The sequence below is a fragment of the Lissotriton helveticus genome, chromosome 3_1 (genome assembly GCF_964261635.1).
Source record: "Lissotriton helveticus chromosome 3_1, aLisHel1.1, whole genome shotgun sequence".
NCBI lineage: Eukaryota > Metazoa > Chordata > Amphibia > Caudata > Salamandridae > Lissotriton > Lissotriton helveticus.
In genome coordinates, this window is record NC_136061.1 from 937,737,953 (window position 1) to 937,882,131 (window position 144,179).

Consider the following 144,179-nt stretch of genomic DNA (forward strand, 5'->3'; position numbering starts at 1 on the left):
CTACTTTGTAATAAAGGAATAGTTTGGCTGGGCATTCCTTAATTGGTGTTGCTGAATGCATGTTGAGTTGTAAGCCTCTGTCCCCCTACACCTACCTCATTCCCGAGAAGCCTTGGACAGCTTAGCTAGCACTACCACTGCCACTGAGAGTCAAGTGTGAAAGGGGTACTTGACCCAGTTATTCGGAGTCCATAGAAGGCCAGGCCATGGGGCATCAGGAATAAAAGGCTTCAACCACCATGTTTGGGCCCAGTAGTTCCTGCTTGCTCCACGGCCCTCTGAAAGGGGTTCTGACAATTGGCAGAAAGTAGTGTAACACCTAACAATTAGTAGTCTAAGTTTTAGGTGTGGCATTGGTCTTTCCAGTTTAGACCAATGAGACCAGTTTTACACACAAAGTCTGTTCACATAAATAATGGAGAACACAGGGTTGGAAATAGACCTCAGTGCCTTATCTATAAATCAGATAAAGGACCTAGGTAAGGACAGAAGGTGGAGGGTTCCCAGGTGTAGGGACATAGAAGTACTTGCTGATTTCCTTAGTGACCAGTTTCAGACATTGGGTGAACAGGAAGAGGCAGTGGTAGACTCAGGGGTGGGAACCATGTTAGAAACCCAGGAGAAGAGCGCTGTGGAGTCAGGGTCTCGGGTCCCCTTTGCACAGATCTAACCTAGACACACACAGAGTGTGTCTCTTCATGCACTTTACAGACACACTCCCCTACTTTAGTGTCTAGAATGCCCCAGGTGTGTGCGCCCACCTTGGTTTTCTAGGGTACCACTGTCTCCAATTCCAGGAGGAAATCCCTTGGGTAGGTAGAGTTTAGCAGAGACCCTGAACTTGCAGTTGGCTCTCCAGAAAGCTAAAGCTGAGCAAGAGGAGAAGTACAGAGAGTTTGAGAGGGAGAAAATGAGACTTGATCACCAGAGGGCAAGAGGAAAGGAGTTGGGAAAGACAGGCGGAACAGGCCAGGAAAGAGAAACTGAAAGAAAGGGAGGAGCAGGAAAAGAAAAGGGTAAGAGAGCTGGAGAAGGAAAAGATAGCCCTTGAGAGAGAGGGAAGTTTAGGATGAAAGCTATGACAACTCCATCGGGGATAAGTGAATCTACCATCAGTTTAGGCCAGATTATGGGCAAGGTCCCAAGAGTTCTTGTGCATGTGTATGCGGCAGGTCGGGACATCTTTTAATGATCTGTGAGCTTTGAGATCCCTTGTAAGGTGCAGGCCTTGAATGAGGTGTCTAAATCAGCTGCTTTAATGGGTTGCTTTCCATTGGCAGATACAGCTGTCATTGGAAAGATGCTTGTGGCAGACCAGATGGTCTATGAGCGAATGAAGTAAGCTTTGATTTGAGCTAAAGCCAGATCAGTACATTCAAAGGTTCAGAGAATGCAAGAGAGCAGGTGGTGTTACGTTTGAGATATGGATTTATGGTGAACTCTAGTATTGGAATGAGTGGGTGAGAGTGATAAAGGCCAAGAATTTTCAGTCCCTTAACCAGTTGATGGTGACAGAACGACTCAAGGTGGGTTATGCTAATCTACTTAAGCAAAACCTGCCAAATCCGACTGATAAAGATTCAGGAAAGCTTGCAGTATTTGCTGGCAAGTGGTTATCTAACAAGGTGAACAAGGCGTTGGACCGGCACGGTTCTAACCCAAAGGGGGAAAACAGCACTCCCCAGTCTGGTGCCAAATAAGAGGGTAAGGAACAGGGTTATTCCCAAAGGATCCGAGGAAGGTCCAGGAAAATGGTAATGGTAATAGTGTGTCCGATAAGGAGCATCATATCATGAAAAGGAAGGACAGGGAAGTTCTTCAAAGTCCGAGGTGATAACCTATTACAAGTGCCACCAAGTGGACACATCATGAGAGATCGTCAGGTGGAAGACCCTGTACCTGCAGCGCCCGTAATTGCAAGTCCGCTTTACATGGTGCGCGGGCCCGGCAGGGTCTAGTTACACTCAACCTGTTTGCTATGAACATTTGGGGGAGGAACCTGGATCCTCATCCTACCATGATTGGGTTTGTGGAGAATGTTAATATCAATGGGAGGAAAGTTCCTGCCCTGGGGGATGCTGGACCCTTCCACACAATGGTTGAGAGGAGGTACCTTAAGCCTGAGGAGATTCCTGTAACTGAAATTGTATTTGTATAGCGCTTACTACCCTTAATGAGGAACTGATGTGCTTTTCGATGAGTACTATGCTACTCTGGAATCAAAGGTGGACTTGTGATGGGTTAGTACAGGGAAATATAAGTTATTAAATGGAGCGGTGGACAAGTGAGTCTGTTAGTTGGATTGAATAGGATAAAGTAGGGAAAGAGGAGAGAAGAATCTAGAAAGGGTTATTTGGGAGATCATAGTAGTAAAATGAGGTTTAAAATGAGTCAAAGGAGGGATAGAAAAGGGGAGAGTCCAGAAATGGTTATTTGGGAGATCATTGTAGTAAAATGAGGTTTGGGATGAGTCAGAGAGCAGAGGTAGAGGATATATTGAAAAGAGGTATACGTTGAGACATAGAGTAGGGAATTGGAAAGTTTATCTTTTTTTTAATTACAGTGAGAGTAAAGTAATAGTAGTATTAAAGTAATAAATATGTAGATACATAACTACATAAAAAATATACATGTACATTGTAAGACCTGACATTTCTTGGCATGATTACCCCTGACTTTTTGCCTCTACCTCCTCTATTTTTGGTGCTCTGATAGATTTTGTTTTGCCAACTTAGAGGCTTAGGACACTTTGCCACTGCTAATCAGTGTCAAAGTGCAAGTGCTCCCTGTGTAAAGTGTAATAGTAATTGGTTGTCCATGATTGCTATGTTGGCCTTACTAGTAAAGTCCCAAGTAACGTGGGGGCAATTGTTGTCAGAGGCTACCTGCGAGTAAGCACAAGTGGCAGAGAGACGGCAGGAGGCCCTGTGATCGGTGGCGGAGTGTAGTTGGGATTGCTCCGTTTCTGCATAACGGAGTACCTGATTATTGTATTACACATTGCATCATTTCTGCATAACGAAGTACCTGATTAGTGTATTACGCATTGCATCTCTTCTGCATAACGAACTACCTGATTAGTGTATGACGCATGACACTGTTTCTGCATAACGAACTACCTGATTGTTGTATGACGCATTGCATTGTTTCTGCATAATGAACTACCTGATTAGCGTATTATGCAGTGCATTATTCTTCCATACCGAACTACCTGATTAGTGTATTACGCATTGTCTTACATCTGTATAATGGCGTACCTGGTGGTGGTATTACGCATTGCATTATTTTTACATTGCAAAGTACCTGATTGTCGTGCTACACATTGCATTCTTTTTTACATCGCAAAGTGCCTGATTGTTGCGTACGCATTGCATTATTTTCACGTTGCAAAACTGCCGTATTCTAGCATTACAATCTGCATAACATGGTGTTAGGATTACAGTAGAATGTTTTGAAGTGCTCGTTAATATCACCAGAACTTACGAGGGCTGGCTGGCCTAACAACCGGCCAGGAGAAATATTACAAATACGCATATGTTGGATTTATATTGTGTGGTCTTATCGTATATCTTTTTATATAAAGTTTATACTCGTTTTTATAAAACTCGAGTGGAGTCTATTTGTGGTGTCATTATTGGGTTGCTGTGAGCGTGGTTGCAAATACTTTCCACATTTGTCTTGAAGATAAGCCAGGCTGCTCGTGCCAAGCTACCGAGGGGAAGAGCGGGGCTATCTCAGAAAGTGACCTTCCTTTCCCTCACGTTGAAACATGGGTCCTTATTTGGCCTAAGGTACCTACCTCAGCCAACCAGGGATCCCGAGTCTAACATACATGGAAAATAATGAAGAGATATTAAATAGTATTATATAAAGTTCAATATGTACATGGAAAGAGGGATAGATATTTAGAAACTCATGCTTTCAAGTGTTGCTGTACATCAAGCTCATTTATTTTTATATTTGTTAGTAATTTTTTTTCTTTTAATTTGATTATTTATTAATTTGTGCCCGGCCTAAATCTTACTATAACTCGTGCACCTGCTTACAGAGTGTTGTCCACTCGCTAGCCAGACTAAATTAATTATTACTCCGCCCTCTACCATGCACAATATTCTCATAAATTATGGTATTTGAGATGGCATGAGTGTTGTTGTTATGAATGCTATGATTTAACAAGCTATACGTGATGTAATATGAAAGGGTATAAGAAGTGCATGGGAAGGCGAGAGTTATAGTTAATTTAGTCTGGCTAGTTAGCTGACAATATACCTGTACGGAGGTGTGCGAGATATAATAAGATTTGGGTGGAGCACAAATTATAACTTTGATTTATAGCTATAACTTTTGAATTTCTAAGGTGTGTGATATATATGAGTGTAGGTCACATATACTAATGTAACTAGTGGATACTGGTTAACTGTTTTGATTTCTCCTAGTGGGAGTCCTGTTCTCTGTCATTTGCGCGTAGTGTTGCCAAATATATGTCCTTTTTTAACAGGCATGACCAGTATTTTTTAATGCCCAAACGCTACAAAAATTTGTGAAAATCACTTTTATCCCTTTATCATTAGGTACTTGTAGCAGCAAATAAAAGATCGCACTTTAACACGTGCTTCCGAGGTTCATTCATCCCTGACTGATAGAGTAGGCAAATATAAAAGCCATCATGCTAAAGCGAATAAGGATTAACTTATATAAAGTTTTATTCAAGTATCATGTCCAGGCCTTTGAAGAATCTTAACACATGAGCAAATGGCCGATAATCTCTTTTAGGTTTCGCCTGGCGTCCGCTGCGCAGCAGCGTTCGCGCAGGCGAAATCTGTTGATCTACAGTATGTGGCAATGTCCCGCCTTAGTCTACCATTGGCTAGCTCCATAAATGGAGGCTAGCCATTGGCAGACATTGTTGTCCGTCACTCTTTGCCCGTCCGGACGCGAATCGGGGGCGTTCCCGTGCCTTTTTTAAGCCCCGCCCCCTTCTTTCGTCACCCGCCCCTTTTTTTCGTCACGGCTTTCGTCATCCGCCCTCCGCCCCTTTTTTCGTCACGCATTTTGTTTTTGTTGTGTTCATTACGAGTATGAGAGGTAAGACTTTTTTTATTATTTATTTTTAGTAACTGCTAATGCTAATGTGTGTTTAATGCTGACTCTTTACTAATGTGTTTATTTTGCTAATCGTATGTTTATTTCTGTGTTTTTCAGGTCCAATATGGCCCGCGTCTCCGTGCAGGTGTGTGCACTGCTGTGCACGAACTGGTCCCGATATGCTGCTGTTTTGCTGTTAGAGGTAAGGCATTTTGTTTATTGTGCTAATCTTATGTTTATTTCTTTCTTTTTCAGGTCCAATATGGCCCGTGGCGTCTCCGTGCAGCTGTGTGCACTGCTGTGCACGAAGTTGTTCTGACTGGTATGTATGCTGCTGTTTTGCTGGTGCAGGTAAGGCATTTTGTTTATTTTGCTAATCTTATGTTTATTTCTTTGTTTTTCAGGTCCAATATGGCCCGTGGCGTCTCCGTGCAGGTGTGTGCACTGCTGTGCACGAACTGGTCCCGATATGCTGCTGTTTTGCTGTTAGAGGTAAGGCATTTTGTTTATTGTGCTAATCTTATGTTTATTTCTTTCTTTTTCAGGTCCAATATGGCCCGTGGCGTCTCCGTACAGCTGTGTGCACTGCTGTGCACGAAGTTGTTCCGACTGGTATGTATGCTGCTGTTTTGCTGGTGCAGGTAAGGCATTTTGTTTATTTTGCTAATCTTATGTTTATTTCTTTGTTTTTCAGGTCCAATATGGCCCGTGGCGTCTCCGTGCAGGTGTGTGCACTGCTGTGCACGAACTGGTCCCGATATGCTGCTGTTTTGCTGTTAGGGGTAAGGCATTTTGTTTATTGTGCTAATCTTATGTTTATTTCTTTCTTTTTCAGGTCCAATATGGCCCGTGGCGTCTCCATGCAGCTGTGTGCACTGCTGTGCACGAAGTTGTTCCGACTGGTATGTATGCTGCTGTTTTGCTGGTGCAGGTAAGGCATTTTGTTTATTTTGCTAATCTTATGTTTATTTTTTTGTTTTTCAGGTCCAATATGGCCCGTGGTGTCTCCGTGCAGCTGTGTGCACTGCTGTGCACGAACTGGTCCCGATATGCTGCTGTTTTGCTGTTAGAGGTAAGGCATTTTGTTTATTGTGCTAATCTTATGTTTATTTCTTTCTTTTTCAGGTCCAATATGGCCCGTGGCGTCTCCGTGCAGCTGTGTGCACTGCTGTGCACGAAGTTGTTCCGACTGGTATGTATGCTGCTGTTTTGCTGGTGCAGGTAAGGCATTTTGTTTATTTTGCTAATCTTATGTTTATTTCTTTGTTTTTCAGGTCCAATATGGCCCGTGGCGTCTCCGTGCAGGTGTGTGCACTGCTGTGCACGAACTGGTCCCGATATGCTGCTGTTTTGCTGTTAGAGGTAAGGCATTTTGTTTATTGTGCTAATCTAATGTTTATTTCTTTCTTTTTCAGGTCCAATATGGCCCGTGGCGTCTCCGTGCAGCTGTGTGCACTGCTGTGCACGAAGTTGTTCCGACTGGTATGTATGCTGCTGTTTTGCTGGTGCAGGTAAGGCATTTTGTTTATTTTGCTAATCTTATGTTTATTTCTTTGTTTTTCAGGTCCAATATGGCCCGTGGCGTCACCGTGCAGGTGTGTGCACTGCTGTGCACGAACTGGTCCCGATATGCTGCTGTTTTGCTGTTAGAGGTAAGGCATTTTGTTTATTGTGCTAATCTTATGTTTATTTCTTTCTTTTTCAGGTCCAATATGGCCCGTGGCGTCTCCGTGCAGCTGTGTGCACTGCTGTGCACGAAGTTGTTCCGACTGGTATGTATGCTGCTGTTTTGCTGGTGCAGGTAAGGCATTTTGTTTATTTTGCTAATCTTATGTTTATTTCTTTGTTTTTCAGGTCCAATATGGCCCGTGGCGTCTCCGTGCAGGTGTATGCACTGCTGTGCACGAACTGGTCCCGATATGCTGCTGTTTTGCTGTTAGAGGTAAGGCATTTTGTTTATTGTGCTAATCTTATGTTTATTTCTTTCTTTTTCAGGTCCAATATGGCCCGTGGCGTCTCCGTGCAGCTGTGTGCACTGCTGTGCACGAAGTTGTTCCGACTGGTATGTATGCTGCTGTTTTGCTGGTGCAGGTAAGGCATTTTGTTTATTTTGCTAATCTTATGTTTATTTCTTTGTTTTTCAGGTCCAATATGGCCCGTGGCGTCTCCGTGCAGGTGTGTGCACTGCTGTGCACGAACTGGTCCCGATATGCTGCTGTTTTGCTGTTAGAGGTAAGGCATTTTGTTTATTGTGCTAATCTTATGTTTATTTCTTTCTTTTTCAGGTCCAATATGGCCTGTGGCGTCTCCGTGCAGCTGTGTGCACTGCTGTGCACGAAGTTGTTCCGACTGGTATGTATGCTGCTGTTTTGCTGGTGCAGGTAAGGCATTTTGTTTATTTTGCTAATCTTATGTTTATTTCTTTGTTTTTCAGGTCCAATATGGCCCGTGGCGTCTCCGTGCAGGTGTGTGCACTGCTGTGCACGAACTGGTCCCGATATGCTGCTGTTTTGCTGTTAGAGGTAAGGCATTTTGTTTATTGTGCTAATCTTATGTTTATTTCTTTCTTTTTCAGGTCCAATATGGCCCGTGGCGTCTCCGTGCAGCTGTGTGCACTGCTGTGCACGAAGTTGTTCCGACTGGTATGTATGCTGCTGTTTTGCTGGTGCAGGTAAGGCATTTTGTTTATTTTGCTAATCTTATGTTTATTTCTTTGTTTTTCAGGTCCAATATGGCCCGTGGCGTCTCCGTGCAGGTGTGTGCACTGCTGTGCACGAACTGGTCCCGATATGCTGCTGTTTTGCTGTTAGAGGTAAGGCATTTTGTTTATTGTGCTAATCTTATGTTTATTTCTTTCTTTTTCTGGTCCAATATGGCCCGTGGCGTCTCCGTGCAGCTGTGTGCACTGCTGTGCACGAAGTTGTTCCGACTGGTATGTATGCTGCTGTTTTGCTGGTGCAGGTAAGGCATTTTGTTTATTTTGCTAATCTTATGTTTATTTCTTTGTTTTTCAGGTCAAATATGGCCCGTGGCGTCTCCGTGCAGGTGTGTGCACTGCTGTGCACGAACTGGTCCCGATATGCTGCTGTTTTGCTGTTAGAGGTAAGGCATTTTGTTTATTGTGCTAATCTTATGTTTATTTCTTTCTTTTTCAGGTCCAATATGGCCCGTGGCGTCTCCGTGCAGCTGTGTGCACTGCTGTGCACGAAGTTGTTCCGACTGGTATGTATGCTGCTGTTTTGCTGGTGCAGGTAAGGCATTTTGTTTATTTTGCTAATCTTATGTTTATTTCTTTGTTTTTCAGGTCCAATATGGCCCGTGGCGTCTCCGTGCAGGTGTGTGCACTGCTGTGCACGAACTGGTCCCGATATGCTGCTGTTTTGCTGTTAGAGGTAAGGCATTTTGTTTATTGTGCTAATCTTATGTTTATTTCTTTCTTTTTCAGGTCCAATATGGCCCGTGGCGTCTCCGTGCAGCTGTGTGCACTGCTGTGCACGAAGTTGTTCCGACTGGTATGTATGCTGCTGTTTTGCTGGTGCAGGTAAGGCATTTTGTTTATTTTGCTAATCTTATGTTTATTTCTTTGTTTTTCAGGTCCAATATGGCCTGTGGCGTCTCCGTGCAGGTGTGTGCACTGCTGTGCACGAACTGGTCCCGATATGCTGCTGTTTTGCTGTTAGAGGTAAGGCATTTTGTTTATTGTGCTAATCTTATGTTTATTTCTTTCTTTTTCAGGTCCAATATGGCCCGTGGCGTCTCCGTGCAGCTGTGTGCACTGCTGTGCACGAAGTTGTTCCGACTGGTATGTATGCTGCTGTTTTGCTGGTGCAGGTAAGGCATTTTGTTTATTTTGCTAATCTTATGTTTATTTCTTTGTTTTTCAGGTCCAATATGGCCCGTGGCGTCTCCGTGCAGGTGTGTACACTGCTGTGCACAAACTGGTCCCGATATGCTGCTGTTTTGCTGTTAGAGGTAAGGCATTTTGTTTATTGTGCTAATCTTATGTTTATTTCTTTCTTTTTCAGGTCCAATATGGCCCGTGGCGTCTCCGTGCAGCTGTGTGCACTGCTGTGCACGAAGTTGTTCCGACTGGTATGTATGCTGCTGTTTTGCTGGTGCAGGTAAGGCATTTTGTTTATTTTGCTAATCTTATGTTTATTTCTTTGTTTTTCAGGTCCAATATGGCCCGTGGCGTCTCCGTGCAGGTGTGTGCACTGCTGTGCACGAACTGGTCCGGATATGCTGCTGTTTTGCTGTTAGAGGTAAGGCATTTTGTTTATTGTGCTAATCTTATGTTTATTTCTTTCTTTTTCAGGTCCAATATGGCCCTTGGCGTCTCCGTGCAGCTGTGTGCACTGCTGTGCACGAAGTTGTTCCGACTGGTATGTATGCTGCTGTTTTGCTGGTGCAGGTAAGGCATTTTGTTTATTTTGCTAATCTTATGTTTATTTCTTTGTTTTTCAGGTCCAATATGGCCCGTGGCGTCTCCGTGCAGGTGTGTGCACTGCTGTGCACGAACTGGTCCCGATATGCTGCTGTTTTGCTGTTAGACGTAAGGCATTTTGTTTATTGTGCTAATCTTATGTTTATTTCTTTCTTTTTCAGGTCCAATATGGCCCGTGGCGTCTCCGTGCAGCTGTGTGCACTGCTGTGCACGAAGTTGTTCCGACTGGTATGTATGCTGCTGTTTTGCTGGTGCAGGTAAGGCATTTTGTTTATTTTGCTAATCTTATGTTTTTCTTTGTTTTTCAGGTCCAATATGGCCCGTGGCGTCTCCGTGCAGGTGTGTGCACTGCTGTGCACGAACTGGTCCCGATATGCTGCTGTTTTGCTGTTAGAGGTAAGGCATTTTGTTTATTGTGCTAATCTTATGTTTATTTCTTTCTTTTTCAGGTCCAATATGGCCCGTGGCGTCTCCGTGCAGCTGTGTGCACTGCTGTGCACGAAGTTGTTCCGACTGGTATGTATGCTGCTGTTTTGCTGGTGCAGGTAAGGCATTTTGTTTATTTTGCTAATCTTATGTTTATTTCTTTGTTTTTCAGGTCCAATATGGCCCGTGTCTTCTCCGTGCAGCTGTGTGCACTGCTGTGCACGAACTGGTCCCGATATGCTGCTGTTTTGCTGTTAGAGGTAAGGCATTTTGTTTATTTTGCTAATCTTATGTTTATTTCTTTGTTTTTCAGGTCCAATATGGCCCGTGGCGTCTCCGTGCAGCTGTGTGCACTGCTGTGCACGAAGTCGTTCCGACTGGTATGTATGCTGCTGTTTTGCTGGTGCAGGTAAGGCATTTTGTTTATTTTGCTAATCTTATGTTTATTTCTTTGTTTTTCAGGTCCAATATGGCCCGTGGTGTCTCCGTGCAGCTGTGTGCACTGCTGTGCACGAACTGGTCCCGATATGCTGCTGTTTTGCTGTTAGAGGTAAGGCATTTTGTTTATTGTGCTAATCTTATGTTTATTTCTTTCTTTTTCAGGTCCAATATGGCCCGTGGCGTCTCCGTGCAGCTGTGTGCACTGCTGTGCACGAAGTTGTTCCGACTGGTATGTATGCTGCTGTTTTGCTGGTGCAGGTAAGGCATTTTGTTTATTTTGCTAATCTTATGTTTATTTCTTTGTTTTTCAGGTCCAATATAGCCCGTGTCGTCTCCGTGCAGCTGTGTGCACTGCTGTGCACGAACTGGTCCCGATATGCTGCTGTTTTGCTGTTAGAGGTAAGGCATTTTCTTTATTGTGCTAATCTTATGTTTATTTCTTTCTTTTTCAGGTCCAATATGGCCCGTGGCGTCTCCGTGCAGCTGTGTGCACTGCTGTGCACGAAGTTGTTCCGACTGGTATGTATGCTGCTGTTTTGCTGGTGCAGGTAAGGCAGTTTGTTTATTTTGCTAATCTTATGTTTATTTCTTTGTTTTTCAGGTCCATATTTGCAGATGCCTTAAAAGTTCTCTGAAAAAATAAACCTAACTCTCCCAGGAGGGGGTTAATTCACAGCGCTGAAATACTTCAGCTGCAGTGTGAGGCAAGGGGTCTCCTCTACTAAAATTGAAAGCGTGTCTAACTTTTTGTAAGGCGGAACCGTTGCATTGTAAATGCTTGTCTAGGAAAGGTGGCAACCCAACCCTACTTTTTCAATTCACATCCTCGAAGCGCATTCCATGTTTCCTCCAGTTGCAGTCGCTTGGCAGCAGATAGTCATGTCTCTGACTCTATTCATCCTTTATGTCGATGTCCGTTCTCTTCCCGGTGAAGCAAGAGCGTGAGTTCCAAGCCTCGATGTGATCATTTTAACTGCGTATGTAAGAAACTGAACTCTGATTGGACGAGAGCAAGGAGGGGCTGGGCTTAGGTATCAGCCGGTTCGGTTCCACGTACCCGGGATCCGGAGAAGAGCAGGATGGCAGAGTGGGGTAGAGGTAAGGAAAAGAGTTAGCGAAATCGGGGGAAAACCTTTAGTACAAAGAAAGGAGAGGGAATATCTGTGGGAGAGTGTGGTATTCGAGGCATGATAGGAATGGAGGAGGATGAAATCATTATAGGGCAGAGGTTTGTTTGCTGAAGTGCCGGGTCAGTTTCATCGCCTAATAGACAATATAAGAACACCCCAAATCCCAGTCACTGAAAGTTGATACGAGTCGGACTAGGAAACCTTCACGCATTATATAGGTTGGCGATTAAAGAACCTTCCTTTATTAATTCAGTGTGTGATGATAAATTAAATTATTGGTGTCTGTTTGGGTCGGCAGGGGGGCAGATGCAGGTGGTGGGCACCCTGTGGGGCTGCCACCGTATAAAGTGGGCCGCATTGTCTGTGTCTGAGAGAGTGACATCCAGTGGCCACGATATAGTGCAGTTGCCTTGGAAGGGTACTCTCTTGGTCTGCCACCCCTGTTGTGGTTTAGTTGGAAATTGTAACTTGGTGACAAGTTTTTTTTAACCCCCAGCGTTCTCATTTGGTCAAATTGTGTGCATTGTGGATTATTGTGTGGTTAAAAAAACGGATTTGGTGTTATGTGGCGAGGAAGGGCAGTGCCCATCCTCATAGTCTAGTCACTAAAATGTAACATGATAGTAAAGGGGTCGCCTTTGGAGCGAGCAGTACTGTGGCTCTTATTTTAAACTGTTCATTCTAGTCAAACTCTCTTTTTACCTCTGTTCACTAATCATATGTGAAGTGTACACCGATGTGACAGTGAAGAGATGCTAAGACCGTGGATAGATGGGACCGTGATTAGATGCTGGGCTATGAGGAAATAGGAGAGTGAACAAATGCATGTTTTTTTCATGAGATGTGACCGTGATAATTTGCAAGGGAGCGGAGAAATTATGAGGAGTCTGAGCAATGCTAGGTCAGTGGAGAAAATGAGCAGTTAAGGGATGCAGGGGCTGGGTAGTGGTGGGATAGTGAATAGTTGCAGAGGATGTAGCAAGATGTAACTTAAGGGTGTTTTGGAGAGGAAGTAAATAAGAGATTCTGGATTTTTACAGTGATGGTGAAGTGAAGGGAGACTCTACAGTACTTCATAATTGCTGTGGCGTTTTGTGTAATAAGGGTTTGACACTTGGTGATGTTTTCATGTTTGACTTCAAGCATTCATATTCTACTCACAATAGCACTACCCGCTAACGCCCCCCCCCCCAAACAAAAACATTTTCCTTACATTACATTACCAAAGGACCCCAAGTCACAAAAGATACAATTGTCTATTCGGGAGCTTTCCTTTTATAAATATTTGTAATACGGTAGTATTGTCCAGTTGTGGGCATTCATGGGAATCAAAACCAAAAGTATCACAATGCATTATGTTGTAAAATAAAAACCCAGGACTGGAGCATTGTGCCCTTGGTTCAAGGAGTCATCTGGTCACTTCTACATGTGCCAGCATGTAAACTGCTGTGTGTACATACATATATATATTTTTGTGTTAAGAAATATGTGTTTGGTGTATAAACTCACAAAATTCATGATTCAGATTAAATTTGTTGGTTGCCCTACCAAATGTATCTGTGGCCCTTTGTGTGCCATCTAAAAATCAGGACTAAAGGTGCCACTGGTGATGCATTCATGTTGTATATAAGTTGTCTGATTAAAAAGGAAATGCTGTAACTAACCAAGCTTTGGTAACATTGTTAATAAGTATATGATTAGGCTTGCTAATGTGGCGTATATTTGTTAAATGTTGGCAGTAGAATTATATCTATTCTATTTGATGATCTGCATTTGTTTTTAGGCCACTTGCACTTTCTCTTCGAGACATGGTGTATTCCGGTATGGACTATAAGCGCCGCCCATTTTCCGCACATCTTTTCAATTGGCTAAGTTATTGTCCTTTGCAAATGGTGGCTTTTGATTCGTCAATAGGCTTAGTAGTACTTTCTTAGTACCTCCTTTTCGCCTGTTGTAACCTCCCATGAGGTCAGCCCCGTTGCATGTGTTGTTACTCTGGATGTTTTAATTACAGTCTATGAGCACTATTTTCTTATAACTTTATCCTGCCTGCTGTTGCAGGCAGGACACGCCCTCCCACAACTGCTTTATTTAACCAGCATGGCAGGCCTGTGAAATTTGTGCAGAACTGACAAAACAATTCAGTTATTTCAGTAATTACTCCAATGCACCACTTAGACTGAAGATTCAATAAATTAAAATAATGGAGTTGGACTCTACCTCGATGAAATTTCAACTACAAGCAAACCTTGGACCTGCTTCTTCTACTATGTTCTTTGGACATGCTGTGCTTTAATTAATTCTGATATGATTTTCCTAAGGATGGGTGCTAATTCCATTTTTTTGTCTTTTATTTTATTTACCTACCATTAATTTCCATTACTCGAAGTCTAGTCTTCCTCTTTACTATCATAACTTGTTTGAAATAAGTCCGATTCACTAGCAGGCACCCCAGTGCCACCTTTTACTTAAGCTAAACATGGCTTCCCTCTTTACTCTGGAGCTTCTCATAAGTTATGCTATTGTGGCACCAAGCCTGATCTTTCAGGCCTACACACAAGTATCTTGAGAGAGAGAGATGTATTGACTTTAAAACAAGGAGATTGTGGTCTGAGCAATGTAAGTTACTAATAAGTAGCTGAAAGATTCCCTACACTTACTCATTCCAGTCAGTGATTGATAGAGATTTACCCAATTAAGCTGCTTACTAGATCAAAAAAACAACTCTAAAACAGTACCAATGCTCAGTCATACCACCACTACACGTACACACCACCAGCATATATTTCATTATGTACCAGAACTAACAGCAAACCATTACCACACATGTTCCATTACAGTGGGAATTTTAGCACCAATAGTTCAAGTGCTAGCCGTTCACACTGCAACTGGCAATGTAGATTTTCCTAATAGTTTGACGGAAAGTCTTAATATTATTAAAGACACGGAGGCGAGTATTATGCTTTCTTATCTTGCTTTAATCCCATTAGCAGCCAAAATAAGTTGGAAACTACAGTTCCCAGAGGGCCAAGCTGAACAACTGGCCAATGGGAACACAATAAAAACGAAACCTTCTATCCAATCAGATAATAACGTGAAGGTCACTTCTGACTGCGAAGCTTCCTCTTTTTGCTGGCGAGCAGATCAGATAAAGTCACTAAACAGTGTAACAATCTCTAAAACAATAGAAAAAGCTAGAGTCCAAGAACAAAACTCTTGACTCAAATCCAACCAGGATAGCCGAACTGCAGGAAACGCCGAAGAAGACTCCGACCAGGAAGGAGAGGTGTCCAGACGAGGTGGAAGACGTTCTTGTCGGCTGTTAGTGTCATCACAAAGATGCCGGCGGCAACGCTGGAGTCGCTGAAGGGAGGGAGAACACAGATTAGCAGTGTAGAGGTGGGATAATATACGCCTCCGTGTCTTTAATAAAAGTAAGACTTTCTGTCATAAACTATTGGGAAAGTCTACATTTTATGGCAAGACCGGAGGCTCCTATTATGCTTGTTTAAAACATATGAACCACCACAGAAGCAACAGTATTGATAGGTTTGCAATAAAACCTACGAAAAACATTATCATTAGACCAATCTGCTGATCTCAGAATTTCCTCCAAACGGGAACCAGCCCAGAAGGCTTTGGAAGCCATGGCTCCCCTGGTGGAGTGTGCTCCAAAAACGAAGACATCAATACCCGCAAGAGACATAACCCAACAAACCCAACGGGCTAAGGTAGCAGAAGAAACAGGAAGGTGGGGTTTACGAAAATAAATGAGCAGTTTTGGGAGTGAGAGGACGCTTGAGATAAGAAGTTTTTTGTTCATACACCTTGAGACATTGACCTACACATAATTTAGGGTGGGAAGGGAAATAAGGGTAAAAAACAGAATTCAAATTTGTCTTTGTCCTTCTATTAACTTGAAACAAAACACCTGTAGGAGAAAACTGGCGGGAAGAAATATCCAAAGCCTTAACATCTGAGACACGTTTGATAGAAACCAGACACAGTAACATGGTAAGTTTAGCAGATAACATTTTCAATGAAAGAGCAGAATTATCTGCCCAATCGGAGAACAGCTTGAGCACCACATTAACATCCCATAAACTTGAATACTTAGCCAACGGAGGTATGGAAAATCAAACTCCTCTCAGAAGGCGGCAGATTAAAGGGTGAACACCCACTTGGAGGTCCCAGGGGCACAGGCTTTGCTGATAAAGAGATAAGCTTATTTTGAAATGAGAATGTATGGAGGGACAGGCTGGAAACTTTCCAAGCCGACAGAGCCAACGAGTTGTCCAGGATGAGACTATACAGGAAACCTAGGAGACTCCGAAGCAGGTCTTTGCGAACGGGAAGGAGGACCGGAAAGTCCATTGCCATCTGCAGAAGGGAAGGAAACCAAATCTGGGACTGCCAGAAAGGAACTACAATGACCAAGGTTGTTGATTGGACGTGGAGGTGGTGGACGTGGTGGACGTGGAGGTGGTGGTGGTGGTAGAGGTGGTGGTGGTGGTGGTAGATGTGGTGGTGGTGGTGGACGTGGTGCTGGTGTAAATGGTGGTGGTGGACCTGATGGTGGACCTGGTAGTGGTTGACATGGTGGTGGTAGACATGGTGGTGGACATGGTGGTGGTGGATGTGATGGGGGACGACTGTTTGGTAGGAGGCTGCTGGCAGTATGCGGAAGGAGAGGAGGATCTTGAAGGGGGCACATGGGAAAGCAGAAAGAGGCAGAATATTAGAAACAAACCAGGGCATCGCTCTGGTTGATGTTTAGGAGGTGGGAGGGGTGTTCTGTGCAGAAAGGCATTACGGCGCTCTAGTAAATAAATAACAAGCGCGGTACGCGAATGTGAAATCGTCCGCATTTGGAGCTGAAAGTGCATGCTGAGCTTAATGAGCCATGACGAGGGAGGAAAGCCACGCTCGCTCCCGCGGACCCTAGGCCAGGGCAGAGAGAAGGCGGGACATGCACCCGCCTTTGGCCAACCGCTTGCTGTCTTTCTTAGAAAGACGCATGCAAAGGCCAATAGCGGGTGAAGAAAACAAAAGCACAAGCGTGTGTTCCAAAGTTTAAAGCCCTTACTAAATGTCTCGCAGAGCAGCTCATGCGTGCTGGCTCAGGTGAGAACTAAAAAGGGCATGCCTTTTAATGGTTTACCTGTCCTGACAGTAAAAATTCCACGTTGTCGTTATTAATGTAGGAAAGCTAGTAGTCCCATTGGCTACTATGTAACTACACGATGACATGTCAGCAGTGCCAACTTCCAAATGGAACTTCCAAAACTGATACTTCAAGGTACCACAACAATAGTCCCATTAAACCCACCATATTGCCAAAGTCAGAAATAATGTAACTATTTTGCAGAAGGCAACTTTAGAAAGTTGTCACTTTGTTGCCCGGGTTTTCTTGTAGGCCTATCTGACGTAAACGTCTGCTGTCCCCGAGACAGCCCGTTGCCCTCCTGCAGAGAAGTGTGAAGGACTTTTAGGAAGGAGAATAAAGAACCTGCAAAAGAAGGAGGTGTGACCAGCTCCTGGCAGTATGGCCAGAGGGGGTGAGAGCCAAGCCGGAGAGTTACAAAGTGGAAGCCGCTTTGAATAGCACATGCAAGTTGCACTAGTCAGGGGCATCCCTTTTGTTCAGGCACACATGCTGGCATCTTGATCGGGTAGGGAAAACCTGTTGCCAAACTGGTTTTCAATGGGGAGTGTAGCCCCCAGGTAGCCAAACCTATTGGTTGGGCTGCTGAGCTCCACACACGGAGAGAAGGGTCTGGCCTTGTTGATAGTGGACTGAATAGTGCTCTCTGGGATACCTGGATAACACATTTCCCAGGAAGTGGTCACCAGGTGGGAGGGACAGCTCATGAGAACTGATAGCCAGTTGGCTAGTTCATCACCCTCATCCCCAAGCTCGTAATTGTCAGAAAAGTGGCACGCAGATCTCAGATTACTACTAGACTGGGAAGAAGGACTGACCCCTCGACCCGGCAACGAGAGGCCGTACCAAGGACTGGACTGCACCTGCTCAACTTAAGGGACATGTAAAGAGATGACTGTGTCTGCTGTGCCCACTTGGGCCAGGACGGAAGAAGTGACTCCAAGATTCAGTTGGCTGACTCCCTGTTACAGTCAAAGAGCAAAAAAAAAGATGAAGGTGCCTGCATCGTCCAGAACCACCTGTTCACTGCTGGATGACGAAATGCATGCTGGCCGATCGAGTCCCGCACCTCACAAGATGCCTTCTAAGTCATTGAACCCTTTTAAGGACGCCTGAGTGCACTCTGTTCCCACCTACAAGATGAATTTGGCTAACTGGGATCATCTTTGTAAAACCGCTGCTTTTATTGTGGGATCATGTAACCAGTGCTGACTGGACCTGCACTGGATTCTCCTGGTGCATCTAGAGGGATCTAGTCCTGAGACCAGAGCCGACACTGAAATTAACGGACCGGGCGGGTGGGCTTGAGAGGACACACTCTGCATTAGAGCATCCTACACAGCCTCAGCATACTTAGCTTCTACAACATCCCTGCATGCCTTGCATCAGGACCATCTCCTTGCAGGAACCCAGTGAAGGAAAAAAGACAAGGATTCTGATTACAATGGTTAATTGCCATTTCCGGACTTAAATGAAATTCTTAGAAAAATCATCTCTGATTCTCCTCATCAGATTTTAGTCCTTTTGGTGTCTATTTAATGATAACTATGCAACTTATTTTCATTAATTGTTGTCCGATTTTTATTGTGATGTGTTCTCTACTTATTAACTGTTTTGATACTTCTGAAGGCTTTACACTGGTCTTTTGTTTAAGCCTGACTGCCCTGTGCTACAGCTGCCCCGGACTGAGCCAACGTTTTCTTAAACAAACCTAACTGGACCTGATTTAAAAAAAAAAAAATATATATATATATATATATATATATATATATATATATATATATATATATATATATATATATATATATATTTTTTTATTGATTTTTCCAACAGTCGAAACCGGTTTACAGCTATTCATCAACAACTGGATGATCAACATTATAAAATGTCAACTGCCGCTTCCCTGTGCACCCCCACCTATTTCCCCCCCCCCCCCCCCCCCCGATTGGTGTGCCTAGTTAGCATGGTCTAACAACAATTAAAATACATCAGAATTCAATGCAATAGTGAACATGATCAACAGTGATACAGCACAGGTCATATCACATATACTCACTGAATCTTGCACATCCTCCTAGTCTGAACCCTCCCCTGACTCTGGGGTCTCCAATATCGCAACCAAGGCTTCCCATGCACTCGCCGCCTCTAACGCCTTTTCATTATTCGTTCGCAGAGCGTGCTGTAGCCAATGTGTGCCTTCACTCTGCACCCATTTGTGCAATTCCGCCCACCATCTTCCCACACCTGGCCCCCTCGCTGATTTCCAATGCATTGTGATTTCCCTCTTGGCTAATACAAGGCCCAGGTCTATAAATGTACTTGTCACTTTTGTTTTGGTTGTATGCGGGAACCAATGCAATAAACGGTTCTAATGTCCGGTCAGTTATATGACACAGTAGTTCGAGCACCTCCGTCCAGTACGTCCCTAACCTCGTACACCCCCACATCATTTGCTGAAAGTCAGCTCCCTCTAAGCTGCATCTCGGGCACTGAGGAGCCGCCGCAGTGAAGTATTGATTAAGCTTGGCTGGCGTCAAGTATGCCTTGTGCAGGGTATAGAACTGTACTAATTGGAATCCAGCATTCCTCGTACACTTTCAGGATCTCCTAATCAGTTGGACCCACGTGTTTTCCGGGATTTCCTTGCCGAGGTCCCGTTCCCACTTCCCTTGCAACATGTGCAGCGGCTTCTGAGCCTCAGATACCATGCGCCTGTAAAGGCACGTAATGGCCTTAACAGTTCCCGCCGCTATCACTACATATTGGCACACCATAGAGGTACGTGGTTCCGCCAGACCCATCCCCCAATAACGCTGCATAGCTGAAATAAGTGCTGAATGCAGCAAGTAATCCCCCTGTGGAAGATCGTATCTCTGTTGAAGGGCCTGAAACTGTAACAGAGTTTCATTTTCGTAGAGGTCTCCCAGCAGTTGTACTCCCAGACCCTCCCAGGTAGCCAACGGCGCCCAATCCCCACCATGCGGCAAGGCCGTGCACATACCCAGCGGTATCTCCGGAGCATATGGGCGACTGAATCTGGCCCGACGCTGGCTCCGATTCCAGCACAACCGCAGCATCCTCTCCTCAGCAGTGAGCAGTGCAAAACGCATCTTCTGCCGGAGCATTATAAAGGATAAAACATATCGTGGGATCCATCGCCCTTCAGGGCCATCTGGGCCACGGAACTCCCGAGCCACAGCCTGAGTGAGCCACTGCAATTGCGCCGCTAGATAGTACCATTCAAAATCTGGCACGGCCAAACCTCCGTCAGCTCTCGGACGTATCATTGTGGCCATAGCAACTCGCCGTCTGCCCGATCCCCAGATAAATCCCAGCGCCATAGAGCAGAGCTGTCGAAAGAGGGAGCCCGGCACCCAGATCGGCAATGTCTGAAAATAATACAATAAACGCGGGAGCGCCACCCGACCCGCTAATGATAGTGCCAACGAACTCCAAAACCACCCCTAAGTCCGCGTATGGCCTGACCCAAATTACCCTCCAACAAATCCTCTGGAGTGTGATAGACGTTGGTGCCTAAATAAGGTAAACACTGGGGTTCCCAACGGATGTCCGCCACAAGCGAAGGATTCAGCACAGTCTGTGCCACCGGAAACAAGCAGGTCTTCTCCCAGTTTACCTTCAGCCCTGAGTACTGCCCAAACACCCGAAGCAACTTTCTCGCACCCTCCAAAGCGGTATCCGAGTTGGCGAGATAGATCAACAGATCATCCGCATATAGGGAAATATACTGCATGTCCCCTCGAAGATATAAGTCCGGATAATACCTCCCCGACCGGGCATGAGCGGCCAGTGGCTCAATGGCCAATGCAAACCACAACGGAGAGTGGGCACCCCTGTCGTGTGCCCCGCCCCACCCGGCAGGCCTAGGAGATCGTCACACCCATCCGCACACGAGCTTTTGCTGATCTATAAAGGAGTTCCGTCCATCCTACAGAGGCATCCCCAAGCCAAAAATCGCGGATGATCCGGTATAAATATGGCCACTCAAGACTATCAAATGCCTTCTCAATATCCACTGAGAGCACAGCCGCGGGCTCACTGTGTTCTTCACCCAATATCCGCAACAGCCGTCGCACATTAGTCGAGGTATTACGCTTTGGGATGTAAGCCTGATCTGAGTGGACCAGTTGCGTCATATAAGGAAGAAGCCGGGTTGCCAGAATCCCACTCAATATTTTATAGTCAATCGTCAACATAGATAATGGACGATAGGCCGACCTAGACAACGGGTCTTTACTCGGTTTCAGTAACGGGATAATGATAGCCTCGCGAGTGGAAACCGGTAACCTCCCGACCTCCCGGGCTTCTCGATAAACCGCCAGCAATTTGGGGGCCAGGAGATCGACCTAAGTAGAGTAAAACTCAAATGGTAGGCAGTATGCCCCTGGGGTCTTCCTACGTGCAATATGCTTTATTGCCCTACGTATTTCCCCCACTGTAATCTCTTGCCCCAACTCGTCTCGCTGGTCATTCTCAAGGCGCGGGAGCTGTATCTCAGCTAAGAACTAACCAACCCCTCACCTTTCCCCCACAGTTATCTCTCATAGAGGTCCGTGTAGAAAGCCAAGAACATCTAATTAATCCCTTGTTGGGTATATTCCGGTACACCCGCCGGAGTGGTCCGTACCAGAACCGGCGTCCCCCTTGGGGCCGGGTTGGTCAACAACGCCAACAGGTAGCCTACCTTATTTCTCTCCGCATGTGCCTGCACCAGATATTCTTTGTGGTCGAAGCAGCGCTGTCTCTCTACCAGCGCCGCCACCCTCTCTCTCGCAGCCAAAACTTCGGCCTGCGCTCCCGGGTCTCTGGATGAGCTCTCTCAGCACGACGCAATTGCAGTACCCCCCGCTCTATGTTAAAAGCGTCTTCCGCACTCCTACTGTCTTAGCAATCCACAGGCCCCGCACCACCATCTTGAAGGCGTCCCACTCTAGGGCCGAGGCCGTCCCTTCATTCTCAAGGAAATAATGCTCTAGCCCTCCTGCACCTCTGTGCAGAATACCTGGTCTTCCAAAGCCTCTGGGCATAATCGCCAAGTAGGGATTAGGGGTCGTCCCCATGACCATCGTGACACCAACAGCAGCGGGTTATGGTCCGATATTGTTTTCGCCAGGTACTCGCTATGGCGGACCAGCGCATGGACATCCGGAGAACACAACACCGCATCCAGCTGGACGTGCAAGTCATGTAAGGTGGAATAATAAGAATAGTCCCGCTCGCCCATATGCTGCGCTCGCCACGTATCAATCAGCCCCCACTCAGCCTGCCAGTCATTCTGGAGCTTCGAAAGCTTATGTATAGGTGCCCGGGGTAGTGGTGGATGAGACCTATCCATCTCAGTATCCGTGACTGAGTTGAAATCACCCCCCAACAGCACCGAACCAGTCAGAATTGGCGCCAGTTTCCCTGACAACCGAGCGAAATAAGCCTTCTGGTCAACATTAGGGGCATACACACTACACAGCATCACGTCCCTCCCATCTAACCTCCCCATAACAGCCACAAACCACCCTTCAGGGTCCACTATCTGCCGAGTCGGCTGGAAGGGAACTCCCGCCCTCACCCAGATCAGCACACCCCTGACAAAAGCAGAATATGTTGTATAAAAAAGCATGGACCCTGTGGCGTCTCAACATTGTATGCATCCCCGTACATTCCTCGTGATACATTTTAACTCAGGTGATGTCCCCATAACGCTGGCTATGTTTGTTCCACAATTGCAATCCCTGCATTGGCACACCGGCGGCTCTAACTACCTAAAAAAACAACAACCCCAAAAATAACCCCCCCCCCTGCCCAGAAGAAGCTCTAAACAGCTAGCACCCATCCTAACCGCCCACTTACAGTCTCCCTGGTAGCTTACAGGGGTTCACTCTAAGAGTGAAACTAGGGGGGGAGCTCTAGCGCCTAGGAGACCTGGACCGCCTCCTCACCGCATCCACCCATCAAATCCCACCATCAACCGCCCAGTGCGAACAATTCCCCACCCAAGTCTGCCAAATCAGTAAGCCTCTCCTAAGCAACCCCATCCCAAGACCACAATACCGGGAGCCCCCGACCCCACTCATTAGTTATGGAAACCATTGCATAAGGTCAGGCATCCACAATCTTGTCCACCGACCCTGGCGTGACATGCGGCATGGTAACACTCCCAGCATCAGTTCCATCGGAGTCTGTCTCTGCAGTCCCCTTTTCTGAGTCCGTCGCTCCTTGAGGCGCTCTGCCGTTCGCCTGCGAGATCTCCGTCACGGCCTGCAGGGCTGCTGACCGCTCTCTCTCCGTCTGTGACGTGGAAGGTCCCAGGACTTCATCCTCTGTTGAGCGTCGCAATCTCTTCGCCTCAGCCATCTGCCCCTCAGCACCTCCCTGCCCTGTAGCTCTCCAACCAGCTCCATGTTTCATCAGGGTTATTATGGAAGAATGTTTTGCCATCCAACGTCACTCTAAAGCGCGCTGGGAACATCAGTGAGTACTGTATACCTTCGTCTCGGGGGGCCTTCTTAACCGGCAGAAACGAGGCTCAATGGCGTTGTACATCAAAAGTATAGTCTGGGAACAGTGATACCTTATTATTGTCCACTCTGTATGGACCCGCAGTGTGTGCTTTCTGGAGCAGCAGGTCTCGGTCTTTATAATAGAGCAGGCGAGCCACCACAGGCCTGGGTGGTCTCCCAGGCGCCAACAGTCGAGTAGGTACCCTAAGCGCTCTCTCCAGGGTATAGAATGGTGTCAGGCCCTCCGGGGCAACCTCCGTATGCAGCCACTGCTGCAGGTAATCAATCATGCTGTCTTCTTCAACTCCTTCTGAAAGGCCAACCACCCGTACATTGTTCCTTCTATTACGCCCTTCGACATCTTCCGCCCTTCTTTCCAGTACTTGGAGCCTGCGAGTGACCTCCCCCATCTGGACATCAATTGCCTTCTGCGCTGGTTCCAAGACCTCCAAAGCAGCCTCAGTTTGCTTCACCCTGTTGGTCAGTTTCCCATGATCTGCCCGCAGACCCAGTCCCAACGAAACTTGAGCAATGTCTTGTTGTAACGCCTCCTTCGTGTCCGTGATAGCGCGGAGGATCTGGTCCACCTGCCGCTATCTTCCTTCTGCTGTTCCACCGCTCCATCCCCGGACTCCGGGGGAACACCTCCCCCTCCCCCCTCCCGGCAACCTCGCGGTTTTCCCATGGCGACCAGCCTATGTGGCCCTCACTCTCGGGCTCTCCACCCAGCACTTCTTCTAGTCCGGCGACGCAGGTCTCTACGTCCATTGGGGGGCACGGATCTTCCGGATTCACTAGTCCTGGCCGTCCACAACACCTCGGAGGGCACTCGTCCGTCACTGCCGCCCATAGGCAATCCAACTGCACAGACCACTCTCAGGCGAGACCCCCAGCCACCGGGCGAGAGAGCGTCAGTCCCAGCAGGGTCCCAACAACTTTGGTATTACTCCCCCGCTCCTGAGCCAGACCAGCAGGGTTCTCCTCTTCAACCAACTAATCCCCACAGGAGGAGGGTCCAACAGGCCAGTACACGGTAATTGACTCGATGCAGGCAAGTCTGTCTCCTCACAACAAGTATTCCTCCAGGCGCCCTGCCAAGAGCCCTTGATCAATGCCTGCAAACGAGCCAGTAGGTTCCGCTGGGGCTCACTCCTCAGCCCAGGAATCTCCCATTATCATCATGCGTCGCAGCTCCCCGCAAGGCGTCCCCACTGCAGGTGTTCCCCGGGAAGAGAGGTGCCCCCGCTCCGTCTAGTCGCTCTCTCCACTGCACCGCTGCAGCCCCCTCAGCTGTCCTGCGCCCCCAGAGTGCGGGGGGGAAACAAATCAAAGCTGCCTCCCCCAGTGATCCGCTCGGTTTTCCCTCTGGGTAAGAACCAGCGCCAGCTGTATGGAAGTGCAGTAGAAACCCTCAGTTCCCTGAACAATTCGGCGGCAGCCCCAGCCCGCTGTTATTAGCAGCAAGTCTTTGGCGCCACGCCGCTATTTAGTATGGCCTACGGTTGCCCCAAGGAGGTTCGGACCCTCCCTCCGGGCATCACACTGCTCCGCTTTCTGGTTGGGCAAATAGTGGTCCCCACAGGCAGCCCTTGTGCATCGCAGTCCTCGTTAGTAGGCTCCCATAGCCCCGGCCCCCATTCCGTCCCCCCCTGGGGTCATGTCGTAGGGAAGCGCTATCAGACAGGGCGCCCAGCACTAGGCGGGCCGGTACCCCTCACCTCCAGGATAGTTCGCAGAGAGTTTTTGCCCAGCTGGGATGATTCCACCGGGTGCTGGCGCCTGCAATCTCCAAAGGGCAGGGGCCACAGCAGCACTCAGGGCGCGGCCGCCATCTTGAGCGCGGCTATCTGGTGTCAGGAAATGCCGCGTAGCTCCCTGCACAGCAATTTCAACCCCCCCAGGGCTGCCACAACAACAGTAGCCCGGTTCCAGGGTCCTGGGCTTAATTATTAGTTCCCGCCATGTGCACCTCTGGGATAGAGCGCAGAAGGCCCAGGGTCAGTGTAGGTGATTCCGCTGGAGGCAGGTGTCCACAATCGCCGAGGGACAGGGGCAACCACAGCATTCGCCGCGCGGCCGCCATCTTGCGCGCGGGTGCCAGGGGACAGGAATCACCAAGTTTAACTTCAGTCTTGGGGGCACAGCCCTCCGAGGCCTCGGCAGACGCAGCAGCCCCGTTTCGGAGTCCTGGGGCGTCACTTTCGACACCCACGGTTGCGGCAGAGTATCAGGATTAGCATTTGCGGGGAGACGGCGGCTGGCGCTCCTTAGCTCACGTCCTCCATTGGCTGCAGGCCACGCCCCCCTAACTGGACCTGATAGACATTGTGATGACATTAATTGGTGAGGGCTCGCGTTCACAACACGTAATCACTTTCCTACAGGAATAAATTGCAAAAATCATTTTGTGAGTTGGATAGTCTTTTCCGACTCATAAAATTGGTTTGGTACATAAAGTCCTTTGCTTTGGCAAACTGGGACTTTGCAAATGACAGGTTCTGAAACAAAAAAAAGGGGTTTTGTATATCTTACCGTTAGTGCCCACAGCCTCCTTAATCCTTTCATTATCATCACAGGGAAAAAACATTGAGTCAACAAAAATCAGGAGCTCAAATGGAGCACCCAGCGAGATATATAAACCAGCTTTGGGTGCCGGCTATGAACCAAACCCTGTGTGGTGGTTCAGACATTGTAAATTCATTCAACAATCTGACGGCATAAACTTCTAACGTTCTTATTCTTTCTAACCTACTCTGTTTCGGTATGCTTTAAATTAGGACCTTAAAGTTGCAATGTTGTCTCTTCCAGTCTCCTTGCAGAATCTGGAATCTAGTTGCTGTGCCTCAAGTGATCCCCTAAAAAGAAGCCTAAGGACATTCATAATAATGTATGTTAGGCTCTCTTCCGGAAGTCTGTCCTGCAATGGAAGTTCCTAGGGCAAACATGGTCTCCAATCCTAGTTTTGCAACACCAGGCCATCAAGTGGATGTGAAGGAGAGTTGGAAGAGCCTGATTCTGGATTCTAAGTGCAGATGTACCCAAGGTGAAGTTTGGCCAAGTCAGAGCAGCTTGAACAGTGAGCTACCATAACCCTCTGAGCCTGGAGCCACATCCTCACCATGAGGCATTTTGATGCAGGAGGCTGGACATAGATTTGAACAATGGTGCCTTGATGATCTAAGAATAGCACACTGCCTTGATCTATGCAAAATGTGTCCTTTATGAGTTTCAAGTCATACATGATGATTACATTGTAGATTGTGATCAGAATATAGTACTATATAATCAGGAAGTATGTCTTTGCAAGTTATCCAACTGTTCAGACTTGGATGGACCAAGATACCACTATCAAGCAGTATCTCTACCAAGGTGCCAGGAATGTATGTCCGGCCAGGTTAGAAGAGGCAAACTGGGGGTGTGGCCAAAGTAGCCAGCATGGCGGACGCAGCCTAGACGAGCTCCGTCCCGCCGGCCGAATATCCGCTGAAATATCCTTTCCTTCCCCACCCTGAGGCACCCTAGTGAGGTATTCCTGTGGCGGAAGGTGATGACAGGCCCTATGTAAAATTTTGGCAGACGGTGTGCTCTGGGGGCCGGAGGTCGAAACCCGACGCAGTGAGGCCTGGGCCGTGACGGGACGCCGGGGACCTCGAGTTTCGCGGGCCCAGCGGCGGAGGAGCGGATGGTGAGAGGCGACCACTGCCGGCCCTGAATCGGCGCTAGCGGTGCCTTGGTGACACGGATCAGCCCCACTGACAATGGGCAGCGGAGAGTAGCTCACAGCGGTGGCTGGGGGTCCGGTCCTGGAGCCGGCGATGCGGTGAGGCCTGGACGACCATCTGGAGCCGGGGATTCGATTTTGGTGACCTGGAAGCCGGGATTTGTGGCGGCCTTCCCTTGCGGCGTCCGGCCAGACGGCAATGAGGCGTGATATCCTGGAGTGTGAGCTGGGCCCCGAGTGGCCATAGGTGAGGAGGAGTGGGCGGCAGCCCCCCCCCCCCGTTAGCCAGATCGGCCCGTGGCGTCATTGAGGGGTGCACCAAGACCGAGCCCCAGCAGAAGGGGGGGTGGCTGGCGTGGACTGGCCCGGTCACCTCTGGCCTTTCTTCCCCGGCCCTTTGGGGCTGCGGAGACTGCCCGCGCTGAACTGTGAGCCACCTACTGGAGAGTCTCCCCGATAATGGGTGGAGGCACTTGGGACACGGCCCGGCCCCGGAGGGCCCGCCTTGCGCCATCGCGGTGGTCTGCGACAGGGAGGCCAGCAACACCCCCAATCGGTGGCCAGATCGGGCCACGGCACGGGCCTGGGGGTGAGTAGAGTGCAGGTAGCTGGAGGCGTAGCTCCCCCCTATCAGTTGGATTGGCAAAGATATCCGGGGGTGCCCTCATAGACACAGGGCCGGTCCACGTGGGGCCCAGTACAGGTAGTCGAGGCGGACCCGGCGGTGGAGCGCTCGGCCCGGGCGAAGCCGCGGCAGGGTGCACTGGGCTGGCCCTGAGGGAGAGTCATACTTTCCGTAACGATCCGGGGAGTGAGCCGAGTAGAGTAGTCGGCGGTTGCGGCCGGGGCCTGGAGCTGAGAGGCCTAAGCAGTCTATTGAAACGGCAGCTGGCTGTTGCCTGGGCGGCCCCGCGTGTGGCATTTTGACAAGACCGATCTGGCTCATACTCTGGACCAATAGTGCGACCTCGGGAGTGACCCCCCTCTCGGAGGTGCCGGATTGGGCATCACGCGCCGCAAGTATTAGATATCCCAGACACAACTCGCGATGACCAGAGGTGGAGCTGGAGGGGGGGCCTCGAAGCAGGGACCCATAGAGTGGGGGTGCTGGAGCTTCAGGGGGCCAACAGGGGGACCTCCTACGCCGACGACACCCAATTGGTATTGGCCATCAAAGGGGATGGGGAAGAAGTGGCCAAGTTATTCACCAGGGGAATGGTGGCCATAGGCGACTGGATGGCCACAAATTGTCTCAAACTTAATTCAGATAAAACTGAAGTGGTCATTTTCTGTCACCTTTCTCCGGGCTGGTCCCCAGTATGGTGGCCAACATCGTTTGGAATTCCTCCCAGCCCAGCTCTTAAAGTTAGAAATCTCGGCATCACTTTTGATGCAGGTCTAAATTTTATGGCACATGCCAACAAGACTGCTGCTACTGCACACATGAAACTTTGAATGATCAGGAAAATATTACCCTACCTACCGGACACTGCGGGGAGAACTCTGGTCAGCTCACTAGTCCTGTCCGCATTAGACTATTGTAATGCTCTATTCCTAAATGTACAATCCCGGGTCACTAACAAGATGCAGTCAATTCAAAATGCTGCCGCCCGGATGCTGGCGGGACTTCCCAAGTTTGCATCGGTATCAAACACCATCAGGGAACTTCACTGGCTTCCGATACGCAGTCGTATCAAATTTAAATCATTGTGCATTCTTTACAAGGCACTCAATAACCAAGGCCCCCATTTCCTTAAACATAATCTTCATCACTATATCCCTACCCGTTCCCTTCGCTCCTCTCATCACAATCACCTAGTAGTGCCTCGTACAAGAACAGTCACTTGGGGTGACAGGCGCTTTTTGGTTGCCGCCCCCAAACTCTGGAACACCCTTCCTCCACACATTAGGACTAGCCCTTCCCTGTTCATATTTCGCTAACAACTTAAGACTTGGTTATTTGACCAATAGTTCTTTTTTGTTAGGTCTTCTTAAATACTGATCCACCCCTTAAGCCAGCGCCGAGACGCCCACAAGTATTCGCCGCGCTCAATAAATGTCAATAAAAAAAATAAAAAATAAAACAGGCACCGGGACCAGACAATGCGGCACTTATGGCGGTGATCACCCAATCCAGGGACATGTTGGATGCAAAGATAGGGGCGGTGGGGGTGGATGTCACGCTACTGCGCCAAGACCTGCGACATGCCGTGGCCCGTATTACGGAGGCGGAGATCAGAATTTCGGGAGTGGAGGACGATGTGGCGATCCTGAAGCGGAAGGTGGCCAGTATGGAAGGAATCCAGAAGGGTCTAGCGCTCTGGGCAGAAGATGCGGAAGGACGGGCTCGGCGGAATAACCTGCATGGCACCTACAGCAGGCCGACTATCAGAGGCATATGGGAGAGGCCATAGCCCATTACTGGGAGGATGATGTTGGCTCGGTGACGGACGTCGTGACACTCTGGGAGGCTCTGAAGCCCACGCTTCGGGGGGTGGACATCGCCTGGTGTGCGGAGGCCCGTAAGAAGCACAGGGAGGACCTGGGGGCAGCCGCAGAGCAAGTACGGGAGCTAGAGGAGCGATGCAGTGCGGCTCGGGAGGATAGAGAAGTGGGACAGCTATTACTGGCACAACAGTCTTGCGCGTCCTTATTACTTGAGGAGGCTCGGCAGGTGTGGTTAGCGACGCAGAGCAGAATATGTGGGGCGATAAGTCAAGTGCACTGTTGTATAGGCTCTGTCAGGGCGCGTTCCAGGCGCAGGCCTTGCCGGGACTTAGGGATGAGGCTGGAGATTCAATCTCGGCCCCAGAGAAGCTAGCAGACAGTTTCACGCAATACTATGCGGCTCAGTATGCCCCACGGGAGTCTCTCCATGCTGCAGCGATTGATAAATTTATTGCGGACCTCCCACCACGGGCACTATCGGAGGAGGTGCAGGAGCGTCTTGAACTTCCCCTGTCGGCTGAGGAGCTGGGCACAGCTCTCGGGGAGCTTAACGCCGGAAAGGCCCCCGGGCCTAATGGGATCCTGAGCGAATTCTCCAGGAAATACCACCTTCAATTAGGTACGCATTATAAAAGGGCATTAGAAGCTGCCAGGGAATGCGGCCGCCTACCGGCGGATTGGAGACACGCCGAAATAGTGGTGTTTTGCAAGCCTGTGAGGCCCCCGGATAGACAGGAGTCTTATCGACCCATATCTCTCCTGAATGTTGAAGCAAAGATATTGGCCAAGGCGCTCGCCAATCGACTTCTCCCTTGTATAGCGGAGCTGACTCACCCAGATCAGGCAGGGTTTATGCCCCGAAGAGCAACGAGACATAATATCAGGCACGCACATGTTGCGGTGGAGGCGATTCGGGGCACTGGGACTTAGGCGGCGCTCCTGCTGGCCGATATAGACCCAGCTTAAAGAGTCGAAAGCTCTGTCTATCTACTTGCACTCCTTCTTCACTTAAATTTTGGGCCCCACTTTCTATCGTATCTGAAGCTGCTGTACACGGACTTGACGGCCTCGGTGAGAGTGGCTGGAACTACATCCACTGCCTTTCCCATTGGTCGGGGCACTCGACAGGGGTGCCCCCTCTCGCCGTACTTGTTTGCCCTTGCTATGGAGCCATTGGCGGCGTGGATACGCATAGACGCACAGATGCGAGGATTTGAGTGGGGGGCAGGACCGTCTGATAGAATCGCGCTCTACGCGGATGGCGTCCTTACAGATCTGAATAGGTCGGGACCAAGGGTTTTGAAGATTATGCGAATATTTGGGGAAGTGTCGGGGCTCCACTTGAATCTACGTAAATCCACACTGTGGGTGCTGGGAGACCGCACAGGTCTAGGATCCTGGACGTTCGCGTTGCAGGTGGCAGCGGGGGGTCTTAAGTATTTGGGAGTGTTCTTGACGGACCTACCTGCGGTCTCCTGGGAGCGCAATATAGTGCCAGTCTCGGACCGGGTCCGGTCTGAGATGAAAACGTGGTCCCGTATGCCCCTTAATATCTCCGGCCGATCTGCCATTTTCAAGATGGTTGCCCTCCCACGCCTGCTGTATCAATTGCAGAACCACCCTTACCCTATTTCACCACAGTGGTTTCGGCAGGTTATCTCGGCGCTGGGGCAATTTCTTTGGGTGGGGGGTGCTGTGAGAGTGGCGCTGCGCACCTGTTCCTATCGACATATTGCGGAGGATTGGCGGCGTCCGATGTCCTACTATTAGGCATCTCATCTTTTGATATTGAACGAATGGTGGTATGGGGACAGGGGGGACCCAGCGTACGCCCTTGAGAGGTATTTAATGGAGCCTGACACCCTACACACACGATCCTTTACTCGGCTAGGTTGAGGAAGAGGTTGCCCGTGGCCACCCAGGTGGTCTTCCGGATTTGGCGGCAGGCGCTACGCCGTATGGGATGGTGGAACAAGTTAACCGAAGAAACCCCACTCTGGCAGAATGGTCGGCTACCGGCTCTGGCGTCCTTGCAGGGATTTCGTGGGTGGGATTCGATAGGAATCTCGGCGTTGGGTCATGTTATGAAAGGCACGTCCCTTAAATCGTTTCAAGAGCTTAGTGAAGAATATGGCATGCCTCGAACCCAGTTTTTTAAATACTTGCAATTCCGTCACGCCATTACACCCAGTTTGGAAGGCCTGGACTCCTTGCCCGAATTTAGCCCATTAGAAGCTAAGGTATTTATGGGGGATTTGGAAGAAAAGAAAATATCCCGCATCTACCAGACACTGGTTACACATTGCTCCCACGCTCTTGACAAGCTGCGGGATTCTTGGGAAGGAGATGTGGGTGCACTAGAGGAGGAAGATTGGAGGGAAGCTCTGGAAGCCCCAAGAGGCGCGGCAATTGCCATACGCCTACGATTCATCCAATTCCAATACCTGCATAGAGCCTATTACACTAGGGAGAGCCTGTGGCGGGCTGGTCTGATTGAGTCTCTCGAATGCTTGAGGTGTGGTCGGGAGATGGGCACCTTTATACACACGGTGTGGTCTTGTGGAGCTCTGGCGGCGTTCTGGACAGGGGTGTGGGATTGCTTATCTGAAGTGTTGGGATGGGATCTTCCTCGTACCCCACAATTGGGCCTCCTGCATGTCCTGGACCAAGTGGCCGGCAATATCTATAAAAGACACCTGTCGCTTCTAGGCCTTACTGTAGCTAAGAGGGACGTGGCTCGGGCCTGGAAGGACCCCAGGGCCCCCCCAGTGGGGGTGTCAAAGAAGGGCATTGACTTCTGTATGGGGCTAGAGCGTCCGGTTTTTGAGGCCAGGGGCTGCCCTAGGAAACACTATAAAATATGGAAGCGATGGGCAGATTATAGAGGGCTGTGGTTGGAGCCACCAGTGCAACATGAAGATGTTGCGGGACTGATGCAATGGGACCCTGGGTGAGGGAGTGTGTACGTTGAGCGCTTTTTATGAACCTTTTCTTTTTCAGGAACAAGATGACATTGTGCAGGGGGTTAGGGTGGGATCCGGGTGGGGGAGTTGGTGGTGGGGGGGTGGGATGTGTGGGGGGTGGGGTGAATGTTCTGCTTAAAATACTGTATAGATTGCTTCCCACTAGATGATGCTTACCTGCTTGCAGTTGCTCCGGAGGACGGAGGACTGCACCTTGTGTGCAATCTGTCAATAAAAATGGTTATTAAAAAAAAAAAGAAGAGGCAAACTGGAATTAATACATCGTCAAAGCAAACCACAGAAATCATTTGTGTGACCTCTGAATCGATTTGGCAGGCTATTTGCTTGCTGATCCAAATATGGTAGAATTTATGTCTCATTGGTATTTGTAGAATACACAATTATGTTAATATACTGCTTGCACCTCTTACAAACTCTGCTAACATATGGACAGGGCAAAAAGGTGATTACAGTGCCCTACAACTCTCTCAGGCCCTACTCAACAGACCTGTTGGCAGCATTGCATGAGCATTGGAAACCGGAGTTAGGGATCAACATCACTGATAAACAATGGACACAATGCATAAGCTACCCTAAGATAATATCCACAAACGCCAGGTTGAAATACACGCAGTTCAATTATCTCCACCATACAAACTTAACACTGCAGAGATTGGCATGCATGTACCATAACTCGGCTGACATCTGCCCTAGATGCCTTGACTTGGACGCAACATTCTTTCACATGGTCTGGGTGTGCCCTTGACTCAGGACTTTCTGCAATGAGGTAGCGGGGTCATTGACAGACTTCGCACACACTCCTATAGTTGCCCAGGCATCGCACTTCTTGCTGGGTATAACAAAGCGCAATTTCCAATGCAAGAAGCTAAACAAACTCTTGGACCTGGCGCTGGGAATGGCAAAATGCGAAATAGCCATGACCGGGAAGTCACCGATGGACCCAAATACGCAAACATGGCTCCTGGACCTACGTAAGTCACTTGTAGCTGAATACGAGACCCATCAAACCAATGCACTGCAGTTACCCCAGCCGTTTAATCCTGTACAATGGCGAGAGTATTTAGCTACGGTTGACTCAAAATTGACTGCAATTCACTCCCCTGTGACATAGAACACGTCACTACCCTTCGCACTCAGTATAACATGTCACAACAGCGTTGAATACATCGTGTACCTCAATTGCATGCGCACACAAACTCTGGGTCACAGGCATAAACACTACAAATACAACTGCATGTATAACGGATCTCCCCCACCAACTCCCGTCAATATATATGTACACGCATAAACATATTTAAACACACACGGTTGGACACAAGAGTTTTGGACATATCTCAGATAAATTCAGAAAACTCCGAACAGGCATCTGCATTGTGGATGTTGTTAGTTTATTTTGGAATTATGGTATAATACGTTAACATTGTCATAAGGCAATAATTGCTGAAATGGTTTTGGCATCCCACCAAAGGTGCTTCTGTATTCCATTACATGATAATGCGATTGTTATTATTGACAAAGACTGTATAATCTGTTTGAAAACTAATAAACAGTTTGGCTGCATTACAAATAGTGTGGTTCTATTGAACAGCTTGTTCAGTTTGTGCCCTTGTCATACTCCCAACAGTCAGCTGCAGGCTACACATGATAGCTTCACTGGAAAGCCCTATCAGTCTAGGGTAGCACGTGCAACAGTGACCTAAGCAAACCTTTTTTTCCCCCCACATCCTATGTCAAAAACGTACAGGTTTCATGCTTGCACTCAATTATTTGCAATTTTATGTTATGTTGGGTATTGATATAGAGCCTTGGGTTGCATCAAAGCACAAAAGGAAGGGTGCGAGAATATTTTAAAGAAGAACAAAGAGAGAAAAAAAAAGGGGCCAAGATGAAGTGAATGAGGCAGGAGCACAGCGGTTGACGTGGTCTCCCCCAAAAGTTTACTAGAAAGGTTAGAGTTTCATTGGTCTTGTTTCAAGCAGCTTCATCTACAGATTAAAGTAACACACTTCCCAGCACATTTGGGCATTGCCTTTATCGAAGGTGTGTTATTGTTTTATTAATGATGGAGATTGACTGTATGCTGCTTACAAACAAGCCACGAGAAGCATATTCACCCTCACTTTTTTTCCCGTCCATACTCCATTTTCTAGTGCCATTTTATATTTTTTTTATCTTTTACTTTGCATGTTTGACTTTGAATGCATTTCATCTTATCAGGTGCGAGCCCCGGCTCAGTGGAGCAGATGCTGGATGAGGAGAACAGGCGCATGGCAGACGGTTTAGCTTCCAAGGTCACCAGACTCAAATCGGTATGTTGCTTGTAGTGCCTGACTAGTTTGGCTTCAGCTTTGAACTGACCGTTGTGTACTGGGAATTGCAGAAAATGGAGATGTAAATAACTCCGAGGGATGGTACTGACTTTTTTTTACCACTTTTGAACTCCCTGGTAGGGGAGAATTTGGAATGCTTGAAATGAGAAGTTGAGACATTTCCCATTTCGTTACCGTGTTCATGTCTTGTCCTCATATCTGTTGACATGAATATCACAGAAGCAAAAGTGCAGAGAAACGTTTCACTTCTTTAATGTTTCAGCCTATCCCTTTTAATTCCTGCTATTGGATAGTCTAGATGAAGGTATTTGAATAGGCTAATCAAAGCTATTTCGCCTCTTCCATTGAAAAAGGTTTGCCCATGAAAAGACGTTCACAATGCATGCATGTGTTCATAATTTTAAGATGCCATTAATTATTTAGCAAGTGGAAATGTTTACGAAGAGTAAAACCTGAGTATTGACTTGCCTAAATCTTGGTGAAAGTGTAAACATTTCCCAGCACCAGCAGATCTTTGGTAGCCATGGAGCATCACAACAATATTAGTAGCGCATGTTTTTTGAACTGCCAGTAACAGATTGTGACAGTGCTGCTTAATGTTTCTCCTTTTTGTGTGAAATATAAGTTGATCATGCCTCTAGATGATTGATTCAGCCTTTCCAAAGGACTTATGAACACTGGGTTTTTTTTTGCCCTCGGAAAGATGCTGCATCATTTTGCACTCGTCATGCCACGAAAACAATAATTGTAAAACCTATGTGAACGAATTCCCAGGCAGAAATGTGTTTTAGACTGATTGGGTAGGCGTATCCGATTCCCCTAAGATGTCTCTACCTGGGGCTGGGTCATTACATGAACTTGAGTTAAGAAAGACCAATTAAGAAGCCACATTAGTAGCTCCAGTGTCCAGCTTCTAAAGCTAAAAGCTTTTACATGAAGAGCAGTACATTTGAAGTAGTCGCCTAACTAGAATCCCAGCTCACAGAAGGAACAATGGAAGTGTGTTCAACCATATAATTATTATGTGTGCCTATGTTTACATTCTAACAATAAGGTTTGTGGAAGGATCCCCTGGTGATTTACACAGGGAGGGGAGTAGGTAATACCCTGCTCCAACGTGCCCGTGAAGACACGGGCACGTTGGAGCAGGGAGGCCGAACCAGCAAACAGAGGTCTCTGAAAGAAATAAGGAGCTCAAACATCTGCCATCCAAAAGTAGTATACGAATTGAAAACTACTACTCAAGCATAGACGGGGACAAGGATTCTAGATTGAAGATAGAATCAGCAACCGTCATAAGAAAGCACCTGATTATTAACTACGGTGGCTCCATCGTGCCTATTATTAATACCCGCAACTGAGAATAAGACAGAAGGAACGTCACACCATAAGACGAAAGTGTGGGACTTCTCTAAGAGAAAATCCTCTGTTCAAGATTGCAAGTTGTATAAATGTCAAATGTCCTGATGAAGGTGACAACATTGTAACAACACCGAAACGCCGCGTCAACTGTTTTTTTGACTGTTTTTTAACATTGCATTATGAGCATTATAGTATGATGTTTTTTATTAATTTTAGAATATAACCCCTAAAGGGAGGTATTGAATAAATTGCGCAAAAATTGTTACATACAATTTTTCTTGTTTCATATGTTTTATTGCTTATTGTTTAATATACAGTGACAAAACTCCACAACACCACAGTTACAATAGAGACCACTAGACCTAGGGGACCCCTTGTAGGTCCCTTTATGTAGAAACTGGCCCCAGTATCCGTTTCTTTTGGAATTCAACCTTAAAAATCACAGGGTCTTACTTTGTGTATGTTTACATTCTGACAATGAGTAATAGTGTTCAGTGAGGAGGCGTTGGTTGTATGTTACCAGTCTTCATTTTTCGACTGTGAGACCAGGTGCTGGAAGCAAGTTGTAGTATTCGCCGTCCACACATACAGAAGGTTCACTACAATAGGTAACTTATCTCTGTATAAACTTAGGTGCAAGTGTAATAAAGTTGCACATTTACAAAACTCCACCTTAGGCAAGATCAGCCCTTCTCTTAATGAGTTCCCTAACCTGCTTCTTGTGTAATACTTGCACGTTAAATCTCTCAGTCACCCCGTTCACACAGCAAATCCCTCAAACCTACACACTACACACCTCTCTTTGCACAACAGAACAGTTCCTTGCAGCTCATAGAAGATGCAATTAATTGAATGAATATCAGCCATTTGCACAATAGAGATTTGCCTACTCTTGAGAAAATGCACTGTTCACTCACAAAAACGAATACCTAAATATTCAATACCTATGCACTCGCAAAACATCCATATTCCCACTGAAAACACTCTGTAAAACAGTACTGACACCGTCAAGGCTTACTCACCTTTAAACAAACACACCTGCCCATGGACTCGATATTCTACTTCTACCACCAACACTTGATATCTGCATTATTTCTCTCTCTCTCTGACACACACACACGTAATGTAAAGTATCTGCGTAATTTTTAAGTGCAGCACTATAATGCTCTCCATGTACATTTTTTTTTTACCAGATGAAGAAAATAGAAAGAAAATAAATACTTACACATTGGGAACATACCCACCCTTCCTCTTCTTTCAACTTCTCCAGAATCATATCCCAGGCCCGGGATATAAGTCTTTCCTCAGGCCCGCTCCTTCCTCTCTCTCAAGCAGTGTGCTGTCCACTCGACCCCTAAAGGCCAGTGATTGAGCCCAGGTTGGTAAGGTAGGGGCAGTCGATTGTTTCCAACGCAGTATAATGGAGCACTTTGCAAAAAGCAGGTTAAGATCGAGGAGATAAATGCAGGCCTATCCGGAGAATTAGCTGGGGTGACAACAGTTGTGGTACCTAGTACTTGTAGTACAGCGTCTTACAAATTGATAAAAATTAGCATTTATAAATAATAAATTGATCTCTTAAAAATATTAATATAGCTTCACCAATGTATATTATCCGACTTGGTTCAAATATTGCACATTGTCTCAAGAAAAATTTCTCTAAAGTGCCCTGGCTTATTTGGTATTTCAAAATTCAATCATGCATATGTATACAGAAAAATTCATGTAATATTAGTACAAGAAGGAATACGTCCATTCATATCCCTTCATAGCAAGCTCATCTTGGCACTACCAAATTACTTTACATAACTTGGAATTGTGTTCCTTGAGGAGCGCTAAGCTGTCAGCCGATCACTGCTGATACATTGTTGCTTTCCATGTAGCAATTCTACCACGTGGAGGTGCCTGACTCCATACTCTTTGAGAGCCATCATGGTAGAGGCTGCCCTCATTGCTTTTAATGTGTTTATTATTTACGATTCTCACCATTTTGTTTGTTTCACATTTGATTTGCCAGTGATCTGGCCTGGTGGGGAAGCCTTCCAGAAAGGAGGGAAACTGCTGAGTTCCAGGTTGCTTTATTTTGCCCTACCAGTTTCGGTGTTAGTCACGCCCATAGCTACACTCCCTTTTAGGAGGAAGGCTATTTTACCATTCATGGTGCACGTCTGTGAAATGGGTGCGCTTAAGGCAAGCGCATCTGCGCCTGTCTGCGCCCAAACTGTGCCAGGGGCCAAGGAAAGCCCCTGGTTGTTTAGGGCTAGCCCGTTTGAAGTACTCTAAATTAGAGCTGCTAAACCTTGCGACTTCCTGCCCAACGCCTGCTACTACACACTAGATCTGATGTAACAAATGCCGATTCTCACACTCTACCTCTACCTCACTGGTCGCAAACACTGAGCTAAATACAACCTCACTGCCTCAGTGTTCTGCCAAGTTCTGCTCCCTCAATTGCTAGTTAAGGATAAACTCGTGGTTTATGATTTTCTCGAAGAGCGTCTGCTGGATGCAGTCTTTTTGACTGAAATCTGGCTCACTGAGGACTCTTCCCTTGACTTAATGCAAGTCGTTCCCCAAGATTTTGCCATTCTAAGACTTGACAGGGAAACCCAGAGGAGGAGGGGTTGCCATCATTTTCAAGCTGACACTACACTGCACATTCTCTGAGCTATCTATTGATGAGCGTGAAGCATCTCTTTTTTCACTTGCCCTCGCTAGCAATTTTACGGTGTCGGGCCCTTTGATTTATCGCCCCACTGGTTCCATCTCTAACTTTGTTACTTCTCTGGCTGATGCTCTGTCTCCACTAGTTCTTCGCTGTTCTAACTTTATAGTGGTTGGGGATCTTAGCTTACACTTTGACTATTCCACCTGCTCAGCGGCCACTGCTTTGGTTGCGGACTTAAAGGGCTTAGAGCTCTTTCAATATTTTTACACCACCACACATGGACTGTAGCACACCCTTTGTCCAATTTTTTTAAACCATGCGGTTTTAGTGACCAGCCCTCCCCACCCGCTCACCTGGTCTGACCATCTTGCTATCTCTCTTTCTGTCCCCTATGATCAGCCTCCTGTCAGTTATGCTCCCGCTCATGTTGTACGGGCATGTCAGTGGGCTAAAGTTACCCCCTCTGAATTCAGCCAAGCGCTAGACACCAGCCGACCTACTCTAGATAGCTGTGTCGATAAGGCCAAACTCACAACTGGATCCGTGGAGCTTTGGATCAAATAGCCCCTTTAGTTAATCAGACTTTTCGCAGACAAAAAACATTGGCTGACCGGTTTAACGATGAACTTCTAGCATTAAGAAAGAACTGTAAGTGCCTTGAGCGCTTTTGGCGCAAAGCCTGTGATCCAGCTTGCAAAGCTGAATATACATGGGAGCTCTTAAATTCTACCACTTCCGCATTAAGCAATCTCATTGCGACTTTTACACTCATAAAATTCAATCTGCCCAGAGCTCTTCTCGCAAAATGTTTGCCATTCTGAAGTCACTCTCCTCACTGTCTCTAGTCTGAGCCTCCACTTTACCATCAGTGGATGGCTGTAATTCCTTAATTCAGTTTTTCTCTGAAAAGGTGGCAAATATTTGTTTCTTTTTCCCGCTAAGGTCAGAGACGCTCCTTGAAGTAACTGGTTCGATCCATCAGATGACAGCCCTAGGCTGCTGAACTTCAAGTCCATTGAACCTGAGGAGCTGACCCTACATCACACTTCAGTTAAGTCTGGCTCCCCGCTTGATCCAGCATCGCCCTCCATTTTGGAGTGGTGCCTGGAGGTTGTGCACCCCGTACTACGTGAGCTAGATGGCAGGCAGTAGCTATCCCCCCATACCAATCAGAGTTCATCAAAGTTCCGCATGGAGTCCCACAGGGGTCTGCTATCAGCCCCATACTTTTTGATATTTATATGCAACCCCTGATGCGGATTATCAAAAGCCATGGCATCAGCGTGACAAATTACGCAGATGACACTCAGCTGATAATCTCGCTTGATGGAGCCCATGCAAACTCACTGAAAAACTTCCACACTTGCATGTTGGAAATGTCACTCTGGCTCAACCAGAATTCACTACAATTTGACAGCGAGAAAACTGAAATACTGCACTGCACAGTAGGAAAAATCCCCAAAAGTTTACCTCTAGACTTTTGGCCTCAGCTGTTGGGGGACTCGCCCACCCCAGTGAACTCAGTAAAAAATCTTGGAGTCACAATTAACAACAAACTGAACCTAGAAACTAACGTCAACAAGCAGGTTAGCTGTTGCTTTGCTCTACTGAGAGGACTCCGAAGGCTGCTACCTCTCCTGCCCCCACAGACCAGAGCCGACATAGTCAGGAGTACCATCCTGAGCCGCCTGGACTACTGTAATGCCCTTCTGCTGGAATCCCCTGCCTATCTTATTTCCAGACTTCAAAGTGTCCAGGCGGCAGCAGCCAAACTGGCTCTCTCTCGTGAGCGAAGATCCTCTACCACTCTTGCCCTGGCCGACTTACACTGGCTGCCTATACATCAGAGGATCTGTTTCAAATCCCTATGTATTGTCTTCAGGGCAGCTCACGGACTAGGCCCTCGACCACTCCAGAACAAATTCAATTGGAATGAGCCCACCCGGTCCCTTCGATCCTCATCTTTAAACCTCATTAGCATTCCCAGGATCAAGAAAGCCACCTGCGGGGGACGAGCCTTTAGTATAGCCGCAGCCCACCTATGGAACAGCCTCCCCATCGACATCAGAAAAACAAACGAACTTATGACCTTTCGTAAAATGGTGAAGACATGGCTCTTTCCGAAAAAATCCCCCAAAAAATCCACCAAAACAAAAAATTAAATCTAATTCGATCAGCACCATGTCCACTGTCCTCTCCTGTCCACACTGAGCCTTTAGCTATATGTACTCAGCGCCAGGATGCCCGTAGGGTTACAGAGCGCTTTACAAATGCTATAAATAAATGGTGATCCCACTCCTTAAAAACCTCTGTTGGACCCCCACCAAGCCCAAAAAATATTCCCCATTTTGCTGCTTTCACTTATCTCTAAGATCACAGAGAAGCATGTCAATAAGCAGCTTTCTACCTTCATTGAGGCCAATGACCTGCTTCACATTACTCAGTCAGGTTTTTGTCCCCCCTACAATACTGAGTGAGCCTCTACAGAATCAGTCTGTCAAATTTTGGACACTGGCGATTCTGCAGCACTACTAATGCTGTATCTCTGTCCTGCATTCGACACAGTATCTCATAACATCTTGTTTGAAAGACTTTGGAACTGCAGTGACTGCCCTAAAGCCATGAGATGGGTCACCTACTTTCTGCAGTAGCGCACCTTTCAGGTTTCCCAAAAACCTTTTCAGTCAAAGGTGCTCCCTTTTCAATAAGGAGTGCTGCAGGTCACTTCTTAAGTCCAACCCTCTTTAATATTTACATGCGCCCCCCCCTGGCTGAAGTAATCGAATGCTATGGGTTTAACATCTTCTCATATGCGGATGACAGCTCATCATTGTTCTCTCTCACAGAACTCCTCCCATATGACTTCCTGTCTGTCTTGCAGATGTCGCTATGTGGATGGACTCGAACTTTCTCAAGTTAAATGCAGGGAAAACTGAGTTATTGATCTTTGGCAAACAACCTAACATCTGGTCTGCTGCTTGGTGCCCCAATAACCTGGTCCACTACCCTTCCTAAGCCTAGGGCCATGAATTTGGCCATCTGGTGTGATGAGAAGCTTTCTTTTGATAGCCACATCTCTGCCCTTGCAGGAAAATGTTTTGTGCTACTAAAAACTCTAAAAAAAAATATATATATCTTTTACTTCCTGCCAGAGTTGGCAAAAAACAGTAGTCCAAGCCCTAATTATGCCCAGGCTGGACTATTGTACTGTTCTGTTCCTCGGGTTGTCACTGTCCTGTGTGAACAGACTCTGTCACCGCACTTACCAAGCTGCACTGGCTCCCGCTGAAGCAGAGACCATCTTTAAAAGCCCAATGCTACTCCTAGAAGGCATTCGCCAACACATGCCACCATATCTCCAATCCTTTATCAAAACCTATGTGCCATCTAGAAACTTAAGTTCTCAGGTGCCATGCTAGCCAGCATTCCCAAAGTGAAGAGAACTAGAATTGATGACAGCTCTTTCAGTTATTTAGCGCCCCGACTTTGGAACTCTCTCCCCCCTTTCAGTCCGTCGGACCCCGTCTAAATCTGTTGTTCATTAAAAAAAAAGCATAAAACTTGGCTATTTACATCTGGCTGACCCTGAGGTAACTACTGCGCTTTTGGCTTGCTGGAGTCTGGCCTTAGCGCTGGGACACTTCTTTTGAAGTAGCTACTTGCTTTACAAGCTCCATAAGTAGAAGAACTCTCTCTAACATTAGAATCCCTTCCCCATACAGTATAAGTTAATCTCTAAAAAAACATAAGTCCTTCTAAAGTGGCTGTGCACATCAAAGTGTCTAAAATACAGTAGTCCTTAGTCAACCTGGGAGTTACTCCCATAAGACCACTTGCCCCATATTTTTCTATAAATGAGTATTTGATTTAAATGAGCGCGAGTCCAAAATTCCCCTTTACTAATTTTCTTCCTCTTATTCAGTCTCTCTGCATAGGTGGGGCTTACTGAAGATTACCAATCCTTAGTTATTCTACAACGGGCTATGAGCGTAGATTTAAACATGAAATATAAACCTTAATTATCTAAAACAGATGGCACTATTAGGCCGAGCAAAGCTGTTAATGTTGGTTTGAAAATGTGCCCAACTCTGACGGTGATGGCCAAAAAGATATCTTCCCAAAGGTTGGACACCACTTCCCAAGACCAGAATACATTTTCCCAATCCCCTTGGTTTAATTTAAGTCTGCATTGCACATCATGGGATAAAAAATGTAAACACATCAAATCCGCTCCCCACCTTAATTTTGATGAACACACATATCAGGCAGCATATACAGAATTTATATGCCAAGTTTCGTAGAGAGCTTCTGTCAGGATTCCATCCACAAAACCCTCCAAATCCTGCTGTCCTGATTTTCCCAGGCCAGCCTCCTCTTTTTTTTTTTTTTTTTTTTTTCTCCATTTGTCTCAGTCCACCCTCTGTCTCATTGTTTCGGGTAGGGCTCTTCAGGGTACATCATCTGCCAGGCTCAACTATTTGCCCCAAATGTTTGTGAATTTGCTTTGGTGATATATAAATGTTCTTTAGCCTGCATGCATCAGTCTATATTAGCTTCCTACCTATCTAGTATCTGGATGACCGAAATATCCCACTTCTGGTCAACTTCCCTTCTAGCCACCGTAAGAGCTATGTTACTGAAAAGAATCTTGTATCCATACCCCTTCTTTATCACATCTAGGGCATTTGTTGCTCACTATGGGAAACATTTGATTTAGTATTGGAGGAGTCCTGCTTCCCCATTTGGCACAAGATCCTGGATCGCTGAATTATTAATCTTTCATATTCCAAAAGGAGAGAGCATGTTTAGCATTTTCTTTATATTTCCTTTTCTTACTATATTGGCTGACAGAAATATTTCAGGTGCTGGGAATTTGTGAAAAATGGAAACTATCTGCCTACCCAAGCAGCTATAAAAAGATCCATAGAGTGCATCTACATACATGATTTAATTCTAGATCAGTTAAAAAAAATTATTTCAAAACAAATTTCCCTAATGTGCAGATCCTTGATGTGCTGCATCTATTAATGATGCCATCTGCTAAGCAGGAGGATAGAAGTTTACAGTTAGAAAGAGGAGTTTCAGCGTAAATCTTAAGGATTTTATATTGCAAAAACAGCTTTCGCGTGTTAGGCCACAAAAATTGCAGTGTTTTGAGCTTAACTGTTTTAAACACCATGAGTTCTATTATTTACCCTGGCAAACTGTGTGTGCCATAATTTTTTAAGATATTATGAATTAAGGAATTAAAGAATTTAGAAACGAACATAGAGAACCATTGTATGAAGTGTATATAGGAAGCCACATAAAACTGCACAAAATTAGGTAGTCCCAGGCCGCCTTCTGATTTTGGCAGGAAGTAAGGATTTTTTCCCATTTAACAAACATTGTAAATCCATCATACAAAAACTTTGGGGGAAAATAAAAATTAAGGAAGAATAGAAATTTTCATCAGTAGAATTCTTCCGATCACTGAAAGAGGAAGTGTTTAGCATATTGAAAGAGGTGAGTCCATTTTATCCATATAAGGAATGTAATTTAGAAAGAATGGATCCACTAATTGTTCGGAGTAGTATCCCCCTAAATACCTTTTGTGGTTTTGATTATAATTCGCCCTCAATTTTCAAGGATGGTTGTCCGGGGTGGTATTAAATATTTTGAACTTGTTAATTCTGAATCCCTGTGTACCGTTTTATAGCTAGGAGAACCCTTTCCATATTGCTTCTGTGTTAAAGTAAAAAGAGTGAGCGACGTCATCTGCATATAGCTTTAGCTTACGTACACACCCCCAAAAATGTTAAATGACAGAACTCCTTTCAGGGGGCCACAGGGGTTACATAACTTTTTAAAAGTTGAGTTGGTCTGTAGGCCTCACGGTCCTGCTCACTACAGGGTATGCTGACACCACTGTGTTTGCGCTGCTTAACTCCTGATGAAGGCAGCAGCCTTCCACCTCTCTTGAGGTAGCGCTTTGGGTACCCCTCCCAGTCCAACAAGACTGCAATCTGTGAGACTGGCCTATGTCATGGCGCACTCACATCCATGTTCACCTATGACAAAAAGCATTAGGGATCCAGACATTAGTTCAGTAGGGCATTCAGGGCAGGGATAAACGTCCATTTAAAAACAAAAGTTTTTTTAATGAAGTTTTATTAAGGGTACTGCAAATACAAAGTACTACAAACATGAGGACAAATCAAAGACAACTAGCAGAGGAAGACCACTGTATCAGTGCAGAGAGACAAGAAATTGGAGCAACAGCACAACAGATCTGCCAACAGTTAACAATTGTAACCCAGTGGACCCACAGTATTTCTTTACACCAGTGCGGGAGCTGCTAGGTTCAGCAGGTCGTATGACTCCATGACAAACTGGGATCACACCAAATGAGTGCTGGGCGCAATAAAAGGAGGGAAGATTGGCTATAGAGGGGTGTTGACACTCTCAGGGGGAAGCCTCCAAAATGCTGTGGGTTGAGGGTGTTCTGGGCTCCCGCAGAGTCTGTACGGAATGAAATATATTTAATGAAAGAGGGCCAGATATCTACCAGGCGGGAACCCTGGGGAGCAGTTCCAGGTATTCTGTAAGTTGCTCTTGGCAGTAGGTTACATTGCGCAACCAGCTATCTATTTAAGGTACAGGACAACACCCCCGGTGTGTTGCAACTCTACACCTAGCCAGGAGTAATAACATTGTGGTCAGGCATCGAGCTCCACTAAGGACGTCAAGGACATTGCCTCAATCACTGATTATCGGCCCCAAAAGACCCCCTCCCCGCCTCGATTGCTCTTTTTGGCTATGACACAATAGATGAGGGACCAAAAGAGAGGAGTATTACAGGATTCATCATCTTAAAATTTGATGTGAATAGACGTGGTCGGTAGTTGGTAGAGAATGTCCTAGTCAGCCCGCAGCAGTATCGCCACTGTGCTGCAGTGAGGAGAGGATCAAGTACAGTCCAATTGGAGTATGCTGTGGGGGTGCATATGGGTGACTTTTCTTGCATGATCCTGTACAAGTGTGTGACCAATTTCTTGTCAGAAACTTGCCTAGCGCATGTAATGTATGAGGGGCAGCAGGAAACTTATTATGTAGGGCTTGGAGTGCAGACCGAACTCTGAAGTATGTGAAAACATTGAGCGGAGTATGCATTTAAAGTGTAGATATGTGATATGATGATGGGAATTGTACTTCTGGCTATAAACCACATAGCGTAGGGAGCCGCAACCGAGTTAGTTGGCAGCATTCTCAATCTGCATCCAGGAGCTGCAGGTGACCATTCAGGAGAGTGTGCGGGGAATGTAGGGTGCTTAAGAGTGCTCAGTGGTGCATTCTATCCCACGTCCACATTGTATAAGCAATGCTATTTATTTCGACCGGAGAGCGACGGGCAGGCAGATATAGCGTAATGCTTAACATGCAGGGTTGAAAGGGGGTGGATGCATGCAGAAATGTGCATATTGCGCTAGCACTCAACAGTAATAAAGTTCCTTGTTCGGGGCGCACAGTCTGCTCTGCTCAAAGGGGAGGATCAGTGTTTCCATGGAGACCCTTGGTTACTTGACAGCCCAGGACAGTGTCACGAGTTTGTGCGGAGTTCTTTTGAAAAAGTGAGCAGAAAATGGTATGGGAATATTTATGACTAAGTACAGGAATTCTGGAAGGATAAGCTTCTTAGCAATAGCAATTCTCCCAGCCATTGAGAGCGGTAGGCGATGCCAAGCTGACACATGAGCTTCGAGCCACGTCATTGTTGTGCCGTAGTTAGTTCTCCATAGCTCATCAGTATCACTACTAATCCATATATCTAGGTAATGAACTGGGCCATCCACCTATTGTAGTTGGTAATCATGAGTGAAACAGTCCATCACAGTGATAAGGTGGGGGAAATAATTGATTTAGACCAGTTGATATGGATACCAGTGAAGCCACCAAAACAGGGGTTATGTTAGCATGCAGGTATCATAAATATAGGGTGACATCTGCATACATGGAAAATAAAATACTTCTGGCATAGAAGGCAAGACCTCTGTGTGCATGGTGCTAGAGTAAATGGGCAGCAATGTGCTCCACCGCAATGGCAAAAAAGGATAGGTGAGAGAGGACAACCTTGCCTGGTTCCTCTAGTGATCGAGGGGCGGGCCATAACCTCGCCATTGATGCGCAATCTAGTGCACAATTGCGTTTAGGGAAGTTTGACCCAGCTGATGAAGTGGGGGCTGAGACATAAACGTCCCAGCTGCTGGAACAGAAAGGGATACTCCAGTGAGTCAAACACCTTGGTGGCGTCAAGCGAAGGAGCCACTGCCTTAAGCTGTGGGTTAATGAAGTGCCTAAGGGAATATATTGTATGTAACTTATGAGACTTGTTTCCCCCAGACACAAACACCGATTAATCAGGGTGAGCAATATCCTGCAGTAGTGGCGTCAGTGGGGTTGCAAGTAATTTGATAAGGATTTTATTGTCCACATTGATGTCAAATGTTCTTATAGAGCGCACTTATCACCGCAAGGTCTCGAGGTGCGGTAGGAGTCACATTGATCTGAGGGCTTTCCTGAATTCAGAATGATGACAATTACCGCCTCCCGCAGAGTGGGGGGCAGATGACCCAGCCGCACATTGCAAAGGGTGAAGAGCAAGAATCTGGGCATATTACTTCTAGAAAATGACAATCAGGCCATCTAGTCCCGAGACCTTGTTTCCAGGCATGCCATGTTTCACCTGTACTATGTCGTCGGACAAAAACTGGCTATCGAGATGCTGCTGATGGGTTTCTCGAGCCAGATGGGTTGAATACAATCCAGAAACTTGTCTTGTCAAGCTGGATTGTGACAATCTTTGAGGTGTAGAGGTCCGTGTAAAAAGTTGCCATAGTGTTCTTAAGGCCCTCTGGGTCCGGGGCAACTACTGGTCATCAAGTAATTCTGTGATATGGGCGCTAGCCCAAGGATGGCCACAGTTTGGTCAGTACCTGCCCCGCACTTGCCTCCTACCCATATTGTCGGGCAACCACCTCCTTACTGAGATGGCGTTTTTCCTGCAGAGCCTCATTTTCCTATTTGCTAAGCTTCTGCCGGATGGAGGCAAGCATACTTGCATCTTGTGAGATGAAGAAGGCTAGTTTGAGGGCACGAATGCCCAATTTGAGCCTGGTAAGAAGTTTGTATTGCCCTTAGTACCACAGCCTGCTTAGGTATACACATGCCCCTGATGCAAACTTTGAAAGACTCCCAAAATGTGGAAGCAGAGGACTCTTGATTGTGAGTTAAGTGAGAAATATTCTGTCATATTCGATTGCACCTCATCCCGGAAGATTGGGTTATGGGGGGCATTAGTTGGGAGTCGCCATGAGTATGCACGGTCTTGTGTGTCAGAGTTAGCGAATTCAGGGAGGACTGGTGTATGACAATACAATAGGACTGTCACTGGTCTGTACAACTAATACGGGCAAAGAAAAATGTGACGGACTCTGTGTCTACCTATAAAGTGTGTACAACAAAAAGGAAATGAATCCCATCAGCCCACCCATAAGGCAGAGCTTCATCATCTGGGATAGAACCAATGATGGTCCGGTTAGGGAGCCACACACCTGTTGGAATTATGTGCTTCTCCAAACCCAAGGAACCACCAGTGATGAATCATACCAATAGTCAAATCAGTTTGGAATGGTGTGGGATGTTAAATTGCAGTGAGAAAAAATGTGTACAAAAAGAATCAAAAAGTGAGATGTAAAATTGGCTACCATGATTTAAGGAAAATTTTATTAGGGAACATCATGGTGTCAAAATTAAAATGTGTGAGACAGTTTGACACAATAACTGTCTATTAAGGATGGTATTTGGTCAACATGTTTCAGCCATTGTAGGAAAGTTAAGCCTACTGGGCTTTCGTCAGGACCTCTTGAACACTACTGCAATTAAGCTTGACCTAAGCTTAGTGAAAAAGCAAAAATTAACACAAATTAATGATACAAAACATCCTACCGTACATTGGATTTTCCAGACGGGGGATGTCTGTTTCATAAAGTATTTAGGATTCTTTCCTAAAAAGGAAGATACACAACAAGGGACAACAAATAGGTAGAACACAGACACACATTTCTATTATTTTTGCGCCATATGTTTCTTTATGCCAATAGGTCATTCTCCAAAACGATAGAGATATGTTTTTTTATTTATTTTTACTCACCCAAAACTGCTTGGGAGAAAGCCTCACCTCATCCTGGCCACTGCTCAGGGTTGGAGGCCCCGCTCTAATTCGTGAAATAAAATAGTGGGTGTCTGGTTAGATCACATCCATACTAATGATTCACTGGCACCAAGTGCTAAAAACTTAGGCATTGTTTCTGAGTACATGACAGACAGCAACTACAAGGGCTGCCGTGAGAGTGAGACACAGTTAGTAACAGATCTCTGATTCTAACAGTATATCAATGTAGGAGCAGTGAAAAAGCCTCTTCAAGGCTGGCTGATAGCGAACCTAGTTCATTTAGTAACAATAATGCATAAGGAGCCTGTATGCTGATATCCAGAGCGCTCTCCTAAGAATGAACAATAGAGAAACGCTTCGCTGTGTAAAGCTGGAAAATGAGCGCTCTCCTAAGTATGAAGTAGGAGACCGCTTCGCTTGTTGTATGATGGCGGACTTCACCGGCTTGTCGTTTGACGATGAGACACTCAATTCCATTCTTTCTGAGAATCCTAGTATTCTGGATGCCCTACCGACGGGAGGACCAAGTCAGCAGGACGATTGGGGTACCGTTCTGACTTTAAAGAAAACTTATTCACGTACATGCATCCACGGGCAGATTATGGCTGAATATCTCCATGGGAAGTGCGCTCCTACAGGACTCGTAGTCACCAATGCTCCCCGGCTTTTTCTTACAGATAAGACGTTTTTGAAAGACTGGTCGCTCATCGCATGGCGATGGCTGGTTGATCCTGATTATCACCACAGCCAAAAGAGTGGCAGATGCCATCTTGATAGAAATACAAACCCTAGAGGGGAAGATCAAGACCACTTTAACCAATACTGTCTTTAAGAAAAATTCTGATGAAACTACCAAAGCGAACAAGGAGTACAAAGAGTCTATACTTTTTTCCAAAATTGAAAAATTTCGTAAAGATCTGGCCAAATTTTCTTTAAAGAAAATTTACCCATATACAAGCGACACCTATAACCCTCCAGATTATCAACAAGAACGGGAAACGGCATGGGTCTAACTATTCCACATCTTCCTCAGACCCACACTCCAGTGGCTTAGACTCACCGCGTAGTAGTACATCAACGGGGCAGGGAAGAGGTCGTTTCAATAGGTCCAATCGTAGGGGGGCCAGACAAGGAAGTAAGTTTTACCAACAAGGTCCCTGGTGGCCTCCGGCTGCTTGGGGATATAATCAGCCACAATTCCCACAACCAATGCCCAATTTCCGCCTCTACCACAATGGTTTAATGACCAGGCTGTTTCAGGACAGGGCCGTGGACGGAGCAGAGGCAGAAGGAGAGGCCAGCCCCAAGTTCATTGGGAAGAACCATCCTTTCCCTACACCCGAAGCAGGAAGGGCCATCTGCAGCAACAACAACAACAAGCAGGACCCAGCACAGAGGGGAGAGTCTCATAGTGAATATTAGCTCCTGGACCCTCAGTGACCTTGAGGACCTTGAGGAACAAGTTCTTAATAGAGGACTTGGATTTGTACCCACCAACATGGGTGATCCCTTTCAGTCTGTGCAGGTCTCCCTACGAAACTACTCATATATTTTTAAATATTTTATAATTGACTAATACTGCAGTTTCTACTACGGTCCTACACCTACCCTGTGTGTGGGCTGGTCCAAGTACCGTGGCACACTACTCATAAATATTTTATAATTGGCTAATACTGCAGTTTCTACTACGGGCCTACAGCTACCCTGTGTGTGGGCTGGTCCAAATACCGTGGCACACTTCCTTTTAGAAGCAGCCACTTCCTGTTCTAGTAAAAACGATTCCATTGGCTGATACTGCAGTTTCCACTCTGGTCCTACAGCTATGAAGCAGGCCCATGTAACACATATTAACTTTCTCCCTGTTCCAGGCAAGTAAAAACGATTCCATTGGCTTATAATGCAGTTTCCACTCTGGTCCTACAGCTATCGGGCACCCATGTAACACTTAGTAACTTGTGTGTGGGCTGGTCCAAGTACCGTGGCATACTTCCTTAGAGAAGCAGCCACTTCCTGTTCTAGTAAAAACGATTCCATTGGCTGATACTGCAGTTTCCACTCTGGTCCTATAGCTATGGAGTATCCTCATTGGCCCATGTAACACATATTAACTTCCTTCCTGTTACAGGCAAGTAAAAACGATTCAATTGGCTGGTAATGCAGTTTCCATTTCCTGTTTTAGTAAAAACGATTCCATTGGCTGATACTGCAGTTTCCACTCTGGTCCTACAGCTATGGAGCATGTAACATATATTAACTTCCTCCCTGATGCAGTCGGTACCTCCCCTTCGGCTCCGGATTAGTCCAGGGGTACCGACGGACAGGTGAGGAAGCGACGCCAGCCAAGCTCATGCAGCTCCCTAAAGCGAAGCGGTCTCCTACTTCATACTTAGGAGAGCGCTCATTTTCCAGCTTTACACAGCGAAGCGTTTCTTTATTTTTCATTCTTAGGAGAGCGCTCTGGATATCAGCATACAGGCTCCTTATGTATTATTGTTACTAAATGAACTAGATTCGCTATCAGCCAGCCTTTAAGAGCCTTTTTCACTGCTCCTACATTGATATACTGTTAGAATCCGAGATCTGTTACTAACTGTGTCTCACTCTCACGGCAGCCCTTGTAGTTGCTGTCTGTCATGTACTCAGAAACAATGCCTAAGTTTTTAGCACTTTGTGCCAGTGAATCATTAGTATGGATGTGATCTAACCAGACACCCACTATTTTATTTCACGAATTAGAGCGGGGCCTCCAACCCTGAGCAGTGGCCAGGATGAGGTGAGGCTTTCTCCCAAGCAGTTTTGGGTGAGTAAAAATAAATAAAAAAACATATCTCTATCGTTTTGGAGTATGACCTATTGCCATAAAGAAACATATGGCGCAAAAATAATAGAAATGTGTGTCTGTGTTCTACCTATTTGTTGTCCCTTGTTGTGTATCTTCCTTTTTAGGAAAGAATCCTAAATACTTTATGAAACAGACATCCCCCGTCTGGAAAATCCAATGTACGGTAGGATGTTTTGTATCATTAATTTGTGTTAATTTTTGCTTTTTCGCTAAGCTTAGGTCAAGCGTAATTGCAGTAGTGTTCAAGAGGTCCTGTCGAAAGCCCGGTAGGCATAACTTTCCTACAATGGCTGAAACATGTTGACCAAATACCATCCTTAATAGACAGTTATTGTGTCAAACTGTCTCACACATTTTAATTTTGACACCACGATTTTCCCTAATAAAGTTTTCCTTAAATCATGGTAGCCAATTTTACATCTCACTTTTTGATTCTTTTTGTACACATTTTTTCTCACTGCAATTTAACATCCCACACCATTGCAAACTGATTTGACTATTGGTATGATTCATCACTGGTGGTTCCTTGGGTTTGGAGAAGCACATAATTCCAACAGGTGTGTGGCTCCCTAACCGGACCATCATTGGTTCTATCCCAGATGATGAAGCTCTGCCATATGGGTGGGCTGATGGGATTCATTTCCTTTTTGTTGTACACACTTTATAGGTAGACACAGAGTCCGTCACATTTTTCTTTGCCCGTATTAGTTGTACAGACCAGTGACAGTCCTTTTGTATTGTTATACTGTGAATAAGGGGTTTGTCTGTCCTTTGGTCTTTAAATAATTTTCCCCTTAGACCCTCCACCAACCTTGTTTTTGATGAAGGACTGGTGTATGATCAGAAAGTGTCCTGGGGAGGTGCTCAACGGTCCTCAGCCAAGGGACTACATCCTTCATTGCCAGCCAATGGTCAGTCCTGGACCAGATTTTGTGCATGGTGCCTATGCATGTACCCTCTCTGTCTCAGTGGTGTATGTGTCGCCACAGGTCAGTGAGTCCATGGTCTTCCATTGCGAGGCATAATTGAGCTGCTTCACTTGGGTGCGGTGTCGCTGGAGCGGTCCAGGTGATGATCGAACACAACATTAAAATACACACACACACACACACACACTCTACCCGCCTACCCCCCCACCCCTGTTGCAGGTACCCCACTGCAGACACAGTGCCATAATTCTGTAAAGTTAGCGGGACAGTCAACAATAGGTGCATAGACAGCGCCCAGTGTGAGAGACAGACTCAAAAATGTGCATTGCAGAACTATGCATCTGCTTGTGTATCACACATAGATGTGTTTGTGTGCCATTGTCGGCCCTTCCGGATGACAATGGTGACTCCATGTGTGAAATTAGAATATACTGCTGCATGTTTTTCTGTGAGCCAGCCAGCGCGCAGCTAGGGATTGAAGGCTCTGGTGAGGTGAAGCTTGTGCAGGTAGCAAATGTGAATGTGGTGTTGGCATAGGTAAGCAAACAGAACACTGGCTTTGCTCTGATCATTTAACCCGCGAAGATCCTAAGTTAGACCTCTAAGGATAGTCATCGCAATGTAAGAGGTTAGGAATGTTGGGTATGCAGCTTTTACTAGGTATGCTGGCATAGCAAAGGGCTGTGGACAGGTCACTGTACGCAGGTGTGTGTTTGCTCTGCAGAAATATGTAAAAACAAAAACCATAACGAAAACCCTCCTACCACCACCCACTTCAACATCTCCAAACTAGTTGAACCCTCCAGAAAATACCCCCTTCCAAAGGCAGAAATGGACAAAATAGATAGAGGAATACATCCCTCAGTGTTCCAGGAGGCCTTGCGAACAACCCAGTAATAACAATCTGGGTTCCTGAGAGAGCAGCCAACACCGAGCCGGGCACAGGTACCAAACTGTTTCACTGAACTCCATCAGGCTGTGTCTGGGCCCTGTAGTGTGTGAAGTGGGTCCAGCTCACTCATAGTCACTAAGGGCATCACCTGCTGCTGTTTCGGATAAATTGGAACAAACCTCCCAAGGGATAGGGGAATGTTAAAAAATGGGTTTCTGGTTGGTTAGGGTATGCACCTAAGCCAGGCAGTCGGGGCTAGTGAGTTGCACACCGGAGTTAGCCTGTGCTCACCCTCTGGTAGCTTTGCGCAGAGCAGTCAGGCTTATCATTAGAGGCAATGTGTAAAGCGTTTGCACAACACACTCGCACAGAAACACTATGAATACATCACAAAATAGACGCCATACTTGATTATATCAAAATAGGATTTTTTAAAATATATATAACCACAAATGTCGTAGAACTTAAATACTGTGCATATTAGTCAAATCCTATGTCGTAGAACTTAAATACTGTGCATATTAGTCAAATCCTATATTTGTTATCCTGGCAAGAATGAAAACGGCATGCATTACGACCTCTGAGCATTAAATGCAGGAGCTTGGTTAGAGCGACTATTCATAGATCACCAAATATCACCATAAGTACATCGGTCACCAAAGTAATGTAACCTGGTTTAGAGGCCAGACGCCTGAAACATTGTTTGTCACCGCAAATGCATGAATCCTCACCTGTCCCCATAGTAGCATAGGTTGCAGGGCATCAGCCGCCCTATTTGCCATTATTTGATAATACTCAGTTCCATGCGATACAGAGGAGCCCCCGTGCATCAATTACTGACTATACAGTAGAGCTGCCACTGAAAGAAAGGTCTCCCTTGGTCCGTGGCAGACAACCATCTGCAAGGCCCCTGAGACCAACAAGGATTGCTGTACTCCGCCACAGGGTGGGGCACAAGACTTTCCAAAGCATGCATGGGACCTTCCTAGGGTTGTAAACGCGACTGCCTACAAATACAGTGTGTAGCAGTCTGACCACTGTACCTTCTTGGTGGGTCGGACCCCTCAGGTCAATCTGGGAAGTGGACTCTATAGTCTGCGCCACTCGATGGAAAGGCAGGGGCGGCAATCCCTCGGAGCTATGACTTCTCCTTGGGGCGGTGGTTGCTGTAGTCAGCGGGCACTCCTCCTTCCAGAGACAGCTGGCATAGGCCCAAGGAAATCCTGGATGTCTCTGTGGCACGAGCCAGGGGGAAAGATAATGATGTTTAAAGCGCCCTTCCTTCAGAGTGAGGCCAAGACTAGCGATCCCCATGCACAGCCACCTCTGCCAGATGCAGCACAGCACACGCAATATGCGGGAGGGCGTAGAAGCAATTCCTCACTATCCCAGGGCCAATGCGCAGCGCTCACCATGAGCTAGTTTCAAAGAGGTCAGGAGCAATAACCAACTCTTCCCACGCACTGGGAGAAAATAAAGGGCTCACTACGCGCTAGATGTGAGGCTGGCGAGGGCCGGACTCTGAGTCCCACAGCCAATTATGGGTTTGCTCAGTCCTAGGACAACACTTGGGAGGGGCACAACGCAGGCAGCAGTAGGCAGGCAGACCAGCACAAGAAAACCAGTAGTTGTAATGGTTATCTATCCTGGCAACATCACAGTGCCCTGGCAAAACCGAGTCTGGGAGCAGCTGGCAGCAACGCAACAGCAGAAAGGCAATCCAATAAGTCCTCTCGGCCCCCCAGCAAGTAGCAGGCAGCAGGGCAATAGCAGAAGAGCAGTCCTTCTGAATGAGCAGCGCAGCAGTCCTTCTGATAGAGGTTCGTCCCAGTTCCAAAAGTGCTCTGAAAACATAGAGTCAGAGTCTCTGTACTTATACTCAACATTGTCTTTGTTCAAGGAGAACTTCAAAGGAAACCTTATTAGTGCACAACACTCTATTTCAACCCCAGCCCTGGCTCCATACATCAGTAAAGGGTAAATCAGCCCTTTGTGTGAGGGTAGGACACAGCCTATGCAAATGTAAAGTGTGAACACCCCTTTCTGTCCCAGCCCAGGAAGACCATATGTATGCAGATGAATGCAGCTTTAACCCTGTCACTCCCAACCCTTTCTGTCTGTTGGCTGTCTGGAAAGTATGCACAAAGTGTAGCTGTCACCCAACCTTAGACATGGATGGGAGTCAGGCTGCCAAGCACAAAGAGTCATAAGCACAGAAAAATGCCCACTTTCTAAAAGTGCATTTCTAAAACCTATATGTTATAAAATGGGAGTTTAAGGCTGGGCAAGTAGTTTAAAATGCCAAGCTAAAGTGGCAGTAAACTGTGCATGCGAGCCCTGCAGTAGCAGGCCTGAGACAGGCTTGAAAGGCTACGTCAGTGGGTGGCACAAGCAGTGCTACAGGCGCACTAGCAGCATTTAATTTACAGGCCCTGTGTATATGAGATAGCACTGTTCAAAGGATTTACAAGTAAATAAATATGCCAAACGAGTGTACACCAATCATATCCTGTTTAAAGGAGAGAGCACATGCCCTTTTAGCACTGGTTTGCAGTGATAAAGTGCCCAGAGTCCTAAAACCAACAAAAAAAGTTAGAAAAATTGGTGGAAAAAGGCAAAAAGTTTGGGGATAACCCTGCAAAAAGGGCCAGGGCCAGAAGCGAACTTGAGAGAACTTCAGAGCCACCTTAGGGTCTGTGAAAAGATGAGTCTTACACTAAAGGAGATGTGCAGCTTAGCAGGGTAGATAATCAAATATTGCATCTCAGCTTTCTGTGGGATGTGTTTAGCTGGGAGAAATTTACAACGGGCTGATTGTACTGACAGCATGAAATCTGGATAAACAGAGGTGCATTTCCTCAGTACTGGATATTCTGGCGCTCTCTTACCAACGTCAAGATAATGTCCCTGTCTCTATAGGATTATTGGGTGCGCTGGGGCTCCCGGCGGGGGCCCAGCGAGTTGTGAGCATGCTCGATTGCGTACATCAGGTACAAAGCCTCGCCAAATAAAGAGCGGAGCATGCCCTCAACGTAAGCATCCATTCTGTCCAAGGCAATAGGTTCTGGAACCCCAAGTATGCGGTGATTGTTGTGCTGGGATCTGGCTTCCAAGTCCTCATTCTTGTTTTTTATAACCTCCAAGACTTTTTCCATCCTCAAAAGATTTTTGGTGGCCGTGTGGGCGTTCCCCACCTCCGAGACGTGTGTTAAGTCCACAAACATTTCCTAGATGTCATGATCAAACAGGGAGAAGGCTTCTCCAGTGGCCTCTCACCACAGTGTCTTTGGATATGCATCCGCCACATTTGTGGTTTGTCTGGTCTGGAATGACAGTTGTGGCTGCTTACTGTCGTGCTTACCCATTGCAGGTAATTGAGGGCAGTAGTATTAGCTTACAAAGGGAGGGGGACCAGGGGTGCGGATCCTGTGGCTGACGTTCGCACAGGTCTTGTCCCTTCACTCCCCTACACTAGGGGGACACCTGCAGAGCCAGAATCTGCCTCTGCCAAGTCCAGGTGTAGGTGATCTGTCACTGTGCTCAGTGGGTTGTCTTGGGTGCTATGCCACCCCTGAGGCTGGCTGGGCCCAGAAGCTCCCGCACTGCCCATGCGGTACTATAAGCGAGACGCACCTTGTCCAGCATCAGAGCGGCTGCCCCCACACCCAAAATATCTTCACCGCCCAATCGGAAGCACAGCTCTCCTCTGTCTTCAAGTTCCCCCCAAGTCACAGGTACCCTCTCCAGCAGCCTACGTGGCATAATGAACCGCTATCAAACACCACCAGGACATGCTGCCATTACCGATTGACATGCAGTCTCCAGGTCAAATGCCGACTAGCTTCAGAAGGGGAGCTGTGGAACGTGGCCAGGCCGCGCAGTCTGAGTGAGGCCTGGAAATGGCAGGCGGGACAAATTCAGGGCCCGGCATGTCAGAATTCAAAGGGTCGCAACTGCCCCAAGCAGGTTACTTCCTCTGGAGTAGAGTCTCCCGTTTCTCCTCGGGGTATGGCCCCAAGGCTGCACCACCCAGTCCTGGCTGATCCAGGGCACCCTTGTGGGGTGAGGCCACTAGGTATTTGAGAGCCACAAGCCCTACAGCCTAAGGATTCTGCTGGGTTGTCGTCTACCCGCAGAGCAGCGACCATCCTGCTTCGCAGCTCTCTGGCACCCCTACAGGGGTTAACATCTTTACTAAGCAGAGAACTTTTCTCTTCCAACAGTAGATACATTTGATTATGGGAACGGATATATTGTGCTATGGTGTAAAAAGGTGCAAAAAGGAATAGGGGACAGCCTTGACTGGTATCTATACTAGGAAATAATGTGCCAGCACACTGATTATTAATTATAACTGGAGCTGAAGTGCCTTCATAAAGCTAACCTTGGAAGTTGCTTTGGAAACTTACATTTCTTACAACCTGTTTAATAGAAATCTCCAACTCACAAGGTCAAAGGTTTTTTTCAGCATCAGGCAAAATTGAATTGGGAATGTCTGCTGAAACAAAGTTTATAAACTCAAAAAGATAATGTGTATTGGCACGTAAGCTTCAGTCACTAATCAAACCACGTTGATCTTGATGAATGATATCCTAAGTAATAGTGTTCATCCAGTTAATATTTGTATTAAAGATTTTATCATCAATGTTATTGGCCGGTACAAAGCAGGTCGTGTTTCTGGTTTCCTCTTTTTAAAGAAATTCATTAATACACCTTTTTTAAAGAATGTGGGATCATTCGCCTTGAGAAATCAAATTAAACGATTTCTTAAAGCAATTTATTAGTATGGAGTAGAAAATGTTATAGAATTCAGCACCAAATCCATCCTCCCTTGGGATTTTGAACCTGGCTAGTTGATTTATTGCTTCAGTGATCTCATCTTTAGACATAGTTAGCCAAGGAATTTGTGATTTTTTGGGATAGAAGACGGTCAGTTTCACTTCTTCCAGGATTGACCTACCATTAGGGATCCTGCAAATGTGGTCTCATCTTCATGAAGTAAAGCATAATAATCTACAAAGATCTTTTTGAGACCCGCAAACTTACTGGTCAGACGTCCAGTATTGGGGTTCTCAGCTTGGATACTACATTCCAATATTGTTTGCCCTTTAATGCCCAGGCTATCCTCTCACCTTCCTCATAAACCTAACAGTTGAAAGTTTGGTCATTGAAAATCTCCCTCCAGAAAAATATTCTTACTCTTTTTTTTCTGTCCTACCAGATTTGACACACTAGTTCTGATGTTACCCTTAAAGCATTTTCGTATGCCTTCTCTGCTGCAGATTGTATTTCAAATAGTTACTCCTTCTCTTTTCTCTTACAATTTTCAGACCGAGATCCATATGCCCCTAATTGTGCCTTTAAGACCTCCCAGACCAAAGCCTTATCTGTTTTATTCCTATTTTGAGAAAAATATATATCTTGAGTCTTAATATCTGAATGTTCGTATCAGTGGTCAAAATAATTCCATCCATAACCTACCTTACTATTACTTTGAGAGAGCCTGATGAAAAGTTGAAAATCAACATGGAATGGTCTAGAAAATATCTGCATGATATTGCATCGAAATTTTGGAGAGTGGTAGAGGGCCTTTAAAAAGAAAGAAACAAATTCTGGAGGCAGACCTGAATTGTTTCAAAAAGCAAAAATGTTTTTCCATGTGGATTCATCTTTCTCCAACATCTTGTAGCCCAACTGGTCACAAAAATCATTCAAAAGTGTTTTTTTTTGTTTTTATTTGGAGTGCGATTACAATGAGAAGAATCCATACTTTGCGAGGGCAAATAATTAAAAAATACTTTCCACTGTGGATGTACTAAGTAGATTGCAAAGTTCCCATTCTAAAGACTGTAACGGTTGAATATTATCATGTATTGGGGGTAATAAAAAAACATTATTATGTTTAATTTTTTAGGTCTTGGCTAGACAGCACATGCGCTGTCTTGAAGAGACAAAGTGGTTACAACTCAGTGGGCTTAAGCCCACCCACAGGCTTCCAATTTGTACACTCGATTGTCGATCTCATATCCTTCGTTCCTGTTTGTCCAGAGTATGAGTGCGTCATACCTCTTCCTGTGTTTGGCACTCCCCAGAGCATGAACCAAGTACTTGTATTCATCTACTGCTCCCGTTTTATTGGCTACTTTTTTCTTTGTCTTTTAGCTTCTATCTAAGCTCCAGGTACTGCAGAACACCGCAGGTTGGCTGGTTTTAAATCTCCCTCCACGCTCACCATCGGCTCCCAGCCTAAAGACTCTTCACTGGCTCCCTATCCGAAAGAGGATTCATTTCAAGATATGTTGTTTAGTACATAAAACAGTCATCAACAACAACAATGGGCCAACCTATGTAACAAAGAAACTGACCAAATATCAGCCAGTAACAACTCTCCGCTCGAACAGCAAGTACCTTCTGACCATCCCCAAGGTCCGAACTGTGAAGTACTGCTGTAGGTCCTTCTCCAGAACTGTGCCTGAGCAATGGAATGCACTACCCCTACAGCTCTGTCTAGAAACCAACCACAAGTAATTTCGTAAAGCCCTTAAAACAGGGCTCTTCTAAACACTCTGTCCTGACTTGGCCTTCAGCTAGCGCTATGAGACCTACGGGTGATATATGCGCTTAACAAATACCAATACATACATACATACATACATACACATGAGTGCTCTTGTTTTCACTGCAGCCTCGCCTTCACCAGTCCATGACTCGCATTGTTTCAGGAGGGGGCTCTCATAAGCTCTTCAGCCCCCTTTTCTCCCTTGTTGCTCCATGCCCCCTGGATCCACTCACTTCTATCCCTTCCTAGCTTCTGTGAGCCTCCACACTCTTTCCACCTCTCTCCTCCTGGGCTTCAGCGCTCCTCTGCCTGGCTGCTCGTCTCTTTGCTCTTTCCTGCCTGCCTCTCTGAACCCTCCACGTGGGCCGTTCCTCCAGTCCATGGCTCTGGTGCGGGAGGTACTGCAGCTGACCACTGTGGACCTGAGGGCTCTTCCTTGTGTGAAGTGGGCTGCTGTGTGAGTTTGTACACATATGCACGCCTGTCAGTATGCCTACCTTTGTCTCAGTGTGTATTTAGAAGGTGAGGGGGGTCTTTCACATGATTGCTTGTGGAGGACGGACTCACTGTGAGGGTGTGTGTGTGTGTGTGTGTGTGTGTGTGTGTGTGTGACTATCATTTCACCAAATATTTTTCTTCATTATCGAGCATCAAAGCGAGCGGCGGGTACATTTAAAGCCATTGCATGCCTTTATCGACGCCTGTCGAGCGAACAGCTACCGCCCCTGGATGCCCTGAAGGGCAAATGGGAGGCAGACATCGGCAAAGCCATACCGGAAACAACATGGCCTCAACTGTTGCGACGTGCCTGGAAAGGCACGCGCAATGCCCGGTTCTAGGTGGTACAGTTTTTACGTTGCATAGGGCATACCTGACCCCAGCCAAGATCTCGCAGTACTTTGGCGTTTCCCATTCACCATGCCCGAGGTGTCATGCGGACGGGGCTGATTTCCTGCACATGTTTTGGTCTTGTGTAGGGTTGGGATCCTACTGGGAGGAGGTGGTGACGTGCCTGAATCGGGCGACAGGGTGAACATTAGAGGCAGAGATGGCGACTTGTTTGTTGCTCTGGTTCCCGCACACACCTAACACTAAGGTTACTAGTAAGTTCTATGACCTGGGGCTCATTTTAGCAAAACGGGAACTTACTATGCGCTGGAAATCCAAGACGGGACCTAGCTTTCAGAGAGGGCGGACAAGTTTTCTGTCTTGGGCAAGTGGCGAAGGGACGCTCCGCCTGCAACTGGCTAGGCGCACCGCTAATGATAAAGCTTTGGAAACGGCAAGAGCATGGGAGGCTCTGGTGGCCGAGTTGATCGCCCCATCCGCAGACGCTGAGGATGAGGAGGGGGAGGAGAGCATAGGGCCGAATCAGAAGGACTGAACGCCAGCGCCAGATGGATAGAGAATATGTGGTGTACGGATGTGAAGTATAGGTGAGTGGGAGAGGCACCCGGTCGCGGGCCAGGGCTGGTGATGCACGTAGATTGAGCTGTGAATGTGTAGACCCCTCTGTTTTCACGTAGAAACTTCAATCTGTTTCTTAATTTGCATCTTCTTGTGTGGCCGATCACGCGGCTGGAGGATCGGCGAACCACCTGATGATTGACCGAAGTAAGGCACGCTGGCAGGGGGTGGGAAGGGTGATTAGGGTAACGGGAAGGAAGGACAATCCCTTGCCACTAGCCTGTTATCCTGCGGCAGCATGAGCCATCTGTGTAATGGCGGTCCTGGGACTGTTTCCTCCATTGGTTTGATCTCACGGAAAACTAATAAAATAGTTTTTTTTTTAAAATCGAGCATCAAAGCGCTTTCAAATATGTGAGTTCAGAATGCAGCGCAGGCTGGGTCAAAGCCCTTTTTTACATGACTTTCACCCATGCTGAACAGCAACTGTGCTGCTCTTTAACATGGCTGAAAAACCTTGTAATTGACAACGTCAATAGCTCGTTGATTGCCAAGGCGTATTGGCTTTGCCAATGCTTGTTGAATTGGTGCCACCTTTATAATCTAAAAGCAGCAGTGCCTCCAGACTGTTGCTGGTGTAGGGGTACAACCCATTTTAATCCAGCTATATTTCCCTTTATTTACCTCCTTTTCTCTAATAAACTGTCTCCAGTAAAAGGATAATAGTGGAATTTAATTGCAGCAACCAATAAGAATTGCATCCATCTGTTCTTTAAGCCTTTGACATTATAGCTATTTATAGGTAGATTTAGCATTGGATTTGTGAATTTTTGTTTTTATAAGAGAGCAACATTTTTATTACAAAAAAAGGGAAAGCTTTCTAACAACTTTATTTTATCCTTAGCATCATAAATATACCATTCACCCTGTGTACCACTTGGCTGATCATAAGCTTAAGATTTCCCTTGCAGTGCGTCCCACCCTCTTCTCCTAACAAATAAATAGCCAAACCTCCCATTTTGCCCCCTCACGTCCTCTAGTGCCCCATGTAGCCCTTTGATGCACCTAGCCCCCAGAAGCTAATTCCATCTGTTATTTCCATTAGGTTGGTGCAGGCTTGCTGCACCTATGGTGGCCTTGAGTCCAGTTCCTAATTATTTGAACTTCACATATTAGACTAGAATGTCTCTGCCTCGGATAGCTCTGAGAAGATTTGAAAGCGGCCTGCCCAAAGAACTTTCAGTTTTGCCTGTTCAGCAGCTGTGCTTGAGCTTCATTTGCCCTTCAAGTATCTATCATCTGTTTAACGACTAGGAATTTTACAAGTTCTGCAAACTTTTAAAGGTAAAGTCTACTTCCACTTTGATGGTTTTAACTGAATTTCCTTTCTCAAGTCTCTTTCCTGGATTCTGAAGTCTTGAAAATATACTACAATGGTCAGGCATCTGGATGCTTCTTTTGGTGAAGTGAAAGGAACCCTAGATCTCTTGCAATTTCTAGATCAGAATGGGGCTCCACAAGTGCATACTTTGAAATCCACTTGGAGGTTTCTTCTAACATGTTCCTATTTTGGCCAAAACTCTCAAGCACTCCAAGCAGTCTTAGATTTGCCCAGCAACAGCTATTTTTGAGATCTTCTAGCTTGAATTTCACACTCTCCATACCTTTCTGGAGCTGTGCCATCATTTCTGAATGGGTTACTTGCACAGTATATCAGAAATCCTCTGCTCTACTTCTGCACACCTGGAATTTTAAACCTTGTAAGCTTTTGTCCAGTATGTATTCAGTTTTACTGGCCATTTATATGTGTGCAGCCTTTATTAACTGTACGTAAGGTAGCAGTTGCTTAAGCAATGAGAAAACCTTGTTGTTTGATATATCAGGGCCTGTTGGCTACTCGTGCTGATCATCCTAATAGTTCTTGACTTTCACAGCTATCTCTATACATGATTAATTTCAATGCTATCCATTTTGGTGTGCATGCTTGGTGGTACTACAGGTTTTGTAGAGAGCAAGCTATTATATATTATTATTTATTAGATACTAGCTTACCCGTCGCGCGTTGCTGCGATCTCAGAAGAAAGGAAATTCAAGGAAACTCGTTATGATAAAATTCAATTTACATTGTATCATTTTTATTGAAACGTATTCATTTTAATATGGAAAACATTGCAAAGTGTCGTTTTAATTCTATTTATTTATTCGAGTGCTTGTGGATACACGATATTTTTTGGTTTTCCGTCTGGTGCGTACACGAATAAATCAGAAGGTTTTCCGACGCGTGAGCTGGCTACATACAGTTGTCCATGTGAGAAGCACGGATTCTCCAAATCTAGTCCACACACTTGCAGCGATTGTCCTTGTGCTTTGTTGATGGTCATTGCAAAAGCGAGTCGCAACGGAAACTGTAAACGTTTGAATTCAAAAGGCATATCTGTTGGTATCATTGGAATACGTGGCAACAGTACATCTTCCCCCTTGAATTTCCCATTCAAAATTGTAGCTTCAATGACATTCTTCATAATCTTTTTCACCGAAAGTCTTGTACCGTTGCAAAGTCGTGGTGGATTGATGTTTCGGAGAAGAATGATCAGCACGCCAATTTTCTATGTTAAAATGTGCGGTGGCATACCTGGCAAATCCAGTGAATTCAAGAATTTCGTTGTGTAATTGACAACTTCGTGTTTATTCATCACAGTATCGATGGACTTATACGTTGTCGCTTCGCCTGGTATTCCGTAAATGGAATAATTCAGTATTCGAAAGATTATGAGGGCCCTGGGGGGGCCAATATTTAAAAACAATTTATGCCAGAAACCTTCGCGGGAGTGTACTCAACAACTTCCCAAAGTTTCATGGCGATCGGATGAATGGTGTAGTAATGCATAAAGGACAAACAGACAGACATACATTCATTTTTATATATAGATATAGATTGTACCACTCACTATAGTAATGCATGGTAATTCAGCTCCATTTATAGAAGTATTTTGGATTTCACACTTCTCTTCTGGTCGAGATTGGCCTCTCTTTATTCAAACTTGGGTATTGTGCCACACATTTGTGCCTGGCTTCTCCGTAGTTATCAGTTGGATGGGGCATTTTTTATTCACTTCTGAGCTTCCGCCCATGTTGGTAGTGACTGTGATGCTACTGCAGGTATCTTAATGCACTTGGTCTTTGATGCAAACATTGTTTGCTGAAAAGTGAAATTTACAACATAAGAGGTCTCAAATTTTTCAAAATCTAATGTCCTTCTTTCATCCTCACAGGAAGTTGGGATTTCACTCGTAGCACCTGGAGGTTTTGGTCTGAATCAAAATCATTTTAGGAGCAGAAAGAAGCTTTAGGTTCTTTGGCTTTGCAATTTGGGGTAGGGGTCTTAAGCACCAAGCTTTCTTGTGACATCTCCATTTTCTTAAATAAAACATTTCTTGCTCACATCCCTGATGTAGACTCATTTACGCCCTATAAGAACAAGCATTTGCAATGCAATAGGTCTAGCATTTGCGCAGGTTTGAGCTATTGACATTGCAAATGACAAGGCCTTTTATTTTTGTTTTTGTTTCTAAAATAAATGGAGGGCATTGTCATTTGCAATGGCTTAGGCTCGCATAGATGCGAGACCTATTGCATTGCTTATTTTATGCTGCTGTAGTAGCTTTGAGCTCCGTCCATCTCGGTTTCCAAACCGTTACCCTTTGTATACAACGTATGGTTAAACGCTTAAAGCTAAATGTTTAATTATATAAATTTAGAGTAAGTGCGTCGCAGATTTAAACCTCTTTAATAAACACTGCTTAACAGTGAAAGGGATTTGGGTGCAGTGTATTTATTTTCTATGTCGCCACGTTGAACAGCTGTGGTGGTTGATCCAAAATACAACTAGGGGGGTATGCCCAAATGACCCTCCTATACCTGGGAATAAAACATCTAAGATGTGCAAAAGGAAAAAGGTATAGAGGGATCAATCACTCTTTTATTTACGTACAAGGCACCATCAATTACTCTGACATTTTCAGTATTTTATAATTATAAATATCAATTACTCTGTTAGATACACATATCATTCCGCGGGACTTTGGTACAAAAATCAATTACTCATGAAAAGGACATCAAACAACATATCTATATGACATAAACAAATACATAATAGTCAAACACAAATCATTGTCACAACTACAGTACATATACACAATGTATACAACATATAAAAAAAAACTAATTAATTCATATACTAATGTACACTCCTCACTCCGAGTGATACATTATGAGGTAGTCCTCTTAGCGCCAGAGGTATCACACCTCTCTCTCATTTATTTGTGTGCGCCTATAATCTAAAGCCAGATTCAAAAGTAATTGGATTCCTCGTATATCTGTCGACGCAGTCAATTTTCAGCCCACAATTTCTTTCAGCTTCTTCACGACAAGGGTCTAAAATGTCTACAATAGTAATCGAAATTTTAAATTACATATTTATACATATACTCTACCGACCTAGATCTATCCCTTATTTGCCCATACCTTGCTCAGAAACCGTAGTCAGGAGACTACCACGTGAAAATATCCACTCTCAACGGTGGTATAATGGGTGGATATAGTATATATACACGGCCCAGAAAGTTCCTCTAATAACACCCTTTCAAAGTGCATGATGTGTGCATATTACCATATCTGTGCTCATCCCCAGACACCAAAAAACCACCTGATCAAAAGAAAAATACCTGGAGTCTTATCCAAACTCTCAGGATCAAGGAGAGTCCTATTCACCGGGGGTAAAAACCATCCATGCTTCAAATCGACACCTATGGTAGTAACATGGGGGCCAATATAGATCAAGCTGGTATACACTCCTTTCTTTCAATATTTTAAAACCACGTTCTATCCACGTATGCGCAAACATACCAGAAATTACCTTAAATTGTGACGTCTGCCGCTTAAGTAGACAGAAGTTGCCCGCCGTTCCTTCACTTCTCTACCTAGAGCGAAACATATACTACAATTATGCTTCTACGCGGATCATTAACACTGTATGTAATCCTACTATGGGAAGTATTCAAATATCCGGTTTCCAACAGTATTTACCTGCTGTAAGGATCCACCAACAAAGATTACACTCCTCACTCTTCCCGCCACACCAATGTGCTCCAAACGCTCTCCAGCTGTAATTGTTTCAGAGCGTGCATGATCGCGTTGTACGCAACCGGCTGGCGACATAGGAGAAAGACTAACAGGAGACTTACTAGTAGTTTCCAAATGCTCCGTTTAGCCTTCTACATAGAAAAAAAAAACTACTCTGAACTTATATCAAAGTTACCCAGCACTGACATATATATGTGAATATGTACCCATAGGTATGACGACCAGTAGACTCTAAACAAACGCTCCCTCGGTCATTTAAATAGGGGCTAGCCTCATCTACTTCAATGTCAATCAAAAATGTCTACAAACCCATCCTGCGTCAGCCCTTTTATCTGCGCTAACTGTATCTAAAGAGGGTAGAAAAATTCCATCTCTCTACATTATCCTCAATAGCGTAGTAGGGGGAGAGTAGACCTGCTACCAACGGACCCATCAAGATACCTCTATAGCGAATGCTTAGTAGTGGGAGATTAAATACGGTCCTACTAGATCCAAAAGTGTATCTAAGGCCTCCATAATTGCGATAATCCCCTAGTGTCTATGCATACCGGCTCAGCTATTCTATACAGTGGGGGCAAATATTAAAAAAGTATATGCAGAATGAAATAACTTTATCTACCACTCCAACAGGAGGGTGAGGCACTGCACCCATTTATATACATGGTGCCTTAAACTTCCCAAGTACACTCCTACATCAGGGGTCAAATGCGGCCAGAGCTTAGGTCAACAACTACCGGTATTTAATGTGGAAGCAAATGAGCCACACCTGCTCCCTCTCCCATCTAGATACCCCGGTGATGCTCATTTATTTCAAGAAGTGGAAGAAAATGCAACAAGTAAACGGGGTTCCTTGAGGATAACTGAGAGACGTGTAAGTGCGATTCAATATGGTAAAAACCGACCAGCTATCAAGTAAACACAGAGATGCTTTTTTTAACTTCTCTCTGTTAAAGACACTACCAGCAGTAACGTGCAACCGATCACAACGCCGTAGCATACAAATATAAAATCACTGATCCTTTCTACACCTGCTAACATCAGACAATAACTGCAATGCATGGTCCTAATGTAGTAGTTTGCAAGAAATGTACAACGAGACCGTGCACCTCATTCACTTACACGCTGTCCACACAAGTGAACTTGTAAGTTATACAGCCACCGACCAAAAGTACAAGCATTTGGAATGCAAAGGGTCTTGCATTTGCGATAGTTTAAGGTTTTTGCATTGTAAATGACAATGCCTTTTATTTATGTTTTAAAAAACAAAACCTAAATAAAAAGGCATTGCCATTTACAATGCCAATTATTCAAACTAGCGTAAATTGCTTTGCAGATGATGCTTGTTCAATAAGAATGTGATGAATCCCTCTCTCCGTATAGCATAGCCACATGTGCCCACAGTGCTCTCGCCCTTCAATAATGAAATTAGAAAGTTGCCATTCTAGTTCTAAATTAAAACGCGGGTGGCTTAAGCGATCCGCTACGTTCCAACTTCTAGCTGAAAAGTACACTGTTCAAAACAGCTGCGCACGTGCTCCGGTCTAAAACGCGGCTTCAGCATTACACATTTTTTTGCCATGCCCACTTAAAGCTGGGAGTCTGATTAAGTGTGTTTTTTTTAGTTGAATAGTTGTTTTTAGTCACATAAAATTTGGTTGAAAAATGTTTTGGAAATACTTTTTATATGTCAGGTATAGATCTTCATCGTAGGCAAGTGTGTTGAAATGGGGGTGGGAAAGGAGAATGGAGAAAAGTTTCAGGGCTACATATACTTTTTAAAATAATATTGAATGCAAATGTGTCCCCTCCTCTTAAAAAATGGAGGAGCTAGCAGTAGTAAAGCACCCTTAATCCCCACAGGGCAGTTCCATGTAGCAAATATTTCATGTGTAACAAATGCAGGCGTTTCATACCCTCAGAGGGGCTAGGTTAATGACATGCTTCTGCTTCCAGGGCTCCTCTGCCTTTTCATGTACTGCCCTGCTTCCAAACTGTGATAAATGGCTCCTTTTGGAGACATGCTTTATACACGTTTGCTTTTTTTCTCAATCTCACGGTGCATTACGGCACAACCAAAAATCTGACCTCCATCCACAAGAAAAAATGTTCTTTAAAACTCCCCTTGCCTCCCTGCTATGAAGTCCTACTTCCACTGTGGCACATCATTCCCAAGACAAAACTAATGGCATGCTCTGGGCAGACACCTTCTTTCTATAGCTAGATACATAGCCTCCAGTTCACCACCACTCTACCTAATTTTAATCAGGCAGTTTACCTTCTTGAATAAATAACTATTTGGACTAACTGACCTGTTTTAATTCACTGTCCTTTTACATCTACACTCTCTAGGCCCCTTACCCCCACTGCACCAAACGGCAGGAACAAAAGAACTCCGCCAAAGAGCCCCATACTGGGTGCCCATCGGGTATTGCAGCGCCTACCTGACGAGGAGAAGGCTCATATGATGAAGCATGACACCTAGCTCGCTAGGTGTTTGAGAGCCCTAGTTCCGAAAGGGAACTTCCCTCCCCTTAATGTTTTGATACCACTTTTTGTATCTCACTATTCATTCACTTTGACTCAAAGGAACTCCATACCCTTCTTGCGTACAGATACCTTCTGAGCCAGAGAAGCAGCCCCCTAGGTGCCGACCCCGCTGCTGAGGTGTTGGTAGCACGCCCATTTCACAGGGTTAAGGCAACATCCACTCTACATCCTTCCAGGCCTGACAAAGTGAGTACATAGGTCTGTTTGGTCTGTACATACACCAACCCCCCCCCCCCCCCCCCCCTTTCCGAGTTCGGTAAACTGAGACCCATTGGACACGGTTATGAGGACATTTGTTATTTACAGTGTACAGCGCATAGAGGCAGCATAAGTGCGGCGTGATGTGTTGATTTAAAAGGTTAATATCATGAATGTAGGTCATTTAGTGCCCCCTCCATCTCGCTTAACCGTCCCCTCCTCATAAGGGCCCTCATTTTTTAGTCCAAAAAAGCAAATACAGGGTGAGGAAGCTGGTGCTCAATTACCGGCCGGTTGGTTGCGACTGTGGTCGTCTGTTCGTGAGAATCCGCACCTTTTGGGTGTGTTTCCCTGGAACTCTGAAAGCTGCCTTTAATGAAACAAAATGATAGACTGAAGGAAAAAAAAGAAAAAAGGCACCCCGTTCCCATCTCCCCCTATAATTTTCTGTCACACAAATATACACACACCCCTCCTCTCTCCCACCGAGTTACAACCATAGCTGGATATTTTCCAGAACAACCTGGTCGGTGAAGGATAAAACAGAAAAACGTGTGACTTGCAAACAAAAGTTATTTTCAGCCCTTTGCTTCCTCCATCACAATTATGAAAACTGTTTGGACGTGGCGGCATTTCCAACATTTGCAGCATTATTTGCCAATCAATTCCAAAGGCTGGGTCTGATGGAAAAAAAACATCCCCCGCTTCCTCCGAAGGCCCCCAGGTCTTTCTTTAAAACCGAATACCCAGCCGACTCTGGCAGGGCCTGCTTAGGGGAAAAACAACAGCCAGCGCCAGACTGGAGACAGTGTGCAGACCCGAAAAGTTAATCATTACTTGTGTCTTCCGGCATAATCTAATGACATTAATTCCTAAGCACATCCACACACAGCACACGCACGTCCCTGCCCTCGGAAATATTTTGCCTCTGTCGCCACAGTGCCCACCGCACCAGCCTCGTGATGACCCCTACCATGGCACAAAGGTGGCTGGAATTCCACACGTGGGGAAGCCATTTTTGCAGGTGAACCCCCACCCCCGCAACTCCCTCTTTTAAAAATAAAAAAACTCAAACAGAGCTGTGTGTAGTGCGAGACTCCGAAATCATAGAGCTGTGACTTGTAACAGATGCTATACACCAAGCTGAAATCACCAAATGAGGTCTCTGCCGCTGCGTAACTCCAACAGAGGTAGTGTCATCTTGTATCCATCATTGAGGTGTGCAGACACACAAGTAACCTTAAGAGCAGTCTGCTACAATGTTTAAATCCCACCAGTTGTGTGCCACAGTGTTACCTTTTCGTGGTCAAGCAACGAAGAACTGCGAAAATACAACACAAGCGCCAACAAATGCCAATTTTTGAACAGGAAGCCTACAGAATGGAGAGGGGGCTGCTAACCACATTCTGCTTAACCCTCCATGAACATGTAACGTTGCTTCTTTAATTGTGGTGAAGCATCGATCTCTTGTCTTCATGGGGCCATGTGTTTCTAATTAGAAACACATGGCCCCATAAAGATAAGAAAGTGCTTTGCGACAGCAGCAAAGCAGGTGACCGAGTCTGGATCGGAGGCGAAAGGGCGTGGACCAAAAACCCTCATTTCCAATGGCAGGCCACCGTTTAACATAAACGGTGATGCCAGTCAATGGAAATGAGGGGCGATGCTTCTAGTCCTCTTCTGAAAGTCCTCATTAACAATAAATTTCGCCGAGCGAGCAGCGCATGCGCTGCAACCCTAGGCGAGACCTAAAAAGTAAGTGACGGCTGTGATTGTAAATTGCTTATATGTGATTGAAATTTGGCACTTTATAGCCCTCTGGCTTTTCTGGCCGGATAAGGTTTCATCTGGATTTTAATTGCTTCGGCTAAGCCAATGACCTTGGAAAAATGACTGTTTAGGTTCTCCATCCTAATACGCTGCATGACCTTTACTGTCTTCTTTGCTTAGCTACCACTTTTACATACGTCTGGCATCGGCCCTTGTTGCTTCATCTAAGGTGTATTTCTATCTCTCCTCACTCTGCCCTGCTGCCTAATGCTGCTTCCCGTTGCCATATCAAAGCAGTCTTTCTACATTAAGTCTTTCAAAGAAGAAACACTCATTGGCAAAGTCAATAGGCCTCAGCAATCCGTGCGCTATAAGCGTTGTCATTGTTAATACGTTTGTGTACGGTTACAATTGGGGGTAGTTCACATAATAACACAGTCAAATAACAGAACTATCAGGGACACACTTTCTGTTTCACACCGATTCTGGGTATAGTAAGCATATACGATTATAACACAATTCTGAGCAGCATAAAAAATCACATACCAGCTAGGTGGGTAATGTTTTGCTGAGGCACAAACCTTTGTGCCAAATGTAAACCAAGTCCCTGAACAACAACTGCTTAAGCCTAGCCCCCACAGCTGCTCCCGGCCTGGACAATTCCCTGGCGTGTGCCCAACCCCCACAGCAGCCTAGCCAGATAAACAATATGTTTCATGGAAGAAGCTAGTTGTAAAAGGCTTGTGCTGCATCAAAACATTAACCTCATAGCTGGTATGAGTGACGAGATACAAATGTTTGCCTTGATTGTGAATTATTTGAGAACATACTATTGTGCTGGCCATTCTTGATGACATCAATTTGGGCATCTGTAACTTAGCTTGTTCTGCCATCAGTATTCACACACAAAAACCAGACATGAAACTGCACAATGACCAACCTGACTTTACATAGGAATAAACCATGCAAGACGGGTAATTAATTTGGGTCATTTCATGTAGAAACTTTGCAAATGAGGTGCTTCACCTAATAAATTGCACAAATACATCTATGCCCCGACGGAAAGGGCCAATGTCTGTGGAGAAAGTAGCTGTCAGGTGTGGATCACCAAACTGCACCTTGAGCCACAAGCAATATCTGCATGTGAATAACAGATTGTTTTTTTTAAAGACAATATGCCACTTTGTTTCACACAACAGCGCAAACTATTGATTGACCAAATGCAGGCACATTACCCAACACTAAAATTTAGATAATATTTGCCAACTTTACGACTCCGTTTTGAAGTACAGTAGTTTAATTTATGATCGATACTACACATGAACATAGAAGATGTATACTCTTCCAAAAATGTGGCTAAATGATTAAATCTGTTCTATGGCAATGATTTTCGTAGCCGATATTATTTACACCATAGGGGCGGGAGGGTGAAGGGGGCTCAAGTTTACCGCCTGCGAAGCTTACTATTGGAGAGCAGCATATAAAATACGTTTAGCGTCCCCAAGGCCATGCAGTATGGTTAAAAATAATAATTAACTTTTGATGTCGCTGGATGATTTTGTCAAGGTAATCTGTTGTTTCCAGGGACAGTGTTAAACACGCCTTTATCCAGGAATAGGGTGACCAGATTTTCAAAATTATAAACCGGGACGGGCACAAACATAGAAAAGGGACTCAATGTTCTGTTAGGTTTCAGGGATATATATATATATATACACATACACACATACATGTATATATAAATACATTTTTTTAAGAACACAAACATATATATTTGTGCTCTTTTAAAGAAATGTATTTTCACATTACCTCCCGTTCTGTGAAGAGCACCAGGGTCCAGCTACTGCTGGGCCTTGCCTTGCCCCGTGGCCTCTGCAGCCCTGATTCACACCTCATTAAATCCTGCTGTGCTGCTCAAGTGAGGCGAAGCAGCACAGCAGGAGAGGTAAAGAACTGAACTTCTGCCGTCGTTTCCTGGAGGGCGGGTCGCAATGTGAGCCTGCATAACACTAGTTAACTTGCAGGTTCACCTGACCCTTGCTGAAAAACCGGGACATTTCTTTTAATAACCCAGGCACTACCCAAAAACCCGGACATTTCTCCAAGTTGGAGAAAAGTGTCGGGACACCGGGACACCGGGACACTTCTTCAAAACCCCAGACCGTCCGGGGAAAACCGGGACGTCTGGTCACCCTATCCAGGAATAACATTTCTGGAGTGAACTGCGCAATAATGATGTGGTTCTATTCTAAAAGAAATAACAAAACGATCAAATTGGGGCCCAAGGGAATTTTAGAGACCAAGCTTTGACACATTCCCTACTAACATTTTCCTACACGCAAGTATCAAAGGGTCTAAACATAAACAAATACGCTACAGTGGCAAGAACACCCCACACAGACACTATATATATATAACCCATACATCAAGGTCAAACCCTAAACCTCCAGAATGGTGAGTTAAGGATGCCCATCAGTCACCACACGGAACCGCCCTTCATCATTTGGGATTCCTTTTTTGACCAACACGGTAGAGCCCTTGCCCTTCACAGCTGAGGACAAAGATGGTAAAAGCCCTCACCTGCTCAGACAGGCCTCAGTTTGGTCTTGTTACTCTGTCTAGAATATATAGATGAAACCGAGTGACTGATGTCGCAGTGCAAAAAAATATAATAAGTGGAAAGGAAAGTGTGTTAAAATTGGATGAGGTAGTAGTAAAGAGTTTTATTCTGGTGTCACTCACTCCTCCAACATTAAAAATGGTCAATGACAGTTTTAAAAAATAACTGCCTAGGTGTAATACGAGGTCGACATGTTTCAGCAAATCTTCTGGACAGATATGTCCTTGCTTTCTTCAGGACCTATATGACTGTTGCTACTGCAAAAAAAGGTGTAAAAAACACAAATGGTACAAACAAAGTGATTCCGTGATAATTTAGGAAATCAATAGGAGACAAGCTTGGAGATCACCTGAGTTTCCTAGGCGTCCATATCGTGTCTTGCCTCGCAAACTGTGTGTGTCACTAGAAGCACAAGAGAGGAATATTAAATGAAAATGTAGGTGAGCCTTCATCGCGTATATATAGAGAGTGAATGTCAATGAATGAACAATAACATTGTGTCTTTCACGTGTACACAAAACACTCGCTAAAGTAGTGTGTTATTATTGTCTCCTTACTAGATATATATTTATATTCCAAATAGGAAACAGCATACATCTTAACAGTTTTGTAAGAGGTAGAGACCTCACCCCACCTGGCAGCGGCTCAGGAGATGAGTGAAGCACCGCTCTAAATATGGGGCAAGTAAACACAGATATGAGAACAAGCTAGCCAAGTTGTAGGTATATTCCGTGTAAGAACAGAAAATCAGAAGGAGTGATGAGTAGAAACCCACTACACCGTGCTAAAAAAACATGGCCCACATGAGTAAAGTAAACCATGCTCAGAGCAGACAGAGGCTAGACTTGACCCTGCCCGTAAGAACCACCGGCGTTGAGCGTTTGGCTCTGACATGACGAAACGCAGCGCTCGAGATAGCGTATGGGTTGAAGATGAAAAAAAGCTGTAAACGGGTCTAAATGTGCCCAAGATAAAGTAACAGATAAGCAAGGGGAGGGGTGCTCACCTGTCCGTCGGTACTTCTCTGCGGGCGTCCAAGCCGACTGGGAAGGTACCGGGACTGGGAGCTTGCCGAGAATATAACCCGGCACGCCATTGGCGGGAATAATCACATGGGTGTTAGACAGCGCCCCCGATTGGATAATCGTGAGCCCATTTGCAATAGGCTCTTATTTATTAGGCCGACTGATCACAACGGCCCCGATTGACACAGAGCTGTTATAGGAAATACGATCACACCCATAACTACTGGCGATGTTAGTACAGCCTTAGTAACACGAAACTTCAAAAGAGGTTCAGAGCCTCTGAAAACAAAACCTCTGTGAAGTAATATTAATACGGGGTATCGATCTGCAAATCCATTAAAATGAAATAGAATGACTGTACAGTAAAATACAGCGCTGGTGCAACATGGACACTTATGGGTTGCAAGCTGAACAAAGATAACTGAATAATCCTGAAAAATAATGCGAGGTGCAGTATGCTATACTAAAGGTACTGATAGGGGCGTGGCCTGGGGTGGACATGGACGCTTGGAACTGAAGCTCCGTGTCGACCCCGCACTCCAGGCTGCAGAAAGAAGTTTTTCAGCACTCCACTCCAGAACAAAAGGCAGGTTCTGGCGCCGGAATATGGTTGGAGGCGCTTGGGCATAGCATCGCTGCCCTAACCTGAATATCTGGCCCAGAATCGAGAGTTCACGGTTCCCTGCTGAGCAAAGATGGCAGACTGATTGTTCTGCGCTCCATCGGAGGTGAGGCGTGGACCAGAGGTGTCTAAGCTACCGCTCTCTGGGCTGCTGATGGAGTGGTGACTGGTGACAGTCTGGCGGGCCATGTTGTCTCTGGAGCTACTATTTGAATGCTGGGGGGGGGGGGGGGGGGGGGGAGAGGGTGGCCACGACCACCACGAGGTGCCTGACCTGCAATGGCCACTCGGAATTAAGGCTCTGTGTTGATCCCTCCCACAAATCCTCCTGAGCGGCTTTCCTCCTCACTGTTATCCCATCAAAATTAATGTTTTCACAATCGGAATATGGGGCGGACGACCCGAAGTTTAATTTTGCCCTTCTCTGACTTTGCACCACAGAATTATTAACCGTGAAGCCCTACCTACGAAAACAAGAAAATGCCGCACTGGGAGCTGTTGTGAACTCGCCCGGTGCCGAACGGTGAGTGGGTGGTTGGAGAAGCGTCCCTGCCACCCGTGAGAGTTTATGGGTGCCGTAAAGAGCCCCCACAAGAGCTGAATAATTTTAGAAGCACAGAGAGCTGACCCAGGGCACCGCTTCCAAGCTGCCTGACTCCAAGATGGCGCCCTTCCACGAGAAGACTGGGGCTACCAATGAAGGCAACCAAAGTTGCTATAACACTGCGTGGCCCTCAAGTCCTCTGAAGGGCATGCCCTAGGTTAATGAAGCGAAAGCCCGAAGTCACATATCTGCTGCAGAATGACTACGCGACGTCTCTTCACCTGTGACGACCCTCTTACAATTCAATAAGATCAACTTGGGACCCTTTCACAGTGACTGATAGGGCCTTACCTCTTGATGGCTTCAAGATCTCATTCGGACCATGGTTTCTCAACCCCCCCCCCCCCCCCCCGCTACTCTGACATTCTCTGAGTACACCTGATCACTATCCTGACAGCGAAATCCGAGCATTATGTCCGCGCCCGATGGAGCTGCATCGTTCAGCTACTGAGGAGATCGGCCCTGGTTAATCCCCTCGGCCGACACCTACCCAGCGGACTTTGGGCACAGTTTCTCCCTGTTTCTCCCTTCCCTCCCATAACAAATTTTCTGCAACTCTGCCCTTTTTCTTTGGTTACTATGTTTTGATTCCTTCTCATACAAATGTAACATGTTAGCCTGTAACTCTGATCCTCATGTAAAGCACTCTGATACCTCCTGGTCTAGCCAGCGCTATATAAAAGTCAGATAAATAAATAAAAAATAAAAAGAAAGGTTAGCGGATCTGTGCTACAGGATTAAAAGTACATGGACATGCAGACTCTTGCTTCTGTGTCATTCTGCTGCCCAGTTCGACCAAGAACCACAATTGTATTGTTTTCCCAGCCTGCCTTCTATTTCATAGCAGCAGATGCCCATCATCACAGTGACTGACTTTGGCGACAGGGCATGGCGAAGCTGAAATCCAATCCAATAACAGTGAGTTTTACAAGGATGGTATGTTTAAAGCAGAAGTGCCATGTGAGCTGGGTCCCATGGCATAAGACAACTATATTGGAGCAGAAAGAAAAGGGGCAGAGGGAAGCAGCAGCTCTAGTATGTGCTCTAGGGGCAGGTTGGACCAGCCTGTTGGCAGGGCAAGAACTGGGTGTGACCAGGTTGATGTGGCTCCAAAATCTGTGGAGAGACGCATTGAAAGACTTAATACAGGGTGGTTTGGGGTTGGCGGGGGTGTGCGAAAGCCACTGGCTCCTAAAACAACAGGTGAGGGGCACATTGGCATTAAAGCAAACCTACAGACAGGAACACAAAACATGATGAAGGGAGCAGAGAACTACGTAAATATTGAAAAAAATAAATGCACTCTTGCAACATGCAGCACATGCACTGTCTTGTAGGCTTAGACCAAAATTAGTCTATGCTTTCAGCTGTATAGGTAGAGAAGTGTTTGTTTAGTCTATTGTGTGTCGCAAGAGAACTCTTTGCCAGTTCCTCTACTCGCAAACCACAAGAGTTTACAGTGTAGGCACTGCTGTTCGTAAATAGAGTTTGACATGGAAGTGTCCCCTCTGTTGATCGGATTATTCAAACAAGGTCAACGGGGTCCCACACCGGCCACACCTTCTATAACTTTGAAGGGCAGTGAAGTGTCTCAAAAGCAGCAAGCAGGAGCTACACAAACAAATATGTGTATACGAAGGAAAGTCCCAGTCCTGTTGTTATCATGCTTCGAAAGATGGTACAGATAAGACTAAAAATCCACTGTGAATGCTACACTATGAGCTTGTGGAGAAGGTGCACCGATGCATGCATGCGGAGGGCAGAAAATGGGTCAGTTGCAGTGGGCTGTTAGCGAGTCATTCACCAGAGAGATGAGCACCTGCATTGGGGCAGCATGTGTAAGCTAAATTACAGCTTGAAAATACCACCTGAGACATCCTGCTAGACCTGTGCTGGTTGAGCAGAGCGTTGTCATGCAGCTCCCTAATAAAATACTCTTCAACCTCACCTATGAGAAAACAAGACTTGCCTATGCGCCTGTGAGTTTGGAGAGAGCTGAACATGCACCGAAGACTGGAAAACAGTGTCTGGCATTTGACCTCTGTATTTGAATGCACATCAAAGGTGATGAGATAGGAACAAGATTTACCGACCTGTTTACAGAGGAGCATGGAGGGAGTGAAAACAGAACCGAATGTCTCAATTGCTTTTCAAGAGAAAAAAATAGTTTGTAAACAGATGGTAAAATGGTGACCAGTGGATTGATATAGTACTTAGTCCCTGCTTTCAGGGAGGGCTGAACACAGCAAAAAGCATGGCAAATGCTGCTATGGACAAATGAGGAGAAAGAATAAGAGAGCAATGATGGAGCCAGCACATTAGAAGCCTATGGGCGAGCTGAAGCCCACGAAGTATATACAACATGTCTCGAAGAGACCCCGCAAGCGCTATTTAGCTGAGACCTAAAAAGGCATGCATTTCTCATAGTGCTGTGAAATCTGTTACCTCCTCAAGGGATCCTCGCTCCTACATCGGTGCTCGACCAGACCCGTTGACATGGGGCGATCCGGGCAGTCTGATGGGCAGTGGTGGCAGAAGCAAAGCTACTATTCTGAACAGTAGAGGCATGAGCCGAGGTAGAAGCGAGCATCTCAAGCTACCCCTTTGCAAATGTCCATAAGTCTGCAAGTCTCTTCCACTCAGGTGAAAAAGCCAACAAAATAACAGCCATGTTTTCTGCACATGAGTTTCTCAGTCCTCTTCTCTGATATTACTCAGAAATGCGGCGCTCTCTCCTGCGCCCTCCTTCTGCTTTCTGACTGCATCTGCTTAATGAGACCACACAGCGGCGGTCGTCCAGGGCAAGTTTGGCAACAGGAACCCAGCATGGTGGCAATGAAACTTTTTTAAAGCCCGGCCATTGCACCTTTCACTGATTCTTCCTGCTTCTCTCCATTTTTTCTGCAGGATATAGGAAGACATTAGCTTGTCGTTTGTGCTCCGAGTCGCCACGATTGATTCAAGCGAAGTGTCTGTTGGAAATGTCTCCTGTCATCCCTCATCTTTGTCGCACACACCTGTAGGCTTACAAAATGGGCAAATCTTGTACTCCAGACCTGACTGGGGACTCCATACCCAGCCAAACAATTACGCCAGCCTGAGGACTACATACCCAGGACTAATAGTGAACAGTACAACTACAAATAGAAAGCTGCAACTACAGCCTTCTCACACGCCTGCAGTCTTGCATGTAATTTTCAATTTACAGGGATTTCTTTGTTCCCACCAATCAATGGAACTGTCTAGGGGTCCATACACCATTATTGTACTAACTCCATATGCATTTACTTTTTTTTTTATTTAGAAAATTTTTATTGAAAGAAGGCCGTACAAAAATATATATATACAGATGTGCGTACAATGATGGCGGTCCTGTCTATGAACAGTCCATTCGTGAGTTCGTTCTCCCTCCACTGGGAGAGGAAAGAAAGAAGAGAGAAAGAAAGAGGGGGGGGGGGGGGTCGAGTGAGTGGGCACGCTCGTTGTTGTCTTTTACTGGGTCTTCCTCAGGTGCTCGTCCAGCGGGTCCCACATGTGTAGCTTGGCTTTATGTTCTTTTGAGAAGGTGCCTGTGATGTTGTCGGCACCCCTCAGGAAGGTGACCCAGTTGACCCATGTCTTGAAGTTTGCTTTGGCTGTGTTTTTCCAGTTCGTTAGGATTATTTTAAGGGCTGCTGTGAGGAGTAGGTCGAGGAGTTCTCTCTCTTCTCTACTTTTTAGATTAGCTGTTAGGTGTTCAGTCGCCAGGCTCACGAAGCTGATTTTCAGATCGGTTTTGAGCATGTCGTTCAAGAAAGTATTGATTTGAGCCCAGAACCTCTTGACTTTCACGCAGGTGAAGATGAGGTGCTCGAGGGTGCCTTCCTCTTTCAGGCAGTTCCAGCATCTGTCCGAGTCTGCGATGCTGACCTTGTGGAGTTTGGATGGCGTCCAGTAGGCCTTGTGAAGTAGCCAAAATTTTGTTTGCGCTAGCTGTGGTGTGATTTTGTTTGTCGTTGCTGAGCTCCACATTTTTGCTCGTTCTGTTTCACTCAGTTGCCTGCCCAGGAGCGTCTCCCATGTATTAGTGGCTTTTTTGTTCTGCGCCAGCTTGGATGGGCTCAGGAGCTTATAGATCTTCGCCGTTTGGTGACCTGCTGAGTTGAGGAGCTGCAGGTATTTGATGATTCCCGGCTCTCCTCCGCAAAGGTTGGCTTTTGTTATTGCTGTCCTGATCTTTAGGAAGTTATAGAACTCTCGGTTCGGGAGGGCATGCAGCAGCTGTAGGTTCTGAAACGTCAGTGGTCTTTGCCTGGTCTCTGTTTGGCTGGGGGTGCTGATGCCTTCCCCGATCCAAATGTCATTATGCAACGTCGCCCCCTGGTAGGTCACTTTAGTGTTGAACCAGATCGATTCCCATGCTGTGCCTTCTGCGCCATGTGCCTGTCCACTTTCAGCAGGGCCTCTCTCGTGTGTTTTAGTATGGCGTTGGCTTTTAGTGGATGCCGGTTCGCTGTTAGGAGTGCTATCGGCTTGAGCCCTCCCAGGATGTCTTGTTCGACCTCTAGCCATACTGGTATGTACGTTTGTGTGGCATCTATCCAGGCGATACCCTGTCTCGCCAGACATGCCGTTTGGTATGTCTTGAAGTTCGCCAGATTAAGGCCTCCGAGGTCTCTTGACAGTCTTAGTTTTTGTAGGCTTATCCTTGGCTTTTTGTTTTTCCATAGAAAGATGTTTATAAGTTGGTCCAGTTTTTTGTGGAATATCTCTGTCATCGGGAGAGGTAGCATTGTTAGCGTGTAGTTTATTGCCGGTATTATCATCATTTTGATGGTTTCAATTCGCCCCCACCAGCTGATGTACTTTGGTGACCATAACTCCAGCCTTTCTTTTATCTTTTTCAGCGTGAGATCCTCGTTGTGTTGTAGCGTTGATGTGAGGTCTCTCCCAAAGTGGAGCCCTAGATATTTCAGTGGTTTCGTCTGCCATGCCAGTCCGGATTCGCCTAGGACCTCTCTTGTGGTGTGGACATTCATTGGCTTGCACTCCGATTTCTCCTTATTGAGTTTGTAGCCTGAGGCTTCAGCGTATTCACCTATTGTGGCCATCAGTGCTTTTATTGACGTGGAGGGGTTTGTTGTTGTAATGAGGATGTCGTCGGCGTACGCCGCTAGTTTTACGGTCTTCTTCTTGAGCTTGACGCCTGTTATCTCTGTGTTGTCCCTGATTCTGGCTAGCAGGGGCTCTAGGGCGAGCAGGAAAAGTCCGGGGGAGAGAGGGCATCCTTGTCTGGTGCCTCTTCCCAGCGTGAGCGTTTCGGATGCGCTCCCGTTCACGACTATCTTTGCTTTCGGTTTGTTGTAGAGGGCCATGACCATTTCCGTGTATTTCCCGCCTAGGCCAAAAGCTCCCATGCAGTTCCTCAGGAAAGGCCATGAGACTCTGTCGAAGGCTTTCTCTGCATCCAGCGCTATCATGACCGCCTGTTCGTTGCTACTTGCTGTGTGGTTGATCAGGTGGCACAATAGTCTTGTATTGTCCTGCGATAGTCTGTTTTTTATGTATCCCACTTGTGAGGTGTGGATGATGTTTGGCAGGACCCTGTTTAGTCTGTTGGCTAAGACCTTTGCGTAAATCTTGCAGTCGACGTTTATTAGTGATATTGGTCTGTAGTTCTGGGGATATTGTGGGTCTTTCCCCTCCTTGGGAATTATGGTGATGTTTGCTTCGCACATGGACTCCGTCATCCTCCCGTTCTGGATGCATGTGGAATACGTTTGTGCCATTAGCGTTTTAATGTGGTCGCTGAATGTTTTGTAGAATGTTGCTGAGTAACCATCCGGTCCTGGCGCTTTGTTCCGTTTCAGTTGGCATATGGCTGCTTCAATCTCTTCTTCCGAGATGTCGGCATCGAGCGACTTCCTTTCTGCTTCCATGAGTTTCGGCAGATTGATTTTGCTGAGTAGATCTCGTCCTGCGTCTTTGCTCAGGGTCTGATCTTCAGTGTACAGTTCTTGGTAGAATCGTCGGAAGACCTCCAGTATCCCCTTGTTAGTTGTTTGAGATGTGTTCGTGCGATCGGTTATTGCTGCTATCGTGTGTTGCCTCTGTTTCGCCTTCAGGTAGGACGCCAGCTGCTTCCCTGCTTTGTTAGCTGCGCACAGGTTGACTGACTTGAACTTCGTCAGCCATGATCCCGCTCTTTCACTTAGGATCCTGTTCAGCTCGTATTTCTTTTTTGTGAGCAGGGTGAGCGTGTTCTTGTCCGTTAAATTTGCACAGTGGCCTCTCTCCAGTGCTGTTATTTCCTCCTCGAGCTCAAGGATTTTCTTGTTTCTTCCTCTGTTCATCCTGGCTTTGATGTTTATCAGTTTCCCCCTTAGTGTAGCTTTGAGGGCGTCCCATACGGTGTCTTTCCCTACTTCGCCATTGTCGTTGTGCTCGAGGTATTCTTTGATTGCGGCTTCAATTTCTTTAACGTTCTCTCTGTTCTGTAGGATGTCATCATTCAACCTCCACCTCCTCGTTGGGTTTTCGTTGTGTTTCCCACTTAGAGTGAGTGTTATGTGCGCGTGGTCCGAGATGGTGATTGGCGCTATTTCCGTTTCCTCTATGAGGTGCGTGTGCGTGTTGGACATCAGTCGGGCTGTCGGGTGTTGGAGCCTCCACGGGTCTGCCAGATGTTGTTTAGTGCATAGGTCTTTCAGGGTGTTGTTGTTATTGTTGGAGTTATGGCTTGGTCTATTCGGGTGTCTGTCTGTTGCCTGGTCCATTGTCTTGTTCATGTCCCCCGCTGTGATCAGGAGGTCTTCCTGGGGTAGGTCGGATATTTTGCTATCCACTCCTTGCCAGAATTGTTTGTCTTCTGAGTTGGGGCCGTAGATATTGATCATGTGGATTCTGTCGCTTCCTCTCTGGACGCTTGCTATGAGCATGCGGCCGTCTTCGTCAGCGTCCACTGCTTGTGTCGTTAGATTGGCCCTTTTGCTCAGGATAGTTATAACTCCTCTTTTCTTTCCTTTAGCCGGCGAGCAGAGTACTTCCCCTATCCATCTAGCTTTGAGTAGTCTCGCCTCTTCTTTTGAGAGTTTGGTTTCTTGGAGCATGTATACATCTCCCTTCACTTTGGCCAGGTAGTCCAGGATTTTCCTTCGTTTGACCGGGTGGTTCAGTCCTTTAACATTCATGGACACTATCTTCAGGTCAGAGGACAGGCCAGCTCTTTTTGGGTCAGTCATGGTGGTCTGATTTCGTCGCTTGTGCTTTGCGTTCTGCAGCCCCCCCCGGGGTGTAGGATGGGAATGGAGAGATAGAAAAAGTATAGGGTGCCTGTGGAGAGAGGCAAGGTTCTAGGTCTTTTGTTCATAACACAAATGGTGGCTCTGCCATGTACTGTCTTTTCCGCCAGCTTCACACCCCCCCCTGCCCGACCACCTCCCCCCCTCCCCCCTCCCCCCCATCCATAGTAAACCGGGTGTGCGACAGCAAAGGTCCTCACACTCCCCCCCCCCCCCCCCCCCCAAGTTCTTCCTGAGTCTTGGTGTTGCTAAAAAAAGGATATGTTAGTCGGTGTCTTGCCCATTCTTCCCGTGGCCATGGTGGCCTTGTTGAGGTAGGTATGGTTTGGACTTGCTGTGCGATTGCTCGTGGCAATCTGCTCGTGTCTCGGTGGCTGCGAACACTTGTTGTGTGATTGTCTGAGGTAGGTTGTTGCTGTTGTTGAGTTCAGGGTCTCGGTGCGTGGTTGCGCCTGCGTGCTACCCCAAGCATACTGTTTCATTGTTGTATATTCTTCGTGTCTCAGTGCTCCGTGGCTGCGGTCGTTCGCGTTGTTTGACTGCCAGAGTCTCGGTGCTTGGCTGCTCCAAGCGTATTGTTCGTTATGATCGGCGGCTGCTGGTGTGCGCTTGTTTTGTGGTCGTTGTTGAGGTAGGTTGCGGTTGTTATTAAGATCGGAGTTTCGGTGCATTGTTGCGCATGCGTGTTACTACTCCAAACACTCCTTCTTATTCGCCTCCTTCATGTGTTTCGTCAGAGGATGCCCTTCTCTTTGCCCCAGGGCTCGGTAGCTCCATCTCTTCTGGTTCCGGGCCTTGTAGGTAACGGTGTAGGTCGTTGGGGTCGTCAAAGATTCTGCTTCCATGCCTATCTGTCACTTTCATCTTGGATGGGCCTGCGAATGTGAATGCGATATTCTTTTTCCGCAGATGTTCTCTTTGGGCTAGGAAGCCTTTCCTCGCCTCTACTGTTAGTTTGGAGAAGTCTTGGGTGATGGTTACTTTGCTTCCATTTATCAGCATCGGGCGGCCCTTCCTGGCTACCGCAAATATCGCCTCTGTTTGGTTTTCTCTTAGGGGTTTGCATATAATGGGTCTAGGGGCATTGCTGTTCATCTGCTTCCTGGCCGGTATGCGGTATGCTTTGGTGATTTCCAGCGGTTTGTCGAAGCTGAGTCCCGTTATTTTAGGTATTAAGGCCTCCAGCATCAGGGCGCATGCCCCCGGTGTGTCTTCTTCCTCTTCGGGAACTCCCAGGAGTCTTATGTTCCCCTTGCGGCTCCTGTCCTCCTGCTCCGCCATGGCCTTTTGTAGCGCCGTTGTTCTCTTTATCACAAGGCCCATGTCCTTATGCGTTATGTTTGCGTTGTCCTCCAGCATGCCTATTCTCTTCTCTACCTCGTCTATTCTGCCGTTGGCTCTGCTTTGCTCAGCTCTGATTGCTATTAGCTCCATCTGGATGCTGTCTACTGTCTTTTTCGTGGCTTTTGCCAGCTCGTTCCCTTCGGTTATTTTCTTCAGGAGCGTGTCCAGCGTGATTGTGCCATCCCCATGGTTGTTGCGCTCCTTGCCCGGGGAGGGTGGGGTCTCATTCTTGCTCTTCTTCAGGTCGTTTGTGCCTTGTTTCCCGTCCCTGCCTGCCATGGCTTCGGTCCCTCTTTTGGCCTGGTTGATCTTGGGCTTCCCTTCTGTTGGTGGGTGTCTTTTTGCGGCCTTGTCTCCCCCTTTACCCTCTTTGACCCTCAGGGTGTTTATCGACGTTATGGGGTCGTCTCTGAACCTGGGTGGCCACTTGACCACTCTGGTTTTTGTCCTATACTCCGCCAGCCTCTTGCGCAGTACTCTCTGGCCTTTTTGCCTTTGTTCTGGTGGTCGTTTGTTGCTCACAGCTCCCACAGCTCTCCGGGCTTCCCCTTTCCACCCCTCGTGCTCGTGTGTACTTGCTGCCTTGTCTGCTTCGAGGTGGCTGCATGCACCTTCTATCTCCTTAGTTGGGGCTTATTGTGCTTAGTCTTTCCGTGCCCCTCGCTGTTTCCGTTCCGCCTCACGCCGCCGCCTGAGCTCACCCGCCTGTGCGTGTCACTTGTGCGCTTGTTCGTTTTTCCCACCGTGCTGTTTGCCGTTACCTCAAGATGGCCGCCCCGTGCTTCTCTCCTGTCTTAAGATGGCCGCCTTATTGTCGGCTGTTCCTGTTGTAGTGGGGGCCTGTGGTTGCCGCCTTCTGGCTTTTTGCGCCTTGCTACGCATCTAGAGGGCTCCCCACTCTTGCCTTTATCGCCTGCGCTCGTCCCCGCCTTAGTGCTTCGTCAGGCTGCTGCGGCGGAGATGGCCTCCCTGTGCCCTCTACCCCGTCACCGGGTCCGCCGCTCGTTGTTGTCAACCTCCGTGTGTCCCTCTATGTAAAGGGGGACGCCTTTGATATTGTCTGAGATCTATGGGTTGCCAGCGCCGTCTTTGAGCGTGCGCCCTGTTCCTTGTTGCCTCCTCCTTCTGCTTGATGCGGTTTGTATCCCCGCTGTTCCGCTGCAGGGTGTATCAGCAAGATGGCCGCCCCGTGCTTCCTCCCCCTCACCAAGATGGCCGCGTTGTTGTCGGCGTCCCTGCTGCTGCTTGCTGTGCCTGTGCTGTGTCTTAATGGCTCCCCCTTAGGGATCGCGAGATGTGGGGGTGGCCGGCTCGTTGCTGCTCTGACCTGCCAAGATCTTGCCACGTATTTTGTGGAAAAGATCGACACCATTCTTGCAAATATTAATCCCCCGGTGGGGGAAGATAGGGAAGCTCTTCCTTTAGAAAGCTCACCAGGAAATCGGCTGGATTCCTGGCCATACTTTTCCGGGGGCACCTTAAAATCCCTGGCTACCTCTATTAAATCAGGCTCTCCGTGTGATCCCCTCCCTATTAACATTCTGTGCCAACTGGACGATGGTGCTCTAGGAACTATTGCCGAGACACTTAATGCCTCCATCCGTCTGGCAACTGTCCCGGCGTCCTGGAAGCACGCTATGGTCAGCCCTCTGCTGAAGAAGCCATCCGCTGATCCAGAGGTCCTTGCAAATTATCGCCCGATATCTTTGCTGCCTGCCTTCTCGAAAATCCTGGAGAAGCATATCCATGGCGCACTTTCATCGCACGTGGAGAATAACAACTTGCTCCACTATTCCCAGTCGGGTTTTAGGGCAGGCCATTCCACCGAATCTGCCCTCCTGGGAGTCACGGAGAAAATCAGGGGACTTTTGGACGACAGACAAACGGTGGCTCTCGTCCTGCTGGATTTGAGCGCGGCCTTCGACACCATCTCGCACAACAGACTGCTTGCCAGGCTGAGTGGGGATGGTGTCGGAGGGACCGCATTGGGCTGGATTAGATCCTATTTGAGCAACCGGACGTTTCAGATCTCGTCCTCACACGCCCAGTCGGACACCTTTCTGTCACCTCATGGCGTGCCCCAGGGCTCAATTTAAGTCCGTTACTCTTCAACCTATATCTCCGCCCCCTCGCTGATTTAGCAGAGCGGGTAGGTCTTGAACTTATGACCTACGCGGACGACTCACAGATTATTTTTTCCCTTACCAACTCAGTCTTCATCCCCTTCAGCTCTGAAACTTGGTCTTCAGGAGGTCTTCAGCTGGATGTCAACAAACCAGCTGAAGCTTAACGGGGAGAAGACGGAGATTCTTCTCCTGGGAAAAAATCGTGATCTGTGGCAGGATAGGCATTGGCCACCATCTTTGGGTGTTTTCCCCAGTCCGGCTACCCTGGTTAGAAACCTAGAGGTGTGTATCGATGACTCTTTATCGATGAAGCAGCAGGCCAATAAAGTGGCTGGTACTTGTTTCACGATCATTAAATGGCTGCGGAAGATTATCTGGATGCTACCTGTGGATACCCAGAAGACCGTAGTCAATGCGCTAATAACATCTAGGCTTGACTACGGTAACATTCTATATCTGGGCTCCAATTTAGCCGTAATTAGGCGGCTACAATTGGTCCAGAACTCCGCAGCCAGGCTGTTGTGTAAGATTCCTAGGACAGCAAGGATCTCGAAGCACCTTAGAGATCTACACTGGCTGAAAGTTGAAAACCGGGTCCGGTTTAAGGCCTTGACCTACATGTTCAAGATCAGGGCAGGAACCGCACCACGGTATCTGCAGAAATTGGTTAGGCCCCATGTCCCCGTACGGAATCTCCGTTCCTTAAATGGAGCAACATTCGTGGTTCCCAGATTCAAACTGGCCCGAATGGGAGGTAAATCCTTTTCCCACTTAGGACCAGTCCTTTGGAACTCCCTCCCTTTAGCCTTGCGCAAAGAGGAAAACTTTGCCAGTTTTAAGAAAAAAGTTAAAACCTGGCTGTTTAATAAATAACTGTTCAATAAATGGTTGTTGATCTTTTGACGGCAATTGCTTTCTGTGTTTCGCTCTCTTAGCCATGGCGCCGGGAAACCCTTTGTGGGTATCTGTGCGCATTACAAGTGTAAAAAATAATAAATAATATAATAAATGGACCTATCAGATTGAGCCATCAGGATTGTGAATGTCAACCGGGTTGTGACATAGCCAGTTCGGCAGAAAGGGTCTCAAGGGCCGATTTCTGACCCTGTGAAATTCCAGCCAGAGGAGGTCTTCTCGGCCACGCTGCAGAATGGCGGGTCGTGTCTTGACCCGCCGCTGGTGAGTCAACTGTGCTGGGGGTCTCCGGCGCAAATTCTGTCTCTCGCCCCTGTTGTGCGGGCTCCGTGCTAGCAGCCTGAATCTGTGCTCCTCCTCCGGGCCCCAAGTCTCTCGTGGCCGATCGCCACCCGACTCTTAGTTCCTCCCCGCCGCTCTCCCTTACTGCACGTCACTTCCCCAGGAAAGTCTTGCCTGCGGTTGCTGGGGCGGGAGAGTCCCGGCAAGCTCACAGGACCTTCGACCAGCCCTGGGCTCACCTGGTACTCGCTAGGCCACTCCAAGATGACGGATGGGTGCTGCACCACTGTGGCCTCCGCTGCGTCGGAAGCCCGTAAATCTGCGACAGGGATTGCTGAGTGCGCTGGGGGCATGGGGGACACCCCTAGTCTCTCTCCCCCCCCCACAGTCGAACCTCGGGATGGCAACCTGGTCCTGGACTTCTCCGTGGGGGGCTCCTCGTCCCCGGTGGCCGACCGCCTCCCGACTCTGCAGTCCCCGCCTTCCGTTGACTCGTGCTGTGTGGCGCTGCACTGGGGGAAGACTCCGGCCGACGGTTGCTGGGGCGAGAGGGCGCCGACCGGACTCCGGGACCCTCAACCAGCCCTGGACTCTCAGATTCTGCGCCGAGCTGCCCCAAGATGATGGGTAGGCGCCACTTCTCTCCGGCCTCCTCCACACCTGGAACGGTATCTGCTCTGTTGGGGCAGGCAGGAACCTTGGTGCATTCAAAAGCTGAGAGTCGGTGTGTCTAACTGTGCCAGCAGCCAGTCTCTCCCTGACCCGTGTCCCCTCAGGCCGATCCCCAATCTTTGAAGCCAGTCGCTGCCGTCCCGCGCTACACCTCCTCGTGGTCCAGCTGCAGTGCTGCCGGATCTCCACTCGTAGCGGGAGAACAAGTCCCGGCAGCACACCGGGACGCAACTCCTTTGGGTTTTTTCTCTCGAGATGGTGCAAATACGTGGCTAAATACGGTGTGATAGGCCGTCGGCGAGAGCGACAGATCAACACGTCTGCTCACACTGCCATCTTGGCCACGCCCCACCCTCGCCTTATTATAGGCTTTTTTCAGATACCAAATGTGATTAAGGGTCTGGATCTTTAACGTTTTATTTTGGGGCTTTACTTTCTTTGAAGTACACCCTTTTCCTCACACACTAGCTCTTGGAAGGCTGTCTGTCCTAGCAGGGAAGACTCTGAAGCTGATAGACCCACAACACAGGCCATGGAAGGGTCACACCTGGATATGAGCCAAAGTGATAAGTCCATCTTTATGATTCCCTTATCAGCCCCATCTCCTCCTGAGATCTGGCCCTGCCCTTTCCTTGTTTTTGCTGTTATGGTGGGGAAGAAGTGTTCAAACTGCCATGGAATGCCTTCCTACTTTGGATTTATCTTCTATTCATGAATGATGGAAAGCGGAGAAGATTGTGCAATGCTAGCAAACAAGGCAGGAAGGACCTTCTTTGCTCCGTGTTGGGCTTGAGAGAATGAATAAATCGTATTCATTGTAATTCACCTTGGCCGTTCTTGAGCCTTTTAATGTATTCTTCTAATGTGAATTATGTTGAACCCAGGATGAATATGGAGATCTAAACCGTTCATACACTGGTTCAGAAGATTGATATCTAGAAATACCTGAGAAGAAACTTTTCTTAAGTGCGAGAAATTTCTTAGACTAAACCCATTACCAAAGAAATGGTTGTGTGTAAAGAGACTAAGCGACCCATCAAGTGCTTTACACAGAATGTCTGCCAGCCTAGTTGTTTAGAGCAATAGGAAGCGTCTGGACCCCTTCCATGTGTCTTTTGTGGATGCAGTAGGGTGTTTTATGATTAAAAAGAACCTGTGAATTTTAGTCCTCAGATCATTGGGCGTGCTGAATTAATCCACTTTGTAATCTTTTTGGTGTCTCTCAAGTCTTCAGAGTTTATTTTGGCTACTCTCGTCAGATTTAAATCTATTTTCTGTGTTATGTTACATGGTTTTTGCAACATGCATGTTCACCTGGTACTTGGCCTCATACCACTTTAATGCAAACCTTTGCTGTTGTGAGTTCATCCAAGGGGGCATCTTAAGGGGGATGTCTATAGAAGTGCCCTGGCACTATGAGTAAGGGTATTTTGAATAAATGTACGGTTTCCCTGCAGATTGGAGGGAGGAGAAGTTCTGAGACCTGCTGTCTATACCTTTGTGAAGTTGGCACATGTTGGGGTTGTGTTTCTGGGGGCATTGTAGTGGGAGTGCAGGGCTTCTGACCCTCTGCCTAAGCCAAGTCAGTTGTAGAGGTGTATTCTGCTGCTTGGAGGCTCTCTTCTTTCTGGACCATGTATCGCATAGGCTGATTACTGCCTTTCCTGTATCGTGTTGGGTGATTGTACTGATGGTGAAGAAGCGATACAAGTTGCTGCTACCCCTTGTGTAGTAGTTGACAGAGCCTGAAGCTTGCATATTTATAGGGTGGCCTGGGCTTTTCTTTAGACATAGAATCAGTTTTGTTGTGTTGCTTGCTTACTGTACTGCAGTTGTTCCTGGGGTTTTCATTGTTGCTGCATTTCCAAAAGGTCTCTTGCCCCGCGTCGCTCTTTTTCCTTTGTAATCGGTCAATCACCAATGTCTTTTTTTCATAAAGTGATGCTTACTGTGTGCGGTCTATCAGTGGTGAGTTGTGTTACTAAATGGCTTGTGAGATGTGCAATTGTGATTCATGAGATTCTCATTTGGGTGTAAGTTTAATGTCGTAAAGGTTAACTAGTCAGGGCTATGGAAGAGAAGCATGGTAGGAAGGGCAGGTAGAGTAGATGCTGCAGTCAAAACTCATCACTACTTGTCTTGAAGCAGGGAAAGCAATTGAAATGAACAGAGCATGGCAGACTGCAATGTCCGATGGCCACTTGTAATGTGACTAATATGGTCTTCAAGCCAGGTTCTACCAAAAGTAAGGATGTTCCGGAGGAGGGGGGAGGGAGAATCACACAAAGAGGCAATGCAGGTCAACCTAGTCACTCATACACAGATCAAAACGCAGCACTTGTTTTAGTTTCTACATGCCAACAAAGTGTGAATCAATGAACATCCTAATTTTTGCCAATATTCATTTGATCATGATGCATTTGAAGCAAGGAAACATGATGTGTGATCAACCTGCCAGGCCTAGTTATCCGGTTACCCGGTTCCCCTGCCCTCAAGAAGTGTTGTTTCACTGTAGCTCATCTTCTCCAATTCCTGGTGGGTGTCACTGATTGTCCCAGAAGGCTGGTGACTGCATTGTCGGCTCAAAATTACAATCAACCTGCTGAGCAGTGATGCTCGACACTCTTCCTCTTGTTATTCCACATGTCTATATGTGATGATATGCAGCCCATTCGTAACGTTTTCTCACTCATAAACACTGCAAACATTGTCTCTGAAGTCCTTGCCTGGAGACAGCAATGTTGTCCAGTAATGGCCATTCTCTAAAGTATAACCGCATAGTGCAGGAAGTACAATGTATATTAAGCTGCAATGAGGCTTGCCTGTCTTTCCAGCTCCTACACCGTTTTAATGTTCTGTATTGTATTGTAAAAGCTACATAGTGAGGTTTCAAGGTGCTCCAGGTTGCATTGGGTTCCTGTGCTCGCTTTCAGAGTTTGTGTTTGAAATGTTCTTGGTGTTTTGAGGTCTTTCAGAAGGTGTTGAGAGACATGCAGCGATATTCGGTGCAGATGCTCATATGGATGCCCAACCTTTTATTTCGGAGCTCATAGTCATTTTACTGCCCTCTAAAATTCAAGATTGTTGTAAAATATTCTTAATTCTAGATACGATAAAGTTCCATAACTTAGACCTCTGAGCCGAGAAGGTGTCTCTACCATGCAAAGTTTTTGGAGGGAGGAATGTTCAAGAGTGGAGACCATCTGATCACAAACTTCTAAGTTAGAGTTAAGAATGAAGACATTTTTGCTGAAAGAACATGTTAGAAGCTGTGAATGGCAGGATAAACTATATACATTGGTTTGAAATCTGCCCAGTGCATAGACTGAAGTGATGGTACAATGCAGGTCTTTATATGACGGTTAAGTTCTTGTCTTGGAGCAGCTTTCTATAACTTTCAGTTCACATGAAGAGAGGCTGTAAAGTATATACCACTGGTATAGACTAGTCTGAAGGTTACTTAAATGGTGGTGGCTTGTATCCTTTGAGAGAAAACCCTGCTATGGGAAAAAATAATGTGAGCTTCTCATTATGTAAAAGGCTACGCATGTAACTTGATTCGTTGTGGCATAAGGGAGATGTTAGAACCCACAATAGCCCTTAGATTTCTTACTTAGTGCGATTGTTTTTGGGGTGAGCTCTTTAGGCTGTATGGTGGAGGGGTGATAGATGATCCATTTTCCACTGGCTATATCCTAGTGTGTGATGTATTAAGCTTGTGATGTTTCTATTGCATCTGACTGTAAACAGAAAGCATTTGCCCAGGGCACATGAATCGAGTTTAAATGGATTTTCAAGTTTTAGTATTCTTTATGTGTGCTATTGATGTAGTTGTATCAGATGAGTTTGAATGAGTTGTTGAACTAAGCTAAATAGCAGATGAGAAATGATACAAACACGAGGAACTCTGGCAGTTGAGGGAAGCAGTGCAGAGTAAAGGGAGAAAGTGATAGAATGAAGTATCTGTTAGATGGGAACGAAGCAATCCTGTAAAGGCCAGTTCTAAGACTGCATCAAAGGCACAGGACCTGTCCCATGGCTGAAACGCTACACTTTCCTTTGAATCCACTGTAGTACTGATGTTATCCCACATTGTAATCCATGCTGATTCCGCACTACACCAGGACCAAAACATTTTTGGATGTCAAGAGCAAAGGTTATTTTCTTCGAAGGTGGCTGACCATTGAATGTAGGTAGCTCTTTCTTCCAGTTTACCAAGGCTTTTGCATATTGGGAGCAATGGGTTGCTAGTTACATTTTAGATCTGGCCTAGAGACCTGTTTAGCTGTTTCCCAAGCCTAATTTAATCAAAAAGCACTCCATGGTAAAGTAGTGACCACTCTGGTGATTACTGAAGATCCTTGAGATTTGCATGTTCCAAATCCGCTGAGTTCGACCCCAAAGATTCCTCATTAGTTGAATAACAGATGCAGCAAGGATGAAGAGTTTAGAAAAGAGAGCATTGTATGTATCCCAGGAAAGAGGTTATGTGGTTGCCATCAGGGTTTGTTCTGTTGACTTTGGCCTCCTGGCAGACAGTGGTGCAACATTATAATTCTAGTGCACAGTTCAGAAAAAGGTGAAACGTGAGGGAAATGTGGACATAAGTCAGACTCAGTGGAGAGATGGGGAACCACTGTAGAGGTATATCCACCCACCTGGATCAAGTGTGGTGTCTGGTATTAGGTGAGTTTGGCAATCACTAGCGAATGCAGATAATTAAGCAATTGAGAAGACCCCCTCCCCCAGACCGGCATCCCTACATATTTCTCACTAGATAGCCAACATGCACAACCTCTTATTCCTGACTCTAGCCAGGTGCCAGCTTTTGCAATACATATTGTAGATGACATCTGAGGCATGCAAGCTCCTTGTGCTGCCGACACCAGTACAACAGTGGAGTGAAGTATGTGGTAGAAAGAAACAGCACTTCTAAGTCCACAGATCAGATATTCTACACTATTCCTTCTCTCCTGACTATTTGCTGTTCAGGGTCCGCATACCTAAAGAGCTGCTACCACCCGACTCCGCTTGGAGGGGGAAGATCTCCCGGGCCACACTCCACTTTGATCAGCGACTCTCAGACGTTCTCCCATTTATTAATTTTTTGATAATCAACTTTATTGAGTATATAAAACAGCAAAAAGAAATTCATTGGTTGCAGCTCATGAATCAACATATACGGCGGATCAGAATCAATAATACATATAGGCAGGGTCAGTCCATTCCAGTCCAGCAGCTCTTCCTGCAGTACAATAACGGCGGAGCAAACAACATTCGATACAACAAGAATCATGGCGGAATCATGTTGAACCATTTCACCCATATTTTGTGGAATAAGTCTGAAGAGCCCCGGGCTTCAAACAGGGCCTCCTCCTGAGTGCTGCACCAGTCAACCCCCCTCCTCCACCCCTTCACAGTAGGCGCAGCGGTACGCGACCAGTGCATCGCTATGTCTCTTTTGGCCACAGCCACCGCCGTCCCCAATAGGCGTTTGTCCATCCTGGAACCATCCAGGCCGTCAAAGACCCCCAGCAGAATCCGCAGTGTGTCATGGGGAACCTCCCATCCCTGGGCTTGTGTGAGTTCCCGCTCCACCCCCTTCCAGAACCTCCCTATCACCGGGCAAAGCCACATCATGTGGAAAAAATCAGCGGGGGTTGTGCCGCATTTCGGGCAGTCTGGGGAGTGTCGCGAGCGGGCACGGAAGAGTCGCTCTGGGGTGAGGTAAACCGCGTGTAGGTAGTATAGCTGCACTAGGCGTAACCTGGAGGACGTGGTCAGGATTCTGGGCGCCATAAGGGCATCTCTCCAATCCGCCCCCTCCAGGGGGCCCTCCCAGTCCTCCCACCGAGCGCGCAATTTATCTAAGGACGTGGGGCCATTATTCACTAGGGAGCGATAGATGCGGGACACTCCTCCCTTGCCTAGGTTCCCCATCATCACCTGGGCCTGCAGCGGACTGAACTATGGAAGGGAGGTCGGCGAGGGGAGATGTGCGTGGATGGCGTGGCGCAGCTGCAGATATCGGAAGTGCTGGGCATGGGGAAGGGCATGGCGCTGCTGTCAGTCTGCAAAGGCACGGATATGGTCCCCCACCCAGACATCTCCGAAGACCGAGATGCCAATCAGATCCCAGCGGTGGAATCCATTCAGGGACGAAACCTCTCGGAGCCAGGTGCCATGCCAAAGTGGTGTCTGACGAGTGAGTTTACGGTCCCACCCCACGTGGCGCAGGGCGGCCCTCCAGGCCAGGAGGACCGTCCTAGTGATTGGCGCTATGTTCTGCGGCACCGGGCTGCCGTATAGGAACGCCTGGATTTGTGGAAAGTCCGTAGCCTCCAGCTCTACACGGTATGCTGGGTCGGACCAGCCGCCCGCATACCAGTCATGGATGACTATCAGTTTAGTGGCAAGGTAGTAGAGATAGAGGTGGGTCACCCCTAAGCCCCCATCGAAGGGGGGTATGCGACTGTGCACCAGGGATATATGCTGTCGTCCACCTCCCCAGAGGAATCGGGACAAGGTCCCATCAAGTTCGCGGAACCAAGTGCGGGAGAGGGGGACGGAGATGTTATGTAGGACGTAAAGGAAGCGGGGGAGGACCATCATTTTGAAAAGAGCGCTTCTCCCAATGGGGTTGAGGGGAAGGGTTTGCCATTTTTTAAGATCCGCCTTCATCCGGACAACCAGGGGCGTGGTATTCAGTGCCCACTCGAGTTCCGATAGGAGGGCCACCCATATCCCAAGGTACTTAACCGAGTGGTGCCTGAGGGGGATAGACGACTGCCAGTCATAGCACTCCCTGGAGGGATGCAGCGGGACCAATGTGGATACGTTCTCCCATTTTAATGGAGAGTGCACTTTGCACTCCTTCCAGGCTGCCACCTCACTCTATGGGTGTCACAGAAAAAACACACTTACATCTCTCCATCGTGTCCTGCTCATAATGTTTACATTTCTGGGAAACACCATAACGTAGACCAAGTAAACACTATACACATTTTCAATGTAGAAAAGGGAGCCTGAGAGTCACCTGAGCTATGAGAACCAACAGCAGAGGGCACTGGTGCAGAGCAAGATATTGTGTCAGGTATGAGGAAAGGAGAAGACTGGTATTGCACGTATTCAAACAATGCACTTCTGTAGAGTCAGGCATGGTACTGATGGGGTTAGATTACTAGGAGAATAAAAGGGCTATTTATATGACATTCATCTTGTTTAGTTTGCAGAGGGCAGGCTGTAAAATGTGCTAGCCGCATAGCTGATATTGCCTTTACTCTAAAGGCCAGGTGTATTCTCTATTCAGTGTCCAAGGCACACAGTTTATCGTGGTTTATGCTATATATTTGAACAACTTGTGCACACTGGAACCTTCCTGTACCTTGCTTTCATGTGAGGATTGTTTTATGACTGCTATGTTGTTTCACTATTTTTGAACTATCCCAACATTGTCTTCTGTTTCCTGGTCACTATCTCATGTGTTCTGTTTTTTTGTGCAGTTGGCCCTGGACATTGACAAAGATGCAGAAGATCAGAACAAGTATGTGGATGGCATGGTAAGAATGCATCACTTCCAGGGCATACTCTGAGGGGATGTTTATAGTAAAGTAACGTGTGGAAAGCAGTCTGTGTGTGATCCTTACATTTCAAAAGCACTGTATTGAAGATGGGGCGGTTATTTTGTTTGGTTTCTAGTTTACTTTAGTGAACATGAGATATAGGTTGTGCCTTATCTTTTCATTTCTCTTCTGTCCTCTAGGATTCTGACTTCATGAGTGTGACCGGTTTGCTGACTGGTAGTGTGAAGCGTTTCTCTACCATGGCACGGTCAGGCCGGGACAACCGCAAGCTCTTGTGCTACGTGTCAGCTGGGCTCATCGGAGCCTTCATTGTCTTCTACTTTTTGCTCTCACGAGCTCGGACTTGAACTGAGTGCAGGAAGGCGTCTCTGCTGTCTCCAAATCTGAAACACTTTACCAAGAGCCTGCTAGTCCACTGAGTGGGCGGGGCGGTGTGTTTTGGTGTGTTACTACTATCACTCTTTGCAACTTTGACCCTTACTTCTGCTGAGAGGATGCTTTTATCCACGTGTAACCGATGATGTGCCATCCATTGTGTGAGGGGAGGATGAGAATTCAAGCTTTCACTAAAGACTACTATTCTTGAGCATAGCTGGGTAACCCCGTTATTACCATCAAATCCTGCAGCTAACCTCACAAAGTTCCTCTAACTGGGATTTTCTGTGTATTGCTCCCACCACAGTTTCTTGTTTCATTGTTGAGGCATATTCACCAGTGCACATTAGGGCTTTGCCAATGTAGAAGATCGTTAATGTCACATTTACATGGCTAGAGAATTCCGTCTTCATCTGCAAAGCTGACCCTGTTATGTTCGTCCAATCTGCTCATGTAACAATAGCTTTTAGCCTGAAGTGATACTGGTCTGGTTGGCTCAGTTTTTTTTTACCACAGAAATGACGTGCACGTTTACCAATTTTCACCCATTGAAATTGACAAAACTGATTTGGTGTTAGAAGTGCAGCGCTTGGAGCTGTCCGATCTGTGTGTTTTCTTATTGGTCCTAGCTATGTTCAAGACATCGGTCAAGCAGCCAACGTTCAAAACAGGTGTCCCTGAAATGTGTCCAATGTTAAGCGCATACCCAAATATCTGCTGATAGCGTTCTGTGTAAAATGCCTGGTTTTACTTTGGTGATTTACCTGGAGGTGCAGGCTGCAAATCCTAGCTCCCTATTCAGTGTGGTGATTAGTCTTGTTAGTCAGCCATTGGCTTTAGTCACGCTGTGCTTCCTATATTTTTTCGCTGTTCTTCAGGTGAAGCGTATGCATCAAAACTTTGCCATTACCACCTGGAAATGTTAAGCTTTTGGTAATGTTTGACAATGTAAGGTATACATCTCTAAGTCTTGAAAATTGCATGTAAGGTGAAAGAATCTGAAAGTATCTTAGAATGAGACTTGGATAATAGCCCCTAAAAAGGCAGAACATGTATCTCTGTTTTATTTTATCTTCAAGGATATAGTGTAAATTGTAGGTTGTATCTTTCACATTTCATTCATATAATGGCTGAGGTCTTCGAAACTATGAAAATTACTCCTCCGTGCACCTTCAAGCAAAGTGGTCTGTGATGGTACAGTACTCCCAACAGGACCAATGCCAACTGTAGACCGAGATAAAACTGATGAACTGGATGAACTGAGTTAAACAGTACTGATCACATTATCCAAGATTTGCACATCCAATAGACGCAAACCTGTCTTTTTAAAACTCTTCAGACATATTATAAATACTGAGGCATGTATTCTCCAGTTGTAAGGCTACCTTCCTTGGTCAGCAATCTCAATGTAGCAGCTCATATGGGGCTGGAAGCATTTCTATATCAGCACAAAGGTACTTCTGCATTAACTAAAACAGACCTGTTTAGTTTTTACATCTTATAATGACTAGTTAAAAAAATGTTTGAACATAAATTCAAAGATTTGCTAACTGCTAAATTTCAACAAACTGAATTTGTGATCAGGTAAAAATATGTTTCATTGGGTATCTAATTGCTTCCCCTTTGTAGGTGCTTGAACAATTCTCTTTTCTCAAGATGGCTATCACTTTTATGGATGGTTTACCTGGAGAATCTTATTTTAGATTTTCTTTTACTGTACTGGTGGGTTAAACAAAGATTCTTGGGAAAGGCAAAAAAATATGACTGTCTTTTTTTCTTATGATTAATCCCTAACCCTGTATGGCTGACCACTCCGGACTCCTAGGATGGAGGGGAGAGCTGAATTGTGAATTAAAAAGTATGACCCTCCCCTTCCACCCACCACATGTGTTTCTGCTTATTTTGAATGTTGGTTATATTACTATTAACCTACAGTGTGTGTGTATGTATACATGCAAACGTTGTTGAATCACGCACGTGGTATTCAAATTGCACCATTGTGATTTGATAATTAATCAAGTTTGAGGGCGTGCACTGAGGTATCGTCCTCTAAACCTGGGCGTATGAAAATAACTGCAGTTGCATTTCCCCACTGGGAAGTGTCCCTCAATGTGCACTGCCGGAGGTTCAAAAGTGGCAAGTATGCTCAAATAATCCAAAATAATCCAAAGGTTGCAATCAATACATTCTTTAATGTAGTTTGCAATGGTTTATGCTCATTAATTTCATGAGCAGTTTACATGATTCTTATAGATCCATTAACCATTATCCATTATCCATAATGCCGTAAGCGCATTAGTATTGGCCCCAATGCATTTTGGCCAGATACACCGTCCTTCTTCAGGGGTTGAATTCCTAAAGAGACAAGAAAGGAACAAAATGAGGCGACCAGATTCCAACTGGCAGTTAAAGTAAAATGAATCTAAAGTAAAGGTGCAGGGTGAATGAATTAGTTGGTCGGTTACAACTATAAAGTAAAAGACAAGGTCTTCCCTTTAGTGTCGTTTTGTGTAAAAGCCAATAACGCCTCACATCTCTACTCACTTCTCATACCTTTGTCAGACTTTAAAGCACTTACAAAGAAGACCACAGTTATATTTGAGTATGTCACAGAATTTATTTATCCTTAAAAACAATACCCGTAGTACAAAATTTCTTTAAAATTGATCACACAAGTGTTTAAAAACAACTACATAAATTAAAAACCATATAAACTAACAGGAGAAAACATGGACAGTTAGCTTTGTCTTGCAAATGTTAATTCGGATTGTCTTAGTACAACAGAGGGCATGAGTCTTAATTCCCTGTCACCACAGTACTGTTGAACCTTACAAATTTAACACGAAATAGAGCGTTGACGCGTTTCAGTGGTGTTTATTCGATAAGACCACCTTCATCAGGACAAAAATAATATATTTCTCCTTATAACTGGTGTCACCTGATTCAAAATAAAGACAAAACATTCTTTTACCTTAAAATAAAATCATTGTCTACACAATTCTCACAGAGTTCATAGAACACAAGACAATCAAATAGTTAAAATCCACAAGTACTACTTCAATATAATCTAAACATATCTCAAATGTTCATTCACTGTGCATGCAGTAGACCAATATATTGAGCGCCAAATAGTCATTATTGACACATGATCAAAACAGGTTTGTACCACAATTCATATTACTTCACGGACATGTAATCATGGCCCCTACTGTTTTTCTGTAGTTCTTTGTAAATGCTCCACCATTCAATAAGTTGCAAACGAAACAGTCATTCATCCTATCAAACCGCTTATCCTCAAGCATCATTGTTATAACTCACCCGTGCAACCCCACATGTGTGAGAATACTCCCCGATTTTTTAAGGGTATTTTGATGTCACAGTTAAGAATCTGTGGAATATAGCAGATATACTATTACTAATCCATCTATATGGTAATGGGCAATCCTTTATATTCTACTCCTTTTACATAATTTTTATACAAAAGGTAATACCTTTTTAGAAGATATGTGTTCTTTACTGTGGTTTCCTTGGTTAAAAGATGAATGGAACAAATTTGGAGCCAACCCTGTGGGTCGACACATGAAAGCACATAAGTATTGTACTAAAGGCATTTATTATAACTTAAACTACGTCTACTCAACTTTAAAGCAAGATTTGAATCATTCTGTTACCTTTATCGTTGTTGCGTGATGATTATAAATTTACCATCGGGTGAGCTATCTCTTCCCAGGTTATTCCAAATTAGGCCCCTTTTAAGAAAATAACCTCTATTATTTTAGTGTTTGACCCCCTGTTTAAGGGACAAATGAGTCAATAGACATGAAATTGTCAAACAATGCCTCACCTTACTTCAGTACCCGAACCCTCTGTATGATTATTCTGGTTCTTGGGAACGGGGTATCATTTGGTCGTGGTAGCATCCATCATAGCGTATATACGAAAAATCAGAAGAGAGGAATAATTACTCTCTATTTAGACCTATTGTTCATTTACACTATATTCTTTTGACCTTCACAGTACGTCCATTACTGTTAGATCACTATTGGGTCCCCCCCGGGTACTCATGTCTCTCTAAATTGGGCTACTATACACCTGAAATTTAACTCCCAAAAAACATTAAAAACATTATGGGTTCTGAAAGTCGTTTGCAGCTACTCAAAAATTAGGTTTGATTTCGTGCTTCCTATTGCATAATGCACATCGCTCGGCCACGAACGAGCCTGCTGACTTTGCACATTTCAAATCCTATTAATCAAAGTCGGGCTACCATTATGGTGACTGCAATTCACTAAAGTTACTCCCGTCTATTTTAACCCATGTAATATATCCCATCTGTTATGTCAAAGGTGTCCCGCTCACCTTTTAATTCCATACACTGGCTTCCCCCCGTTGTCGGCTTGTCGCATGCTCTGTTTCCCGGATAAACAATAGATAACCACACCTGATGTTATCAAGTAAAAAACGGGTGATCACACAACGAGTGACGAGTTAGTCAGAAAATGAGTGATGGGTTAACAAACGAGTGCCCAGGTAAAAAAAGTCGGATGAAAACAGAACCGTGTCCTGAAAATGGTGTTTTGATGTAAGCATCAAGGAGTGAAACACCGTGCAGGACACTAAAAGAGATTGCGGTGTGCTACGAGTGTATAAAACGAATGACCAAATGTACCGGGCTAAATAAAACTCGTATAGCTCTCGGCATGCAAGAAATAAACGAGTGTGGAGGGAATTACCTGAATACTGCTCGTGTCGTTTGTGGACCTCAAACAGTGACTGGACTTGAACTAGGACGCTGAATATCTGACGCCATATTTACCCATAAAGTTGAAAAGGGGAAAAAAGAGTGAAAAGAGAAAAGGATGCTGGTGCCCAGCTAGAGCAGTGGCCATCTTAAAGTGGAAAAAAGCCAAACTCTCGGTTATACAAAAGTTATCGCCCAGGACAGAACAGTGGCCTATATGAAATGGGTAAACAACTTGCATGAATGTAAAGGTTGAGAGAAACAATTAAGGACGACATGCAATCATGACATTGTTTAATTAATACATTTTTAAATCACTGGCGGACAGACTGAAGCGGGATCGCTCCGGGTCCCCTCACTGCTCCTGTGGTAAGCAAGGGACGATTGAAGGCTCTGACAACTTGCAGCCACCCCACGGGCGCAGAATTTGGGCGCCATCTTAGGACAAGCTAAACAGGTCAGCGCACTAGTGTTCGGGAGATTGTCGGCCCAGACAGGCGCGCCAGAGGCAAGCCCGTCCGCGCCAGACCGGGCCATGGGCCAGATACTCTGCCCTTTACATAATAAATGCAAAAACAATACAAGCAAGATTTTTGGGCAATGATGAAATACACCAGGGATGAGCTTCTTCAATTAAAGCGTAAAGTAGGACCTCAGAGCGGACAACGGGAGAGTTACGATAGCCAACTCAGACAAGGCCAGCCCGGTCCTAAAATCACCCAGGCAAATAGAACTAATGACAAGGCCCGTAGTCATCTAAGTATGGCACTCCTTAATTGCAGGTCACTACCAAAGCACGCTATCGAGATTAACCTGATGCTCCAAGAGGGGAACTTGGATATACTGTTTCTATCTGAGACATGGCTATCCTCCAACTCAGAGTTTGATATTGTCAGCGCCCTCCCGACTGGCTTCCTTATTCAGTGCCAACATAGGCCGCATGGGAAGGGAGGTGGCGTGGCGATAATATATAAAAATAGGTTTACATGTAGGATTGAGGACAGTTCTATTGCTGACTCAGAAAGTTGTCATTTTATTATCCAAATCACCCCTAACAACTCTCTATCAGGTCTCCTTATCTACCGCCCCCCGGGCAGCATAAAACAATTCAAAGAATCTCTTAGATACCACTATAGCTGCAGCTGCGTCCTCATCCAACTTTATGATATTGGGGGATCTCAACCTACATTTCAATGATCCTGATGACAAGGTGGCAGCGGATCTTAGACTCGACTTTAAATCTTTCGAGCTCAACCTTATAAATAAGGAGGCCACCCACACTAAGGGACACTTATTGGACCCTATATTTACTAATATCATTCAGCTGGATTCCAGCCCCCCTCTCCCTCTTCCATGGACTGATCACTTTTTGGTTCCTTTCACATGGAAAGCTTGCACTGACACACCAAACGCCACACTATCCCGTACATTAGAGAGAGCCTGGTCTAAACTACCCCTTGAGAACTTTATCAGGATACTGGAACAAACAATACCTATGCCAGAACCAGATCCACTAGTGGCAGACACCAATTTTCATAGTTGGCTGAATAATTCTCTAGATGTGGTACTGCCTAGGAAAAGTATAACTAAGAAGAGCAGTCCTTTCAAAACACCATGGTATACCTCGGAACTTAGAAATATGAGGAAAAAGTGCAAAAAACTACAAAGCACATGGCAAAAAGACTGGTCGGCCCATAATAAGGCAGCATACCGTTCTGCTATGAGGCTTTATAAAACTGCCCGTAAAACAGCCCAGTCAGCCTACCTGGAGGAGAGAATCAAAACCGCCTCTAACTCATCTAGGGAAACTTTTAAAATAGTAAAAGAACTGCTGAAAGTCCCCTCACTCTCAATTAGGCAGGAGAACTCAGAAGCAAGATGCAATCAACTAGCCGACTTCTTTGATATGAAAATCCAGAACATTTTAGACAGTCTTCCGCATAGTGGCCCACCTTCTCACTTTGTCGACCACTGCCCCCGTACACCTGGTCCATCGCTGGATTCCTTTTCCCCTTTAACTAGGGAAGATTTTTGCAAAACCTTGTCTTCTCTGAAAAGTGGTTCCCCGTCCGACCCCGCGCCTATGCATATCCTCAAACTCATCTCAGACACCATTGCCCCTGTAGCCACGCAGCTTATAAATGCCTCCTTTACCTGTGGTTCTGTCCCACCCAGCTGGAAGCAAGCTAGGGTGAAGGCTCTTCTTAAACAAGCATTGGAAATGCAATAGGTCTCGCATTAGGAAAGTTGGAGCTTTGGTTTTGTAAATGACAACTTTTTTTATGTGTTGGTCTTGAAAATAGCAAAATTAATTGCTTTGTCATTTACAATGCCAATACTTTTAACTTTTTCAAATGTGACACCTATAGCATTTGTAATGCCACATGTTTTGTATGTACGTGACTTACATGTATTCGTATAACAAATACAAATGGCTTTTAATTTTTTTAAATAATTAATAGTTAAATACAAGTTCTTGTAATTTATAATAGCAATAGCTTAAACTATTGTAAATAACTTTTGTGAAGAATATGTGCAGTGTATTTTATTGTGACGAAAATGCAGCCACGTCAAAACATGCAAACAAGTCCCCTAAAAAAACAAGGATGGAGGGGAAACAGTGGTATAGGGGTGAAGTACGGATGAAAAAGAACATACAAACAAGGTATTGCAGTAGTTAACAATAAAGCCTTGAGACTAGCTCCTGTTCTGCACTCGTCAATAAAAGTCACTCATAACCAAAGTCTTAACCAATGTGTTGGCCGATTTAATGTTAATGAATAACCATTAAATAGCAACATACATTTCCGATACATGATAATGTTCCCCATCATACAGCTAGCTGTGTGTCATGCTAGGCATGTGGATTATGCATGGCAGGAAAATAAACCAAATTAGTCAACTTGTCAGCTTCTAACTTGCATGTCTCCAGGCATCGGAAACAAACTAAAAGATAGATTAAAAAAAATATTTCTTTAATGCTTGTTGTGTGTTTCCAGCTTTTGCCGAGATTCCAGAGCTTAGAAATTCTCTAGCAGTCACTCGGCACAGGGGAGGCAGGGGCGGGTGCTGGCGCCATAGGCTAAAAGGGTAGGGCGGTTGGATGTTAAGCGCCAAATGGCAGAGAATGAAGAAGAAAGAGAAACAAGCTGGAGTTAGCCAATTGTCGAGACACAGCCCACTGAGAACATCAAAGCTGTGAGAAGCTGTCTGAAGAGAAGGAAACAAAGCTGTAATTGAAGGCAGAGTGAAAACCTGGTGTAAAATAGCAGCAGGGAAGGAGGCGGAGAGGAGGCGCTGAAGGAGAGCTGGAACACACTTTAAAAAGCCTCAGTAATAATAAAAATAATGCAATGCTGGAGCCTATTTCAGATGAATGGGACAGGCATTGTAGTATAGTTGTTCAAATTGCTGGCACTGGAATCCGGCATGCTCTCTCGATTAGGGGCACCACGGTCACTGGCATTTGACAAGTGTACAGTGTTACATGTCACAGAGCCCCCCTTAGCAAAAAAAAAATCACAAAGATCAGCTGAGCAGCCATCATCTGGATGTCGGAGAGCGCTCAGAATTACGGTAAACTGTGCCGCATTAGTGGAGGCAGTGGGGAGAGAGGAGAGCAGAAATGTCCTGCAGATCGGGACACGGAGAACGCTTGAGGTGTTGTGGCATCAAGAATCATGGATCAGCTGAGAGAAAGGGAGGCTTCCGCTGAAAATGTATTCAGCACAAAGAAGGTGCCTGATGACACAGGCAACCAAGCCTCACGGAGAAGGAGTGATCAGCTCGCTGAGGCTAAAGATTCAATGAGAAAGTTGGAAAAGCTACAGAGGAAAGAAATATGCAAAAGGTGGGAAATGGAAACTGCTATGAAAGCACGGCTGATGAAGTAAGGGCAGACGATTTTTTAATGTCGGACCTAAATATCTGGTGATACAGATATTGTGACTCTCCACTATATAAGAACAGAAGTAATCGATGTTCGTGTGTAAATGAAACACGGAAAGAAAGAGACACTTACACATGCCACGAAGTTACTTTACGTACAGCAATGTAAGCATCTAAGGGAAACAAGGAGACACACGAGAGACGGCCTGCGGCCGTCAAAGTGAAAGTACGGCCGGCGGAGGGCATTGCTGTGGGGAGGAGAAATGCGACACGGCGGGCAGGGGAGGGGCGGAGCGGGGAGAGCGGCATGAGGGTGTGAAGCAGCAGGGGCCTTTGAAGTGAAGCTAAGCTTCACTTCAAAGGTGTGGGAGGAGTGCTGCTGGTGATTGACTGGCGATTTGATGATGTGCACGCGCATTTTAGGTCAATGCGCTTGCGCATTGACCTAAAAGCGCACGGGCACAGTATCAAATCGCCAGTGGAATCGCCAGTTAGGTAAACTCTCGATAAGCCCCTATATATCTCGCTCCCGCTCAATGCGCATGCGCATTGAGATAGGTCGCTCGACCTATAAACCAGGCCTTGATCCCGCAGATTTGGGAAACTTCCGCCCAATATCATTATTACCTGGGCTTAGCAAAATCGCGGAGAGAGCGGTTAACCAGCAGCTTTCCTCCTTTTTGGAAAATAACATGCTGCTGCGTAACTCACAAACAGGCTTCCGCCCGGGGCAGGGGACTAAATCCGCCCTGATAGCGGTGGCGGAAGAGGCAAGATGCATTTTAGATTCAGGGGGATCCTCAGTTGCGATCCTCCTGGACCTTAGTGCAGCTTTTGACACGGTGGACCATGGTATCCTAATCCAGCGACTCGCCGGATTGGGAATTTCTGGCATGGCGTTACAATGGCTGTTATCCTTTCTGAGCTGTCGATCCTTCCAGATCTGCGAAGGCAGTGCAACCTCGAAATCCATCCCTCTCCAGTGTGGAGTACCCCAGGGCTCTTCATTGAGCCCTACCCTTTTCAACGTTTATATGTCCCCACTAGAGGAGGTGGTTAATCCTTTTGGGATAAAAATAATCACCTACGCTGATGACACCCAACTAGTCGTCTCGTTATCCCAACAAGAGAGTTGCTTTGAAAATCTTTCTGCATGCCTCTCGGGAATTTATGCCTGGATGTCCAGCTCTCGGCTCAAATTAAATGGAGCCAAAACAGAGATCATGCTCCTGGGCCACCAACTAACAGCTCTGCCCAAGTCCATCTGGCCTCCCTGCCTGGGTGATGCCCCCGCCCCTAAAGATGAAATCAAAAGTTTAGGGTTTGGTTTGAGCGGGACCTTACCTTTAAGACCGCAGCAAAGAAAACAGCAGGCATATGCTACGGGTTGCTTCGGTCTGTTCGAAAGGTGCTTCCACTTCTGCCTTTCCAGTCCAGGAAGCTGTTAGTCCAAGGTCTAATAATATCTAGACTGGACTACAGCAATGCCCTGTTTCTGGCGGCACCCGAAGCAACCATCAACACCCTCCAGCGTGTCCAGAACTCGGCAGCTAGGCTGCTTACTGGCTCTTCATTAAGAACTTCAGCTAAGCCAGCATTAAGATCTCTTCACTGGCTCCCGATACGGTAAAGAATAAAATTCAAATCTCTCTGTATAACACACAAGTCCCTTCAGGACAAGGGACCCCCCATCCTGAGGAGTTTGATACGCCCTTACAAGCCCTCCCGTACTTTACGATCTGACCGGGGAAACCTGGCCATTGTCCCCAAAGTGAGGAGGGCACGCTCGGGGGGGGGGGGGGAGGGATGGCACCGTTTTTCGGTCAACGCAGCATCGCTGTGGAATATCCTTCCTGTGACGATCCAAACTGAACCCAATCATTGGAAGTTTCGGACGCTTCTCAAAACTTTTCTTTTTCCCAACGACCCTTAACTAACGGCCCCCACCTTAGGTTGCTTTTTGTTCTGCAGCGCTGGGACGCTTTCGGGCAGCCATGCGCTTTATAAATCAAATTTCATTTCATTTCATACAAATAAATACAATACAACCATTCGTAAAATGCAAACAAGGCCGAAAACGTGACTTTGTCTGTCTGATTTGTCAATATACCTAGGAGCATCTAAACAAGAACATGAATAAATATATGACATTACAAGATAATAGAAGGAGAATAAAAAGAACACGTGTAGGGGCCGCAGCTGCGAGAATGATAATCAGAATAGTAGAAGGATGAAACCTGAAGAAAACACCACAATAAGAAGAGGAAAAATTCAACAATAATAATAAGAAAAATTAAAGTTCACTGGAACAGTATAAGAATGTTCAGTACACATATACGATGTGTTGAATATGTAGATGCAGGCCGGGCTGGTCGCAGAAAACAACTGTATTCAATGCGATCATTGAGGCCATGAGGCACCAAAGAGTTAATCTTTTTGATCCAAAATGTTTCGCGCTGTAGCAAGAATTTGCGGATGTCTCTCCTTTCTTTGATGTCCACAACTTCACACACTAGAAACCGCAGTTGGCCGATGATGTGATTGTGGTTTGCAAAAATTCCCTCCACATTCGTTTATTTCTTGCTTGCCCCGAGAGCGATACAAGTTTTATTTAGCCCAGTACATTTGGCCATCAGTTTTTTTTTTGCACCATTATACACTCGTGGCACCCCGCAATCTATTTTAGCATCCGCCACAGTGTTTCACTCCTTCACGCTTACCTAGATCAAAACACCATTTTCATGACACTGTTCCGTTTTCACCCGACATTTTTTACCTGGGCACTCGTTTGTTAAGGCCTCACTCATTTTCTGCCTCACTCGTTGTCTGATCACCCGTTGTTTACTTGATAACGTCAAGTGTGGCTGTAACCGACCAACTAATTCATTCACCCTGCACATTTACTTTACCTTCATTTTACTTTAACTGCCAGTTGGAATCTGGTCGCCTCATTTCGTTTGTTTCTTGTCTCTTTAGGAATTTACCCCCTTTAGAAGGGTGGTGTGTCTGCCCGAAATGCATTGGGGCCAATACTAATGAGCTTACAGTATTATGGTTAATGGATCTATAAGAATCATGTAAACTCCTCATGAAATTAATGAGCATAAACCATTGCAAACTACATTAACGAATGTATTGATTGCAACCCTTGGATTATTTTGTATTATTTGAGCAAACTTGCCACTTTTGGACGTCCGGCAGTGCACATTGAGGGACACTTCCTAGACTTAGGGGCTGGGCCTGGGTTTGCGGGGATTGTTTTTAGCAGTAGGGCGGTTTTAGAGCTCAAGGTGGCAGGGTGTTGAGTGTTGTTTTATTTTAATTGGGGGCAGGGTTTTAGACCTCAGGGCAGTAGAAGGGGTTGGGATAGCTTAATGGACAGCGCAGTGGCAAGATTTAGGGCTCAGGGCGGGGGGAGGCTTGGGTCGGGGTAGTTTATGGTAGGGGGGCAGGGTTTTAGGCCTCATGGCAGGAGAAGGGGATGGGGTAGTATTAAAGTCAGGCAGGTTTTAGGTCTCGCATCCCCCGCATTTCTATGTCTTCTAGGTATAGTCTTGACTTAAGTTGTGGTTCGCATACCACTATTTTAGTGTAAAAGAACCACACAGTGTATTTATCAAAATATGAATTTATTATAAGGCACTCACTAACACATACAGGTATCTCCTAGCCGCAGATATACACAATGCACACAATACTTTTCAATAGAAACAGGTAAGTAGCATGAAATACACATTGGTCACAAGGGGGGACCAAACCATATACTAAAATAGTGGTATGCGAACCACAACTTAAGTAAAAACTATACCTAGAAGACATAGAAATGCCGAGGACCCAAGGAACCCCCGAGGTAAGTAACCAGGAGCAGAGTGGGAACACGACAGCAGGATCAATGCAAGTCCATGGGTAAGTCAAGGTTGCAATTTTAAGGGAGAACCCTTTCCAGTGGACCCTGAAGAAACCCAGTGGAGGACAGAAGGTTGAAGAGCCACCCCACCTGGGAATACCCCAGGAACCAGGATACCTACACCAGGGAAGCTGGGTGCATAGGTGTGAAGTGGCGTTGGAAACTGCCGTCAAACTCGAGGAGAGACTTCAGGAAGATGCCTCTGCTGGAGAAGGTAAAAGTGTCTGGGGGAACCAAAAGGGGGATTCAGGATGAGAAGTACCTGCAAGCAGAGGGGACAGAGTCTATGCCACTCAGGAGTGACCAGGAGGCACGGAAGACGAATGCCTACCGATGTCGAGTGTTGCAGAAGGGATGACGGTGACCATGGAGCTGCAGCTGTGAGGACCAGGCAATGCTGTAGAAGACCTGGAGCCGTTCACGAGCTGTCCCACGTCCGATTTCAAGACTGAAGAGTGAAGAAGGACGGTGTCTGTCGAGAGCACCAACAAGCCTTGGCAACTGCAAACAATGTGGAAAGCGAAGAAGGTACAGTGTCTGGTCCACCAAGGTCCAGGTGACTCCCCACAAGCACGGGAGTCAGGGCAGGCCCAGAGCAATCCGGGGAGCCCACAGAATTCAAAGATGACCCTACTGAGGACCCACAGGCCGGAGGCACTGGAGTCGCGAGGGGACCTCGAGCAGCTCACCTAATATGCAGGCCCGCGGTGCAAGTGACGCAGTGAGGACGATGATCTTTGTCACAGGAGATACTTGAGGTTGGGGCTCCTTGGAGTCCGAAGATCTTGGTGAAAGGAAGCCAACAAGCCTTTGCAACTGCAACTTGACGCAGTGCACAGGAGTTCAGTACCTGCAGCTCCGTCGACAGATACTGGCCTCTAACTTTGTGAGAGGTCAGTGCAGGCCTTGAGGGATGTGAAAAATCACCACCTTCATTGCTGAGCCTTTCGGAGTCCGTGGGAGCCCTGGATCAGCAGACCGGTCACCTTAGTTACGGTGCCTGCATATGCAGTGAATTGATTCCTTCACATCAAGGGAGATTCCTTCAGGTGTCTTGGATCCCACAGGCCATGGAAGGTTCCTGTATGGTGCACAGGCATGGACGTTGCAGCAGACGAGCAGAGCGACGAGATCAGGAGCAGCAGGAGTCTTTCCAGTTGCAGCCTTGATGCCCAGAGCGAAGTCCACAGTGCCCAGACTGTTGAAGAAGTTGTGTCTTGAAATTAATCTTGTCCCACGACAAATCTAGGTACCCACCCTCCGGTAAGCTCTTACGTACCCTAAGGAAAGGGTTGGGAAGATTCAGGTTTCCCTCTCAGGGGAGGGGTGGGACATTGTGGAGTATACTCTCATGTCCTTTGTCCAGTTTCGTGCCAGACCGGGAGCCAACGGCTATCTGAGCTGGTTTGAACTGGACTATGCAAGGAGGGCACCAAGTGTGCCCTTCAAGCAGACTGAGTGGCGCTGGCAAGCGCTCCCACCCGGCCCCAATACACTGAACCCTGTCTGGGAGGTGGTCACAACTCACTGTGACAGGATACCTATTGTTCTCCCTTCCCCTGCTTGAGCTTGCCTCAGCAGCAGGAGGGCAGAATCGTGTCTCTGGTCGGCAGCAGCCATGTTGTGCTGTCCGGGTCTAGAAGACTGGTACCGGGAGCACTGAGTGCCTCCCAGAGGAGCCTTACAGTGCATGGAATCATAGTGTGGGGGTATGATTCCAACATGTTTGATACCAAACATGATAGGGTTTGTTACAGACAGTTTAGAGATGGTAATCACGTAATGACGCATGGCCACTCTATGTAAATGTAAAATGTAAATGTGTGTATACTTGTAAAGCGCACTATCACCTAGAAGGTATCTTGGCGCTGTATACCGCTGTGGAACCCTTCCTGGCTTTCCCTGTGAGATGCCCCTTACTGGGCACCTCCAAGGTGAGGCCAGGCATCCTAGCGCTTTCGGGGCCGTTGTGGAGATTAAGCAAGCTATTGTCCAGAGTTGCAGAGTGGGACCCATGATTATATTAGGCACCTAGGCGAGAATTATCGAGTCCGTGGACACTGAGCCCAAGACCCTGCCGTGTCGGGAATTGAACCCTGGTCCCGGGCCAGACCTCTGCCGCAGGGTCTGCCGCTCTATTCGGTGAGCCACACTTCTCCCTCTATGTATTTATTTATTTATTCACTTATAGAGTGCACGAATAACCCCATAAGGGTATCTCCACGCTGAGGACACCATAGCGAGCCAGGGAGACTTGTTAGACGAGCTATGTTTTCAACAGTTTCCTAAAGGTCAAGTAGTCTGTGCATTGTCATAGGTGAATGGGGAGATCGTTCCAAAGACGGGGGCCAAGATGGTAAAAAGGCCTTACCCCCTTGTCGAGATTTTCTAATGCGTGGAACAGAAATCAGGGCTTTGTCTCCTGAACGGAGGGGTCTAAGGGGCACATAGTTAACAAATTTGTCATTGAGATAACTAGGGCCTAATCTGTATACTGCTTTGTAGGCCATTTAACAGATTTTGAAGTAAATCCTTTCCTTTTTCGTATGGGTAGCCAATGTAATTTCTTAAGCAAAGGGAGGGAGGCTGTTCTAGGGGAGGCACTGGCCACTAGGCGAGCCTCGGTGTTTTGGACCACCTGCAATCTGTTTATGTCCCTTTCATTGGCTGCGATCAGCAGCGTATTACAGTAGTCCAAGCGGCTTAAATTTAGTGCCTGAATCAAGGTTTTTCTCGAGGACAGTGGTAGGAAGGGGAATACTCTTCTGAGCATGCTGAGGCTGTGGAAGCAGGCTCCGATGGTAGCAGAGACATGGTCCCTCAAGGGGAGTTTTTGGTCCAGGCGGACTCCAAGGTTTTTCACCACTGATTTAGGGCAAGGGGTGGGGCCCAGTTCCTCTGGCCACCAAGAGGGTGACCATACCATGGTGGCGTCTCCAAAAAGCATTATCTCAGACTTGGTAGTGTTTAGTTTGAGAAAGTTTATTTTCATCTAATCCGCTATAGATTTCATTCCTTCACAAAAGATGGCTTGAAAATTTGGGTTGGATTTGTCAAGTGGAAGGAGTAGCTGGATATCATCCGCATAAGATATGGGGATGATGCCCAGTTTCCTCAACCGTGTCGCATGGGGGGGGCAACATAAACGTTAAACAGGGTAGGGCTCAAGCAGGAGCCCTGATTTACTCCCTTGGTGACTTTAGAGGTCTTAGAGTGGTAGGAGCCTAGGTTAACGGTCTGAGTTCTGTCGGATAAGAAATTGGTTAACCATTTCAGAGCTTGACCTGAGATGCCTGTCACCCAGTCTTCTGAGTAAGACTTGGTGAGATATGGTGTTGAATGCTGCGGAAAGGTCAAGACGCACCAGAAGCACCGCCTGACCTTTATCCAACAGCATCCTGATGTTGTCCGTCACTGCTACTAGGGATGACAGTGCTGTATCTGGGGCGAAATCCAGATTGTGAAGAATCTAGGCTGTTAGTGGATTCAATGTAATTGAAGAGATGTGTATTGGTGTGTTTTTCTAAGATTTTGATGTGGAGGGGACGGAGCGAAATCGGACGATAGTTTGTTACGTCTTCCGGTGGTATTTTAAGATTCTTTTTGATCGGAAGGATCTGCGCCGCTTTCCAGGCCGGGAGGAGAGCTCCTTCCATCAGGGAGCTGTTAAGAATATTGCAAATGGGTTTGGCGAGCTGTTTAGCCAAGGGGGCAGTCAGTTTAGCAGGGATCAGGTCTAGAGGGGACCCTGACTTGGTGCTTTTCAAGTAAGCTTCTGTATCTTCTGTAGTAAGTTGTGGAAAATTTCCGAATGGACTGGTAGCTGTAGGGGTGTGTTGGAGCACAAAATCCGAATTAGGTTGGGGATTTATAGTGGAAGTGATTTTATTATAGATTATATCTATTTTCAATGTGAAGTGACTAGCAAGGTCATCGCACAATATTTGGGATGGTACCGATGTCGTGTCACAGGCTGAAGGACTGGTGAAGGTTTTTAAAATCTGATAGAGGCATTTCTGATAGCTCCCAGCTTGTAAGAGGGTGGCGGCGATATGGGATTTCCTAGCATTTTTTAGATTACGATGGTAATGGTTTAGAGCCTCCTTATATTTGTCTTTATCAGTAGGGTTTTGAGAGCGGCGCCATTGGCGTTCAAGTCTTTTACATAAGCCTTTTTCAAGTCGTTGGGGGGTCGAGTACCATGGTGCCTGGTGTCGTTTTACGGTAGTAGGGCATTGTTCCAGGGGCGCTGAACTGTCTAAAGTAGCAAGTAAGCTAGCGTTAAACGAGGCTATTCGTTTTTCAACCTTATCTGAATCCTCGTTATGAGGACAAAATGTACCCGAGAAATGTTCTAGTGTGATCAAATTCCACCTTCTGTAGTTTTTATTTGTGTATCATTTAGGGGTGGGGGGATCCTTGTGGTTGTCAATCCAAAATTCAACCATAGAATGGTCAGACCAGGTCAGAGGAGACGTGGCAGTGTAGGATATATCAGGCGAGTTAGTTAAGATGATATCTAGCGTATGCCATGCCTGGTGAGTAGGATCTTTATTTATTTCAGTAAGGTTAAGTGCAGCCAGTTCAGTGAGAAAGGTTGAGGCTTCCAGGTTGTCTAGGATTTCACTATGTATGTTGAAATCTCCAAGGAGAAGGAAATTTCTTGAAGAAATGACGTGTGGGGCAATAAATTTGATAAGCTGTTAGGTGGTATTGGTTAGAGGTCCTGGTGAGCGATAGACTATGGCTCCTTTCCAATTAAGGTTGTGATGCAGATTCATGCTAAAGACCATTATTTCTAACTGATTGTTGCTCATTTGGTCTAGAATGGAAATAGTCACCGAGTTTTTATAAACTATAGCTATTTCTCCCCCTGTCCTATGTAGTCTGTCACGTTTTAGTATGTGATAGTTATCAGGGAGAGACAATGCTATGTCAGGGTTGGAGTGAGGTTTAATCCAGGTTTCTGTAAGAAATTCTATGGGGGGATTGTTGGAGGACAGCAGGTCCCATATATTAGTAGCATGTTTGGGCAGTGACCTTACATTGCCCAGGAAACCGTTCCCTAAGGGAATCCACAAACGCTGCATCCTTCAGCTACCATGCATTGAGACACCATATACTCTTAGCACCTCATTGAGAATTAAAAATTTGCTCCTCAGGTGGTTTTTGGTCTGAGAGGCCTTTTGGAAAGATCATTGCCTCTGTCGTAGCACTTAGGTGTGTTGCTGGGGCAAAAAATATAATCTAATTGCAAGTGGCATCTATGTGGAACTGATTAGTGTGTATTGTCATTGATTGGAATGCCATGCGGACCAGGCGTTCTCCAGACCCAAGAAAGTGACCCATTTAGGAAGTACCATTGACCTGACAGTTTGGGCAGGAGTATCTACATATGTGTGTCCGTCATGAAGTGCATTAAAGTTTCTCTTTATAACCAGCCTGCTTACTGGGGCACATAAGAGCAGCAATATGTTTCTAGGGTATTCATGTCCTTGGCTGGAGGGGAGGAGGAAAGGTGGGAATATACTCTATAATAGTGTCAATGGGGGATATTCTAGCATCCCTTCTAGCTCAACCAATCTACCCAGCTCATCTCAATGGGCCTTAGAGACTACAAAAGAAAAGGATTTATGTAGCAGAATTGTAGCACCTCCCGAGCCTCTGGCAAATCCAGCATGGTGGACCCTACTGTACCAGTATCGGCCTTGAAACCTACCACTGGTTCCCAGTAAATGAGTCTCTTGGAGGAATAGTGCCACATGGCGTCTAAAATACGACATTGCTGCCCCCTTTTCAATGTTATTAAGGAAGGAGCCTGTTGACGTTCCAGATCAATAGCTTATAGTATCTTTGCGTGGTGCACCTCTGTTAAGTGTTTTGCAGCATATAACGGTTGAAGTTGAATATCGCTTTTAAACAAACTCAGCTGATCAACCCTTCAAGGCCTGCCTCCCTATACTGCCTAACTACTAGCATCTGTCGCCTTAAACTGGTAGAAACACTCAAACCCCTAACTACTTAGAGAGAACCATGCTTCAACTGACTTAAAGTCCTTAGAGGGTCACCTAAAATGTAGAATGTATTGTGAGGTAGAATCCACTGTCCTCCCTTCTTTATCATCTTGCAGGGGGCGGAGGCTGCCTGCATTCACACTGCCTCTATCTGTATCTGTGGAGACCTGTCTTGCGTCCTCAGTATGTCCACTAGGAGGGCAGGATAGTCTCTGTGTTCTTCACCTCCTACGGATGCGGTGCCTCTTCTCAGTCCACTACCCCAAATTCTTGTTACCTCTCTTGTCTTTCCTCTAGATGTGCTGCAAGGAAGATGAGGATCTTATGAGAATCCAGACAAAATTTGCTTCGACCTCTCACCAGTTGAAGTATTAAGTCACATTCCCTGTAGTTGAGGAAGCGAAGAATTATAGGGTGTGGATGGGCACCCGGAAGAGGCTTCTGGAGGAGTGCCTGATGCACCTTCTCTATCAGGTACGAAGGGGATATCCAGTCCACCACCAGGAAAGTCCAGAGGTAATTCTCCCAAAACGTTTTAGGCTGCATGCTTTTGGTCCCCTCAGGGACCGCTACGAACTGAAGGCTGTTAACTTTTCAGTGGCCCTCTGCATCTTCCACCCTGCCTATCCGCTCGCAAGTGGAGCTCCCTAGTTTACGCATGGTCTGTCGTAGATTTCTCACTGTGTGTTTCAGGGGAGAGATGTGCATCTCAGCCTCCGTCACTCAGCCAGTTCTGTTACAGAGATCCTGGGGAGGGAACACATCATCTTCCCATACAGCGCCAGTCTTAAAATCAAGGACTTATCGGGAGGACTGAATTGCTTCCAGGATAGTGCTTGTGTGGGAGTAGGCCCCAACCCTGTCTTTGGTTCGCACTCTAAAGACATGCCTCCTAGAAGCTGGAATCCAAGAGAAGGCTCTTGACTGGACCACGTCCTTCCTCTACGGCAGAACCCAGAGCGTCCGCCTCCCACCCTTCCGATCTGAAGCCACCAACATCATCTGCGGCGTCCCCCAGGGCTCATCCCTCAGCCCAACGCTGTTCAATGTCTACACGGCCCCCCTCGCACAAGTGGCCCCCCATCACGACCTCAACATCATTTCCTACGCTGACGACACCCAGCTCATCCTCTCCCTCACCAAGGACCCACACACTGCCAAAACCAACCTCCACGAGGGAACGAAGGCTGTCACCGACTGGATGAGGAGCAGCCGTCTGAAGCTGAACCCGGACAAGACGGAGGTCGTCATCCTCGGACCCACCCCCTCAGCCTGGGACGACTCCTGGTGGCCGACCACACTGGGAACAGCATCAACACCCACCGACCATGCACGCAATCTAGGATTCATCCTCGACTCCTCCCTCTCCATGTCTAAGCAGGTCAACGCCATCTCCTCCTCCTGCTACAACACCCTCCGCATGCTCCGCAGGATCTACAAGTGGATCCCGACCGAAACAAGAAGAACGGTGACACAGGCCCTCGTCAGCAGCAGACTGGACTACGGCAACGCACTCTATGCAGGAATCCCAGCCAAACACCTGCGACGACTACAGCGCATCCAAAACGCCTCAGTCCAACTGATCATCAACGTCCCCCGCCGCAGCCACATCACCACCCACCTGAGAGACCTACCCTGGCTCTTCCTCGACAAGAGGATCACCTTCAAGCTCCTCACCCACGCACACAAAGCACTCCACAACGCCGGACCAGCCTACCTGAACAGCAGACTCCGTTTCCACACCCCCACCCACCCGCCAGCTCCGCTCCGCCAGCCTCGCCCTCGCCGCTGTCCCCCACATCCAACGAACGACCTCCGGAGGCAGATCCTTCTCCCACCTTGCCGCCAAGACCTGGAATACCCTCCCTACCCACATATGGCAGACCCAAGACCTACTCGCATTCAGAAGACTCCTCAAGACCTGGCTCTTCGAGCAGTAGCAGCACCCCCCTCTCCCCTCAGCGCCTTGGGACCCTCACGGGTAAGTAGCACGCTTTACAAGTACTCTGATAGATAAATTGATTGATTTGCAGTGATCTTGGCCACAGGTATGAGGATTCATAAATGTAACCATTTTCCCCTGTCTGGGGAGTCTCTTGTCTTCACCATTAGCGTGTAAAGTATATCAATAAGTCAATCCGCCAGGCTCCAATCATGGGTAGCGAGCCTTAATATCAGCGCATGCCCAATATTCGCATGGTAGCCAATAAATCTTATTTCCCCCATCCGGGCAGGAACCTTACTTATAACTTAAGAACTGTATTTGGGGCTATACAACAAACCCGTCGGGACACACAGGCAGTGGCTGTCTTCCTTGACATGGAAAAGGCATTTGACTCCGTGGAGTGGAGGTTCATGACCCATATGTTGATGATAATGGGGCTCGGGAGTGTCTTTCTGCACATGATGGGAGTGCTTTACCATGCCCCCACAGCTCGGATTAAGATAGGAGACTTGGTTACAGATCCTATCCGCATTACTAGAGGTACACCCCAGGGGTGTCCACTCTCCCCATTGTTGTATGCCCTGGGCACTGAACCTCTCGCCTGTGCGATGCCGGAATATCATAGCCATAGGGGTTTACTGTTTCAGAAATATAACCTGATTATATCCACGTACGCAGATGATACACTGCTATACTTTAGAGATCCCAACCAGAATCTCTTAACGGTACTGCGTTAGGTGATTCTTTTTGAGACCAGGCCCGACCTCAAGGTGAATTGGAATAAATCGCTCATTTTCCTGCTGACTGCAGAGACGGCCCAGTTCACGCCGGCCTACCCCCTTTGCCGGACGACAGAGCCAGTTTGATACTTAGGCATCAGAGTGCATACTGATTCGGAGATAGTCTTCAAAGAAAATTATGGGACGGCGGTGTCCAAATTGGAAGACGATGTGGACAGATGGATACTTTTGCACCTGTCACTAGTGGGTAGAGTTTCGATCATGAAAATGGTAGTCCTCCCACAGTTTTTATCTTTATTCACTAATATCCCCATTGTCCTCCTGAGGTCCTTTTTTCGGTTACTGACAGCCCTGATGATGTGGCTGGCCTGGGTTTGGAAACACGCTATCATACAGTTTGGGTGGACTTGGAGCTCCAAATATAGAAATATACTACAGGGCGGCGCAGGGAGCCCACGCGCACAACTGGGTGCACGGCCCCAAGACGCTCCGCATTTTTGCATCAAGAACGTAGTGGCGGCCTCTGCCCCCATTGCCAGTGCTTTTGTTTAAGCCCTCTGATCGCAGGACTGTCATCCTTGGCTCCATCAATGTGACAACGCATGCCTGGCATCACCTACTGAAACTTCAGGCGGGCGTCATCCTATACTCCCCTAAAACACCGCTGGAGTGGTTTTACTGGTTGCCCCGAGCAGAGAAGGAGGGGTTATTAGGGCCCTTAACGCCATAAATATCCACACTACAGGAGAGTTGTTTGTCTAGGGTAAAGCGATATCGTGGGCGACGCTACACGTGACGGTCAGACGGTCACTCCATTGACCCAATTCCACTTCCACAGGGTGAGGCATGCCCTGAGAGAGCTCTGAGGCAGCGAGCTGGACGAACCGCCAGAAGTTACTTCACTCTCATATGTCATTAAGGCTGAATCGCCAGTACGAATGGTGTCAAAGATTTATAACACAGCGCAGGGCTACAGAGCCAACCATTATACCAAAGCTAGGCTGGCGTGGCAGGCAGACCTGGGCCAAGCTATTGACGATCCCACTTGGAAGTATTGTTTTGAGAGTACGAAGTGCATTTCACTAAATGGGTGTCGCAGGCTGATACACTTAAAATTTTTAAATAGGTGTAGTATACTCCAGAGCGGCTTTGCAGGTATGGCTTGAGTGACTCAGCAGCGTGCAGATTTTTACCATTTGACCTGGTTGTGTCCTGGGATCGCGACCTTTTGGGCATTGATATTTAAGAATCTAGGGGAAATCATGGGCACCACACTTGAACAGGACCCTATGCTCTCATTATTGGGATATTTAAAACACTTGCCTAAGGGAATAAGACGACTGGTAGATATAGGGCTCCTTATGGCTAGTCATAGGGTTGCGATTTGTTGGGCACATTGGCCCAGACTCCCACTGTAAAGGACTGGACGCATGACAGGATGTATGGCAGTACACAAACAGAATCAATCAATCAATCAGAGAACTTGTAAAGCACGCTACTTACCCGTGACGGTCCCAAGGCGCTGAGGGGACGGGGGGTGCTGCTACTGCTCGAAGAGCCAGGTCTTGAGGAGTCTTCTGAAGGCGAGTAGGTCTTGGGTCTGCTGTATGTGGGTAGGGAGGGTGTTCCAGGTCTTGGCGGCGAGGTAGGAGAAGGATCTGCCGCCGGACGTCGTTTGTTGGATAGGGGGACAGCGGCGAGGGCGAGGCTGGCGGAGCAAAGCTGGCGGGTGGGGGTGTGGAAGCTGAGTCTGCTGTTCAGGTAGGCTGGTTATTATTATTATTTAAGGATTTATAGAGCGCCTGGTGACCCGAGGGCATCCCCGCGCTATAAACTGTAAGTTGGCTAAGAGGGGGGAAAGGAGGAGCGGAACTCTTTACTTAGGGAAAAGCAGCGTTTTAAGTTGTTTGCGAAAGCGAAGATAGCAGGGTTCCAATCGCAGGCTGCGGGGAAGCTGGTTCCAACGAGAGGCTGCCTTTACAGAGAAACGACGGCCTCCGGTACGTGCCCTCCTAAACTTGGGAACATTCGCCAGTCGTTCATTGTCCGATCGTAGGGACCTCAAGGCCTTGTACGGGGTAACCATTTCTTCCAAGATGGAAGGGCCTTGTCCATTTAGGAGCCTGTGGGCAATGCACATAGCCTTGAACTCGATCCTCTCTCGTACTGGCAACCAATGGAGTGCTTTGAGGGCAGGTCTTGCGGAAGATCTGGAGGGGAGACCAAGCAACATCCGAGCAGCTGCATTTTGGGTTCGTTGCAGCTTACCCAGGGTGGATTCAGGGGCTCCCAAATAGACAGCATTACTGTAATCCAGTCGGGCAAGAACTAGTCCTTGAATCAGTAATTTCCTGGAAGGAGGGGGGAGTAGGGGAAGAATCTTGCGGACAGACTGCATGAGTCCAAAGCAAGTACCGGCTGTTTTAGTAGCCTGGGTTTTCATGGTTAGGTCTGGTTCAAGCCAGACCCCCAGGCTCTTAAGTTCTTTCCTGGGGGTGGGCACCTCACCCAAGGAGTCGGGCCAAACAGATGGTGGAATAGTTGTCCATTTCTTGCCCATCAGCATGACCTCTGTTTTGGACCCGGAGGTCCGGCGTTGTGGAGTGCTTTGTGTGTGTGGGTGAGGAGCTTGAAGGTGATCCTCTTGTAGACGGGAAGCCAGTGTAGGTCTCAGGTGCGGGGTGATGTGGCTGCGGCGGGGGACGTTGACGATCAGTCGGGCGGAGGCATTTTGGATGCGTTGTAGTCGTCGTAGGTGTTTGGCTGGGATTCCTGCGTAGAGTGCGTTGCCGTAGTCCAGTCTGCTGCTGACGAGGGCCTGTGTCACCGTTCTTCTTGTTTCGGTCGGGATCCACTTGTAGATCCCGTGGAGCATGCGGAGGGTGTTGTAGCAGGAGGAGGAGATGGCGTTGACCTGCTTAGACATGGAGAGGGAGGAGTCGAGGATGAATCCTAGATTGCGTGCGTGGTCGGTGCATGTTGGTGCTGTTCCCAGTGTGGTCGGCCACCAGGAGTCGTCCCAGGCTGAGGGGGTGGGTCCGAGGATGAGGACCTCCGTCTTGTCCGAGTTCAGCTTCAGACGGCTGCTCCTCATCCTATCGGCGACAGCCTTCATTCCCTCGTGGAGGTTGGTTTTTGGCGGTGTGTGGATCCTTGGTGAGGGAGAGGATGAGCTCGGTGTCGTCAGCGTAGGACATGATGTTGAGGTCGTGATGGCGGGCCACTTGAGCGAGGGGTCCATGTAGACATTGAACAGCGTTGGGCTGAGGGATGAGCCCTGGGGGACGCCGCAGATGATGGCGGTTGCTTCGGATCGGAAGGGTGGGAGGCGGACGCTCTGGGTTCTGCCGGAGAGGAAGGAGGGGTCCAGTCAAGAGCCTTCTCTTGGATTCCGGCTACTAGGAGGCATGTCTTTAGAGTGCGATGGCAGACCGTGTCGAAGGCGGCTGACAGGTTCAGGAGGATGAGGGCTGATGTTTCGCCGTTGTCTAGTTGGTGCCTGATGTCGTCTGTGGCAGCGAAGAGGGCTGTCTCGTGAGTGAGTGAGTTATTATCTCCCCACAACCATCTGGGGTCTATACCAGGCCTAGTTAGCTACCAAGGCAGGTGACTCAAACCATGCCGATTCCCTTGAACCATAGCACAGAAGAGCTGTTAGCATGATATGTTTCCTGTTGGTGATCTGAGAGTAAATCCTTGGCTAATGTTCGTCCTTTGTTGCCTCTGACATAGCACTGTGCGCTAGGCACTTACATCATTATACCGCACTGTGCGCGTTATTGTTGCTGTACAGTGATGATATTGACATCGTATCTTTCATGATACTAGCATTGCCCCACTGTGTTAGACTTTATGTACTGTGTACATTTTTTTTAAACGTTTTTATTGATAGCAAAAACAGAAACACAAAGTCTTATTCCCCCCACATGTATCATTGCAAGGAGTTAATTAGCGTATGCTGGTTGTCCTGCTCTCCACTCAGTTCAGATATACACTCAAGTAGTCTCCTGGGCACTCAACCAGCCTACCAGCTGGGTTTAATAGCCAGGGATTCTGGGATACCTACATGCCATCTCGACACCTTCAGGTAGTGCCCACAGTCTGTGACTACGTGACAGCAGAGCACACAAGCAGCCAGTCCCAGCCACACCTGGCCTGCCAACTACCCGTAGCGCAGGCCCACCACTGGGTCAGGGTTTACACACTCCACAGGCTCCAATGTCTCTGGACCTGAGGATGAGTCAAAGATGAGTCGCCCGAAGTGTGCCAGCCACCCGTGGCCACACTCCGGAACTGTCCTCCCAAAGACTACCAGTTTTGAAGCTCCGGAGTCCAGGGTGCTGCACGACTGTGCCTCCTAAAAGCAGAGTGCAGGGTCCCTTGCTTCCTCAGTCCATGTCTCTGCAGGAACTGCTCACTCCAGCATTGGACCCAGGGAAGAGGTGGCAACCATTTTTCAGGCTCGGCCTGGAACAGCTCATCGTCTCCACTCCACCAGTACTGCCCTGCGATCCGTCAATGAGCTCGCAGCCACCATCAGCAGGTACCTTCTATGTGTTATAGGTGCAGATTTGAACCAGGCACAGAATTATGTTGGATTGTGGATGGGGTCCTAGGAGCCTAGCCTCAACGCGTGCCTCCGGCTGCCTTGCCAGGCCATGCCCCCTCAACCATATTTCTTATCTCAGTCTTGACCAAGACTAGAGAGGTTCTCTTGCGTCTCTGACATTTTATTGTATTTACATGTAACTGTTGCATGTGTGACTGTAGATACACATGCTTAGCATACTTTTTTCAATTTAGTGTTACAGCTGTATGTTTGCAACTTTTGAATCACAAGACCTGGTATGACTCCATTCTTGGTCCACAATGCACCAGCACACTTGTTCGACCTCAGATTATTTTCTCATGCAGTTGGGCTGGGACTATCACGAATGCTGCTCCAGGAGCTACATGTTCTACACCATTTTCTTCCATTCCAGCCACTTGCACAAAAACAACATTGAGCTTGTGGCTCTCAGCAGGAAGGTTTGTACAAAGAAACCAGTTTAAAGCATTTAAACCGGATCAAACCAATTGAGAAAAGAAATTCACGAGATACTCAAGAGAACTTACTCCAATTTATAAAAATGGATTGTATTTTTTCACCTAATCGCAAACAAGACTTGACTAATTCAACTAATTTCACACTTAAAAACTTTGGGCATGAATCACAAAGGGTCTTTGCACTCGTGGCGGAGGCCCCTCACCTGTGGGGGAGTCTTTGTACTTGGGGCTTAATCTCCGCAATGAGAATCCTCATTGCAACGATACTGCCCAAAGGCGGAGACTCCCCCACTAGTGCGGCGACCCTTTATGAATCAGGCCTTTGTGAGTAAAAGTTCAGGTGAATCATAATGCAACGACTTAGTTAATTTGGGCGACCAACTCTGGTAAGGAGACTGTCAAGGGGATCAGCAAGTTCCACAGAAACGGTTACCTTGAAGGTTGGAGCAGTCTTATCAGAAGTTTATGGTACTTTAATCCTTTTCTGTAGGGTCCTATGGAAGCGGTCCTGACGCAAGGGGCACTGGATGCTGTAGGTGAGGTGTGATCGACAGGTGTCTTTATCCAGCTACTCTGACTCGGTGAGGCAATCCTGGCCACAGGGGTCGATGTCCTCTTGGGGTTGGTAGAAGTCCAGTCACCCAGTATATCAATCACAGCTGAATCCTTCTTTGGACTGTAACTCACCTTCTTGGCGACCAAGCTGCACACCAATGACTCTCCTGGGTTCAGTGAACTCGGGTGCAACTTTGTCCATCGAGTCGTAGTCTCTGCTGCTGCACGGCAACAAAATACAGCATCCTTAAGATTTGAGCTACCAACTCCTCCCAGAAGACTTTTTCAGCTGTTGTTTCCCTGTGCTGCAAATAGTTGGTCAGCCAACCGACCCATGGAGCTTCTTGCTCCGACTGGACTCTAGAGACGACTCTGCAAGCAAGCAGGACACAGTAGGTACAGTTCCTTCTCCTTTGTTAGCCAGCAGGTGCAGTCCACACGGGTGGAGTCTCTCTTTGCCAAGTTCAACAGTGCAGCAGGGTAGTGTTTTTCTTCTGTTCTTTTTCCAGTCAGACGAGCTCTGAGTTCAGGGTGCCTTTTTATGCTCAGAAAATGCCCTCCGGGTATGATGATTGGTAATCAATGGGCTACCAGGTTTCCTCCAACCTGATGACCACTTCTTTAGAAGTGTGGCACCTGGCTGTCCCAGGATGTATCATTCTGCCACTTCCAATATGGCTAGATCCCTCTCTATACGTCTGGAGCTTCCTAGTCCAATCAAGAAGTGTGGCTAGCACGGGGACTACATGCCCCCTGAAAAATCAGTTTGACAACCAGTTTCTCCTATTTCTCGGGTGCCAGCTAGTCTGCCTAAACATTGGGGCTGCCCCTCTCCCAAGTGTTCTTCATTTACTCTTAAAAGGCGGCTTTAGCTCTGAAGCTTGCCTTTTGGGCCAATACTTGTGTGGCTTACTGCAGGAGGAAGGTAACACCTCTCTTCAGTGCAGGCCACTATAATCTAATTTCCTAGAAGTCGGCGCTTCTCCCTATGAGGGCTGAAGGCAGTCTCAGGTTCAAGCTCCTTGTGTAACTTTTATGGGCACAGGAGATTGAAGGCAACACAATTGCAACTTGGTAAAAGTTGCACAATATAGCATATTACATTAATTTCGACTGGAGATTCCAATTGGGCTTAATGTCAGGAGTTGTTCCTTGGAGTATCAACTTTGGTCGCACCGTTCACAACTTAGTACAGCTGAAGGGGGTCAGCGTGTAACCCTGTACTCTCCAATGAGTAAAACAACTCGTTTCGCTCTTTTATTGTCGGAACATGTAAAATACATGTTCTGCCCTTGAAATATGTTGCATCCTGTTTTAGGGCTCAATAGGCCTGCCATAGGGGTGACTTACACATATAACCAGGGGAGGCTTGGCTTTGCCACTGTTGGCAGTGGTAAGGCCAGGCAAGCAGTTGAAAACTTTTCATCCACTCTGCAAAGGCAGACGGGAGGTAGGGTTTATGTGGGCCACATCTAGGGTGGCACAACCGGTGCTGCAATTTCTGGAGTGTCCCTGTGACTTACATACCTTGGGTACCATATACTAGGAACTTACAAGTAATTTAGCTTATGCCAATCTGGTATAAGCCAATTCGATATGCACAGTTTATGGTCATGGCACTGGCACTGTCTGGTTGGCAGGCTTCAGTGTACTCTCAGAGCTGAAAAACAAGCAGCATCAGTTTAAAAATTGGGGATGACAATAGAAGAGGCCTTCCTTACATAGCCACCTCCTTCCGAAAGGTGATAAGCAACTAACATTTTTCCTGGTAGTTATCATCATTTAAGTGGAAGAACCTGGAAAGGCCATCTGCATTGGCATGGCCAGTCCCAGGTATGTGTTCCACTGTAAAGTCCATATCCTGTAGGGAAATGGACCACCTCAACAACATGGGGTTCTCTCATCTGCATCAACCATCTAAGAGGTCCGTGATCAGTAAATACCAAAGAGGTAGTGTCTCAGCTTCTTCGGGGACCAAACCACAACAAAGGTGTCCCTCTCAGTGGCACTTCGACGCTGCTCTCTGGGGAGTAGCCACCTTCTAATGAAGGCAACAGGCTAATCCTGGCCCAAATCATTTACATTGTGACAGCAATGTCTAATCCCATGTTTGGAGGCATCTGTCTGAACAATGAATTCCTTACTGAAATCCGGTGCCTTCAGGGCAGGTGCTGAGCACAGAGATTTATTGAGGGTGTCAAAAGCTTTTTGACACTGCTCAGTCCAGATAATATTTCTGGATTGCTTCTTGGAGGTAAATACAATGTGCGGTGCCACTCTGGTACCATACACTTTCACAAATCTCCTGTAATACCCAGTCAGGCCAAGTAGGTCTCTGACTTAGGTCTGTGTCTTAGGCGCTTCCCAAGCCAGAAAGGTCTCGCAACAACTTGGTGGGCCAGGTGCACAACAAACCCTTGCCATACCTGGCATTTACAGGGCTTAATAGGCCTTTGCTGCAGTGCCTGAAGCACTTCCTTGAGGTGGACCAGGTGAACCTTCTAGGTAGAGCTAAATACAGTTATGTCATCAATATAAGCTGTACTGAAACTTTCCAGTTCTAAGAACACTCTATTCACCAACCTCTGGAAAGAGCCAGGTGCACTTTTCAACCAAAGGGCATGGTTTTAAATTGAAAGTGGCCTTCAGGTCGAAAGGCTTTAAAGACCTGGTTGTTTACAACAATGTTTGTTTGAGTGTGTTCTCTCCTGCCAGCATATCAGTCTGCTGATAGGGCCTTGACGCCCTTGGGCTAAGTTAGCGCTTTATAAATCTTATATTCATTCATTCAGGTGTGGAAAAAAACTACCTCTCCTTTGCTCATGGATTGAGGGCTATTTACCAGTTAACTGATGGCAGGTCAAAGGTCCTCTGATATTGGATTTCCCCCAATCTATCAACAAGCGCATCAGCTCTTGGTATGGTGTGTGCATCAGTCTTAGTGGCTGCATTTAAGCCTCTGTAGTCCACACAGAACCTCATCTTAGGCTTCCCACCTTTGGTATTGGATTTGGGTCTAAAATGACAGAGCTCTATGACCCACATCTCCAACATCTTGGCTACCTCAGCCTTGAACTGGTCAGACAGTGTGTATATCTTGCTCTTGACAGGTGAACTGTCTCCAGTGTTCACATCATGGAAACACCATGGTCTCAGATCTGGGGTCAAGGAAAACAGTCCCGCTAACTGCTTCAGTAAGTGATAGCAGTCTGTAGGAAATTGGGTAACTGGTTGAGGGAGGTGAAGCTCTACTCAAGCAGCAGCCACAGTTTGTCAGGCTGAGGCCAGAAGCAAACCCTAAATTAACCTGTGTTTACCCCTATGGTAGCATGGCACAAAAGCAGTCCAGCTCAACTAGAGGCAATGTGTAAAGTATTTATGCAGCACTTCAAACAGTAATAAAGTGAAAACACAACTCAAGGGAATCCCACACCAATTTAGAATAACAGAGTACATCTAATAAAGTATTTGAGACCAATATGGCAAAACTCCAATCAGAAGAACCGGAGATATGCAGTTTTAAAGATTTAAGTGAAAATTTTGCCTAAAAGCACAAGGCGCCAACTGTGGTTATCTGGTCACGCCGGACAGGGACACAGTCACAAGTTCAGGCTGAATGCGAAGGAGCAAGGGCTGGATACAGTGACCATGGTAGGCCACTGAGGATGTCCCATGCAGTGATGGTCCCAGGGGGCTGCGGAGTCCTGTGTCGAGGATGTGTCTCGTAGCCGTTGTTCAGAGGAGCTGTGGGGCTTTGATGTGAACTTCTTTGTCAAGGATGCATCACACAGTGGTGGTTCTGAGGAGCTGCAATGCGAAGTCCTGGACCAAGGACGCATCGTGGTTCCGAGGAGTTGCAAAGTCCCGTGTCGGGGATGCGCCTCACAGTGGCGGTTTCAATGCTGGGCTGCAAGGAGGTGTCAGGCTGCATCGGTTCTGACCGCAGCTGGGCTGGCAGAGCACCTCAAGCCCACTTCCAAGAGTCCAGCACTGGGATGGAACCACTTGAGGGGCACGATTCACACCAGGTACTGGGTTCAAGGTGGTTGGAGCCTTTTCTATCCCTGAGGCCCTGATCAGGAGGCCAGCCAACTAGCCCTTGGAGTCACTCTGGTTGTTCTGGGTTTAAGATGTATGTCCAGTCTTTCTCATTTAAGCAGCAGGGTAGCGAGGTAGCAGTCCTTCTTGCAGCAGAGCAGCACAGCAGTATTTCCGAGACTTCCACAGGTCTAGAGAGCCTCTGAAGAGTTTGGTCTGAGGGGCCAATATTTATACTTGGTTCCAGCTTTAAAGTAGGAGAAGGTTCTGGAGGTTTCCATCTCCTGAGATGTCTGGAGCTTCCTCCCTCCCTGCTCTGGCCCCAGCTTGTCTTGGAGCACACAAGATTAGTGTCAAACTGTTTGTGAGTGTGCTCAAGCAGAGCCTTTGTGATGTGCAAGTGTGGTAGGTGACAGGTTCCCCCCCTCCCCCCATGTAAAAAAAAAAGAAAAACCCCATCAAGTCAGAGATGGCCCATCCTGCCAACCTTATTCACCCTTTGTCTCAATGTCTGGGAGCAGTACACAAAGACCAACTGCCAGTTACACCAAGTTCTGCGCCCCAGGAGGCACTAAATAGTTGGGACAATAAATAGTAACATTTCTACAAGTAGCATTTTCAGAATTGGGGCTTACAATTCGACTTCACCATTGAAGAGGGGTTTAAATTACAATTCTGTAGACACCAAACTTGACCTTCCTACCTACCCCCAATTGAAAGTTATCACTTATTAAATGTGTGGTAACTCAAAGTTATTCTATGGGAGAGGTAGGCCTTCCAGTCGTGAAGAATGGAGTTTTTCGCTAACAGGAAATGTAAAAGTAAACATTATTTGTCCACTTTTTAAATACACTACACTCTGCTGTATGGGCTGTTTTGGCCTTAGGCTAGGGGTGACATATGTATTAAAAAGGAAAGTATAGGCCTGTCAAAATTTTTATTTTGCCAGGTGGTTGAAATAGCAGTTTAAAACTGTGCACACAGGCTGCAATGTCAAGCCTTAGACCTGTTTGAAAAGCTATTTAAGTGAGTCACACAATAAGTGCTGAAGACCCACTAGTTCTGCTACTTTCAATCATACAAAAACACCATTTTACTTCCAAATCAAAGCCCTTATAGTGGCAAGTTCATTGAATGATAAATATTAGTCAGTCATCAGTGAATTAATCTCAAAGCAAGAGAGTTCTCCCAAATCTTTCTGAAAAAATTATAATAGTGTATCCACACTTATGATTTAAGCACCATAGACTTGATTACTATAGATATGTGGTCATACTCCACTCCTTAATCATAACGTCAGACCAAGCAGCCTAATCGAGGCAAGACAGCTGCTACCTTAATTCCAATCGGAGGTAATCTTCGCCCCGCAAACCCACAAAACGCTTGTCAGGCCGGTCGGGTGCGCTGACAATGCCACCTCAAGCTTTCAAATAGTCACCTTGCCTTGATTAGGCTGCTTGGGCTGACGTTATGATTAAGGAGTGGAGTATGACCACATATCTATAGTAATCAAATTACTGAATTGACTGTCTCAGATATACCCAGGAGGATTATATAGAAAATTCAGAATAGATTGAGATTTTGACCAAAATAAGAGCCAATGATTGATACACTGCAATAATGAGTCGTATGGCCTGAACTTGTCGCTGATTGTTCAATTAAATTGGATTGGTGACATTTGTACCTGAAAGGTGAAAGGAATTGGATTTCCTTTATGGGAACCAGCATTTGATGTATTGATTACTGAAGACGCCACATCGCATTAAATTGGTGGCACATGTTTTAATGTAGTCCTGATGAAGACCCCAGTTTGACTTATCGAGTGTACGCAACACACAGAGGGGTCGAAACGTCGACTTGTTTCTAAAACGTCCCAATCAATGTCTAAAGAGTGATTATATAATTCGATTCTGATGCTTTGACATATGATTTACATTTGTGAATAGGACGTGTCTCTTGATGTATTATTATATATATTATAATTTGTATATGTATTTATTGTAATGTGTTTTGATGTTCATATTTATGTAATGTTCACATTTGCCTATGTTTGTTATGTAATGTGATTTATTTATGTTTTCAAGTCTATGGTGCTTAAATCATATGTGTGGATACACTATTATAAATTTTTCAGAAAGATTTGGGAGAACTCTCTTGCTTTGAGATTAATTCACTGATGACTGACTAATATTTATCATTCAATGACCTTGCCACTATAAGGGCTTTGATTTGGAAGTAAAATGGTGTTTTTGTATGATTGAAAGTAGCAGAACCATTGTTCGTTTACTCTACTAATCCCCAGGTTCTGTGCTTCACTGGGAAACCCCATTGTTAATAATGGAAGACCCACTAGTTGCTTTTAATTTACAGACCCTGGGTACATGTAGTACCTTTGTAGAAGGGACTTACAAGTAAATTAAGTATACCAGTTAAGTGTAGGCCAATGTTAACATGTTTAAACGAGAGAGCAGAAGCACTTTTGCACTAGTTAGCAGTAGTAAAGTGTACTAGGTCCTAAATCCAGCAGAAAAAAAAGTCCACGCCAAGGAGGTCAGGTTCAACATGTGCACCTACCTCCACCACCTCACCCAACTGAAAGCAGGGAGAATCACCCACCCTCATGGAAGTTCTCACCGCTAAGGCAGAAGAACCCGGAGAGACCATCATCGTTGGTGTATTGAACTCCAGGGCCATAAAGTTCATTCCCTTCAGAGAGAGGCACCACTGCTACAGTTTGGGATTCTCACCCCTCATCTGCATTAGGCATCTGAGGAGTCCAGGGGTCTGTCTGACTCCGGAAGTGAGTCCCAAACAGGTATACTCACCTTCTTCAGTTACTAGACCACTGCAAATGCTTCCCATTTTATTGCACTCTGTTCCCTGGAAAGTAACTTCCTGCCGATGAAGGTTACTGGTTGATCTCGGCTCTCTTCATTTAGCCGTGAGAGCACAGCCCCTATGCCATACACCTGTCTGCAGAATGAACTAAGACTAAGATGAAACTGTTGCCCAGGGCTCTCTTGGGGTTCAGAGACCCAACAATGTCGATACCCATCCTTGCAAAGACAGAAATGGGACGAACGGGGGAGCCTTGCGCTTCTCTCTGACCTGGCAACTGGGACATGACCTGAAGAACCCATCTGAAGTCACCTTCATCTGGGACCAATAAAAGTGGATGACAAGCTGTCCAAATGTCCTGTCCTGCCCTAGATCACCAGCCAGGGTGATATAGTGGCCCAGCTCCATGAGGAAGGTCCTGTAGCACTGAGGGACCACCAGCACACAGGTTGCCCCAGGCTCAATAACCTTAGGCTCGCTGTTCAGGAGACCATCATTCTCCCAGTAAATAAGGTCATCACCAGAGGTGTTGCCAACTGCTAGGGTATTGGCCTGCGGCCGTAAGCCCTCCAGAGTAGGGCACTCCTGTGTTCTGCAGAACTCCTCCTTGGTGGGACATCCTTCTGCCATTTGATCAGTTCAGGTAGGTTTCCCAGGGCGTCAATGTCCTCCCCTGTATGTTCTGGGGCATTGCCCTCAGGCTCTGCCTCCTCCCAGACCATTGGTTGTCACTTATTCAATGTACTAAGGTTACCCAATACTATCATGTGGGGGAGGTAGGCCTTGCAGTAGTGAAAAATGAATTTAGGCGTTTTTCCCAACCAGGACATTTAAAAGTTAAAAGTACATGTAAAACGTTTTAAATACACTGCACATTGCCCTCTGGGTTGTTTTGGGCCTACCCTAGGGGCGACTTGGATGTATTAAAATGAAGGTTTACGCGTGAGAAAAGGTTTATTTTGGCAGGTCAAAATGGCAATTTAAAAGTGCACACACAGGCTGCAATGACATGCCTGAGACATATTTGTAAGGCTACTTGAGTGGGGAGCACAATAAGTGCTGTAGGCGCTCTAGCAGCTTTTAATTTACTGTCCCTGGGTACATGCAGTATCACTGTATTAGGATATTAAAAGTAAATTAAATATGCCATTTGGGTGTAAGCAAATGTTATTGCTTAAAGGAGGGAGCAGAAGCAATTTCACACTGGTTAGCAATGATAAAGTGTGCAGAGTGCTAAAGCCAGCAGAAACCGGAGTGTGCAGAGTCCTAAAGCCAGCAAAAACAGGAGAATGTGAGGCTAAAAGGGGGGGCAAACCTACATCAAGTATGTCAGGTCAAACACAGTCCCTTTATTGCTGTTCTCTTAGCGTGGAGGAGAAAACTACTCTTTCACACAGCCATTTTGGGCATTGGAGCATAAGAGTTCAGGGAGATGTTCACTCTATTCTTCCTCAGCCTTCTCAGTCACCATCAGCGTGGTGCTATATGACCTGTTGTGGTGCAACTTGAGCCTGTTCACATGGATGCATCGTACTTGGCACAGACCGTCATAAGGCTAAACCATGCGCTTGAACAACAAAGTGAAAATCTCAAAAGCAGGCATTGTTGAGATTCTGTAAGAAGTTGGCTGGTTCTTTCCTATGAAGAGGTTTCATTATTTCTGTCAACAGTTTCTGAAGTCTCACAGTGAATTATCCCGTTTTCCTTTAAGGAGGGTGGGTTGTGTTTCAACAGGGAAAAACCTTTATTAAAACACAATCGTATACATGGTGGTTTGGTGACCTCAGCGGGCCACCATCCCAGTGATGGCTGCAATTCGTAATGGGTTGCAAACTATGACCTTCCTCATTACTATTCATGGGGTGGGGCGATTTGCAACCCACTAGGAATCACAAGTCTGAAATAAAAAAAATTCATACATATGAAGTGGCGATTTCCAAGTGACGATTCGGATGACGTTTCTGTTGGAAGTCGCTATTCCTATTCTATGTGCTGGCCCTATGTTTCCGAATATCAGGTTTTTATCTTGGTAATTAAACTCATTTGTTCCCAAGAATCGGCACATGTAGCTCAAAATACTTTAATTTTGCCTCAAGTAGCCACCTTTTCACAAATACCATTCTTTATTTTTTCATTAATGCACCTATGCCCTGTTCTATATAGCCACTACATGTGCCAGCCCTTGCCACCATGTACCCCCTTGTACAACGAGTATTCTAGTCATGTGCCCAGTGTGACGTTAACTTTGCAAAGCTGGTTGTAGCAGTTCTTAGCAGGTAGAACTTTTGTTAAAAGGTGCGTTGTGCATGAGAAAAGCTGGAGCAAAAAAATACTTTCATGTGCAATTTCTCTTCTCCTTGCTTAGATTTTATCAACTTATTAAGTTTTTATTAAAATGCAGAACATAGTGCATACAGTGCAATGAACAAGCTACATTGCGCAAATTACAGTGTCTGTGTCAGTAGCATATTCATCTCAGTCGTATAGAGCAAACCTTATAAGTGATATATTGCCCCCTATGAATTTGCAAACATCTCCTTCTGGTGTGGAGTGTGTATTGTACAGTAATCTACTTATACGGCTTTTCAACAAATATAACCCTTCCATTTATGCAAGCAATTTTAGATCGGTGGTTCCTTGTCTTCTTCACTTGTTCCCTCCGCCTCCCCTGTTTTCTACCCCACCAAGTACTACTGAAACAGACCCCAAAAGTTCTTAGGACGATTCTGCGGAGGCAGCAGTTCGTTCAAAACTATCTTTCTGGGGATTTGCAACCTATAATATGGGTGAGAGCCCTTAGCTCAGGGGGCTCCAGCAATTCAGCACCCAACAGCTCACACACCTCATGCCGCACTCTATGGAACTGAAAGCGTACCAACTGGGTGGGAGGTCCTTCCGCTACAGTCAATTCGTCCCAACTGCGAGCCTTATCCTCCGCAAACAGATCCTCAATCTTGGAAATCCCTATTTTGGCAAGAGCCTGGACCACCCCTTTCTTACGGCTTATTGGCATTCAATTGCACCATTTAATTGGGGTCAATGGAGCACATAAAATAGCTCCCACCTGCCTTTTCAACAGGTTGTGCCAGGTGCGTACCACAGAGTTTATAAGAGTCCAGGACCCCGGTTCTTTTTTTCGGAGCTCGAAACAGCATTACCAGCAGTTGCTCCGGCGCTGCCGCCACTTTTTCTATAAATAGATGAGGAGGACACATTTCCTCATGTAGCCAGTGGTAGGCATGGGAGCTCTGGGCTGCCCTGTAGTAGAGCTCCAGTTCTGGGGCACCGAGGCCCCCCATTGAGTACAGGAGTGTCAAGATGTTCCAACTGACCCTCTGCTGTTTCCCAGCCCAGGCTAGTCTAATGGAAAGCGTGCAAATTGTCTTAGAAATATGCATAGGCAATACAATTGGTATGTTTAAAATGAGGAACAGAAATCTGGGCAGCACTACCATCTCCATGAGGGATATACGTCCCAGTATCAGCAGAGGTAGCAGAATCCATCTTTCAACATCATCTTCTAATCTGGAGATGAGTCTGCCAAAATTGTCCCTAATCACCAAGGCAGATCTGTGTGTACCCGGACTCCAAGATACCTTATTGCTTTGGTTGCCCACTGCAGAGTATAGTCCAAATCAATCGGTAGCATAGCGGAAGTTAAAGGAAATATTGTGGATTTTGCTCAATTCATTTTTAAGCCAGATATATCACTTTATCTAATCACCTCATCAAGAATTGGGGAGAGATTAACCTCGGGGTCCCTGACATACAACAGCATGTCATCCGCGTATGCTGACACAATGAGATTATATTGAGGGAATCTGATCCTTCTATGGCAGTAGTATTCTCTAAGAGTGCAGGCAAGCAGTTCAGCTACTAAGGCGTAAAGTAACGTGGATAAAGAACATCCCTGTTGCGTACCTCGTGATAATTTGATGGGGGATGTGACTATGTCACCAACTCGTGTTCGAGCGGTTGGAATGCTATATGAGACACCCACTAGGCGGATGAAGATATCACCCACCCCCATGCGTCTCAGAACCGCGTACATGAATGACCACTCTACCGAATCAAAAGACTTTTCGGCATCTAGAAAAATCGCCGCCTCCTTGAGCCAAGGTCTGATCTGCTGAATTACACCGAATAATGTTTGAAGATTATACGACCGGCTACGCTTTGGGGAAACCCCGCCTGTTCCGAGCCTACCAGCTTAGGGACCAAAGGAGCAAGGCAGTTAGCCAGGACTTTCCTGAATTGTTTAGTGTCCACATTAAGAAGCGATAGTGGTCGGAAAGACGAACATTCGTCCGCCAGTTTACCAGGTTTCAGGATAGTCACTATGAACGCTTCTCTCATTGAAGCAGGCATCACCCCTTCCTCACCCATCTGCCCGAATAGCGTGCACAAGTGTGGTATTAGGAGATCTTTAAATTCCTTAAAGAATGACATGGTGAGGCCGTCCCATTCGGGGGCACTCCCCGATCTCATTGAGCTCAATGCTACTGATATCTCATGCACATCCAGTGGCCTCATAAGGTATTCCCTGTGCTCATTGGAAAGCCAGGGCATCTGTACATATTCTAGGTAGTCTGCAATAGCTGCCCCATCCGTGGGAACTCTCTTATTATATAGGTCAGTGTAAAATTGATTAAATCTATTTGTAAGGCGTGGCTTGGTGAGCCAACATGGCGGTCGCACCTTGAGTGCGCTTCCCGGGCCCCTCTGCCATCCGTCCGTAATCCGCCTTTCTAGAGAGCCAACTCACCGTATACTTGCTGGATTAATTACCGTCACCCCTCCGGCTGCATCCTGACCACCTGCAATCTTACAAAGGGCCCCTCCAGGGCGAGATCGGCCGGCCGGAACAGCGGGCAAAATGGCGGATCGACCGTGCTGAGTGATGTGCCCGTAGCTCCAGATCTTTTGGGCTGCTCATCGGCCCGCGCTCCTTGCAGGGGCTGAGGATGGCCCCAGACTGTGAGTAGCACCTTTGTGCCGCGGGCCCCAGGACACTGCCTCCCTCCCCCCCACCGTGGCACCGGTCTGGAGGCAGGCGGACGTGGGGACCAGGCCCGACTTGGGGGCTGAAGTTGGTGCAGAGCGGGCCCCTTCCCGCTGGAGACCACTGCGGTCACTTTGGGTGTCCCGCAGCGGAAAGGCGTCTTTGACCACTGCATCGAGCGCTGGGAGCTGGTGAGCGTCTGGCTGCGGCCTGCGCTCGACTGAAGCTGCCCATTTCATCCAGCGCCGAATGCCTTCAGCCTGTGCCCGTGCGCACCACCGCTTGTGCTAGAAGCTTGGAGAGAGGCCGGTTGTTTGCAGGCCGGTGCTGCACAGCTCCAGTGGCGGTAAGTCCCGGCACTGAGAGGGAGTCCCGGGTTGTCTGGGAGGGGGCCCCCACTGCGCGCTAGAGCTCCCTTTCACAAGGGGATCCTTCTGTGGCCTCAGGATCCGCCTTCGGTCTCTTTGGGTTCCACATGACGTGAGGCCACAGCTCTGAGACACGGCCTCGGGCCCTGGGGTTGAGGGAGCGGTGTGGTGATATCGGCCATGTTGTTGGGCGGCGGAGGTGATTCAGGCTAGGGCTGCGTCCCCCCTGCTCCTTGTGTGGTGGCCCCGGTCTTATTGGGCCCACAAATTCCTGGCCCCCCGTTTGGGTAGTCCTGCCTGCTCTGCCTTCTCGGTTGCCTATGTGGGGGCTGGGAGCATTCGGCCATGCTCATGGAGCGGTGTGGGAGTTTCCTTCCTGAGCCCCCCCACCTCCAGAATTACTTGGCAATTCCGGGGGAGCCGTGTATATCGCCCTTCTCTGCGGCCTGCCTTGGTTCCTGGGCCTTTCTTTTGCTGGCTGGCCGGGCGCCTCTGTGTCGGCTGCATTGATCGAGCGGCCGAGGGCCTTGGAGGGGCTGGCGCCTCCACCTCGGGCGGCACATTGCTGATGTACCCATTATCCCCGGTGTTGCACGTGCCTTATTGAGACCACGAATTCTTGGTCCTCCCGTGTGAGTGGACCTGCGTGCTCTGCCTTCCGGGTTGACCATGCCGTGATAGGGGGCGCTCGGTCGCGCTCATACTTCGCAGTCCTCGGTGGAGGACAAGATGGCAGAGTGGACATGACCCTGATCCGGCAAGACCTCCGTAACGCCACAGCGCAGATTAAAGAGACTGTATCCCGCATATCATCGGTTTAGGATGATGTTCAACACCTTAAGGGGCAAGTGGCGTGCCTCAAGTCACGCACCCAGAAGCTGCATTGGAGCGCAGAGGATGCAGAAAACAGATTCCGCCGTAATAACCTCTGCCTGGTGGGGTTCCCGAAGGGGGCGGAGCAGGCCGCCCCGCCAAATTCATAGAGAATTGGTTGAGATCTTGGCTCCCAGAGGGCTCCCTTTCTCCATGGTTTGCTATAGAGCGTGCTCACCATTCCCTTGCCCCGAGGCCTCCGGCAGGAGCGCCGCCCCGACCGGTCATAATGAGAATCCTTAAATACAAAGTCCGAGACTCCATCCTGGCTGAAGCCTGCAAGCAGAGACGACTCCCTTATGAAAACCATTTGATTATGATCTTTCCGGATTACACCCGGGAGGTCCAGGGTCAGCGTCGCTCGTTCGGTGAGGTCAAGCAGAAACTAAGAGCCCTCAACATCCAGTACTGGCTCCTCTTCCCCGCACGTCTCCTGGTGCTGTTCGCCAAGGAAACCTTATTTTTTGACTCTCCGGCAGATGCATGGGCTTGGGCCACAGAGGAACGCCCCTTTGGCTCAACGGTCAGATTCCCCTGCAGGGCGGTGTGGAGGGGGACGCCACTCACACCGGGCCTCCGGACCCTAGGCCCGGCGCAACTGCTCGGGGAGGCACCGTGGGCACAGGAGGGCCCGCTCTGACTCCCCCTTGACTCCCTCCCAATTGTCTGGAACACCGCATGGGGACCTTCCGACTGTGCGGCGCTCCGGCTCCTCCGGTCTTCCGGGCCATTGGGGGCCTCCCCCGCCTCCTCCATTTCGGACCTCCCGGACACCGACCTATCTCGGAGCCCAACTCTACTCAGCAACCCGGCCTGAATCCGTCTCTGCCCGCTGGGCCGGGCTCCGCGACTGGAGGTTCCGTGCCGGCTTCCTACTGCTCTCTCTCTTGTTGGCCTTGTATATGAACATCTTGCAATGAGGAGGGGTCCTCCACGTTTCGCACACTCTCAAGCGTTTTAGTTTGGTCGTATGTTGTTATCACTGTTAGGGCGACAGATGCTTCTGTTTCAGAAGTATAGGGTGGGGGTGAGGGTGGGGCAAGGGTGGAGGGACCGTTGTCCCCTGTTTTGTTTTGTTGTTTTCTGTTGCCTCCTTGTTTCATCGCACCAGCACTCGCAGGAAGTCACATTTTATACATCAGGGGACATGGTATCTGACATCTGGGCTCCCTATCAAACATCTACGCGTCCCTGCCTCCGGCCTTTGGGATCTCCCTCCTCCCCCGTGACAGGCTATCAGGATGGTTGACATACTACAACATGGGGTATCTTACCGTCCTGGAACGTCAATGGTCTCCTTGACTGCCTCAAGCGTACGGTGGTACTTTGCTATGTGCAGCGTCTTGGGGTGGAGGTCCTATTGCTGCAAGAGACACACTTATTGGGTAATCACTGCCCCGTCCTAAAGCGTTATGGTTATGATGGGGTCTGGCACTCAGGCTTCACGCACGGATCTCGTGGGGTTGCGATCCTGATACAACGCTCCCTTCTCTTTGTGGCAACACGAGTCATTCAAAACAACCAGGGCACCTTCCTGGCCCTGTCCGGTACTCTGAACGGCATACCCCTTAATTTGATGTCAGTATACTCTCCTCCAACGCTGCTGGCTGTGACACTTGCTGCATCCGTTAGGCTCCTTGCCCCCGGGCTCCACCTTCCTGGGGGGTGACTTCAACGCAGTCCCTTCCCCGGATCTGGACACGACTGGGATCCCTTCTCACGGCAGACTGGCGCATGCAAAACACCTAACGAGCTGGGCTGAATCCCTAGGTCTTTGCGATGCATGGCGTACATGGCACCCACGTGCCTGGCAATTCACTCATACCTCAGCCGTGCACCACACACACACGTGTATAGACATCATCTACATTACCTTGACCGACTGCCTTAGGCTCCAAGACGTCGTTATCCTTCCGCGGGGTATATTCAATCATTCTCCGGCGATGCTGACGGTGGGTGCTCCTCCTGCCTCAATGCGTCAGACTTGGAGATTGAATGCATGGTTCCTCTAAGACAAGGAATTCCGGAAAGTGGTAGGGCAGGAACTCCAACATTATTTCCAGACCAACGAAGGGTCGGTGTTGTCACCGGGTATCCTGTGGGAGGCCGGTAAGGCCACAATCCGTGGATTCACCAAGGGGTAACTCAAAACCCAGCAGTGAATGCAACTGGACCAGCTCACCTGCCTCCCATGAGACACGAGCCTTACGCCTTGAGCGGTCCACCGCCCTGAACCCAGATGCCTCAGAAGTGAGACTCCTTGCTCACATAGCAAAGAGATTCGACAATTGTCGATGGACGTCGCTAAACTCCTCTGATGCTCCTCTATCACTAGGGTGTACGGTTGGGGTGACAAGAACGTTTCCTCCATATACTGGTGTTGGACTTTGGCCCTTAGGGCAGGTTCACCCCTAGACTTTTTGCTTTTAAATGGTGACCTGACAATGGTGATTTTTGGGGTTCTGCGCACTTTCACTGTGTCCCAGTGGAAAGTGCGTGCGCACTCTGAGTGCATGTGCTGAGCTAGGCCTGCCCGCCCATAGGAATGCATGGGGAATGTATGTGTCCCTGGTAGTTCCTGATGCGGCAGAGAGGAGCTGACGCCGCGAGGAGCCGCCGCCTCCCCAGACAGCCGGTGAGTGCGGGCGCCCCTGGGGTCACTTCTCCACCCCAGCGAGGCTCGAGGGCCAGTTCGATTTCCGAGTCCCCGGAGGGGGGACTCCAGCATCTGGGGCCACATTCGCGAGAGCCTGCGAGGCTCGAGGGTACCCTCGTGTAGAGCCTGCAAGACTCTTGGCGGCATTTTTTTGTTTATGCAAGTCCGGGAGGGACTCCAACTACAAGGGGGCATTGGGGCATTGCCACTCGAGTCCACGAGGGACTCCCACAAGCCGCCCCTTTGTTTGTCCAGAGCCACGGAGGCTATGGGGCATTTCTTTGGTTATGAGACCTGAGAGGCTCGGGGGCAGAGTTGAAGAAGGAGCCCAGAGAGGCCCCACCCTGGCCCATTCAATTTAAGAGCCCAGAGAGGCTCAAGGGGGCATTTTTATTTTGTGAGTGCCCACATTGTGTTTAAGAGCCCCGAGAGGCTCAGGGGCCATTTGTGTATTCAGAGCCCAGCGAGGCTCCAAGGGGACAGTCATTCTGCAGAGCCTGTGAGGCTCCCCCAGCGTGTTGGCCCCATCAATTGCTACACAGTTGCCCAGCACTTTGTGGGCAACTGCCACGTTTAGGCCCTGACATTGGGACACAGGGACTGTCACAGGTGGTGACTTATCTGAGTTTGCGCAACTGTGTGTTTTCGCTACACCTCTGAATGTATTGTGATGCATCATGTGTTTTCCCTCCTTACACCTCTGAATGAATGTTATGCATTGCATCATGTGTTATGTTCTCACACCGCTACAGGTAGTGTGATATGTAGGTGGTTGTTTTCTCCCTAGTACAGGTGGTGCTAGTGAGGTCCTGGTTACCAGTGATTACTGGTTGTGTGCTCTATTTTTATATTGTGTGCTACAGTGATTTTACTTTCTACAAGTGCTAAGTTCTAAAAGTGCATACCCTTAACAGTGGTCCAGGTGGCCCTGTTCTGTACATAATCCCTTGTAAATTCTGCCCGTGCCTCTGGCACATTGTAAAGTGTGTGTTTTATCTAATGTGTTTTGGTGTAATACATAGGCTATTTTTATATAACCTTGTGTGGAGTTTCCTTTGTGGTGGGTCCTGGGTGTTGTTGCTGGGGTGCGTGCGCAAATACTTAACTTACATCGCCTCCGAGTTTAGCCTTGCTCCTCGCGCCACGTTACCTAGAGGGTGAGCAGGGGTTATCTTGGCGTGTAACTCCCTTGCCCTGACTTGGGAGTGGTGGTCTCTGACTGACTTTGGCGAAAGCCCTGGCCAGCCAGGGATCCCATTTCCAACATTGGTGGCAGCGGTGGGATAAGGATTTGTGTTTGCGTTGTACCACAGTAGTAACTGGCCACACTACAAAACTCTGCATTTTAGATGACCACATTTTAGGGGATTGGTTTTTTTTGAAGTTTCATATTTTCTTCTCCTGAAGGTATCATTGTGCAATTGTGTCAGTACATTTGTCCCCCGCCCTGCGCCCAGAGTCGGTACCTGTGTCACTTGTGGTCAGGTTGAGGAATCAGGGGTGGTAGAAACTGCCTTACCAGTCCGAGGGGAGGGTTGTGTGTGGATGAATGGTTTGTGGCACTAAGCAAGTGAGTGTGAGTTCTCTGGGGTAGGGAACTTGCTGAATACCTTGGTAATTTGGACTCTTGTTTCAGTTAAGTCCCCTGTGTTGCACGTGTCTGAGAGCATCCTGCCAGGATGGAGTCTGCTTTTAATGTCTGGGGTCTGTTTTTGCATGAACTGAGAGAGTTTTGCGAAGAGAGAGACATTGCAGTGAATGAGTCAGACACCCAGTCCCAACTTAGGGGTAACCTAATCCAATGGCAGAAGGAGGACTGGGAGCGTGAGCACAGTGAGGAGAGGGCCCGGGTCTCACACCAGGAGGGTGGCGGGTCTGAGGGGAGCCCTGAAGAGTCTGAGGAGGAGGAAGAAAATGATAGCACAGGGACGCCAGCAGATAGTGAGGACCCCATAGATAGGGAGTCCCTTGCTGGGTCCATCATAGGAGGCAGCGCCTCATCCCTTTTCCTGTCCCCAGAGGAGCTGGAAGATAGGAGGAGAGAAAGGGAGCACCAGCTGACTTTAGAAAAGCTCAGGTTGGAGCATGCCCAGGCTATGGCACAGCTGGGCATTAGAAAGCAACAGCTAGAGACCGAGAGGGTCTTAGCGCAGGAAAGGATAGAGGAGGCTGAGAGGGCCGCCACCAGAGGCAAAGTAGCTCTGGAGGGTAGACTATCCCCTGCGCGCAGTTTTAATTTTCTGGACTCCCCAGGGTGGGTTTGGTCCAGTGGTGGCAGCTATATAGAGCCCAGTGCGAGCAGTCCCAGTTCCCCCAGTATGGTACTTGTTTCCCAGGAAGAGGAGTATAGGTTGAAATTCAGGGGCAGTAGGAAGCTGCCTCACCAGTCGTGGGAGAAGTTTGAGGATGAATGTCATGGAGCACTGTGGGCTTGGGTAGAGGTTCACACTGACTCTGATTTTGAGAAACTGTTTGATATGATTGTGAAAGAGCAGGTGCTCAGTGGTTGTTGTCCAGAGTTGCGCCAACACCTGTTGGAATATGGGTCTCCTTGTTCAGAGCAGCTTGCCGCGGAAGCAGACCGCTGGGAGAGGGCCAGAGGTTCTTTAGAGTCCCTAGTGAGTGAGTCCAACAGTAGTGGTACAGGTATCTTCCAGCCCAGCGTGGTGGAAGAGGCGCAGTGTAGCCCAGCTAGGTCCCAGTATAGTGAGAAGGGTGGAGAGGCTGACTACCTGGCTCAGTGGAGCAGGAGTCAGTGGGTGGCTGAGAGTCCCCAGAGGCCTGAAGCCCTGTCTCAGAACCTGGGTGGTTTCTTGAGGGAACACCAGGTTGGGGACCTAGGCTGTACTGGTAGTACACTTGAGGAGGATCTCCTAGTGTCTAGGGAACCTGGAGCATCTGTAAACAGAGCTCCTGTGGTTCTAGAGTCTGGCAGTACCACTCCGGTAGGGAGGGTACAGGAGTCCGAAGTGAGGAGTGATTGGGGGAGTTCCCCAGTGGAAGGACCAGTGGGTCAGGGACTACCCAGTTGGGCTAGGTTCCCGTGTAGTGACCAGGGTGACACCACTTCTGTTCTGGGGGATCTTCGCACACTGTCAGGTGGACAGGGGACGGGAGATCTGCGCCAGACAGACAGTCACACGACACATGGGTCATGTGTCAGCCTCAGGGGGATGGCGTGTGAATCCCCAGAAGTCCTGGAGTGCCAGGCAATTGTTCCACCAAAGGTTTTAGACCAGAGGTTGGAAAGCCAGGTTCAGGATCAGCCTGACCTGAAGGGTAGGACGACTGTAACCAGTGTCCTGACCGGTTCTTCTTCCAGAGGAACTTCTCCAGGTGGGAGAGGGCAGACCTCTGGAAGGGGGTGCAGAGGGTGGGAGAGCCCACCTCTGACCCCGGTGCAACCTGAGTGGATAAGCCCTGGGTTGGAATGGCGTTCTAGGTGTACCCCTCGTCGGAGGTGGAGGAACCCTAGAAGAAGAGGTAGGGGGAGGAGAGCCTTCCCCGAGACTCCTGGTCCGCCTGAGGTTGTAGGCCCTAGGCTGGAGAACCAGTGGCAGTCTAGTCCTGTCTTGCAGACAGGAAGAGTGGAGAATGGCTCCTATGTGCCAGGGGTTACTACCCCCCGCTCTGCGAATAGGCAAGGACCAGTGGCACCTGGGTGGCCCAGGGCCTGGTCCTGGCCGCGGACAATTTGGGAGTACCAGTGGGGTAGCCCAGTTGGTCCAGACAGTGTGTTTAGAAGGAATCCCATGGGTTCACCGTGGCGTAGAACAGGAGGGTGTCCCTGCAGTTGCGGGCCCGCGTCCGTGTTCTATCGCCCCAAGCAGGGAAGTCCATCACGGTGGTGATTGTTCTACCCTGCGTTTTGGCTGGAAGGGGGTTGTGTTGGACTTTGGCCCTTAGGGCAGGTTCACCCCTAGACTTTTTGCTTTTAAATGGTGACCTGACAATGGTGATTTTTGGGGATCTGCGCACTTTCACTGTGTCCCAGTGGAAAGTGCGTGCGCACTCTGAGTGCATGTGCTGAGCTAGGCCTGCCCGCCCATAGGAATGCATGGGGAATGTATGTGTCCCTGGTAGTTCCTGATGCGTGGGGTGTACAGGCTCGAGTCTGGTATGTGTGAACTCGTGAGAGTGAATGCTGCAAGATGGTGTATGCGGCATGTATGTGTCTAGTGGGGATGTGTCATTCCTAGACATGGCTGTACGTGTGCAGTGAGGGTGCTGGAGTGTGATTGGCTGGAGCTGGCTGGCATGCCAGGCTCCAGGAAGTCTGGATGGGTCTGCCCGGTGGTGAGTGGGAGATTAGCATGCTGATGGCTGGGGAGGAGTGTACCTGTGTCCTGAATGAGGCTGGGTTTTCCCCTGACAATGCTGGCTCCGCCCCCCTGTGGTGCGTCTAATGACCCAAGCCCTGCCAGTGAATAGAGAGGGTGGTTGAGGTACCCCAGAGCGAATCGTATAATCCCCGAAATCATAGATCGGGATGTTCAGTATGTAAATCCTCATCCGACATGGCCCGGGCCTTTGCTCTGTATTATCGCCAGCTATACACGGCCGGGGCTCCCTCCTTGTCCCTCTCCGACATGTTGCGAGCTGGAGACAGTCTACTCCCTCATCTGGATTCAGCCCTTCAGGAAGACCTGGACCGCCCCATCATCTGTGAAGAAATTAGGGAAGCGATTGCTCTTGTTTCGTCCGGCAAGGTGCCGGGTCCGGATAGCCTCCCCCAAGAATATTATGCCCTGTTCCGCAAGACGTTGACTCCACACCTTGCGCAGCTATTCAATGAGGCAGTGCAGAAGGGTTCCTTTCCGCCAGAGACTGACGTGGCCACTATCGTGGGCCTCCCTAAATCCCAGCCACCCTCGCCTCGGTGCGTGGACTATCGTCCCATCTCACT

The 144,179-nt window shown here is 47.1% G+C and overlaps 1 protein-coding gene across 1 annotated transcript; it reads left to right on the plus strand.

Annotated features, from left to right (window-relative positions):
* Positions 1-11,363: 11,363 nt before the first annotated feature.
* Positions 11,364-98,543, plus strand: BET1L (Bet1 golgi vesicular membrane trafficking protein like). The gene is made up of 4 exons (XM_078681288.1): positions 11,364-11,494; positions 34,576-34,667; positions 96,207-96,263; positions 96,467-98,543. The coding sequence occupies exons 1-4, from the start codon at positions 11,476-11,478 to the stop codon at positions 96,632-96,634; spliced, it is 336 nt and encodes a 111-aa protein (XP_078537414.1). The 5' UTR covers positions 11,364-11,475; the 3' UTR covers positions 96,635-98,543.
* Positions 98,544-144,179: the final 45,636 nt, after the last annotated feature.

Excerpts from the sequence above, each read along its gene's own strand:
- BET1L (XM_078681288.1), top strand. Across the intron at positions 34,668-96,206 it reads AGGTCACCAGACTCAAATCG|TTGGCCCTGGACATTGACAA; the intron begins GTATGTTGCTTG and ends TTTTTTGTGCAG. Across the intron at positions 96,264-96,466 it reads ACAAGTATGTGGATGGCATG|GATTCTGACTTCATGAGTGT; the intron begins GTAAGAATGCAT and ends TCTGTCCTCTAG.